Genomic DNA, 144,179 nt, shown 5'->3' with positions numbered 1-144,179 from the left:
CTGTCCCACAGAAGCTGTGAGATAATAAAATCCTTGCTGTATTAAACACAGCCAGTGATGTGTTGGTAGATTTTTTTAAAGATAATTCTAGGCTGTCCAGGAAAAAAAAAAAATCCAGATTTGTACTTACTATCTCTATGGTATAGATACTCCCACAATGGCCAACCTTCAGCTACCACTGTGGTGACTGTCGAGCTGGGAGGAGATGCACACAGCCGGCTCAGCCAAGTGCATGAGCTGGCTCCAGTGTATCGAGCTGTATCCAGGGCCAAAGACAGACCCTCTGCAGTCCCAAATGGAGCTCCTGAATGTGCTTTAAAGTTCCTTCCCCAGTTTATGTGACCGAGCCCAGAGCCATGTGGCACTCGAATTTGTGAAGCGTAACTGTGTTAAGGGGTTAAGAGGTCACATAAGGACCCCTCATTTGACAGCATCTTCTCCTGACACTTGAAAAATGTAGTGGAGGAAGCCCTTCACCTTCTAAGGGATAGATATTTTAAGGGGTGGGCAAGTGAAGCCATAGCTCTTTGGGGTTCTGAAGACTCTACTTCCACAACTAGGCTGGGAAAACCTGTCCTGAGGGACTTGACAAGTGCAGAACAAACTTGTACACAAGAAGCTTTGGGAGTGTGGGGCCTGCTTCCTGAGACATGGCCACATTTCTAGGGAGACAATGTGTCTATACACACCACTCCCACCAGCACCTAGGAAAAAATCTAATCCTACTCATCACCATCCAAGTCTACTCGAGGGGGACAGAACTAGAAAGTCATGCCATTTCAAGAACTTTTTTTTAAATCATAAATTAATATATTCTACTCTGGGAAACACACACACACACACACGAAAGGAGAAAATAAGTCACACCCAAACCCACTATCCCAGCAGAAAACTGTGGGGTTTTGTCTTCAGTCTTTTATATAAATAGTATACACAGGTTTTATCTGAAGTTGTTCTCTTAGAGTTACATCATGATCACGTCCTTAAAAAATAACGATTATAGGGACTTCCCTGGCAGTCCAGTAGCTAAGACTCCAGGCTTCCACCGCAGGGAGTGCAGGTTTGTTCTCTCATCAAGGAAGGAACATCCCACTTGTGGTGCAGTGTGGCCAAAATGTAATAAAAATTATTACTTTTTAAATGTACCAACAGATCTTATGCCTAGTGAGATGCTTTAAAAAAAGATTCACTTTGAAAAAAATGATGGTAATGGCTGTATAATATTCCATCATTTGGACGCTAACAATTCTAATTAACAGTAGAAGCCACCTCCCAAAACTTTTAAGCCTCTCCAAAAATGGAAAACCTTGTGATTAAGGCTTTGTGTTTTTATTTGACTGTAGAGTATTTGTAGCAACAGGAAAATATAATGAAAGAATATGACCACTTTTAAGACTCTTGATTAATGTTATTGTTTTAAGAAAGTTTCTATCAGTGTGAACACCCATGAGGAATGTGAAAGAGAGTCTGCCCTACAGTAAATTAATGCACAAGATGAATTTTCATTATTGGTTTGATTTAAATTTTTGATTAACGTATTCGAGTATTTTACACGTTTGTTAAACATTTATATTTCTGTACTTGTGCTCTTGGCCCATTTTAATATAGTTACCTTAGCATTTTTCTCATTTTTTGCAATAGCCTTTCACATAAAAATAAGATTCTTTGCAATACTCATCACAAACACCTTTCCAGGATGTCTAGAAGTTTTAAGGTTTCTGTGGTCAAACACAATAATCTTTTCCTTTTTAACCTATGTCTTAAGCTTTTATATCTATAAAATTCTCCTCTCAAGATCTGAAATTTCCCCATGTCTTCTATTTTTATGTTATTTTTGCATATAACTTCTAAGTGCATGTGGAATTTATTTTGCTATATGGGGAGAGCTAGGGATTATGTCTAATATTTTCCACATGGTTGGTCCTAACATCATTTATTGACTAATCTCCCTTTCCTCACGGATCTTTACCACATACTAATTTTTTATCTCTACTAGGGTCTGTGCTTGAGACATTCTGTTATACCCATCCATCTGTTGATGGTTTGATTTGACTATTGAAGTTTTACAATATCTTTGTGTTTCTTCTTTTCCCTCAATGGTATAATATTTTTAATAGACTTCGTTCTCAAAATAATCTGGGCTGGATCAAGCTACCAAAATTTCTTGAGAAGGAGCAATCCAGGCTACTGCAGGTCTTGTCTGAATGTAACCCTTGTTGATCTGAGTAGCCGTTGTCTTCTCGTGATAATAATCAACTTTACAACTTTCACCCAGGAACCTACTCTTTTGAATTTTTTTCCCCCTGCTCATCCCAGTTTTTGTTTTGGAATGGAAAAGCAAACAAGGGCAGAAGGAAGAAAGAGCTTGGGCCTTGCTGGGCCACTGTGATAGAAAACTAATATATGTGGTCACTTTTTTTTTTTTTTTTTGAATGTCATGTGCCTATTGTTGCTAGAAAGCAACAGCTTCCATTTAGCTGTGTTTTCATTGAGACTTAGCAGAGAGACACCCACAAAGGAAACTAGTAGCTGCTCATTAAAGGACACCCAGCAAGAGGGAGGGGCTCTATTTGTAATGCATGCATGCTAAGCCATTTCAGTCATTCCCGACTCTTTGTGACCCCATGAAACTGTAACCTGCCAGGCTCCTCTGTCCATGGGATTCTCCATGGACATAAGAATATTGGAGTGGGTTGCCATTTCCTTCTCCAGGGGATCTTTCCTCCCCAGGGACTGAACCCATGTCTCATGTCTCCTGCATTAGCAGGTGGGTTCTTTTCCACTAGCGCCGCCTGGGAAGCCCCTTACTTGTAACTCCACTAAATTATCTTGAGTGCGCTGCTGCTCCTCTCTGGTATTCCACCACATCATCTATAAAATGAGTCTTCCAGACTGGACAGCCTCCAGCTCTAACACAGTGCCACTGGTTCTAAACAGCAGTGCCCAAATCTTACAATGAAATCCTCCAACTGCCTTTATTTTCTGGAAACCAGCATCTGTCTGAACTTTTCAATAGCTCAAAGTGTAGCCATCTTCCTGTTTTTCCTGAGTCTTCTTGCTTTGTGAATGATCCTTTCAAGATCCCAGGAATAAAGCTGTCCCCAAAGCGTGAAGCAGATAAAAAGCAACAGCCATACAAGAGAAGAAGAAATTTGTGGGCTTTTTTCCCTGCCTCTCATTAATTTAACTTCTGACCGATTTAAACATTTGTTACACTTTTCCTGGAAACTTAAAAGTTGAATTTGGAATTCAGTCATGGAGAGAAAATTCTGCTGAGTATATAATGCAAAAATATGGTTGCTAATGAATGGCACTGATTTAACAGGAAATAAGGGAGAAAAATACAAATTTTGGAAGAAAATAAGCAATTTCACAATGTTTCCATTTGCTCCATATCCAGCTTCATTGCTTCAGGGGGTAGCTTGGAAATTTTTCTCCTGAAAGCGCAGTAAATATTCCTGTAGACTGTCTATTTTCTGACCTGGAAGAACTGGCTAGAGATGACAAATTTCCTAGAACAACTCTGGGAAATTTGTGTTGATGGTACCTCTGATTTTAAAATCTTCATTCTTTCTTTTAGTAAAAACACATCAAATTTTGCAACAAGGCAGAACAGAGCAAATTCCTGGTTCTTTAATTAAAAAAAAAAAAACATCTTTTAAGCCTTGGTGGTTGCTTTGTTTGCATGTAAATCCTGGGGGGGTGGGGGCAGGGGGCAACGTTTTTAGATGCCTTTTGAGATAGTTTAGGGAGACAGCACAAAGCAGCCACCTTCCTCTCCATTAGAAATTCTGATTTTACACCATTAATTGGCATTTTCAAAACAACCCGCACCCAATTTGAAGTCTACAAATAAAATCCAAGCCCAGATGCTGTGTTCACACTTGCATGCATTTAACACTTCATAAGCAGTTCATTAAACTGATAACACTTTAAATGGTAACACTGCCTCTTTCAGACTCCCTCAGCCTGTAATTGTCCTGAGGCTCCGAATGAACCCTTCTCAGGCTGGAAACCGCAGGAATTTACATTCTTGACGTGTGTCTCTTAATTATGGACACCAGCGTCCCTGAGTCACAGAAGGCCAGGCTCGGGCCTGCACACCCCAGTGACCACGCACATAGGGACAGGCCCCAGGGGCTGTCGCCAGGGCGGCGCAGGGACCTATCCCAACAGAGGAAAAACCAAGTCTCATAACTTTTCTGAAACTCCTCAGCTGGGTTTCAGCCAAGCCCCTTGCTTCTCCTAAACACCTTCCTTCTGACCTGAAACCCGTTTCCCAGGCGTCAATCTTCCTGATCCAAAAGGATATGGGATGCACCTTCACCACCTTCCTTTTAAGAGTCCTAACCCCACCACTCAAGTTTTCTCCAGAACACGGGAGACCCTAGTGCAGGGAGGCCTCCCACACTCCCTGTAAACACCCCCAGGATGCGGGGTGACTGTGGCTAGAGAGGTGAAAGAATGTCTTGGTCCACAGTACACCTCCTAGAACAGTGGAAAGGTTAATGGTCTTTGGCTATTCGGACTGTGCCCCGTGAATATGAGCTCCGTATGCCTCTCATTCAAACTCGCAACAAGCCAGAGTGGGCACTGGACTTCTTCTGTTGACGGTGACCCGAGACCAGTCTGGCCTGAGTCAAGGGATGACCATGGTCAGTGCCTCTTCAGTGTGCTTGAGCGCAGGGCGCTGTCCTAGGTCTTTTCCTGCATCATCTCCTTCAATCCCACCAACCCTTCGGAACTAATATTATCCCCACTTTGCAAAACAGAAAAGGGAGGTGGAAAGTCTGGGACAGTATTTGGAACTCAAGTCCTTCGGGCTCTCCTAACAAGGCAATTGTGGAGAAGGAAATGGCAATCCACTCCAGTATTCTTGCCTGGAGAATTCCATGGACAGAGGAGCCTGACAGGCTACAGTCCATAGGGTCGCAAGAGTTGGACAGGACTTAGCGACTAAACCACCACCACCACCATCACCAATAAGGCAATTGACTTCCAGGCCATGGCCCCTCGGTGGACATCGGGTGTGTACAACAAATTAGAGGTTCTCAATGTCTGGCACGGGGGGTTTCACAGGCGAGAATCCTGTCCCTCTTGCCTCTCCCCCACCCCGGCCCCGCTGCCCAGCTCGAGGCCGGGACCCCGGGGTTCCCACGCCTACCACCTGCCCAGGAGATGATTTCCAGTCCCCTGGAAAGAGATGATTTCCAGTCCCCTGGAAATGATCGGTAACTGATGGGCAACTGATGGGTAACTGATGAGTAACTGATTAACCTGAGTGGGGCTTCTAAGACGCTGCAAGCGACACGCGAGCCCCCTTCCCAGGCCCGGAGCCCCGCGGTCTGTGGGAACCAGGAGAGGAACCCGGATTTCCCTGCGCGGAGCCTGCCGTGAGCGCGCGCGCGCGCGCGTGGTTGGAGGAGCGGCGGTTCCCAGGCCGGGCCCACAGCGCCATCGTGTGGTCTGAGACGGCAGCACGGCTGGGGCCGTCGGCTCCCACCTTCTCCAGGACCGCAGTGGGTTAGGCGATGCCTGCGGACGGAGGAAAGACCTCCGCGTCCTAGAGGAACATCACCTGGGCTCCAGCTCTGGGCGCGGGCGGACTGTGGCCGCAGCAGCAAAGGGAGTGGCCCGGTGGAGTCCTGCTGGGTGAGGACTCCTTGGTCAGACCTGGACGCTCCGCGTGGGGAGCAGGCAAGCCACCCAGCCTCTCCCCATGGGGACCGGGTTTGTCACAGAGAAAGGTGCATTGGTGACAAAGGCTGCTGGGAGCCTTCTGCCGCTTCGAGTATGCACCACACTTGGCAGGAAGCCAGGCCGGGTTACATTAAGGCTCCTGCTAACATTCATTCTTTCGTTGTCTGGTTCATCCAGTGAATCGGTTCACAAAAATGTCATGAATTCCTACCATTGCCACCGGGACTCTAGGTGGCTCTTGATACAGAAAAGACTAAAAGTGGTAGCGTAGAGCGGAGTGGGCGCCTTCGCTGGTCACATGAAGCCCCTGGGATCCTTTTAATTGCGGAATGGTCGTGTTCTGTGTTAATATATGATGTCACAAGAACTACAAACCTTTATGTTAACTTCCAGGTTTTCAAAATAGCGATGAGCACAAATGGTATTTCAAGATAACTACCAATTGCAAGGTGACATGAAAATAGCTGAGATTTCTTGGTTAGGAAGCCACAGTCCCTGCTAATACACTGTGACATATTGCACATAATTCATAATTGAAAAAATGTTACATTTCTGTTCGAGGTTACTCAGACTAGTGATGTAAATGCTTCCCTAGGCAAGTTCAAGAACCTTCTGGATTCTATCCACAGAACACTTGGTTAAGAAGCCTAGTAGCTGAGCAGACAATAAGTAAGTAAACAGGGTGAGTGTAGATGGTGCTGAAGGCCCTGAAGGAAATCAAGAGGGTGATTTTGACAATAAAAACAGACGAGAGGGCCTGACTCTGGGGGGATGTCACAAAAAGCCCGGAAGACATTTGATGTTACAAAGCCTCTTACAGAGGCAGGAAATGGCCACCAGGGGCCCCATGCGGCCTAAGCCCTGCACAGTGAAAAATCTGACTCCAGTGGAAGATCTGTTTTTACTTTCTGACCACTGTGCTCCCCCAGTTCCTAAAACCCAGGCTCATTTACATCCTGTGGCTCAAGGGTAAAGAATCCGCCTGTCAAAGCAGAAGACTCGAGTTCAATCCCTGGGTCAGGAAGATCTTCTGGAGGAGGAAATGGCAACCCACTCCAGTATGCTTGCCTGGAGAATCCCCATGGACAGGGGAACCTGGTGGGCTACAGTCCATGGGGTTCCAAAAGAGTGGGACACGACTCAGAGACTAAACAGCAACAACAATTAGGCCCTAAAGGCATTTGATTTTGCAGATTTACTTGTTTGCAGCGAACCAGCCAAATAGCATCGATCCGCCCTGCAAAACTGAACCCCTCAAAGTTTAAAGAAATAGCTCAGTATCTCAGATCAGATCAGATCAGTTGAGCAGTCATGTCCGACTCTTTGCGACCCCATGAATCACAACACACCAGGCCTCCCTGTCCATCACCAACTCCTGGAGTTCACTCAGACTCATGTCCATAGAGTCAGTGATGCCATCCAGCCATCTCATCCTCTGTCGTCCCCTTCTCCTCCTGCCCCCAATCCCTCCCAGCATCAGAGTCTTTTCCAATGAGTCAACTCTTCGCATGAGGTGGCCAAAGTACTGGAGTTTCAGCTTTAGCATCATTCCTTCCAAAGAAATCCCAGGGCTGATCTCCTTCAGAATCTCCTTGCAGTCCAAGGGACTCTCAAGAGTCTTCTCCAACACCACAGTTCAAAAGCATCAATTCTTTGGCGCTCAGCCTTCTTCACAGTCCAACTCTCACATCCACACATGACCACAGGAAAAACCATAGCCTTGACTAGACAGACCTTTGTTGGCAAAGTAATGTCTCTGCTTTTGAATATGCTATCTAGGTTGGTCATAACTTTCCTTCCAAGGAGTAAGCGTCTTTTAATTTCATGGCTGCAGTCACCATCTGCAGTGATTTTGGAGCCCAGAAAGATAAAGTCTGACACTGTTTCCACTGCTTCCCCATCTATTTCCCATGAAGTGATGGGACCGGATGCCATGATCTTCGTTTTCTGAAAGTTGAGCTTTAAGCCAACTTTTTCACTCTCCACTTTCACTTTCATCAAGAGGCTTTTTAGTTCCTCTTCACTTTCTGCCATAAGGCTGGTGTCATCTGCATATCTCAGGTTATTGATATTTCTCCCGGCAATCTTGATTCCAGCTTGTGTTTCTTCCAGTCCAACATTTCTCATGATGTACTCTGCATATAAGTTAAATAAACAGGGTGACAATATACAGCTTTGACGTACTCCTTTTCCTATTTGCAACCAGTCTGTTGTTCCATGTCCAGTTCTAACTGTTGCTTCCTGACCTGCATACAAATTTCTCAAGAGGCAGATCAGGTAGTCTGATATTCCCATCTCTTTCAGAATTTTCCACAGTTTATTGTGATCCACACAGTCAAAGGCTTTGGCATAGTCAATAAAGCAGAAATAGATGTTTTTCTGGAACTCTCTTGCCTTTTCTATGATCCAGTGGATGTTGGCAATTTGATCTCTGGTTCCTCTGCCTTTTCTAAAACCAGCTTGAACATCAGGAAGTTCACGGTTCACATATTGCTGAAGCCTGGCTTGGAGAATTTTGAGCATGACTTTACTAGCGTGTGAGATGAGTGCAACTGTGTGGTAGTTTGAGCATTCTTTAGCATTGCCTTTCTTTGGGATTGGAATGAAAACTGACCTTTTCCAGTCCTGTGGCCACTGCTGAGTTTTCCAAATTTCCTGGCATATTGAGTACAGCACTTTCACAGCATCATCTTTCAGGATTTGGAATAGCTCAACTGGAATTCTATCACCTCCACTAGCTTTGTTCGTAGTGATGCTTTCTAAGGCCCACTTGACTTCACATTCCAGGATGTCTGGCTCTAGGTCAGTGATCACACCATCGTCATTATCTGGGTCATGAAGGTCTTTTTTGTACAGTATCTCTGAATAGTCCTAATTGGGAACCAGCCTCCTTAAGGCTTGGAGAACCCCTGAACCTTCAAGGTCTCTACCATCTTTCATTCAAACTGATGGCCCAGGGTCCCCTCCCCTCAAGCTAGTGGGACACCTGGGTTCTCACCCATGGGTTCCCAGTCCAGAAGCAGCACGGGGGCAGCATTTGGGGCGGGGGAAGAGTTGGTGAGCTCAGGGTGGGTCGGAAGCGGCCTCTGTGGCTGGGCATGAAGCACTGCAGCAGGTTTGTGGGGTGACGTCAGGGTTGGCAGCCGTGAAGAACAACTTTGTTGACAAGAAGATTAATTAGACAAACGTAGTGCCCATCAGCTATTACCGCCCCTCCTCGGGGTCAGCTCTACTCAAGCCTTTGCAAGAGACTTTTTTTGTTCATCTTTTAAAATGAAAACCTAATCTCCTCACAAGGCAGCCAGAAAATAATACATGGTGTGCCAGAGAGCAAGTACCTACAAGCAGGGACTGGAGAGGAAGGGTTCCTGTAAACCGCCAGGCCGCGGGCTGGCCCCGCCTGGGAGTGACCCGGCCTCTTCCTTCTGCCTGTACAGACCCGGCCCCAGGAAGCATGTTGAGCCCTGAATCCCTCCTCACAAGGGAGGACTCCCGGCTGGTGAGCTGTCTTGATCTCTCTTCCTCTCTCCCTTTCATGGGAGAGCGTCTCTGGAGTGGGGCTGGCAGCCAGCCACACCAGGTCTGCAGAGCTTGGGGCCTTCCGCCACCTACACCTTCCCTCTTTTCAAACGCCCTCTTTCTCCCAGCAGGAGCCTGCCCCATTGTCCTATTATTGGAAGAGACAGTGAATCAGTAAGTCGTCATGGCCTCATTCATCATCTGATAACTATTCCTTGACCCTCTTATGTGCCAGCAACAGCAGGGAGGAAGGGGCGATCGTGATATATCCCCTTTGCTTTGGGGGCAGAGGCTTATGTTCTGGAAGGAGAGATACAGCAGTGAGTAAGATAAACGCACACAGGCGCCTGTGGTAAAGGTCCAGACAGAGCAAAGTGAGGGGATGTGGTGGAGAGGGCCTGGAGGTGGCAGCCATGTTGGCAAGGGTGTCCCAAGGAGGTGAAATTGCAGTTGAGATCTGAGGAGGGAGGGAAGATGTTGGGGAGAGGTGGCATTCTCTCAGCTACAGGGGACAAGAGTCCGGTGGTGCCAAGGGAAGGGACTCTCTGTAAATACCTATTGACTGAATGAATTAAAAAATGTTTCTAAGTTTAACATTTTAATGTGAATTAGAACCTTCTGGGGACTTGCAGCCCCGTCAGTCCTGTCAGGTCTCCCTGAGGTTCTGGAACGCCCTCACCGTCAGACTGTGCTGTGCTGTGCTTAATCGCTCAGTCATGTCTGACCCTTTGTGACACCATGGATAGTAGCCTGCCAGGCTCCTCTGTCCATAGGGATTCTCCATGCAAGAATACTGGAGTGGGTTGCCATGCCCTCCTCCAGGGGATCTTCCTGACCCAGGAATTGAACCAGGGTCTCCTGCACTGCAGGTGGATTCCTTACCAGCTGAGCCAACATGGAAGACTCCAGAGTCAGGCTAGGGACACCCAAACCTCATGGATGTCAACAAGCCAGTCCTGGGAACTTGTCAGAGCCCAGGGGGGCCTAGGGGGAGGCCCAGGCCTTAAGTTGTGCGTGGTGGGGGCAGCTGAGCACATGGAGGCTCCAAGCCCCAGAGGTCTCCTTGGTGTGGCAGATGAGCTGGCCTTCTCTTTCCCGGGCCTCTGAAAGCCTCCTAGGGCTGGGCATGGGTGATGGCACTTGATGGCTTTGTCAACCATTTTCTTAGTAGACTCCCCAAAGCTCCACGGGTCCCCCAGCAGCCTCCTGAACCCATATCTACTTCTTCTTGGACAGAACTGAGAATCCTGCCTGCGGGAGCCCAGGTCCGATGGGCATCTGCACCCAGGGCGATCCCAGGAGCCCGGAGGTGCATCCCGCCCTTTAAGGAGCAAAGCACAGCGGTCACTGCACAGTCCTCCGTCTTCCACGGAAGGAGGAGCCTGTTTGCCACCTTGAGGCTGTCCTGTCGGAGACCCGAGTGGGAAGGAGCATCTGTGCTGCCTCCTGGGGCCACGCCCCTCTGTGGGCGGACAGGGCCTGCGTCCTGTCCTATCAAGGTCATCTCGAGTCCGTGGAGCCCTGAATTGGCCCCAGGTCTGTGTGTGCCTGACTCCTCCATCTGTTTTCCTCTGGGTGACACAGCAGCTGGATGTGTGTATATGTGTCGGGGGGTGAGGCAGACAGAACTTGGACACGTGAGGCTGATGGGCACACACTCGTGTGCCCTCGCACACATGCACAAGACCCCTTCAGTGGGCCCACAAAGAGCTGGGGGTGGACCTCCAAGGGATGGGCTATACAGCCCGGCTCCCCGCACCACTGTGTCCTGACAGCCCACTCCTGTGCTTCTTAAATTCAAACCTGGAGGAAGATGTTTATCAAGGTAGAAAAGTAACACATTTTATCTCACAGCTTCTTATCTTGATTAGGAATGGCAATCGACACATGGCATGGGGCCTCCACGTTTACCCTTGTCCTGGCCTCCAAAACGTCAGGAAGTTAGGACAGTCTTGGAGGAATTTACCAGAACCAAGGAATCCTCCTCATGGGGACAGCTGAGTCCGTGTCCCCTTTCTCGCATCTTCCCTGAATGAACCTCTGCACCCTGATCCTCCAGGTGAGGGCCAGCCTGGGTTTAACATGAGGTCCCAGGGCCGCCCCCAGATCCGATGAACAGGGTCTCGGGGGAGGGTCTTGGGAAGCTGTGTCTTTTGCCCCTGTTCTCCTTTCTCCATCAAGTGACTCAGAAGTGTGAGCCCTTTGTGGGGAAGGGGACAGGAGTTCTCTGTTTAAAGCCCAGTGGGGGAAATGCAGTCTGGGACTTGCCTGCTGTCTCTGAATAGATCTTTGGGGGCCGTGGGGTCAGATCCTTGTAGGGAACCCCCTTTTCCAGCTGCACATGGAGGGGGCTCCAGACTCATGGGGCTTAACTTAAGAAACCACTCATGTCTGTCCTACACCCCATCTGGAGGCCCCCAGAGCCCCACCTGGTCCTGATTCTCCTCCAGGAGGGGATGCAAAAGTTAGAACAGGAGGCAGTGAATGGCCTGTGTATTATTCTGACCTGCCACCAATCTGTGACCGTGGGCCTTTTTTCCCCCTTTCCAGGCCTCAGTTTCCCAGGGCTATAAAGGTGATTTCAGAAAAAAAAACTTCCACATAAGGCATCAATTCACCTCTCCTGGTCACAAGAGAGGGCAAATGGATTAGAAAGTTTTCATTCCTTTGGTCTAGCAGTTTTTGGAGCACTGAGTTGCCAGAGGAAGTGAAGCCACTTAGTCTTGTCTGACTCTTTGCAACCTTTTGGACTGTAGCCTATCAGGCTCCTCCACCCATGGGATTTTCCAGGCAAGAGTAATGGCAAGAGTAGGTTGCCATTTCTTTCTCCAGGGGATCTTCCCAACCCAGGGATCGAACCCGGGTCTCCCGTGTTGCGGGCAGATGCTTTATTGTCTGAGCCACCAGGGAACAGATGTTCAAACAGAAGACTCAGTGCCCACACACTGCGTGGGCTCATCCAGCTGCCTGACTCTTCTCGGTTTCCCGGTCTCTGCTGCCCTCTGCTGCCCAGAGCAGGCTGGGCCAGGCCAATGCAATCAGCCTGGAGCGTGGAGCCCAGGACCCCTTTCTAAAGCTTTCTCTTTTCACTTGCAGGAGACCTGAGGCTCAGAATGGACAGCGTCTTCCTCTAGGCCACACACCAGCTAAGCAGGGCAGAGGGTCCTCTGCCCCATGGCCCCTCCTGGGGCCTGGACCAGCCTCCAGAAGGGCAGCTTCTCAGGCCTCATTCCAGACCTGACTCTGAAACGGGTGGCTGCCACTCAGCTTTCAGCATCTTCATAAACCCTCCACGTGATTCTCATGCATACTCCAGATGAGAACCTTTGCTATGGCTCTGAACCTGGAATTTCAGAGGAGGAGTAGACTTTAAGAAAAAAAATCATATTGTGCATCAGAGGAGCCTGGTGGGCTACAGTCCTTGGGGTAGCAAAGAGTCAGACACAACTGAGTGACTAAGCGTATGCACACACACACACACGCATCTTTAAAATTAAAATGATACATGAAAATGCAGAAGTTCAACTGCTTGGTTTTTATTTCATCCTTAAGCTCAGCACTGTGAGAATGCTGGATTTCCGTAGCACACAGGTGGGTTCTGTTCAAGCTTTTGTTGAGACTCCTTGGGGACACATAGAAAGTTTTCTCTGATCTGGGTGATATGTGTGCCACTCTAGTGAGTGACAGAGAGCTTCTGCTATCGAGCAGGATTTCTGAAGTCTGGAGAGAAGCATGTGATGATCGGCAGCATCAGGGAAGGACTTTGGACTTCCAAGACAGTCCTGATTTGAATTCATTCGTCTATATATTCACCCCTTCACTTACACAACTGTTTATCAAGCTCCAACTATGAATTCTGCAGACTGTGCTGGCTGTTCAGCCTTTGGTCTCTACCCTTACTGATACAGTCCAGTGGGAAAGACAGAGAGGAGACCAAAAATTACACAGAAAAATGAATTCCACTGAAATTAATTAGTCATAATGATAATGAGTTCCCTGAAGAGGGCTTTCTGGGTGTCCTGATAGTCATGAAGGCACAGCCTAGGGAGAGGATTATAAAACAGGGTGACGATATATCTAATGAAGAAGGTGGTCCCGAGGGCTATGGGAGGGGAAGGGATGCCCTCTTCCCACAGGAGCTGCAAGGGGAACCCAGAGAAAAGACCTCACGGAGGTTGAGGGTTGGTGGGCTGAGTCTTTTTACTATTAGAATTTAAACTTGACTTTTATTATGAGACAACATTTTATTCTTAAAAATGTTTTGAATATAGATAATACAGTAAATGTTAAACCACAGACAATCCCACTGTGTAGACATAACCACTGACAAGAGTTTGCTCTAGAGACTTCTGAATATTTTATGTCAGTCTGTGTGATACCGTGTTATGCTATGTGAAAGTGTTAGTCACTCAGCCATGTCTGATTCTTTTGTGACCCCATGGGCTGTAGCCCACCAAGCTCCTCTGTCCGTGGGATTCTCCGACAAGAATACTGGAGTGGGTTGTCATTTCCTTCTCCGGGGGGTCTTCCTGACCCAGGGATTGAACCCGTGTTTTTTGCGTTGCAGGCAGATGCTTTATGGTCTGAGCCACCACTAGCCACCATGCTACGTATTGTTTGGTGATTTGCTTTTTAAATGAGCAATGTGCATGGGCCTTCTTTCTTCCTGCCTACCCTTCATGTGTGAATACCTCTCTGCTAGTACCTGGCTGTTTCAAGGACATCCAATGTTTCTTTCATTTTAATACCTGTCAAGTTGTCCCCCCATCCCTAGGTGTACCGAACACGTCAGACCACTGGGAGGGGATTTTTGTTATGAAAAATGTGGTAGCTTTGGGACTTCCCTAGTGATCCAGTGGTTAAGATTCTGCGCTCCCAATGCAGGGGATCAGAGTCCGGTCCCTGGTCAGGGTAACTAGATCCTGCATGCTGCAACCAAGACGAGGCACAGCCAAAAAAAAAAAAAAAAAAAACCAAAAAACAAAGAAAAAACTCAAAAATAAAAATGTGGTAACTTTAAGATAGCAGTGGCGGTGTTCTGGGGCTTACTGTGGGAAAAATCGTTACACACTCACAGAGATAATAATCCCCTAAGGGCCAGAAGATCATGAAATCAGACCAGAAGCTCCAAGCAAGAGGTGGAGGGGTTCCTGCCCAGGCGGAGACTGGAAGGGAGGAGAAGGGAGACAGCGGTGTGGGTTTGGGGGTTTGGGGGTCACACAGGGAAAGGCAGAGCCCGCTTGGGAGCAGAGAGATCGGGGCTGAGGTGCTCGCTGCCCACTTGCTTTTCTGGGTGGACAACATCGTAACGAGGATCAAAGTCTCCTCCCCACAGACCGCCAATCCACAGTGGAGCCGAGTGCCCTCACGGTGCCCTGGACCAGAAACGGCCCCAGGACTCAGCCTCTGAGGGTGACAGAGCCTTCCACAAGGTTCTGCTGACAACGGGCAGGAGCCAGGGTGGAGAGGGGAGTAGCTCCCAGCACACGGGTCTGCTCGAAGCAGCATGGCGGTGTTCGTGCAGAGGGCAGGTGAAGAACTCCGACACAAAGAGAGGGCTAGGTGCCGGAGAAAGCTCAAAAACGATGTATGCACATGTGCTGTGTTCACAGCGACCAGCTGCTCTGAGAATTCTGTATCAGTGTCAGAATGATGACTGCGCTTAAACTAGGGAAGCACAGATCACATAGCAAAGCGCTCCAGCCAGGGACAGAGGAAGGCCCTACCTGGGTCTTCACCCATCTCTGAAGGGTCCAGAAAGTCAGCCAAGGGGAAGAGGTGAACACACCCCTGTGCTGAGAAGATGGTCCTTTGTAAGCCGTCGGAGTCTTTTATGAAGAGGGTGGCCTGGCAGGCACTTCATCTCGTAGTCGCCTTCACTGTGATGGGAGGACAGAGGGATAAGCAAAGAAACTCAATCCTGGCCGCACGTGAAAGTCCCTTGGGGGCACTGTGTAAACCTCAGGCTCTCAGACCCCGGCTCTTGAGACTCCAACTGAACAAGGCTGTGTGGTTATATGATTTTTAAAAAGGAGTTTACACACACATGTCCAGTAGCCAGGAGTGAGGCAGAACTTCCTGGGACCCTACTCTCAGAGCCCAAGTGCATCAGTGAGGGGCCTCAGTAGCTCAGAAAGACTAGGGTACTCCAAAGAGCGGCACATCTTTTAGCTTCTTTTTTCTTTTCTGTTTTTTTCCTTTCTAACATAGTAAAGCTAAGAGATGAAGCGTGATGCTGATGCGTTCTTATTTTTATGATTATGGAAGTCAAAAACTGTCAGCACAAAAGCTGATTTTGGCCTAGCGATGTATTTTGTTTGGCGTTCACTGGATTTTTTTTTTAAAACTCGAGCCAACCTTTAAAAATCTGGATATTTCATGGAGTTATTTGGACTTGCAGTTTCTTTTGAAAGATCAAAAGCATCTGACACTTGGTGCCCCAATGGCATTGTCTCTGTGCCCACAGACAGCAAGTGCTGAGTAGGGGCTCTGGCTTACTTCGCTGAGCCTGTTGCCCTGGGACCCCCTAATACAGGGTGTGCTTTGCCACTGCACCCTGACTTTCTGATTTGTTTTTAAGCCTGTGGATCCCACATAAGTAAAAGAAAAAAAATTGGTCCATCAGAATCTAATCTGTGCTAAAATTGAGCAACACAAAGTGAGTTGCTCACAGTTCTTTCCAAACCAGAAAAGTGTGTACACTTCATTTTGCCCCAGGAACCAGCCAAACAACATTAGCCAATTTGTCAAAATTACAGCAACACAGTCTGTTTTCATTTTTAAAATAGCATAACCACAAACGTATCTAGAGAAAAAAAATCTGCTGAATTTGACGTTGTTGGTCATTTCCAAGTTCCCTGTTGTACACTGTGTCTGCTCCTTTGCTCACTAATGCAAGGTAAGTTTATCAAAGCCAACGGGAGATTCGACAATGACGTGCTTTCTCTGGCTGCCTTGCGGGGAGGGTGCCTAATAAGGCATTTACCATGCACAGTGCGGCCGGAGACCATGCAGGTGAGGGACCAGGGCTGCTGAATCTCATCGTTTTCTTCAAGTGGCCAAAATGGTTTTTTCCTGGGTTTATACCTGGAAGGACTGATGTTGAAGCTGAAACTCCAATACTTTGGCCACCTGATGCGAAGAGCTGACTCTGGAAAAGACCCTGATGCTGGCAAAGATTGAAGGCAGGAGAAGGGGACGACAGAGAATGAGATGGTTGGATGGCATCACCGACTCAATGGACATGAATTTGAGTAAACTCCGGGAGTTGGTAATGGACAGGGAGGCCTGGCGTGCTGCAGTCCATAGGGTCTCAAAGAGTCGGAGATGACTGAGCGACTGAACTGAACTGACACCTGATGACAGAGAGGCTGAGAACCAAAGTGAAGCTTTCAGCAGACAAAAAGGGACTGAGGGACCCTGAGAGGCTTGGGAACGTGATATAACGTGTGGGGCTCAGAGGTAGGGCACCTGATCTGGGTGGTGGGGGAATGGGAGGCGTGAGGTGGGAGAGGATGCTCAGCCTTGAGGATGTGAGGATGGTTACATGTTCTCCAGGCAGATGAGGCAGGTCAGGTGGTCTGGTATTCCCATCTCTTGAAGAATTTTCCACAGTTTCTTGTGATCCATACAGTCAAAGGCTTTGGCATAGTCAATAAAGCAGAAATAGATGTTTTTCTGGAACTCTCTTGCTTTTTCCATGATCCAGCGGATGTTGGCAATTTGATCTCTGCTTCCTCTGCCTTTTCTAAAACCAGCTTGAACATCTGGAAGTTCATGGTTCATGTATTGCTGAAACCTGGCTTGGAGAATTTTGAGCATGACTTTACTAGCGTGTGAGATGAGTGCAACTGTGTGGTAGTTTGAGCATTCTTTGGCATTGCCTTTCTTTGGGATTGGAATGAAAACTGACCTTTTCCAGTCCTGTGGCCACTGCTGAGTTTTCCAACTTTGCTGGCATATTGAGTGCAGCACTTTCACAGCATCATCTTTCAGGATTTGAAATAGCTCCACTGGAATTCCATCACCTCCACTAGCTTTGTTCGTAGTGATGCTTTCTAAGGCCCACTTGACTTCACATTCCAGGATGTCTGGCTCTAGGTCAGTGATCACACCATCGTGATTATCTGGGTCGTGAAGCTCTTTTTTGTACAGTTCTTCTGTGTATTCTTGCCACCTCTTCTTAATATCTTCTGCTTCTGTTAGGTCCATACCATTTCTGTCCTTTATCAAGCCCATCTTTGCATGAAATGTTCCCTTGGTATGTCTAATTTTCTTGAAGAGATCTCTAGTCTTTCCCATTCTGTTGTTTTCCTCTATTTCTTTGCATTGATCACTGAGGAAGGCTTTCTTATCTCTTCTTGCTATTCTTTGGAACTCTGCATTCAGATGCTTATATCTTTCCTTTTCTCCTTTGCTTTTTGCTTCTCTTCTTTTCACAGCTATTTGTAAGGCCCGCCCCCACCCCAGACAGCCATTTTGCTTTTTTGCATTTCTTTTCCATGGGGATGGTCTCGATCCCTGTCTCCTGTACAATGTCACGAACCTCAGTCCATAGTTCATCAGGCACTCTATCAGATCTAGTCCCTTAAATCTATTTCTCACTTTCACTGTATAATCATAAGGGATTTGATTTAGGTCATACCTGAATGGTCTAGTGGTTTTCCCTACTTTCTTCAATTTAAGTCTGAATTTGGCAATAAGGAGTTCATGATCTGAGCCACAGTCAATACCAGACCACCTGACCTGCCTCTTGAGAAACCTGTATGCAGATCAGGAAGTAACAGTTAGAACTGGACATGGAACAACAGACTGGTTCCAAATAGGAAAAGGAGTACATCAAGGCTGTATATTGCCACCCTGCTTATTTAACTTCTATGCAGAGTACATCATGAGAAACGCTGGGCTGGAAGAAGCACAAGCCGGAATCAAGATTGCAGGGAGAAATATCAATAACCTCAGATATGCAGATGACACCACCCTTATGGCGGAAAGTGAAGAGGAACTAAAAAGCCTCTTGATGAAAGTGAAAGAGGAGAGTGAAAAAGTTGGCTTAAAGCTCAACATTCAGAAAACAAAGATCATGGCATCTGGTCCCATCACTTCATAGCAAATAGACGGGAAAACAGTAGAAACAGTGTCAGACTTTACCTTTTGGGGCTCCAAAATCACTGCAGATGGTGACTGCAGCCATGAAATTAAAAGACGCTTACTCCTTGAAAGAAAAGTTATGACCAACCTAGATAGCATATTGAAAAGCAGAGACATTACTAAATGTCTGTTTAGTCAAGGCTATGGTTTTTCCAGTGGTCATGTATGGATGTGAGAGTTGGACTGTGAAGAAAACTGAGCACCAAAGAATTGATGCTTTTGAACTGTGGTGTTAGAGAAGACTCTTGAGAGTCCCTTGGACTGCAAGGAGATCCAACCAGTCCATTCTGAAGGAGATCAGCCCTGGGTGTTCTTTGGAAGGACTGATGCTAAAGCTGAAACTCCAATACTTTGGCTACCTCATGCGAAGAGTTGACTTGTTGGAAAAGACTCTGATGCTGGGAGGGATTGGGGCAGGAGGAAAAGAGGACGACAGAGGATGAGATGGCTGGATGGCATCACTGACTCAATGGACGTGAGTCTGAGTGAACTCTGGGAGTTGGTGATGGACAGGGAGGCCTGGCGTGCTGCAATTCATGGGGTTGCAAAGAGTTGGACACGACTGAGCGACTGAACTGAACTCAACTGAGGCAGATGAGGCAGGAAAGGTGTCCCAGACAGCAAGGACCAAGCTGTGACTATGTCACATGATCAGGAATCACAAGTGTCTCGGGTTGATCACATTGTAAGGTGCAAAGAACAGATGCTGAGTGAGAGGCGTGGCCTGACCCTGGATGATGCAGGGTATTTCATGTCATTTAACTTGAGCCTAGGGGGTTCAGTGACATAGTTACACTGATTTATGGGGAAGACTGGAAGAGCAAAGTGGTTTTCTAAACTTGGAAGAGAGAGCTCTGGTAGGAGATAAGGAAGGGAGGGACATCTTCATTGTTGCAATTCAACAAAGCACAGCTGGCTAAAAGCAAGCAGAATGCAGAGAGAACCTGTGATCAAGCAGGTTTGGGAACCCTGAACACTGTGTCCTTTGCTTGAAGGGACTCAACTTGTATCTGACATATTAAAAGTCCTGAGGTCTGCAATACAGTAATTTGCTTAACTATGTTTATTTTGGCAGTTCCCAAACTTATTTGACTATGATGTTTAAAACATTTATTAATATTTTTGCAGGATATTACAGTTCTAAGGAACACGTACTGGGATAAATTGGCAAAACGGATTTTCTGTTCCAGAAGCCAAGAAAGCTAAAACCACAGAGAATCCTGGACTCTGGAATCTTCCCCGAGCCAGAGTCATGGGTCTGGATGGCTTTGACTCCCTAGGGCTTCCCTGAGCTGTGGGTGCTGGAACTGTTGCTGTCCATGGTTTTCCCTGATCCACAGTGGGCCTCAGAGAGAGATGCCTGCAAAGCATCATGAGGGCTTCTGGAAAGATGGAAACGGAAGGCTGGGAGCCTGGTTATGTCAACCTGGTTGACAGGGAAATTTCTAGTCCAGAAGTACAACTGAAAACCATTCCTCTGTTTCTGGAACTCTGGGCTCTTCCCTGACAAAGCAGATTCAGTAAAACAAACACAGGCAGAAAGCCTCCTCCAGCTTAGCCAGGAGGCGAGGATGGGGGAACAGAGGCGGAATTTTTACCGTTCCGGGTGATGAAGGGGGGCATTGGCCCTACAGCTTGAGGTCCCTGAGGAATTCCCGGTCCTCCTTTTTGCTCAGAGGAGGTGTGTTAGTTGGCCAGGATTGCCATAAAAAAAAAAAAAAAAAAGCACAAACTTAGTGGCTTGAAACAAGAGGAGTTTGTTCTCCCGGGGTTCTGCAAGCCAGATGTCTGTAATCAAAGTTGGTAGGGCCATGCTTTCTCTGCAGGTTCCAGGGAAGAATCCTTCTTGCCACGTCCCAGCTTCTGTCCTTCCAGTGAGCCTCAGCATCTGTGGCCGGCAGCTGCATCACTCCGATCCCCACCTGTCTTCACACAATCTTCATCCCTGTGTGTGTCCTCTTCTCTTCCTATAAAGACACCATCATTGTCTGATGATGTCATCTCAAGGTCTAATCACTTCTGCAAAGACCCTATTTTCAAATAAAGTCACATTCTGAGGTTCCAAGTGGACATGAATTTAATGGGAGGGAGATATCATTCAAGCCCCTACAAGGAGCCAGCAATTCCCCAGCAGTCTCCAGCAGGCCTCCCCCTTGGCAGAGGCTGACATGTGTGTCTGTGGGGCCCTCTCTTTCTATTTTGATTTGGATTTGATCATGGCCTGAAGGTCTGGGAGCTCGGAGGCTGGGCTGCAGCCCTGAAATTCACCAAGCCTCTCTGTTACTCTGTGAAAAAGCAGAGCCCCCACCTCTCAGACACAGCAACACCATTCACATCCCCACCAGCCGGCTGAGGCACGAGTGACTGAAATCTCACGGGGAGTCGAGTTTGGCTCAGAAACTTGAGTGGGCGGGAACTTAGGGTAGTGATGGAGCTCAGAGGTTCTCCTTTGTCTCTTTGCTTTTTTAACCTGCCATTGTGTTCTTGAAGTTGTCAGCTGGCTCTGTTTCTAGAAGCGGTTGGAAACTCCATAATCACCTTGGGGATGGACTTTCTTTATTGCTGGACAAAGTGTCTCCAAGGGTTCTGGGGAGCCCTTTGGGGTATACTGTTCCTTCCCCAGGCCCTGAACTTGGAAGCTCAGGGGGAGAAGTTAGGAGAGGCTTGGAAGCAGATTGCGGGAGAAGTTAGGAGAGGTTCCCCACCATTGACAGCTACAAATGGACATAGGGTCCCAAAAGATGGGGAGGCTCATGTCCAACTCTGCAACCTCATGGACTGTAGCACGCAGGCTTCCCTATCCTTCACTATCTCCTGGAGTCTGCTCAAGTTCATGCCCACTGAATCAGTGATACTACATAACCATCTCATCCTCTGGCTCCCCCTTCTTATCCTGCCCTCAGTCTTTCCCAGCATTAGGGTCTTTTCCAATGAGTCGGCACTTTACATCAGGTGGCCAAAGTATGGGAGCTTTAGCTTCAGCATCAGTCCTTGCCATGGATATTCAGAGTTGATTTCCTTTAGGATTGACTGGAGGGTCCTGGACTGCAAGGACATCAAACCAGTCAACAGCCCTAGGGGGGGAGTATAAGTCACCATCCCCATTTGGCAGGGGACTAAACTGAGGCTCAGAGAGGCATAGCTTGCTGCCCGTTGGCACACAGCTATGATGGAGCTGGGATTCTGACTAGCTGGATTGATTCAGAGATCAGGTTTTCACCTGCTACACTGCACTGCCGCTGCCACTTGGGGGGCCTCTGGAGTCATCCCGCTGTCAGCTAATGCCCATTCTAGTGGCAGAACTTATGATTGATCAGCGGACAGCCTGGGAGGTAGTGAGCACCCGTCCCAGGAGGCCTGTGAGCAGACGCAGGATGGCCGTTTGGAAGAGACCATGGCAAGGCTGGCTTCCCACCCCCAGGGAGCCTGAGAAGCAAAGTGGAAAGAAATCTGCGGTGGCATGAATTATTCAGAAACTCCAAGGGTTAAGCAATCTCATTAAGTGTGTTCTGTTCTCAGGGTTTGTTCTTTGGTTTGTTTTTTTGGTTGAAGTGTTTTTGTTTTCTTTCCTTCTCATGAAACTTCTAGACGTGGAGGAAATTGTTTGATGATCTCAATCCTCGCTTTGTGTGTATAAAAGAGTTAGTGTCTCTCTGGGAAAAACATTAAATCCTTTTGCTTCAACTGAGGGCAAATCAGTTCAAGGGGAGCCCTGAGGCTTGTTCTGGGAAGGCTCCATCTGTGTGGCTCAAGGGCCAGCCTCCTGCAAGTCCCTGGGTCATCCCTGGTCCCTTCACATTGGAAGTCCCAGAAATGCTGCTGAGAGTGTGGTCATTGCTCTGACCCCTGAGAATGATATCCCATAGCCTGTAGGTCTCTATGTATCTCGGGTGACCGAGTCCACCCCAGTCCCCAGCACAGATTCCACGTGATGCGTGGAGACAGCAGGGGAGAAAGAGAGGACGGGCAAAGAGGGGAGACAGGCATTCCTGGTTAAGTGTGTCTGGCTATTGTTGGTTGAAACACAGTTATGCAGGATTCTTACAGGACTTCTCAGAGCCTTTAGGTGTCTCTGTGCATTGTGACAAGACTTTAGACTATCTTGTTTTCCTGAATTATTTAATTCCTGTCTCCTTTTTAATAGACTTTATTATTTGGCGCCCCCATCCCCCACCAAGCTTTTTCCTGAAGCATATATCATGGGACTACCTCTTGCACGTGTTCCTTGGCATCGCCTTTTGGAGGAAATAACCTTAGACTGTCATCTCTGAATTAGGACCTTTGCTCTCCACAAATATTTATGGAGTCCCTATGGTGAGCCAGCAAGGATGCCAGTTACTTTGGGAACATCTCAGGGAAGGATTCATCTCTCCTGTGGTTTTCTGAGTTCGGTTCAGAACTCAAGGCTAAGGATTCTCATGGGCCTCTTTGCTCAAGGAAGGGGCACAGCACCCCTTCCCTCCTTCCACAGGGCAAAATGTGGAGCTCCGGGCTAGACCCAGAGAAGGAGGGCCCTTTAAAGGTCCCCTCACTCCTCCTTGGTCTCCTCCATCTGTCTTCCCTCTCTTCCCCAACTCCACATCATTCTCAAGCGTCCAGGCCTCCAACACCTCCCCAGGGCTGGGAAGCTGTTTTCAGGGCTCAATGCCGCAGGGTGCTCCAAGCCAGACGAGGTGATGAGACATGGCTCTGGCTGTGGGGATGGCCCCGGCAGGCATCACCCCAGTGAAGCCGGGAGAGGGCTGCAGGGCTGTGGGGAGCGGACACCCCTGAGGGCAGAACTGGGTCTGAAGGTTGGGGCTGTGTGGCTCTCACCGCAGACCAGTGCGTGTTATGGGGGAACCCTGACTCCCTGCCAGTTGTGGGGGGAGTGGAATGAGCATGTTGGTTCTCTCTCAGCTCCTTCCTGATGATTCGTGAGGCCACTGAAAACCTGAGGTTCCTGGGGCCACACAGGCACAGTTACTCCTGCTCACAAAAAACAAGACACTTCCTTGGGCTCCACTGATGGGGAGGAAGAGGAAGTTTTCCAGGGACACTTGGAGGCTCATTAATCAGAGTGTTAGAGATGTTCTGATCCTCACTTGGCTCTTTGTGGGGAGAACGCAGAGGGGAGGTGGTGAGTCTTCTCAGAATCCTCAGGTAAACTAAGCATGCAGCTCCTCTCTGGAGCAGAGGGGCTCCAGACTCTCGCGAACAACCGTCTCCCCCGAGATAGCGCCAAAAATGAGAGCCAATATTTGTCAGTATTCATCCTGCCAAGCTGTGTCCCAAGAGCTTTTCAACTTAACGAGGGAAGGACTATCATCGAACCCATTGTACAGATGAGGAAACTGAGGCGTGAGGATGCTAGATTCACTGGTCAGGGATTACAAAACTCACAAAGGCAGAACCAGGAGTCAGACGTGGGGTGGGAGTCAGGGGTCAGGGCCAAGAGTCCGTGGAGGAGCAGCTCAGGGGGCTCAAAGAGCTGCTGAGAGGGACAGAGTGGGCAGAGCCAGCACGCCAAGGGGGCAGGTGACAGCACTCGGGTCACCCCGCCCGCTCTGCCTGCACCCCCCTCCCCGCTTCCCCCACTCCCCACAGTAGAGAGTGAAGTACTGGCTTTCCTGGACAGACTGCATCTTGGTTATCTACAGATTTCAGAGAAGAAAAAGCAATGAACATCATTTTCCTCTCTCAAAAGTGCTTTTTTTCTGGATTCATCAACCACAGTAGAGATACTGTCCAGTTAGTAACTACCCTTCAGTTAGTAAGTTTTCAGATAACCGCATTTAAATAAGATACCGTGTGCATTTGTTAAAGGAAATGAAATATGAGACAAAGATGTGTGAGGAGGCTTGTCCTGCTGCAGGTGCCAGGATAAAATGGAAACTTTCGGAACATGATTACCCAACACCTGTCGGGAACCTTTCTGGAACCCTGGAGAATGTGGGGGCCACCCCAGGGCACAGTCAGATGGGAAGGCCTCTGGTGTCCTAGGGGTGAGGACGAGGCTGGTACCAGGCTGGTCTCAGAAGGCTGTCCGAGCCCTCTGGAAAGGCCACCTCTGGGCAGCCGGTGTGGCTGAGCCCTCCCCAGTCCAGAACTTCCCTGGGCACTTTAGTGTGTGCCTGTCCCCGTCTCATGGACCAAGGCTGTCTCAGTCCTGTACCAGCCTCCACTCAAATCCAGCCTCCTCTCTGACTTTTCCCAAAAGCCTAGTCACATCAATCACAAGGTGAATTTCCTACTTTTATTAAAGATTTGTGGAGCCGCAGGAGAGAGCGCATTGCACATGGCATTTCTGAGAAAAATCCCCATTTCACGTGTCTTCTTCCAAAGCATCTTGATGACAGCACTGCAAATCGGGCTCCGGACAAGGCTGGGGTGAGCGGAGCTGCCATCTCCAGCTTGTGCTCCTGGAAGAGCAGCAAGGCCGGCCTGCCTCTGCGTCTGCGTCCGGAAAGCAGCCCTCTTCATCATCCCCACTCGCCTCGCCCCCTGCCCCGAGGCAGTTCAGTTCAGTTCAGTTCAGTTGCTCAGTCGTGTCTGACTCTTTGCGACCCCATGGACTCTCTGTCCATCACCTGGAGTTTACTCAGACTCATGTCCATTGAGTTGGTGATGCCATCCAACCATCTTATCCTCTGTCATCCCCTTCTCCCGCCTTCAATCTTTCCCAGCATCAGGGTCTTTTCCAATGAGTTGGTTCTTTGCCTCAGGTGGCCAAAGTACTGGGGCTTCAGCTTCATCATCAGTCCTTCAAATGAATATTCAGGACTGATTTCCTTTAGGATGGACTGGTTGGATCTCCTTGCAGTCCAAGGGACTCTCTCAAATGTCTTCTCCAACACCACAGTTCAAAAGCATCAATTCTTTGGTGCTCAGATTTCTTTATGGTCCAACTCTCATATTGGTACATGACTACTGCCCTGAGGCAGGGATGGTGATAAATAAGCCACCCAGACTGGCTTCCTGCTGCGAAGGCAGGGGCTCCCAGGACCCTCCTCTCTGGTATCCTGATCTTTCCCCCTCAGTGGCCCACTCTGCCCTCTGTGGCTCTGTCATTTCTCAGGCTCCTGGAAGACTGAGGCCAGGGCCTCCACATCCTTTCCTCCGGGATGACAACAATGATGGAGGTTTGGCACGTGTTCATACTGAGCAAAGGCTCATTCACAGGAAAGGAGACTTTGATGGACGTGGGTTTCCTGCAAGGGCACCGCATCTCCACCTGCTTTTGTTGGAAGCCGGACAGGGCAGGCCAGCCCTGTCTGGAAGGGGAGTAGCAGACCCAACACCGAGATGATTCTGCAGACCTCTCGAGGCCCTTCCTGGACACGGCTCAGGTGCCACTAAGAAGCACGGGCTCCTGGACAGGGGATCCGGGACAGAGACCCAGGGGGTATCTTAGATGATGGGGGTTGGGGGGAGGAGGACAGGAAGCAGGTCTCAGTGGCTGCCAGGCCCCCCAGAGGAGAGGCTCCCTGCCGGCTCTCACCGGGACAGCCCAACCCTCTGCTTCTCTTCCAGCTCCCCCAGCCCATTTCTTCATGCAGCCTTTCACTTCACATTTATTCATCAAGGGCTTTCTGTGTGCTCGACCCTCTGCTGGGATCTGAGGGCTCAGGAAAGCACAAGATAGACCTGCCCTCGTGGAGCCTACTATCTCATGAGGAAGCCAGGGGTTCTGGAAAAAGGCAAGCAGGATCAGGGCTAGTGGAGTTTTGGACCCTGCTTGTAAGAGAGCAGTGCGGCCCAGCTGAGGGTGAGGTGACATCTGAGCCGAGGTCTTGGGGAGGTAATAGTGAGCCCCGTGAGCGGCAGGGGAAGAGAGCTCCGGGCAAAGGGCACAGCGAGTGCAAAGGTGCTGAAGCGGAATGGATTACATTCAAGGTCAGAGGTAGGTGGGCAGGGCTAGACAACACAGCTGTTGCTACTGCTCAGTCACTCAGTTATGTCCTGACTCGTTTGTGACCCTATGGGCTATACCCCACCAGGCTCCCCTGTCCATGGGACTCTTCAGGCAAGAATACTGGAGTGGGTTGCTGTGCCCTCTTCCAGGGCATCTTCCTGACCCAGGGATCAAACGTGCATCTCTTGTCTCCTACATTGGCAGGCGGATTCTTGACCACTGCACCACCGGGGAAGCACTTAGATAATGCAGGGCCTCCCTTACAGACAAGCGTGTGGTGGGAGCCACTGGAGAGATGTGGCCAGGGCAGCATTTGATGAGAATCTTGTGTCCAAACATCACTCTGGCTGCTCTCAGGGCTTCCTGGGTGGCACCAGTGGTAAAGAACCTTCCTGCCAATGCAGGAGACATAAGAGACACAGGCTCAATTCCTAGGTTGGGAAGATCCCCTGGAGAAAGACAACCCACTCCAGTATTTTTGCCTGGAGAACCCCATGGACAGAGGAGCCTGGCAGGCTACAGTCCATAGGGTCACAAAGAGTTGGACATGACTGAAGCGACTTAGCACGCACGCACACACGCTCTGTGACTAGACTCCCAGACTAACATGGAAGCAGGGAGATGGCTAAGCTGCTGTTCTCTCTACCAGTTCTGAGCTCCCCTCTCAGGGGCAATAGGCTGGCCTCGCCACAGTGGTCAGACCCGCAGGCTCACTGGCCAGCAGGTCAGGAGCTTCTGCTCTTTCACCCCCTGTCAGAGCAGCAGATGTCAGCTGCCACCTGGAGCAGCTGCCCGGCTCTCTGGTGAGCTGGCCCCCAGCTGGGCCCTCATGGGCGTCCAAGCAGCTGGTCCACACATTCCTCCCACCCAGCCCTGGGGGAGAAGTCCCACATTCCTGAAAAATGGAACCATTTGCTTGTGTTGGTTGTAAGCCTGCTGTCCTGACCACATCTTTCCTTGCGCTTATCTGCCTGGAGGCCCTGGGCTCATCCGTGCTCATCTGTCAAGGCCATGCTGACACCCCTCCCTGGGAGCCCCCGGGGAGTCACCCGCTCCCCGTCCTCTCTGAACCCCAATGCAGCTGCTGTGGGCCTCCCCGGCTCTGGTGTCCACTGTTTGCTGTGTCCTTTCAAGGCCACTCCCAGTGGACTCTGTCCTGTCCTTCTCTGGTTGGGTGTGTCCTTCCCTCTTGGGCCTGGGGTTGCTCTTCACCTCCCTGCTCCATCCCAGCCTCCCCCAATTTGAGGGAAGTGCCCTCATCCCCTGACCAGGTGTGTCGAGTCGCTGGCAGAAGGTGGTGGCTCAGTGGGTACTTGGAATTTGGTGGTTCCCATGGGTAGGGATGGGGAGGCATCAAAGGGCTGGGGTGCAGGAAGGGGAGGTGAGTCTCAGGCAGGAGGAGGCTCGCTGAGTGTCCAGGAGACGGTCAGAAAGGAACCGCTGGAAGCAGATGGAGCAGGTCTCTGGAGATGCCTCACGGAGAGAAGGAGGTCCACCCTGGCTCCAGACCAAGTCCTTTCTGCTCCAAACAAGTTTTCCACAATGCCAGTGGGTGATGTTAGGGATGCCCAGAGTCACTTCCCTTCTTTTCTCTCTCCCTTCCTCCCTGTCCCATTCTGATTTCTGCTCCTGGTCTGTGTCACACAAGCAACGACTCTCAGTCCTGAGTGCAAGCTGACAGTGTCATCCGTCTTCTCACAAACAGTGACGCGGGCAGACCACACACGTTCCTGAAGGACTTCTAAAGACTTGAGTAGCCTCTAGACTGGTGAGCCCTCTCATCTGTCACCTGTCATCTTCGCTCAACCATCTTGGAGGCAGGCAGTATCATCCCCCTCTTACAAACGAGGCTCAGTTGACAGCTTGTCAAGGTCAAGGTCAGTCATTTAGATGGCAGGGACACGCCCTCCCCAGGCCACGCTTTCCTCTTTGTTCCACACTGTGGGCACTGGTGTTCAGAAGCACGGTTGAGCAAGCTTGCACAGACAAAAAGCAAAACCCAGGGCTTGACTGACAGTTACTCTGCTGGCCAGCGGGTGGCTCCAGTCGGCCCTCTGCAATGTGCCACGGCATTTCCAAGAACACAAACAGATCAGAGTCTTTGGACTCTGTGGGAGAGGGAGAGGGTGGGATGATTTGGGAGAATGGCATTGAAATATGTATAGTATCATATATGAAATGAGTCACCAGTCCAGGTTCAATGCACGATACTGGATGCTTGGGGCTGGTGCACTGGGACGACCCAGAGGGATGGTATGAGGAGGGAGGAGGGTTCAGGATGGGGAACACACGCATACCTGTGGTAGATTCATTTTGATATATGGCAAAACCAGTACAATATTGTAAAGTTAAATAAAATAAAAAAAAAAAATCCTGAATTAACTACCATTACACTTTTGCTAGAATGCTATCCTCCAGGACAGCTGTCAAGCTGCTTCATGGGACACAGTCTATTTTCCTTGGCCTATTCTTGCCAAACATTAGCAACTTTAGCAAGGGCCTACTGTTCAATTACATTCCCAGCTGATGTGAGCTCTAGACCACGGGGCAGTGAACTTAATCTGTAGAACTATATTTTGTCCTTGGACAGCTGGTTCTTTAAGAAAACAATCTGAGTGATTTCCCTCCAAATCAGGAGACCTGGCTTCAATTCCTGGGTCAGGAAGATCTCCTAGAGAAGGAAATGGCAACCCACTCCAGTATCCTTGTCTGGAGAATCCCATGACAGAGGAGCCTGGAGGGCTACAGTCCCTGGGCTCACAAAGAGTCGGACATGATTGGGTAACTAACACTCACTTTCACCCTGCCTGAAGCACTAAGGCTCTAGATGGTAGAACGTCAAAATATTGGAATAAAGTGAGCTCTTACTATAGTAGAACATATTAGGAGGTGCCTGGAGTATAACAGATTTATTTTAAAATGCTGATAATGAAACCGCTCTTGGATTTAAAATTTTCTATCACCTGTTGATGTCAGCTATCATCAGCTACCATCTGTTTGCCCAGAACTGTCAAAAATAAGACTAGGTCAGCATGAGTGATGCATGTTCTATGTAGTTCCCCAGACCCACTGCCATGGGAACTGGGGTCCATGAGTCAGATGAAAGTGAAAGTCACTCAGTTGTGTCTGGCTCTTTGCAACTCCAAGGACTACACAGTTAACGGAATTCTCCAGTCCAGAATACTGGAGTGGATATCCTTTCCCTTCTCCAGGGGATTTTCCCAACCCAGGGACTGAACCCAGGTCTCCCGCATTGCAGGCGGACTCTTTACCAGCTGAACCACAAGGGAAGCCCAAGCACATTGGAGTGGGTAGCCAATCCTTTCTCCGGGGGATCTTCCCGACCCAGGAATCAAACCAGGATCTCCTGCATTGTAGGTGGATTCTTAACCAACTGAGTTATCAGGGAAGCTCTGGGATGATGCTAATAACATCTTCCTGAAAAAAGCTAAGTTATAGTGCATCAGGGCTTCCCTGGTGGCTCAGTCTATAAAGAATCTGCTTGCAGTGTGGGAGACCTAGGTTCAATCCCTGGGTTGGGAAGATCCCCTGGAGAAGGGAATAGCTACCCACTCCAGTATTCGTGCCTGGAGAATTCTGTGGACAGAGGCTACAGTCAGTGAGATCGCAAAGAGCTGGACACGACTGAGTGACTAACACTTTCACACCTCGTCAGAGGAGGACCACTGGTCTGCACCCCCAAGGACAACTGGGTGCTGCTGAAGCTCCATCTCAAGTTGGCATTATGGACCCAGAGTAGCAGTGGGTGAATTTTTCCTATAAGAGGCCAGAGAGTACAATATTTTAGGCTTTTTAGGACACACAGTCTCTGTCCCAAGTACTCAAATCTGTCAAAGGAAAGCAGCCTTGGACAAGGAACAAATGGGCGTGGTTTTTCCAGTAAAACTTTTATTTACGAAACAGGCAAGGAGGGGGCTCAGCTCTGCAGGTTGCATTTTGCAGTTCTTCACCTTGTGGGTCTTGATGAGAGGTCTCTTCCTGTGCAGCCCCCCACCATCCGCCCACACCAGCCCACCCTACTTCAGTTTCAAAAAGGCCATAAACACAAGGGAAAACTGGTCCAAGCTACGTTTTTAAGGCAGTGACTGGAGAATGTTCTTTTATCTGATCTTAAATTCGTAACTATTTGTTCAGTCCTTCTGAAGCTGTACATCACAGGGTTTTTAACAGCCTTCTTGCCTAACTGCACCTGGCTTTGCTAAAACCCCAATCACCTATGGAACCTAGAATATCTTTCCTTCTCTTGTACTTGGAACAGTTACTTTCACCTTGACTAAGTCATGTTTCTCAGTGTCCCGGAAAAAGAATCAGGAGGGTCAGTAGTGTTAGTCGGCCTTTTTAGGTAAAAGAGCCAAATATTGAAGTACGATGTCCGCAGAGACTCATCTGAGAGCCACAGGCACAGAAAATCTCAGTGGGAGAGAGGTGGGACTTTCATGGTGTTATTTTGTGTGGGTCTTAACATGGCTGATGGAGCAAACACAAGGAGCCTTTAAGGACAGGAAAGACAGCGGGGCAATATGCTCATCCAAGTGCCCACTGGACCTGCCCATCTAATTGGATTCCAGCAGTTCTCAGGAGAACTGCATTCCTAAAGCCTAGCTCCTTTGCTTTTCCTCTTTTAAAAACACCAGCACATTCAAGTATTGATAGAGCCAATTTAACAGAGAAGGCAATGGCACCCCACTCCAGTACTGGAAAATCCCACGGACGACTGGTAGGCTGCAGTCCATGGGGTTGCCAAGAGTTGGACGCGACTGCACTTTCACTTTTCACTTTCATGCATTGGAGAAGGAAATGGCACCCCACTCCAGTGTTCTTGCCTGGAGAATCCCAGGGACGGGGGAGCCTGGTGGGCTGTTGTCTATGGGGTCGAACAGAGTCGGACATGACTGAAGCGACTTAGCAGCAGCAGCAGCAGAGCCTTTAAAATGCCTTTATGTTTTAATTGAGGGACTTCTTTCATTCACAAAATGAGAATGAGTCATTTTGAGTCAGTCATATCAATTGTAAGCAAGATCCCAAAGAAATAAAGCCCTATTGGCTCAGAGAATATTTTCACTTGTCTGTCATTTATTTCTGCCTTGCAGAAATCTTTTATTCTAGATGGAATAACTGCCAGTGTGTACCTGAATACTTTACTTAAATCGCAAAGTGCTGCTGAGGAGAATGAAATACTTTGGGTGATCACAAGCTCAGGAATCATAGACACCTAAGACTGTCCTCAGGCAAGACGGAATCTCCAGGCAATCAAGAGCCGAGAGAGGCACCGTTTTATTGAGGTGAGGGCTACTCTGTAGAGAACTTTTGATCTGGCGCATCTGGGAGGGACATGAGGCTGGTATTGACATTGCTCCATTATTGGTTTTGGGAGAACAAAATGTCCTGCTCCCACTTTCAAAGCAATGTAAAGACCTAAAGCCAGAGTGCAGGGAGGCCCAGGGCTGGTCACCATCTGCAAAACAATCAGCAACAGAACAGGGAAAGGTAGTGAGTGACTCTCTGGTGAGCTGCTCTGCCTGGTCCTCTCCGCACTCCCACAATCCAGCAAAGGATCACCGACTATCTGTTGGCCTCCAATCCCGAGCACACGGAACTTTCAAATGCCCTCTGCTGGAATTTCTACTTCTTTCTCTTTGCTTACTAAAGCCAGCATTCTTTTCTCCCTTAGCTAGTTGATGGCTAGATTAATAAAGTCCATCCTGACAATCATTTAACTACTAAACAATATAAAGAGAGCTGGGTTTGCCTGTGGCCTTTAAAAATTTGGTGGAACCTACCCAGGCAAAGAAAGGGCAAGGAGGTGACCAGTTACAGGACCAATGAACGGATTCTGGGTTTCTTTTAGGACATGTAGCAAAAGCACTGGGCTGGGAACAAGCATTCCTGGGACAGGCCCTTCCTCTCCATGGACCTCAGTTCCTTGTTCGAGGGGGGTTGATATCTAAGGGCAGAGACTACGATTCCATCTAAAAACACCTCTCAGTGGGTGTTAGTACATATGCCACCATGGACGTCCAGGGGAAAGACAGGAAGGCCATTTCCTCACCTCTCAGAGCCACAAGCTGAGCCCTGCCCACGCAGGAACCCCGGCGGCAGGTGTTCCACCCTGTTCTGTGCTGCGGCCCCGAGTTCCTGCAGCCAGGTTCCGGATTCAGCAAAGCAGTGCTGGAGGGTGGGTAGCTGGACCAACTCCTGAGGCGCCAGCACAGCACCCGACGTGGTGCGCAGCAGCTCAGAGGACACAAAGGCCTGGCTGGGATGAATTCCCTTTTTATTTATCGTTTCTGTACGTTATACACATTTAAATTTTTAGCAATAATTTATAAGTCATATTTCATATAGTTCAGTCATTGGAAGAACACAAAGACAGAAATGAGAGCACTGAGCCTTCAAAGAGGAGGTTACTGTAACACATCACAGCAGGAGCTAAAATCTCAAATATCCAAGACTCCACAGACAAAACCTAAAGCTTACAATTTCTCTAAGAGCCTATGCACTTGAAATTACAAAATTCAGCAACTGCCTAAACCAAGAAATGAACAGCTCTGTTTTCAAGGTAAGAAAACAAGGAATGCTGTGGTAAGTCACCTTTACTGTTTAAATGCTTCTGCTCTGTTTATACCTGGAATGACTGTATATACACACAGGCACAGCACATATTTCAGTACAGCTCTCACAGACTGCTTTTACTACAGATTTAAATCTAGTCCATGAGAAAAGCAATTCAATTGCTTGGATCTTAAGTTTTAAAAAAATGAAAAGCATTTCTAGGGACTCTTAAAGATGTCTCCAAAGTATAAAATGTTATACTTTCAATATCTGAAGTGTTCCTGTCTTTCTCTGAGATGAATACGGGTCCTAGGACTGGCTTCTCACAGCGTAAATGCTCACACAGTGTTGGGCATACATGGCGAAACAGCTTACGAGCGCCCTGGAGAGGATGGCACCCTCGTGGGTCTGGGCTGTGACTGTCCACAGCCAGACCAACACCCCGGCCGCTGCTCTTGAGGCCGGGTGCCCTGGGGCACGGAGACTGGTCACTCTTCAGTCAGTCAGTTCTTGCTTGGGGGATTCCAGTTCATTCAATAAATCTCTGCCAGCTGCTCCAGCCTTTGAAGCAAAAAGAACCGCTCCCTGTTTAAAACCAAGGTTCTTTAAACTTCGGGCATAATCTGCATATATAGCAGAGATGAGCTTCTGTAAACTGCAGTTAAGGAAGAGAAGGGCAGACAGGGCTCCAGCAGGTTCCCACAGGCCAGAAACAAGGACCAGCTCTGGAGAATGTCCAGGGGAGGGTAGCGCAGGAGGAGCACAGGGGGCTCTTCTCAGGGAGGGCACCTGCTGGGGTTGAGTGGGGGCGGGAAGGCGAGGTTTCAGTGTGCAGTGTCCCTGCACTGGCACCAGCTGAGCCCAAAGCCCGACTCCTACAAGACCCAACTAACATCCCCTCAGATGCTTCAAGGTCTAAATGCACTTAAGGAGTGGAGAGTGAAGGATGACAGAAGAGAAATACATGCGCAAACCCTTGAGCTGTTTGCAAATCTGAGAGGTTGGCATTTAAGGGGCAGATCCAGCCTCACTGAGTGGCTCAGACGGTAAAGAATCCACCTGTCATGCGGAAGACCTGGGTTTGATCCCTGGGTTGGGAAGATCCCCTAGAGGAGGGCATAGCAACCCACTCCAGTATCTTGCCTGGAGAATTCCATGGACAGAGGAGCCTGGCAGGCTACAGTCCATGGGGTCGCAAAGAGTCAGACACGACCGAGTGACTTTCACTTTCGCTTTGGGAATGTTAGACAGCCCTGTTCCACTGTGTTCTGATATCCAAAACAGCGCCACTGAATCAGAGCCAGCTTAACCAGTGCCAAGGTATATGACACTGAGTTCAATTTTCTGTTAAAAATATATACAGAAAAATAAAAAACATGACATGTAGATATGAGGCCACAATGTAACAATTCAAGAAAGAGTGCAATGAGAACAACAAAGCCTCTGCAAACACAAGCACCTGAGAGTAGGATTCTCAAGCTCCTTCTTTTCAAAGAGAAACATGTCACTCAAGTGACGGGTGGCAGAACTGAAATGCTCCCGGTCACACATGACCTGCCTACATGACACGTCTCTCTGAAGTGCCGCTGTGTCTTGTTCCACGTTAGCCCGTCCCTGTGGGTAACAGCCAGTTGTTCTTTTTAATCCATTCTGGTACGCATTTATTCCAGCAGAGCCTCCTATACCTTTCCTATACTGCTGCTGCTGCTAAGTCGCTTCAGTCATATCCGACTCTGCGCGACCCCAGAGACGGCAGCCCACCAGGCTCCCCCGTCCCTGGGATTCTCCAGGCAAGAACACTGGAGTGGGTTGCCATTTCCTTCTCCAATGCATGAAAGTGAAAAGTGAAAGTGAAGTTGCTCAGTCGTGTCAGACTCTTAGCGACCCCCTGGACTGCAGCCTACCAGGCTCCTCCGTCCATGGGATTTTCCAGGCAAGAGTACTGGAGTGGGGTGCCATTGCCTCCTCTGTTTCCTATACTAGATCTTCTATTTTCTTTGCAAGTTCAAACAAAACATTACAAAATCTGGGCTCCCTCCACTTCACAGCCCTTCTAGGCTCTCCACTGATCTCACGCTAATGCTGGTGGGGCAACAACCTTCTTTCTGATTTGTCCCCTCCAGTTTATCCTTTTCCTGGCTCTGGGCAGTCAGAACACAGATCTTTCTCCATACAATAGTTTCCTCCCAGGCAGCACAGCCAATGGGGATGCTTAAAACCCACTCACGGCATCTGGTTCCCCATCAGCAAACACATCCCAGCAAAGGATATCTGTGTCCTCGCTGACTTCGATGGCTCCGTACTTGAGACAAGCTTCCACAAACAAGGCCGCTCTGTCGAAGTACCTCATGCTGCTCAACAGAACACAAAGCACATCAGGAGCTGTGACTTTCATCATTTGGGGGTAGGACCATCCCAGGGAGTGTTTCCATACAAGGACTCTCCACAGAAGCCCGAGGGCTGCATGAGGCACACCAGCACTGTTCTCTGCCCCAGCTTAGAGGAAAGGGGAATTCTCAGGCCCCAACCCTTTGCTCTTTTCTATTAACTCTTATAAAAATTTTGTGAAATCACTGAAATAGACAGGACAAGAAATCTACAGAGACAGGACAAAAATCCACATACCCAGGTCCAGATTTCACAAGTAACTTTCTGTCATATCTGCCTCAACCTACTTCCCTTAGTTTTAAATAAATAAAATGTCCTATGGTAAGTGATAAGCATTAATTACCCTTCAAGGTTCTCAGAGGGGACACCTCCAAATTGCCACACTTTCTTCCCCCTTCCTCCTGCTTTTCTGCCTTTGTCTCAGTTGTTCTACTCAAAGCTAAATTGACCTCAATTCTTTTTAAAACTTCTTTTTAAACAGGTAACTATTAGGTTTAACTAACATTGGCAGAGAAGTAGCAAAGTTCCTAGACCAAAAGAAGAATGAACAAGCATGGATTGCTCCACTCCCTTTAGGTTTTTTCTAAAAAATAAACCTGAAGTATATGCTTCTCCCTTCACTCCCAACATCAAGGACTACCAGCCTCCTGGCAGAGCCTCATGAGCAGTGGTAAATCCTGGGTGGTTCTGACCAGCCACTGACAGTGGGTGTACCTGTGAAGCGTCTCAGCCACGCTGGAAAAGCAGCCCAGGGAAAGGAGAACCAGGAGGGCCTTGGACTTCTGGTTCACTTGAGGGGAGCAAAGGTGGTCGACCCACCGTTTCAAAACGTCAGCGCACTCTTCAGAATTTAAGCGGACCTGAGGAAGATGCCCACGTTAAAAAGGACACCCTGCACTATACACAAGGAAAAAAGAATTCAGATGAAATGGGATCTATTACCATGAAACAGAGCTCATCTCTGCTTTACCACACAGCCCCTGCTGCTGCAGCGCCGTGACCAGAGGCGACAGGGATCCACAGCTCAGGATCAGCGGGCCTGGGACACCTCTGGGCTGGGTGTAGTCTGGGCCCACACCCCAGAAGGGACAGGAGGCAGCTGCCTTCACTTAACTGCTACCAATGCAACCTCCACTTTGCAGTAAGAAGAAATGTAACTTATATGCAAAGAAGAAGATGAAAGCTGCTAAGAAAATATTTGTAAAGCCGCCTTGCAGCCCCCAAAAACACCTCCAAATCATGAGTCAAAAATTCAAGATTGAACTTTCTCGCCCGAAGTTCCAGGCACCTACTAGAATCACCTACTTTGGCAAGCCACGCTGCCCGGTTCCACTCGCCATAGGTCTGCAGGTAGCGGCAGGCGTCCGCAGCTTTGTCTATCAGGCAGAGCAGCTGGACGCCCTCTGGAAGACAAGACAACAGCCCCGTGAGTGACGCTGGAGCTGTCTCTCTGGCAAGTCACTGAAGGGTAAAAACCACCATTTGACTTCACCTGGTCTTGAACATTTTATACCTACTGGAGACACGACTGACTTAAATTTTAAAATGAAGCATTAAAATAGAGTTTTACAATGTTATCACTCAAGTAACTTGGGTTGGCAGTACAAATACAGTCCAGAAAACAAACAAGTCAAGACTATCTCACTCACTGGTTTTAACGTTTAAGGTGTCCACGTTTGTCCAATTTATGTCTATTATTTCGGCCATTATTAATAACACCCCTTTTACTCTTTAAAAATGCACTGGTCTAGATGACTAAATTATATGGTCATCTTTTAATATGAGGGCTTCCCTGGTGGCTCAGATGGTAAAGAATCTGCCTGCAATGCAGGGGATCCAGGTTCAATCCCTGGATCAGAAAGATCCCCTAGAGAAGGGAATGGCAACCCACTCCAGTATCCTTGCCTGGACAATTCCATGGACAGAGGAGCCTGGCAGGCTACAGTCCATGGGGTAACGAAGAACTGGACACAATTGTGCGACTAACACTTTCATAATATAAACTGCTAGCAATAATTTATTTTTCTCCAGGGTATATCAAAAAGAAATATTCCTAATAACCAAATACTTTCCTAGGAATGGGTCTGATTTTTCAGAGTACTGACAAATATACCCCTAAAGCATGCCTCACCTGCCAGTTTTCCGTTGGCGATCATATTAGTTGCCACGAGCTTGATGGTGCTCTGGGAGGGGCCTGACGAGGTGACAGTGGTGACCAGACAGGCTTTCAGTGAATCACAGTAATAATGCTGGTTGTCTGCGCTGGTTTCCAAAAGCAACTGCACGGCTCTGTCTGTCTAATAAGGGAAACGGTTCTTCTAGTTATGAGGCCATTTTCCTCCAACATAACCTTTCAAGATTCATAATTTGGAACACTGAAGTTTTCAGTTTAAAGAAGATTTTCATTGTCAAAAATTATCCATAAACACGTTGCTTACATGTATACAAGTTGAACAAAAGTGCAACACTGCTTCTTTAGGACAAATGTAAAACCACAGGTACACAGGTTTACACAGGTACTTATTTAAGCTCTGTACTAGTCAGAGACAAAACCAAAACAAAACAAAACTAGGCAGGCCTCATGTGGCATTCAGTTCACCTCAGTTCAGTCGCTCAGTCGTGTCCAACTCTTTGCGACCCCATGAATCACAGCACGCCAGGCCTCCCTATCTGTCATGTGACATTATGGAAGCCAAAACTACAAGTTGGTTTACCATACATTTTTGCTTTCTCAGAATGTCTGTTGGTCCTATTTTGAGAGAAAGCATATATTTACACTTATACTTTCAGGGAAATGCTATAGTGTGTGTGCACAGTGTTTGTGTGTGATATAAATGATGCCGTAAAATACCAATCAACTAGCAACTCCCTGAAACATGAAAAGAGTTATAAAAACTGACATACTTGACCCAAGAGAAGCAGCTGGTCTGTACATTTCCTTGTATGATCATAAGTTGACCGTTTTACTTCCTGGAGATTAACCCTTTCCAACTGAAATTTCTAGAGCAGAAAAAAAAAAAAAAACAGAGAAAATTGAGCCTGGATTTTAAAACTTTTATTTAACTATTAGTAAACATTACTTAGACTTCTGAGTCAAAGAAGAAGTCCAACAATTTAATAAGAATTTGAGAAGAAAAAAATGTTGAAATGTACTATAATCTGTGCGTAAGTCTGCCTGCTTACAGAAACTGGCACTTTAGTAGAGCTGGAAGAAAAATCCCTATGTGTAATTCAGTACTCTACTGGAGGTTAAACAAATTATGAAACTACCTTTATATATATAGAACAGCAAATTCAAACCAAGTAAATTAAGTATTTGTTATTTATAGGAAATTAATAACATGAGAAAATTAAAATGAACCAAGTTAAAAATTTTTAAGGCCCCCCAAAATTAAAAGGCTGTTAATAATAAAATTTTAATGTCTACTAAAAACTCAGTAAGCGTTTATGAGCTTTTCAAGTCCTGAATCAGGCCTTTTTAATGTGACTGTGCCAAGGGACTCATTTCTGTTATGTGGACCTTTACTTAGTACAAAGTTTCCCAACTTTAAGATACTTACAAAGAAAGATGTAGCTTTAAAGGTTTTTACTATATGAAACATAATACCTGAAAATAGGCATTTTCACAGAGGATGTCGTAACATATATCTAGCGGGTTGTTCACTCTGTCCTGAGGAGCAGCTTCTTTAGCCACTGGTGTGCTCGAGGCCTTTTCCTGGGACAGGCTGTGCAGATAGTGGGCGGCGACAGTCCAGAAGTGCAGCTCCGATTCATCACCGTAAAGCCTGGCCAGGGTGAGATCACAGTCTCCACTGACCTCAGGCAGCAGCGTGGGGCCTGGACGGGGTCTCCCCACGGCAGCCTGAAGTGCTGGGAGCATGGTGCTGGCCCATGAAAGACCAACATGCTGGCTGGTGAAGAGCTGAAGCTTCAAGTCTCCAGCCCTGTTACTGGGTCTCAAACAGCACAGGACCCTGACTGCATGGGGCCCCTTCCGACCCAAGCCTCCCTTTGATCTATGTTAAGAGCAACACCGAGGTGCTGTACCCTGTGCTATTATTTACCTGGTTTGCCATCAGCACATCTTTCAATCTGTACCAGTTAAGGAAGAAGTTCCTCTGGGATCACTGACTAGATAAGGTGTGGAAATAATATACTCTTTATTCTCTGGGGAGTGGAGGGAAATGTCTTTCTTATAAGGGATGGCTCTACTCTAAGTAAGAATATATAGGTTATTCTAAATAGAATCTAAATATAACTTATGGGTATACTTAGGACATGCCCCTTGTAGCTGATATTTTAAAAAGCGATCTGTAGAATGGAGTCTTTTCAATAGAGAAGGCCTAGATCTCATGTCTTTTTCTTTTTCCTATTTGTAATACTACTTTCAAAACGATCTGTAAGCCAACTATAAAGGATGAACTGATATATTTTCTAAAATTCCAAAGAGTTTGGTTTTAACTAACAACTCTTGATGAAAGGAGTGAGTTAACCTGAAATTCCCTGTCTCTTACCCAGAACACTTCAAATAGTGTTACCTTGAAACAAGCAGGCATCTCTGCAGGAGAGTAAACTCCGGATCGAGCAAGAGTTTCTTTATGTCACTGCAGGCAGGAATCCAGACAAAGGCAAGACAAAATTTTTGAATCCAACAATAAAGGAGATAAATCAATACACTCTTAAAATGGAAAATTCTACCCAAAAGATATGATAAGAACCTACAAAAGAAGTCACTTTGCCACGGCCCTGAAACTGCAAGAGCTTACAGGGCTTAGACAGTATCTAGGCTTGGAGAAGTGGAACCCATCAACCACCACAGCTTAAGGCTCTAATGCTGATTTACCTTCTTGAAGCAGCTCAACTCCCATTCTAAAAAATATGAACAGCTACCTAACTACAGGAATAAGAAGGTCATTGTTGATAAAATGATTTTACTAAATGATCATCAGGAGTACTCTATACTTCAGAGAAGATGCATTCAGAATTTATTCTTCAAAGTACTCAAAAATTAAAATATATAAGTGTTTCATAAATTGATATTTCTACAATAGCCCATTATAGACTATTTATAAATAAGGAAGGAGGGGAGATAGTCTTTAAATCTATTCTTTTCCATTTAAACATAAATGCTAACCTTGGGACACAGAAGAGAAAAAAGTAATTACTTTGAATTCGATATCAATATAATATTCCTTTAGCATTAATTTATTAAGTATTAAAATATATGTTATGGATTTTAGATTGCCAAGATATGTTTTCCCAAGAACTCCTTGTGGAGTCAAATTTTCCTTCTTCCTTTCCAGTGTTATACACAGTACCTATTTGTAAATGTTCTTGACTCTAGGGAGCATATTAATTTCTTAGACAGAATTGTACAAACACAGCACCTGACACAGAGAACTTATCTTAGCAGAGAGAAGCTGACACACAAGAATTGCCCTGTGTACACCCATCCTCTAACGTGAGGCTCTGCAGGGCATCTGTGCTGGAGGCAGGTTAGCTACAAGGCGGCTTACCCCACTGCTTCTTCTCCTGCCCTGACATGAGACCACAGCAATCTGAAACTTACTTCCACAAAACAAAGACTCTAAAGGGAAACAAACCGAGGTGAAGAGAGGGGTCTCTCCGTGGGCCACTAATATTTTCCAAAACAAAGCTTATTTTAATTTTAAAAAGTATAAATCATTATGTTTTTCTTTTTCATAGTCTTATTCTCTAATAAAACATAGTCAGAGTGCTTACTTAGACAATGAGTTCAACTGCTCTTGAAGGAGATTCTTTATTTCTTCATTTTCTGGATAATCACTGTACCAAGAAAAGATTTTAAATGAGTTAGTTTTCTCTTTATTTACCACCATTTATTTCTTCACCAGGAAAAAAGGTGTGTTAATACAGAAATAACTTCTTTGTAGTCCTTGGTTAAAAACCTGCGTGTAGACCGAAAAGCAACAGCCTACTCAGGAACCTACCAATCACCTTTAACGCCTGCTTTTATCTTATTGAGTCAAAACAGAAATGAGCACAGAAAGTTTCCCTGGCTTTCAAGAAACCTGAAAATTTATTAGTGAGCTCTAAAACTATCAGCTTTAGAGTCACGTTAATAAGGAACTTAGCAAGGACTACACGAATCTGCTAGTTCTGCTCTGCAAAATTAACATTCATTTCTCTGAGTAGATACTTCTTGGAGAAAGAACATCTCATCACATTTATTTTTTTAATTCTCCTAACCCAGGGCTTCACTGGTGGCTCAGTGGTAAAGAACCCCCCTGCCAATGCAGGAGATGTGGGTTTGATCCCTGGGTCGGGAAGATCCACTGGAGAAGGAAATGGCAACCCACTTCAGTATTCTTGCCTAGAAAATTCCACAGACAGAGGAGCGTGGGGGCTACAGTCCACGGGTCACAAAGAGCCAGACACGACTCAATGACTGAGCACACACACAGCCCACGCCCATCTGTGCACCCACACAGCAAAGGTCCCGTAGCGCTTGTGGTGGTTTAACTAACCACCGCCAATAATGGTTTCTGCGACTATTTTTTGCAAGGAGGCAGGCTATAAAACAGAAAACACTTCTGAAGTAGATTCCTTTATGCTGCTTTTAAAAAGATTTAATCTTGTCCCCTGACCCTGATGCTGGGAAAGCTTGAAGGCAGGAGGAGAAGGGGATGACAGAGGATGAGATGGTTGGATGGCATCACTAACTCAATGGACATGAGTTTGATTAAGCTCCGGGAGTTGGTGAAGGACAGGGAGGCCTGGCGTGCTGCAATCTCATGGGGTCGCAAAGAGTCAGACATGGCTGGAGTGACTAAACTGAACTGAATCTTGTCCCCAAATTCCTCTTGGCCTCAACTGGCCCTCTTCACACTCAGTACGCCATGCCCAGGTTCAGACTGTAAGATGACCGAGCACACAGCCACCTGAGACACCCACGTGTATTCACAGCTGTGCCCAGGTCCCCAGAGTGGGAAAGACAAGAGGCAGATCAGTGACTCTTTCAGGGTCTCTGCCATCACTGCCTTAACTCAGTTTTAAGGTTCCAATGCCTGTAAGCCCTGGAGACCAGCCACTGCTAATTTTTATGGGATGTCCTTCAATCTTAAATCAATTAAGAAAAAAAAAAAAATGCAAAAAAACTTACACATGAGAAATGTCCAAAGAATACTGTCCATTCCAAGGCTGATGTAATAAGAAAGCTTTCAAGGCGAGAGCAGCCCTGGGAACAAGGAGATATGGGCACCACACAGGCTCTAGACAAAAACACAGATTTCGCTTTTAACAAGTAGAATCATATACAACTATAAAGCTTCTGCTGTAGACAGTTCACAGAGAAGTCAGCAGAGAACAATGTATAAGTCTGGTGGTGGCAACTCAGAGAGTGTATTAGTGTAATCACTGCTTAAGACACAAGGGCTCAGTGTCGGGCAGAAAGTTAGACTGAAGAGTCTCTGACCCCACAGAGATAGTACTGAAAGTTCTTGGAAACAGCATCATACAAAATGTTACTAAACAAGTCTTATAGTTCTGGATTCCTTTTAGACACTGCTAAAAATAATATTGTTTTATGCCATTTTATGCCCCTCATCTAGGCAGCAGATAAGAAGGATTCTCCAACTTAAAAACAGGGATTCCAATTTTCTACATTTGTCTGACTTCCCCTTTTACTGGGAGAAGAAGCAGTGTCAGAAAAATGTAAATAAGGGGCGGGGGTGGAGGAAGAAGACCAAGCTATCCTAAGAAAACAAATTTGAATCAACATATCACGATCTTCTCTATTTGTCATAAAGGAGAAATGAAGCAAATATACTAAATATTATATCAATGCATATGACCTCAAATGATTTTATTATCTTACATCAATAAGGTCCAAAATACATTTCTAATTCCTCAGAATAGAAATATATTACATCAAACATATTTTTCCAAGCTCAAATCAGCACATATCTGGCAGCAAACACACAGAAATCTTTTTCCAAACTCCATGTTTACACTCTCACCAGTCTTTATTCTTTAACATTTACTGAGTGTTGTTCTGAGTTTAAAGCTCAATTTAGGGGAATATATGCATAATTTCATTGACTCTCCCCATTATTATTTTAAAACTTGCCCTTTTTGGCTGAGGTTGCACCATTAGAGAATCAATAGCATTTTTTTAGGAAAATTTTAAAAGGAAAATGTAACCTAAAATCTGGTTGAGAGTCACCTGTTCATTCATGGTATTAAACAGTCATGGTATTAAACATGGTAGCCCATTAAGCTAACAATGGGTTCTCATTAATTATATAAACAGATTAATTTAAAAACAAATACCTTGGCTTTGGCTGCTGTCTATGGGGTCACACAGAGTCGGACATGACTGAAGTGACTTAGCAGCAGACTCAAATTTTAAGATAAAGGTCAAAGAATAGCTTCTCAAACATCTAGATTATATTTGCATACTTCTTTACCTAGAATTGGAGAAGGCAATGGCATCCCACTCCAGTACTCTTGCCTGGAAAATCCCATGGATGGAGGAGCCTGGTGGGCTGCAGTCCATGGGGTCACTAAGAGTCAGACACGACTGAGCGACTTCACTTTCACTTTTCACTTTCATGCACTGGAGAAGGAAATGGAAACCCACTCCAGTGTTCTTGCCTGGAGAATCCCAGGGACGGGGGAGCCTGGTGGGCTGCCATCTATGGGGCTGCACAGAGTCGGACACGACTGAAGTGACTTATCTTACCTTTTACCTAGAACTAATGACTAAGTTAAAAGAAAAAAATCATTCTTGAAATTCCCTTAATTTCTTCAATAACTTTATGTTTCAAGTTAGTATCTATGCTTGTCCTTCCCTAGAAGGAGGTCCTGCTACTTCTGCAGAGCTGGCAGGGATCTTGAGGACAGATGTGGCAATGCAGTGCTCAACTGCAGCTCACCAGAGGACAGTCACGGTTACAGAGTAAGAAGTTATGGTTCCCAAACACAGTGGCAGGGGTGGGGCAGTGTCACAAACAAAAGCACATTTAATCCAAGTTAAAGGCAGCCCAGTCAGCATACACAGCAACTCGGTAGTGCCTCAAGCACAAACTTAACAATGAAGGGTCATGTTTTAAAACCCTACTGTCTCTGAATATGCCAAAGACTGACTCTGAAGGCACAGACAATTCCCAGAGCCAACAGTTTCTATGATGAAACTCTGTAAATGACTAAACAATTCTCTTATATTTTTTTACATATTAGATAGCCCAGTGTATACACCAAAGTTATGCCTGGAGAAAATTTAATGTAGGGACATCTCATTTTCAAATTGATGAGTGCACTCACAAACTTCTCATTCATAGCTACTTTTTACTAAAATAGCTTTCATTCTCAGAAAAAAAATCTCAAAACCACCATACAAAAAAGGGAAAGGTAGTGCAATCATCTAATTCTGTTTTGACTGGCCCTTTAACGAGTCATAAGACAGGCAACACAATTCATGATACTTTCCAAAGTTACTTTTCCATGATATATGGTTGCAAAAGACACAAGACTCACTATTAAAAAGCCAGCAGTACTTTACCACTAGATTCGTGTCCTCTGATGACCTCTCCTAAAGTCTGAGGAAGTCATTTTTTATTCATGTAAACATCTTTCATCTTTTGACAGAGCACTCAGAAAGGGGTCAAGGAAAGGGCGCTGAGTAAACCAGCATTGGGGAATGACTGACATCTAATTACAGAGTCTAGCATCTCAGTAGTATCAACACTCAAGCTTTAAGTTAATATGCATTCTTAAACACAGATTCCTAGAAAGAATGAAATGGAACAGAAGCAGCTCTCTCCCATGAAAAGAACAGCTGGTGCAAAATAAAGACACTTCCAAGCATCCTTCCCTTAGAACTCCGTACCAGTCAGCTCCTGCTCGTCCATCCTAAAGCACGTGGACTTCATGGACATCTCCAGGACCCTGATACACCCGTCATCGGAAGCCAGGATCACTTTATCCGACGTGCACCAGTCCACGTCCAATATCCGAAAGGTTACATTTCTTCCACTTCTTAAACTGCTCACCATCTGAACCTTCAAGAGTGAATTTGATTGTCACTTTCAGAAAGAAAAGGAAGATGTTTATCATTCCAGACTAAACGAGCAAGAAAGGCAGTGCCTGTGGCGAAGGTCCAGTTCATGTTTAAAACTGAGCAGTCGTGGGCAATCTATCTTCCACATGCAGACTGCATTTTGAAGGTCCCAGAGATGGTGGTAACATTAACAATCTGTTGAGCTGTCACCTTTAGAACAGAAATACTACAAAAGAAAAAATTTTTAAAGGAAGAAAACTGCTCTAAGAAGCTTGACAAACCCATTTATAAATCAGAAGGAAGGAAAAGAAGTACATAGTTCCTGTGACCAGCAGCTGCATTTGCGGTGAGCCCGCGTGCAGCTGGGCTTACCTCTTTAGAATCCCATACTTCAGCTCCATCATTGTACATTGCTATTAATTTTTGGTTTCCTTTACCAGGGGCGAAACGAATCTTCTTCACCCAACTTCGGTGTGTAGGTATTCCTCTGAGGACAAACAGAAACCAAAACACCAATATGAAGTAGAGTAGTGTCTCGTCATTGAGAGAGATGTCCAATGTCTCTTTCTATTTCTGCTTTTGATAAGGTCTAGTGACATGACAGGACAACCACTCTGCTTTCTGGGACAGGGATTGCATATGACAGACGTGGTCTGCTCTTTAACAACAGTTGGAATAGTGCCCCAGCACTTCGTGTGGGCCACCTGCAGGTAAGGGTCATTTATGAATATCCCAGAGTTTAGCTCAAGGCAGTTCCTCCCAAGTTCTACAACAAGAGACCCAAGGGTCCAACCTGCACATGACTATATTTAATGACACTATTGCCAAGTGACAGGCCTCCAATGGAACTATATCGAGATTTTTTGTTTCAGCCAAATAATACACTTGAGTTCTTGAAACATACCTGGATACTCTGCCTTTCAAATCCCAAAAATTTAAATTTCCATCCATATCTCCAAGAACTAACGTATCACCTTTCCAAGCAATGCAAGTAATGCTACCCATGCTCCCCTAGAAAAGAACAGCAACAAACACACATCAATTTCACCACTTATAAGCAGTCACAACAGAGAAATACTTTTATTTAACAACTGTGATAAAATAATAAAGATATCTTGCTGGTGGTTTAGTTGCTAAGTTGTGCCCGACTCTTTACAACCCCATAGACTGTAGCCCACCAGTCTCCTCTGTCCATGGGATCTCCCAAGCAAGAATATTGCAGTGGGTGTTATCTCCTTCTCCAGGGGATCTTCCCAACCCAGGGATCGAACTTGGGTCTCCTGCATTGCAGGCAGATTTTCTACAGACTGAGCCGCCAGGGAAGCCCCAAAGATATCTTAATAAAACCTAATTATAGTATGAACATCATCAAACACTAACAGAGTTTAGTCACTAAGAGGGCTACCTAGCATTTCAATTTCAACTAAGAAGAAACAGAAGATTTCAATTCAATGGACATTATTATCTGAACTAGATTTATAGAGAAGTTCTTTTGAGGAAGACCTACTTCAGAAAAAAAGAAAATTAAAAGAAGAAAAAAGAGAAGGAAAGGACATCCTTTCAGGCACTCCTGTCTCCAAGTTATCCCTCACTGCTAAAGGATGAACACATTTATTCTGGGGAAACTCAGAGCTGTCTCACAACTAACTGTTCAGCAGTTCTTCTACTGAGGATCCATCACTATGCAGTACACCTGAAAGTAACATGATTCTGTATATCGACTATATTTCAATTAAAAAAGAAAAAAGATTCACAGCTTTGCTGATACCTTCATGAATAATGAAGAAGAGATACTATACACTGAAGGCATCTGTAAAATCTGAATTCACAGAAGGTTCTGCAGAGAAGTCACACAGGGAAACGCAAATACAAGAATGAGACACTTCTGTAATAAATCAAAGTGGGCTGGAAGCAGCGTGCAGCTCTAACACAAGCACAGAGGTACTGTGACGGAGAGACGTGGAGTTGGGGCTCTCAGAAAAGCCGTGTGGACCTGAATCCCAGCTGCATCACTGAATGTGCTGTATGATGTGGGGCATGCTTACTTAATTTTTATATGTCTGGATTTATCGTCGATAAAGTAGGGCAAGCTCATAAAATTTGAGGAGTTCCTATTAGCGTTAATAAATTTTTATAGGTAAAGGCCTTATGACGATGTTTGCCACAGAGTCAATATAATGCTAGCTATTCAATAATATTGCTCAATTACTTTTCTACTTATATTCTTATATTCAAAGAAATCTTGTTTCATCATTTATAGAACAATATTAAAAATTCATGTTTGGTTCTCACAGTATTGCTAGTAAGAAGTAGGAATGCTCCAGAGTTTTGCTAAACTGGCTGTTAAAAGACTTGCACATACACCAAATACTGCATAAATCCTAGTGGCAGTCAAGAAACAAAGATACAACTGGATTAAAAATAATTATGTTAGTGATTCTATTAGTAAAAAACTTAGAAATCTATGTTAAATAAATAGAATTCAGTACAGTATAAAGCAATAGTCCAAGATCTTATTTCTATTCTTCTGACCATATTAACATAATAGAATATTTAAGAGTTTGCCTTTAAATTTAACTTTTTTAGTCCTGAGAATTTTTGTTTAACATTTTTACATTACTTTCTAACTTCTAAAAATTAGAATATTAAAACTTCAGTCCAGAAATCTATCACCAGCTTAGAATTACAAGTGATGTATTAGAACTTTCTACCTAAGAGCTTGTTGATGGAATACAAGCCATATGAAGATTCTAAGGTGCTTTCGGAGAAAAGTGGGACAAACTCGCTTTCTGACTCCAAATAATCCCAAGAGAACCAATGAAAGATTTAAAACTCAGTAGAGTATTATTAGTTGGCACTGATATGTTTCCTACATGTAAAACACGATGTTCAAAGGATCGAAGTAAAGCTGGCAGCAAACGGATAATCATTCTCTCCCACAGTTTTCTGAATAAAGGCAGTCAGTCAACTATAAACTCTCCATGGGAATGTAATTTAAAATATATCAGGCTTCTTCTTTTTACCATTTTTATATGCTCTATAGTTATGGGGCCAAAATTTAAAGGTAAAGTTCCAACTCAAAATAAATGGCTTAGTGGCTTAGTACTTTATATTTGGAAGGAAGGTAAAGAAAAATATTAGATTAAAATAAACAAAACCTCTGCCTCAATTCTACACACTGGTCATTGAAAAATATTTTGATTGCTGAAAATAAAAATAATGAACCCAAATCAATCATTCATGTTTTATACAGTAGATACATAACTCTCTTTTCCTAAAATAATCTGCTCTAAAATATGCACTAATTTCACTGGAGGCTGGATCCTTATTAGGCTGGTCATTCTTCGAAGAAACTGCTTCGAGCTGTGGAATAAAAGGATCTGGCAGGCAGAATTAAGACTTGCTATATCCTAACCAGACCTCCATAAGAAGAGGCAGAATCTTAAAAGCTGTGTTGTGCAAAAATCCTGAAAGCAGCAGGACTTTTCTTTCTCCCTGTCTTCCTTACTAAAAGGAAAATTCATGTGTCTAGTGTTCAAAAGTTTTCAACTTTTTTTAGAGTGGAGGAACCTAGAATCTCAGAAATTATTGGATTATTTCTATTCTAATCTCAAAGGTGATGTAATCAAAAAACAAAGAGAATGAGCTATTTGCAAGTGGCACTAGAGAAGCTAAGGTGGGGCCTTCTCTGAGGTCTAAAGGAGGAGCTCTGAAAGGAAACTGATTTTCCGGAATAGAGCTCTTTACACTGCAACTCTTAAAGGCCATGTTCTTGAACTGCAGTTTTTCTATGCACTTAAATTTAGGTTACTGCTCCTATTATAATGCCAAGTATTAATCTTTCACATTTGCATTATTTTTATCCTTTCAAACTATTGATAACTTTTGGCACTATTAAGAGTTTAAAACAGACATCACTAAATCTCAGATATGACTCATTCTATGTAACAGTAAAACTGGAATTACAGCTTGAAAAGCACTTTCACATGCTGCTGCTGCTGCTAAGTCGCTTCAGTCGTGTCCAACTCTGTGCGACCCCATAGATGGCAGCCCACCAGGCTCCCCCATCCCTGAGATTCTCCAGGCAAGAACACTGGAGTGGGTTGCCATTGCCTTCTCCAATGCATGAAAGTGAAAAGTGAAAGGGAAGTCGCTCAGTCGTGTCCGACTCTAGCGACCCCATGGACTGCAGCTCACCAGTCCATGGGATTTTCCAGGCAAAAGTACTGGAGTGGGGTGCCATTGCCTTCTCCGTTCACATGCTGGTTATATATAAGTTATATATACACACACACACACACACACACATATATATATATAAATCTCATCCTCTACTTAACAATTATAGTAATATTAGCAAAAACATTTTCTTCATCCACTCAGTAAAAAAAAACCCATGAGATATATGCTGACACAAATAATTAACTATAAATCCTTAGAGAATTCCACAAGGCCATGGGGGATATATATGTTTGTAACGATTAATACCTTTACACCTACAACCTTTTTTAAATAAAATCCTTCAGGGTAATACTTGAAATGGAAAGAGGAGAGACTAGACTCAGACACATAGACCTGGGTGTAAACGCTGCTCTGGCATGTCACGAGGCCGGGCAACCTGGGGAAAGTTACTCATTCTCCCTCAATCCTATCACAGATAAAATGGAAATAGTTCCTCATGAATTATTATAATGACAAAAATGAGCAGCACATGGTATGTCATCAAAATAGTTACAATGCTATTCTCTAAAAGTATGCGACAAATTTAATCAGTGGTAATATCTCCTTAATAAAGCTTATTTGGATTAAACTTTTCTGAAAGTTTTTCAGCTTAACTGTGGCTTCACTGGCTATAGAACTTATGAGGTCTATGGTAAGAAATCTTCATGCAGGTTTAACCACAGTTTGGACTCACATCTGGTGGGATCCGAGCACTGTCTTTCACTGAGTTTCCTTCAACAGTGAGATGATAAACTTGGCCGTCATTATCAGTGAACACAAAATGTTCCCGGGCAGAGATGTTCTGACTGAGTTCAGATTTACTTTCAGCCTCCTGCAACAAGCTTTGGGATAGAGGAAAAGAAGATGAAGATTTTTTTTTCCCCTAGAGTGACATAATGAATTAACTCACTCAAAATACAGATGGATTAACAGGAGGTCAAATCATTTAAAAATAAAAGGCTGAAACTAATCTTTGCCCGGCAATAAGAGGAAAACACAAATTACTCTTCATACCATGACTGAATGTTTACCCTGTACAGAAGAATGGAGTGATCTAGACTTCACATGGGAAAGAAGACTCTCTGCTGTTTCTGCTGCAAAACAGAGGCCTTACCTTGGCACATCATTCTCTCAAGTTTTTTATTTGTAAATCTGGTGGGGACGGGGCAGTACAAAAGTTAGAATTCCTAATACATTTTCTGTGGTGAACACAGATGACAGTGGGGTCCACCTGGGTGTTCACGCTACGTTCATTTGAATCAGAAGCTGAAGTCTATGGAGCCGAAGGGCACTGAGAATCAATCATGCTCACTAACAGGCGCGGACATGTAAACTGCACGCTGCTCTGAGCAATGCAATTACTAACTAACTCTTTAGTCATGTGAGCGTGTACACAGCCATCAAAGTCTGTTCCAAAGCGGACTAGAGATGCCTTAGGATGCCACCCGTCAAATTCCCAACGAGGACTTAACAAATTTCCCAACCAGGAAATAATAAATTCCTGGTTATCTGTAATAACCAGGTTATTACAAATGACAGCGGGAGAAGCAGGGCACCTGATCACAGATGACTCAACAACACTCAGCTCTGTATCTGAGACCACGGTCTGGCGGGCCATGGCCTCTCGGGTGGCCAGCTGTTTCTTCCTCAAGCTCTTCAAGTTGTGAGAAGGTGACCATTCCTGTGAATCAAAGAGAGACACCCACAAGTGCTCAGTCCCTCTTTCTTCCAGAAGAGCGGGTCATACTCACCACTGCCCAGCATCACTTCTTATTACTACACATGAACTCACAATTTGTTCTTAGGTTTTACTTTAATTTTTAGAAAGGCTGAAGGCATGCATTTTTATTAAAGCTTATGATAGAAGGTTTCAATAATCCATCTCTATTTCCTTCTACCTTGAATCTTCAATTAGAACTTAAGGGAAAAGAGTTTAATGGCAAACTCCAAAAGGCTTTAACTTTTGATGCCTTCCATTTTTTGAAATCAAAATAATACATTTAGTTATGGTACCTCCCACTCCTTACATCCCCACCTCCCCCTTAGATGAACTGATCACACACTCCTCCAGTCATTGCCCATTATCACCTATAGGCCCACCCCAAACCTCTCCTTTTATTTATTTACTCCTGTTTATTCTAAAGCATTTAATCTAATACCCTCTCATATGTATAAATTCTAAACATGTAGTTATTTTACATGAAGGTATTTGTGGTCTGCATGAACAGTAGTAGATCATGTATCTCATCCCATTGCTCTTTTTACTCGGCACAATGTATTCAAGTCCCACTTCTGTTGTTTCTGTATGTTACATAGTACTTCATGGGTACATCTGCCAATTTTTAGTCTAGTTTTTAGTTTAGTTTTCCCAGGAAAGGACACCCAGATTGTCTCTATACTCTCATCATGGGAAATTACACTGCACTGAAATTTCAATGTCCACACAGAAGTTCCTGTATGACCAGAAGCTGACCAGCTGGGGCAAAGAGGATGTCTGTGTTCGACTAAGTGCTGCCAGCCTGCTCTGCAGAATGGCTTCACTGGTCTACATCCCTACCAGCAGTGCCTAAGAATTCTTACAGCCCATACCTCACCCACATGGGATGCTACTGGCATTCCAGTTTTTGTTTGTCTAAAAGGTTTATCATGGTCATTTTACTTTGCACATCTCAAAACCCAGGATTCTGAGTATTTTTCACATGCTTCTTGGCCTTTTAGGTCTCTCTGACATTCATTAACTAGTCACATCTTTCCACTGGGGCTACCACTGCTTCATTGCAGGAGTTTCCACAGTATTAACCCCTTAGAGGATTAGTTAGTCCTCTGTCCATCTTAAGACACTGGACAATTTTTTTTAAAGTTGTCTTCCATATTTAACTTTGACAGTGGTATGATTCGTTGAATAGAAAGCACCAATCTTGATGTAATCAAATTCATTAATTACCTTTCTGCCTTTTGGTTTGAGCTTCCGATATCCTCTTTTGCCCCAGAACAGAAAAATATTCTTCTATATTTGATTATATTAATTTTATAGCTGTAGTTATTTTCACATTTAGGTCATTAATCCTGTGGAGCCCACCTCTGAATATGGTTATTATGCATAAATCCAGTATTCCTCTCTATTAAGTGAGAGGTTCCCCAATACTTTTTACTAAACAAGCTGTTCCTCCCCTTGGGTTTGTAAGTTACTTTGCTGCACATTAAGTTACCAAATATTTATGGGCCTATTAATGAGCTCTTTATTATACTGATCCATTTCTCTTACTTGGGCCAATATGACATTCAGTTCAGTTCAATTCAGTTGTTCAGTCGTGTCCAACTCTTTGCGACCCCATGAATCACAGCACACCAGGCCTCCCTGTCCATCACCAACTCCCGGAGTTCACTCAGACTCACGTCCATGAAGTCAGTGATGCCATCCAGCCATCTCATCCTCTGTCGTCCCCTTCTCCTCCTGCCCTCAATCCCTCCCAGGATCAGAGTCTTTTCCGATGAGTCAACTCTTGGCATGAGGTGACCGAAGTACTGGAGTTTCAGCTTTAGCATCATTCCTTCCAAAGAAATCCCAGGGCTGATCTCCTTTAGAACGGACTGGATGGATCTCCTTGCAGTCCAAGGGACTCTCAAGAGTCTTCTCCAACACCACAGTTCAAAAGCATCAATTCTTCGGCGCTCAGCCTTCTTCACAGTCCAACTCTCACATCCATACATGACCACAGGAAAAACCATAGCCTTGACTAGACAAACCTCTGTTGGCAAAGTAATGTCTCTGCTTTTGAATACGCTATCTAGGTTGGTCATAACTTTCCTTCCAAGGAGTAAGCGTTTTTTAATTTCATGGCTGCAGTCACCATCTGCAGTGATTTTGGAGCCCAGAAAAATAAAGTCTGACACTGTTTCCACTGCTTCCCCATCTATTTCCCATGAAGTGATGGGACCGGATGCCATGATCTTCGTTTTCTGAATGTTGAGCTTTAAGCCAACTTTTTCACTCTCCACTTTCACTTTCATCAAGAGGCTTTTGAGTTCCTCTTCACTTTCTGCCATAAGGCTGGTGTCATCTGCATATCTGAGGTTATTGATATTTCTCCCTGCAATCTTGATTCCAGCTTGTCCTTCGTCCAGTCCAGCATTTCTCATGATGTACTCTGCATATGAGTTAAATAAGCAGGGTGACAACATACAGCCTTGACGTACTCCTTTTCCTATTTGGAACCAGTGTGTTGTTCCATGTCCAGTTCTAACTGTTGCTTCCTGACCTGCATACAAATTTCTCAAGAGGCAGAATACCAGGTGGTCTGGTATTCCCATCTCTTTCAGAATTTTCCAGTTGATTGTGATCCACACAGTCAAAGGCTTTGGCATAGTCAGTAAAGCAGAAATAGATGTTTTTCTGGAGCTCTCTTGCTTTTTCCATGATCCAGCGGATGTTGGCAATTTGATCTCTGGTTCCTTTGCCTTTTCTAAAACCAGCTTGAACATTACTTTATTTCTATGGTTTTATATGTCCTGTATAGAGCAGGATGGGGCCTACCTCCACCCATACCACCTATATTACTCTCTTTTTTCCAAGGTTAACTTAGCTACTAGGACTTTTATTTTTCCATAAATATTTTAGAATATGTTTATCATGCTCCTCAAAATATCTAAATTAAATTTTAATTGGACTTTAACATAATATTAGCTTAACCCATCCAAGAAAATAAGAATTATCTCCATTTGTTTAGATCATCTTCTCTGAATATACATTTTTTGCAATAAAACATACAGCAGTAATGATTTTAATTTGAGCTAAAGAAAAATATTCACCATGTATATACATACCCAAATAAACTGTTTACTTCTTTAAAATTATAACTTACCAAAGCAGTTATTGCAGGGAAGTTTTTGGACATTTCTCTAAGAATGGTACAAGTCCTAACATCCCATAACTCCAGGGGTTTATCTTTGAATACAACTGCCAAATACTGCCTAAAATAAACAAAATTACTGAATGAAGCTCTTTTTGCAGTATTTTCACCATAAGTAGTACAAATAAAAAGTTCATAAAGCTCAGATGACACATTTTAAACGAAGAGAATTTAAACTAACTTTTAGCCCTCCTGATTAGTAGTAGTCCTAAGAAGGTAAAGCTCTAAGATGACCTGTGAGAGTCACACACACCATCCGGGCAAGGAGCCTAGCTCAGAATGAAGAATGAGAAAATGCATGAGTTCACATCCAAATCTTAAAATAACCTTCCTGAGACTCAATTTTCTCATTGAGACATGAAAATACCACTACTTGCATCAATGGGCTGACTGGTATGCAGGTTATGGGAAAAACTAAATGAAAAAGTAAGTAAAGTTTCTATCATGCCAACTGTGAGGAACTGTGACAAAGAGTAGGAAATGTGACTTGTAGCTCAGTGTATCACAGGACTTAAGATTCTCCCACGTGATAGTTATATGACCTAAAAGCATGTGACCTTTTGAGTTTTAGTCTACTTAGCTTTAAAACGGAGTTAATAATACCTGCCTCATCAACCTCACTAAATACTACATGGATAAAGAAAAAGGGACAGCACACATGAACGGATTTTACAAATCACAATGGATTATGTAAATGAAACATGTTACACTTTTATTATATCTAATATAAAAACAAGTAGAGACATGTATGTAAATAACTAATATAAATAAAAGAGAACCTGGTAAATGCTATAAAGATTCACTATGAAAGCTGATATTAACTTTGACAATAGGGAAATGGCATTCTAGGCAGAGTTACAAGTGTGATAAATGGCAAAAGACAGAAAAGGAGACAGGCTGTGTGGGGAGATATGCTACTTGAAATGCAGAGTATGTGAGATGAGAACAATCATCGTGAGAAAGAAGATTAACATGTGAATTTGGATTCACATTAAAAGCCCTAAGATATCCTAAAATGCAGTGCTATCATGAATAGAGATTCATTCTGTAGAGAACAGGGGATCCTTGAGTTTTGAGGCAGTGGTCATAATGTGACCAGAGGTTTAAGATGTATTAATTTAGTAGGCTTGTATAGAGTCAAGACTGACAAGAAATAGAAAAATCTGGCTTCCAAATATTTTGAGCAATTATTGGACTTTTTCGTGGAAGGACTCCCTTACATTTGAAAAAATTACTGAGGATCTCCCCCAAAGAACTTTTGTTTATGTGGGTTTTACTGATAGTTTGCCTAGGAGAAATTAAATGTAACATAATTATAAACTATATTAATTTACTTAAAATGAGAAAAGAGAAAATAACTACCAAAATGGCAGGTGAAAACATAAACCATGTTGATAACTGCATTAAATATGAATAACTTAAACACTGCAATTAGAAGCAGAGATTACCAGATCAAATAGTAAAATAAGTCCCATTATATGCTCTCTTTCAGAAATCACCTTTATATACAAAGACAGAGATAAGTTACAAATAGGGAGAAGGAAAAAGATATACCATGCAAATACTAATCAAAAGAAAGCTAGAGTGTCTATACTCATCAGACAAATCAGATTTAAACTTCTGAGAAAAGACAAACAGGTAATTTCAGTGATAAAGAAGTCAGTAACTCAACAAGATATAAGCATGGCAGTCAGTGGAACAGAAAATAGAAAACCACAAAGAAAAATGAAAGAAGTCCAAAGGATTTTCTTTGAAACAATTAATAAGATTGATTGACATAATTTACTGATATACAGAGAACAAAGTAGTGATTACCGCTGGGAAAGACGCAGGGGAGAGGGTAAAATGCGTAAAGGAGACCAACTGTCTGGTGACAAAATAAAATCTGGCTGGTGAGCATGTTGTGAAGTATATACAACAGAAGTAGAAACATAGTGTTGTACACTCAAGCTTATATAATGTTATAAATAAATATTATGTCAAACTATTTCAGTATATGAATAATTGAAAACTGAAATTAACAGAAGAAAAAATATAATTTATAAAAGCATCAAAGAAAAAGCAAAAAATAAATCACAAATGATGCACAGGACCTGTGTACTGGAAACTACACAATATTATCGAAAGAAATTAAAGAAAAACTAAATAAGCAGAGAGATATACCATGCTCATGAATCACAAAACTTGGTAAGATGTCAGTTCTTCCCCATGTTGATCCACGGATTCAATGTAATCACAATCAAAATCCCAGTAACCTTTTATCATAAAACTGGTTAAGTTGATTTTAAAATTTATATGGAAATGCAGAGATCCTCAAAAAGCTAAAGGAATGTCAAAAACAATTTCATTGTGCTTACTCCTTCTTTCTTTGTTCTTTTGATTAGTTTTCAGTCAATCTCTGTTGTCAATGATTCTGCTTTACATATATTTTTCCTTGGAACAAAAAACTTACTACAATTAGATCTAAGTTATAAATAAGGAAAATGAATTCTTTCATTCAATAAGCACATACTGAGGTAAAAGCTGAACAAAGAACTTCAACAAATAACTAACATTTCTTAGTGAGTAACAGGTACTTCTATCAATATAGCTATAGTTGAACAAAATGGGGTCACCCATTTTACCAATCTGATGAAATGTTAAGATTCAGATAAGTTACCTTGTCTTATGGTGACTTATCTGAATGGAGAATTAAAAGTAACAGCAACTTAGTTTTGCAATTAATCTATTTTCTGTGATACAGCTGCACATCACAATTTCCTACCACTAAGAAATTCTATGCACATGCATGCATGTTCTCATTTCCTTAAAGATAAAAAAAAAAAAAAAATGCTTGAGATTCCCTAGTGATAACACCAGATTTTTTTTTTAGGTTGACACTTACTTCAAATGAGATACTTTAATCATTTCGATGGGCGACTCATCATTACCTCGTTCACCACGGAAAGCAATGCTCCTGCCTTTAATTGTAAATATTAAACAAAATGTAAAAACAACACATGAAACGCGTAAGAAACTAAAAGCTGTACCAGTGTAATTTGATCAGTGGTACCTTCTAGTCTCCTTCTCACTCTTCCATTTGCTTTAAGCTGTTTCTAATCATCTAAATTCAAAACTAAATCAAAAGTAGTATAAGACCAACACTGTATTACTTACATTCAAATATCTATAAAAAGATATTTTCATTTTTTATAGAATTTCTTAACGCCCTTCTACGGTACCTTTCAAATAATTCAATTTTAGAAATTTAGAAACATCAATTTCTAAAGTTTTAATGCATCTATAGTAAAGCAATTATCTACTATAAAAACTACTGGTACATTCAAAGTATTATAAACATTTCCATGTTTACAAATATTAACTAATGGGGAAAACACTCTTTGAATAGGTATTTAAGATTTCTTGTCCCATGTGCAAAATACTCAGCTACAATATTTTGACATGTTCCTCCAAGTCTCTATAAACTGAAATTGAGGAATATTAAGAATGAGTTAACATCCAAAGAAGTTAAACAGTTTTCTATAACTAAAAAAAAAAAAAAAAAAGTTCTACCTTATGTTTGAAAAAATATTTTAATAGCATCTCCTAGATTTCTATTTACATTAAACAAAAGGGAGAAGAGACTCAATTCAAAGACAAATGGATACCTACATGTCTCCCTGCTCTTCAAGGCCATCACACTGAATTTCACTATTATTATTCGCCAAATACCCTACACCCTTTCCTGGCTCTGCTAGTCTGCTGGTCTCCTTAGAAGACAAGGCTGTAAAAATCTATAATTTTATGAACCTAAATGTCCTATCCAAAAAAAGTCAGTATCTTTTACTTAGAAATCTGTTCTTCAACAAGAAATATGTGAAAGACAGATTTTGAGTTATCTAAGAGTTCTGATACTTTGCCAACAAAGGTCCGTCTAGTCAAGGCTATGGTTTTGCCAATGGTCATGTCTGGATGTGAGAGTTGGACTGTGAAGAAAGCTGAACGCTGAAGAATTGATGCTTTTGAACTGTGATGTTTGTTGGAGAAGACTCTTGAGAGTCCCTTGGACTGCAAGGAGATCCAACCAGTCCATCCTAAAGGAGATCAGTCCTGGTTGTTCATTGGAAGGACTGATGCTGAAGCTGAAACTCCAATACTTTGGCCACCTGATGCAAAGAGCTGACTCGCTGGAAAAGACCCTGATGCTGGGAGGGATTGGGGGCAGGAGGAGAAGGGGACGACAGGGGATGAGATGGCTGGATGGCATCACTGACTCGATGGACATGAGTTTGGGTAAACTCCAGGAGTTAGTGATGGACAGGGAGGCCTGGTGTGCTGTGATTCATGGGGTCGCAGAGTCGGACATGACTGAGCAACTGAACTGAAGTGAAGAGTTCTGAACCTGAGCTGATGGGACAAATGCACAGGCATGTTTTTAGTGAATGATACTACAGGACAGCATTTCATCCCTGGGCTATCATGTGACTGCAGTGATCAGTGTCAGTTTACCGACAAATCAGGAATGCAGGGATATGGGTCACCAGGCAGGTCATTTCCAATTAAACTAGAGCAACACTGGACTAATAGGAGCTAATTCTTTGAGGCTTAGTAACACAATCTGATAAGTAAGAACTATAAACTGGAAATATGTATTGACAATACAAGGAAGCAACCATAAACATGATTTACTACACACATATATAACTTATTGGTTGAAACTACATACATTTATATTGCTAAGCCATTAAAAAAAACTCCTCATAATTTTGTTAAAAAAAAATACTTGAAATCATTCCATGTGCTATATAAAAAATAATAAAAAACCTTCACCTTACTCTGCTTTTAAGTTCTTATTTTGAAAGGGTTGCAGGTTTTTAACAATTGTGAACAAGTTACTTTACTGGAATATTTCCTATTGTAATGCCTTTAAACTCCTAAATTAAGTTTTCCTACTAGTCAGCCAGAAAATATCAAAAGTTTCAAAGCTGAGCATTTTACAACAATCCTTGTAAGATTTTTAAGAGCTTCCTGAAAAGGCCAAAATTTTTTTAAAAGATTCTAAAAAAGTGTAACTACAAAGATTTATTTCAAAACTGTACCTCTGGTTATCTGGAACAATGTACTTGGAAGTAGAACTGATATCCCATTTATGAATCTGTCCATTTGGGCTAATGGTACTCCATGGACTTGTGCTAACACAATTTGCATACAAACAATGATGAATCTTTTCTAGGGCAATTATTATAGAGCAACCAAAAAATGAATACATAAACATATAAAAATGAATACATAAATAAAATTCCAAGGTGAAAGAACTTTGAACACATCTTCTAAATAGCGGCATCTTTGATTAACATGATGGTACCATTTTAAATATTTTAATAGTCTAAAAACACAAACCTGTTGGAAGATCAACCAGTTGAAGTTCATTTCTCACTAATCCCATGTTGTTTGGTGTTGAGGTAGCGAAAGAAAGAAAACCAGTTAAACTTGTCCATTCAATACCCCTATACAGAGAAATTAAACAAAGATTAAAATTCTTTGTTTGAAAAATTATTTGAAAATTAAGTTTTTTCTATGTCCTAAATTTTATTATACAAGTTAAAGAATAATATTAATACAACATTTGAGAATAAATTATATATTTCCAACATATAAAAAATTATTTTTAATTAAAACTTTATTTCCAAAGACAGCTCAGTTATCAGAAGTCATGGCATTAAAATGACTATTAAAATCTGGCAAAGAAGAGCACCGAATCATTGCCAAGAACTCCACTGTTTGAAACAAGTGGTATAGAAATATTCTGAGCCGACTGCTTAAAGTTGAGTACATGAAGGAACTTTATCAAATTTTATCAACATTCCTAGCTGGTTAGGAAGCCAAAATTCCTGAAGAAATACAGACTGAACTGTTAGATTGGAAGTAGATGAAAGCACCAAATAGTGTATCAATTAAATAACAGCACAAAAGAAAAAAATAAACCTGTATGACAAGACACTAAACCTATCAACCTAATGCCCTGTGAGTCCCATTTCCTTGGGACTGGCAATGGGTGAGTCCATGTTTTTTTCCCACTGACATAACTGGCTTAACCATCAATGGAAAATGAGGGGACTCAGAACATGTGAATTCATCACAGTAGTCACAAAAAGAAATGAGAAACACTATTACTACCCTGCACTGCTTACAAGGTAATGGGTTCCCCTGGTGGCTCAGCGGTAAGGAACCCGCCTGCTAATACAGGAGACGCAGGTTTGATCCCTGCCTTGGGATGAACCCCCGGAGAAGGAAATGACAACTCATTCTAATACTCTTACCTGGGAAATTCCATGGACAGAGGGGCCTGGCAGGCTACAGTTCATGGGGTCACGAAGAGTCTCTACTACACAAGGTAACAGAGCTGGCTGGGCGACAAGTTTAAACCTCTGTTCTATATGCAATTGCTCATCAGCACTTACAAGACAACAATATAATATCAATGGCTGCTTTCACAATACAATGGCAGGGCTAAGTAAGTGCCAGAAATTTTATGGCCTACTACTACTACTACTACTACTAAGTCGCTTCAGTTGTGTCCGACTCTGTGCGACCCCATAGACAGCAGCCCACCAGGCTCCCCCGTCCCTGGGATTCTCCAGGCAAGAACACTGGAGTGGGGTGCCATTTCCTTCTCCAATGCATGAAAGTGAAAAGTGAAAGTGAAGTCGCTCAGTTGTGTCCGACTGTTAGCGACCCTACAGACTGCAGCCCACCAGGCTCCTCTGTCCATGGGATTTTCCAGGCAAGAGTACTGGAGTGGGGTGCCATTGCCTTCTCAGTTTATGGCCTACAAAGCTTAAAATATTTGCCTTCTGTCCTTTATGGGAAATGCCTGCTGACTGATCTAATTTTTCCATGCCTATTCTAATCTGAATGCTATTGCTCAAGTGAGCATGACTGCTCTGACCACCTCTCTCACCTGCCCAAGCAAAGGTGTGATGGCTCCTGCATCACATCCATGCTGCTTTCTGTGACGGTCAAAGCTACCCAGCAACACAGGTACCTCTCAATCATCTGAACCTGTCTGCTATTTCAATAAGAGTAACTTTTCCTTACTGACCCCTTGTGTATCTGTCTACTTGTCTTTTCTCAGAGGAGCAAAGATAATCCCAAGAGAACTGAAAATAACATTTGCAAGAGCTGGGAATACCTGTTGTTATCAATTTATACCTCTTTAAATGTAAACTGCCTTTGACTGTGTGGATCACAATAAACTGTGGAAAATCCTGAAAGAGATGGGAATACCAGACCACCTGACCTGCCTCTTGAGAAACCTATTTGCAGGTCAGGAAGCAACAGTTAGAACTGGACATGGAACAACGGACTGGTTCCAAATAGGAAAAGGAGTACGTCAAGGCTGTATATTGTCACCCTGCTTATTTAACTTATATGCAGAGTACATCATGAGAAATGCTGGGCTGGAAGAAGCACAGGCTGGAATCAAGATTGCAGGGAGAAATAACAATAACCTCAGATATGCAGATGACACCACCCTTATGGCAGAAAGTGAAGAGGAACTAAAGAGCCTCTTGATGAAAGTGAAAGAGGAGAGTGAAAAAGTTGGCTTAAAGCTCAACATTCAGAAAACGAAGATCATGGCATCTGGTCCCATCACTTCATGGGAAATAGATGGGGAAACAGTGGAAACAGTGTCAGACTTTATTTTTCTGGGCTCCAAGATCACTGCAGACGGTGACTGCAGCCATGAAATTAAAAAACGCTTACTCCTTGGAAGGAAAGTTATGACCAAACCAGATAGCATATTCAAAAGCAGAGACATTACTTTGCCAACAAAGGCCCATCTAGTCAAGGCTACGGTTTTTCCAGTAGTCATGTAAGGATGTGAGAGTTGGACTGTGAAGAAAGCTGAGCGCTGAAGAATTGATGCTTTTGAACTATGGTGTTGGAGAAGACTCTTGAGAGTCCCTTGGACTGAAAGGAGATCCAACCGTTCTAAAGATTAGTCCTGGGTGTTCATTGGAAGGAATGATGCTAAAGCTGAAACTCCAGTACTTTGGCCACCTCATGCGAAGAGCTGACTCACTGGAAAAGACCCTGATGCTGGGAGGGATTGGGGGCAGGAGGAGAAGGGGACGACAGAGGATGAGATGGCTGGATGGCATCACCGACTCGATGGACATGAGTTTGAATGAACTCTGGGAGTTGGTGATGGACAGAGAGGTCTGGCGTGCTGCAATTCATGGGGTCGCAAAGAGTCGGACATGACTGAGAGACTGAACTGAACTGAAATGTAAACTTGTGTTGAAACAATCAGATTAGATTGCTGAAAACTGAGTATTCTTCAGAATTTTCATGCCTGGAGTGGCCGCTTCTCCTCCTCTCCTTGACCACTACCTAGTTCAAGTCCCAGCTCCAGCACTTACTGGCTCTCTGCTCCTCTATACCTCAACTCCCTCCTCTGCGGTGCAGGGGTCACAACACTGGGCACATAAAGAAGGCCTCGCACAGAGTCTGCACTGTACGGACTCATCATCACCATCAATTACTCTTTATTTCGAGATCTCTAACTCAAGCTGTGTTTTTTTCATTAAGCCTCTCCATGAACTACACTCAAACCACAGCCATAGTGACTACACTATAAGTTGGTTAATTATTCACTGGAAGAGTCCCTTTGTCTCTTGTTTCTCTTTCTTTCCCCTAACATGGAGTACTCATTAATTTTTCTATTTAGAGTGAGTACAATGAGAGAAGCAGCATTTTGGACTTCTGCTCTCTACGTAAGTCTGGTAGCTACAATCAGATCTGTTTACCCACAGAAACCTTAAGATATACTTTTCAAGTCTTGTTGATGGAAATCTGATACTCTGGTATAGTAATGCTGCTATCTTTAGATAGGAAAAATTTCAGTCCTCTCACTGTTCAATTATTACTTTAAGGATACATCTGTTAAGTACCCCATAAATGCTGTTGCCAGTGCTATTAAGTACCCAGGACATGTGAGCAACTTGCCAGGCTAAGGAATACAGCTGCAAATGAGGCGGACTTAACTGCTATCCTTCAAGAGCCCTGTGATCTAGCAGGAAAGAGACATTGTACAAGTGAATCTGGAGTTATCTATCACAAAGGGGAGCACTGCCAAGTTCGACAGGAGTTTGCACGAGTCACAAAGAAATGTGGTGTCACGGGCCACGTAGGGCTTCCTGGAGAAACATTAAGGCTGAGACAAAGGGCAAATAGGGTTTTGCCTGAGAGCCTGAAAAGCTGAGGAAACAGTACAATTGATGGAGAAGCACTGCCCTAGACTGCACTCTCTTAGGAGGGAGGTACCTGCCCTGGCAATCCAAACACATGACAATTTCTCAGCAAATTCTGTTAGATTAAAAGAATGATGTCCAAAAAAGCCTACCACGCCTCCTTATGTTTCTAAGTGCTGTTCATATCCAGAGAAGGGCTTTCCCCACTGTTTACAGGCTGCCCCAGTGTTGTTCAGTTCAGTTCAGTCACTCAGTCATGTCCGACTCTTTGCGACCCCATGAATCGCAGCACGCCAGGCCTCCCTGTCCATCACCAACTCCCGGAGTTCACTCAGACTCACGTCTATTGAGTCAGTGATACCATCCAGCCCCAGTGTTGAGGATATAACAAAACATGGGTGGCTGCTTATTTATAATTGAGCACCATAAGTATATTGTTTGTGAACAGATTCCAGCAGCAGCTTGTGTATCTGACTCCTACTGATTGACTAAAAAAAAATAAAAATCACATTGGACTTCAAAGTGTATGAGATAAGGAGATTATTTCTCAAAAGAAAAGAATGAAAACTCTTGTTAAGCTGAGCACAACACTGCTCCCTGGATTAGAAAACCACTATCCATCTAGGTTTAACCATACACTGAGCTCTATTAAAAAAAAAACTTGTAAGAACTGTAGCTCATGTTCTGACTCAGATAATCTAAGTTGGTTTTGTAGCATTCCTCACTATTGAACAACTGTAACCTTAAAATCTACCAACAGGTGTTGCGGCTCTGACTCCTATAGATGCCCAAGTCTTCCTTGTTCGCGTGCACTGGGGATGCGACACTGGCTACCTCTCAAGACCAGGTAGTCCGCGGGGAGCACACGCTTTCTGAAAAGCCTTGAAGTTCTACCATGATATGAAACTAATGTCTGCAAATTTACAGATGAACAAAATGGAGATCATTTTACTTTCCACAAATAATTCAATGTACTCAAAGCAATACTGAATCCATCAGTATTCTGATACCCATATACATTTTAACAATTTTTGACAATGAACATGGTATTGGGCTATATTCTTGTAATTTCAGTCTATAGGACAAAGATACCAACTAATAATATAAGAACTCTAATAATCTAAGAAAACCTGTCTGTACCACTCCACATTGTTTACTTCTAGGTATCTTCCACTGGATCATAAGCCTCCAAGATTTTGTCTGTTTACAGGCATAGAGAAGAGATTCAATATATATTTCATATTTATAAAGTGTAACTGGTTAAAACATCATGGTTTTGAAAAACACACAGATATAAACTATCTACAGTTAGGTAGTCCCAGGCCATGTGTATGATAAGACTGAAGTACTTAAGATTAAGTGGTTTTAAAAAACACTTTTAGTACAAGGTAGAAAAACCACCTTTTAAAAGTTGGCCTTTCCATGTCCTGGCTATTATAAACAGCAACCTAGATGTCCATCAGCAGATGAATGGATAAGAAAGCTGTGGTATATATACACAATGGAGTATTACTCAGCCATTAAAAAATACATTTGAATCAGTTCTAATGAGGTGGATGAAACTGGAGCCTATTATACAGAGTGAAGTAAGCCAGAAAGAAAAACACCAATACAGTATACTAACGCATATATATGGAATTTAGAAAGATGGTAACAATAACCCGGTATATGAGATAGCAAAAGAGACACTGATGTATAGAACAGTCTTTTGGACTCTGTGGGAGAGGGAGAGGGTGGGATGAGCTGGGAGAACGGCATTGAAACATGTATAATATCATATATGAAACGAGTCACCAGTCCAGGTTCGATGCATGATACTGGATGCTTGGGGCTGGTGCACTGGGAAGACCCAGAGGGATGGTACGAGGAGGGAGGAGGGAGGAGGGTTCAGGATGGGGAACACGTGTATACCTGTGGCGGATGCATGTTGATATATGGCAAAACCAATGCAATATTGTAAAGTTAAAAAATTAAATTAAATTAAAAAATAAATAAAAGTTGGCCTTTAATTTGCATATGAGTATCTAGAATGAACTGGGTTTACTGCTAATAAGTTCAGCAATTTTTATAACACATCTGTGAAATTTTCATAATGGTTTTTAATTATAATACTATAATTGCATTAATTGAAACACAAAGACAGCAGTATTTTAGCATCCTCTTGAGCACCATCTCTGGATGTAAAATGTGAATTATCTTTAAAATAGCAATTAAGAGGGAAAATTTATATTTAAAAAATGGGCATATTTACGAGATCATTCACAATACTAGCCTGACTGAGTAGCATACACTTGAGAGTTATCTGGTACCCCAAGCAACACTTTATAGTTTTTGTGTCAATAACAAATACTATCATAATGTGTAAATCATGTTCTTAGTGACATCTATGACCTGAGCAATCCAGAATAACATCTTACTTATAGCAAATAGCTCACTGATTAACTAGCTACTGTGTCTTTATTAGAGGCTTCATATTGTGGTGATCATTTCACCACACATACAAGTATTATTACACTGTACATCTGAAACTAATATATATTACTGCACCTCAATATAAATAAATAAATAAGATTTCAGTGTTCAGAAAAAGATGAAAATGTGCTTGATTTCCCAGAAGCATGTGCCAAATTCTTGCTATTAATCTTGGCTTAGTCAACATTTTTATCTTACTGCCAAACTGTTTCCAATTAATCTATGTGAACTTTTTTATCTGAAGACCCAGCACAAGGATGCTACGAGCTCAGTTCTGAAGCCTTTTAAAAGCCCTAGACTGAATTCCATATACCTTTTCACAGATGACTCCACAATACTCTGTTTCTTCTTCTGTAAATTGGGAATAATAATAGTGCCTACTGCATAGAATTGTAGTGAGCAATCAATGAAACAATGAAAGCAAAGTATTAATATTTAACATAATCCTCAGAACAAGTATTGATTAAATGATGAGTTCTGACTCATTGCTGTTTGCCATAAAAGGGAACACTGCACACAAAATCCAAGGGAGAGAGGAAATGTCAATACACATGGGAAAGAAAGGGAGAGAGAAGGTATCAGTGGCAGCAGGGACTACTGAAAGGAGAGAAAAAGATGACCAACAGTCTGAAAGGATCCAAACAGACACCTAATGCTTTTGAAGACATTATTCTTCCATGTAGGTGATTTAGGGAGATACTGGGGGGCGGTGGGGGGAAATAGCATAAAGTGGCGATAAACAGTCACTTAGGCTGTACCAAAAGATCATGAATTTAAAAGATTAAGGCAACATTAACTCTCAGAAAGTGAAGAGGAACTAAAAATCCTCTTGATGAAAGTGAAAGAGGAGAGTGAAAAAGTTGGCTTAAAGCTCAACATTCAGAAAATGAAGATCATGGCATCTGGTCCCATCACTTCATGGGAAATAGATGGGGAAACAGTGGAAACAGTGTCAGACTTTATTTTTCTGGGCTCCAAAATCACTGCAGATGGTGACTGCAGCCATGAAATTAAAAAACGCTTACTCCTTGGAAGGAAAATTATGACCAAACTAGACAGCATATTCAAAAGCAGAGGTATTACTTTGCCAACAAAGGTCCGTCTAGTCAAGGCTATGGTTTTTCCTGTGGTCACGTATGGATGTGAGAGTTGCACTGTGAAGAAAGCTGAGCGCTGAAGAATTGATGCTTTTGAACTGTGGTGTTGGAGAAGACTCTTGAGAGTCCCTTGGACTGCAAGGAGATCCAACCAGTCCATCCTAAAGGAGACTAGTCTTGGGTGTTCACTGGAAGGACTGATGCTGAGGCTGAAACTCCAATACTTTGGCCATCTCATGTGAAGAGTTGACTCATTGGAAAAGACCCTGATGCTGGGAGGGATTGGGGGCAGGAGGAAAAGGGGACGACAGAGGATGAGATGGCTGGATGACATCACCCACTCGATGCACATCAGTTTGGGTAAACTCCGGGAGTTGGTGATGGACAGGGAGGTCTGGTGTGCTACGATTCATGGGGTCGCAAAGAGTGGGACACGACTGAATGACTGAACTGAACTGAACTCTCAGAAACTTCCATCACAATCAGAAGTTGTGATACTTCAAGCATTGACCCTTCCCATTTAGAAAATGCATTTATTCAGAATAATGTGTACGCTAAGGGTTCACTAAGAATTTTAACATATACATGAGGCCTATAATTTATATAATGTACAGAAGTAAGAAAATAGCCTGATACATCTGTTCCAAAATCATCCAAAAATAACCGAAGATTAATATATTTATATTTTACACGTGTAACTTTATAATCTGTCATTACCAGGGCAAAGAAAATAATATAGTCATGTGATCAGAAAAATAATGCTACAGAGCAGGTAGGTATATACTTTTTATTTTTACTGGAGTGGTATATAATACTTTAAAACATAAAGCAAGAGGCTTCCTTCTGTCCTGTTAGCCTTCCCTCAGATACCTCTATATTCAAAGAACTCATGAAACAGGTCATATGTCAAATGAAAGAATAAATGAGATTAAAAATTAAAGTGACTATACTCAAATTTTTCATCACAAGTCCTACTATAAGATCTTTGCAGAAATGGAAAAAAACTATATAAACTGGAACAAGGAAAGAGAGTTATATCCAATAAGAAAATATCCTAGACCTTAGAAGAAATAAATAAGATGCAGAAATAAAGTGAGAAAAAATTCTTCACTGAATTAACGTCCTCCACGAAGTAAACAATTAGTACTTATCCTTGATGAACACAGCTACTAGTTGGACAAGAATATCTATTATTCAAAGCTTTCAGTCAAATAATCACTGCAGAGTATTCCATGTAGAAAAGTCCAAAAGAGCTTTTTTGATATTACATATGTTTATGAGCTCAATATCCCAATGACAGACTCACTTGACTTCACATGAATGGATGCTTAACTCCTTGTGCAGCAGCCCACTGGTGAGATGGTACACCAGGACGGAACCATTGCTTGTACCTATCAAAATGACATGATAGAGGAGATTTAATCTAGTAGAAGTTTCATATCTAACAAGTCTTCTCTCAAGATTTCATTTTAAAACATCTATCTTTAATAAAAGGAACCTAAGCTAGGTGTGAAGGAAGAGTATATTTCTCTGCCTTCCCTCTTTTCAAAAATGGGTCTAATCTCACGGACTCTGGGCTGTGTTGTGCTTAGTCACTCAGTCGTGTCCAACTCCTTGCGACCCCATGGACTAGAGCTCTCTAGGCTCTTCTTCCATGGGATTTTCCAGGCAAGAATACTGGAGTGAGTTGCCAAGCCCTCCTCCAGAGGGTCTTCTCATCCAACGGATCAAACCCAGGTCTCCCACATTGCAGGCGGATTCTTTACCATCTGAGCCACCAGGGAACTCCAAGAATACTGAAGTAGGTGGCCTATCTCTTTTCCAGGGTATCTTCTGAACCTAGGAATCGAACCAGGGTCGCCTGCATTGCAGGCAGATTCTTTACCAGCTGAGCTACCAGGGAAGTTCCATGGACTCTGTAATCTTACCTAAACCCAGAAACAGATTTTCAAAGAAAGACTTCAAAATCTAATTCAATACACACAAAATTTGACGATGCACTTTCTTAAGCTTTTTGAATGTTTATTATTATAACTGGTACTCAAAAACACAGCCTAGCAGAACTCATTAACCAGATTTTTCTGGTTTTCTTTACAAAGATTTTTTGCTCTGTCTTTAACATTAAATACATCATAAAGAGATGGTAAAGTACAGTGGCTAACTGTGGATTTTACAGTTAAAGAAGCCTAAGTTTAAGCCCTGGCTCTGCCCTATACTCTTGCAGTTTTCTTGCTTGCATTGAAAATCTATTTATTCATTGGAGATTAAATGAGAAACATGTGTGTAAGACACTTAGTACAACACTCAGCACCATGTAAGGATGTGATGATTATTATTACTGTTATCACTGTATTATGATTTGTAGTGATTATTATACCTAAAGCTTTTCTCAGTCTCAGGTAATCAGTCTAAAATTTAATTAGAAGGGACATAGCCATTTGAGAAAGTAATACTTTCTTCAGAAATTAATGTTTCAGCCCTTAATATGTTTTTATAAGTGAAGCAAGAAAAGTGAACAATGTTAACGGTTGCACAATCACTTTCTCATTACACATGACTGAAAGAATTAATGGATTCATACGAAGCAACAGACTGTAGAAATAATAATATAATAATGTGAAAGTCACTCAGAAAGAGAAAGTCACTCAGTCGTGTCTGACTCTTTGCGACCCCATGGACTATATAGTCCATGGAATTCTCCAGGCCAGAATACTGGCGTGGGTAGCCTTTCCCTTCTCCAGGGGATCTTCCCAACCCAGGGATCATATAATAATAGTAAAAACAAAAATTCTAGGCAAATTCCAATCTTGGCTAACTTGCTGAATAAAGCTTCAGAAATTTCTTGCAAAACTATTCTAGAGAAATATGGTATTATAACTTTATATTTATTACCTATGCCACAATATCTTCTAGTTCTAGTACTGAGAAAATATCTAAATTACTCAAACTTTTCAATTAGCAAATGTTCAAAATTATTGTAAGATTTCTATATTCTGCACATTTTTATGTTGAAACTATGATCTACAGGCCCTAGAAGGAGAAGTGAATCCAGCTGAGCTCTGCTTGTGTTTCCTAATGACTCTGCAAGACTTCAGGCACATATATTTTTTGCTTTTACTTTGCTATTATACTAAATTTAATAAATGACTTGCTATTCACTATATGCCACTATAATATAGCTTATTCTACAAAGGAAATCTCAGATTCTGATCAACTCTTATTATCTAACTATCTCAAGACATAATTTTCACCAAGAAATTAATAAAATCCTAATTGACAAATTAGATATACTGACATTCAGAGACATACATTCTATGTACATTGACAAATTCCAACTGAAATTTCAATAAGAGATTTAATATGAATCAATAGTTTCTAGAGCAAAAATTAAACATCTATCTGTATTTATATAAATCTGGAAACCTATAAGCACAGATCACTGAATCTTAAAATTCAAATCACTTTCAAAAGATGATAATGGAAAAAAATGGGGAAATAACAGTACCACCAAACAGTAATACTCAAATGAGCCACTAGGAATCACAAGCCAGCCACTGAGCTAAGACACAAGGGCTACAAGATACATGTGATGAGATTTTATTTTTAGGAAAAAAAAAGAATCACGAATCACATGTTTAGAGAACTGGGAAAAAACCAGAAGTCAAACCAATAGCATCTTAAGAAAATGACAATTTCAAACAAATATTCTATTTTTCAAAATTTTAGAGAAATGAATTTTTAACCTTATATACTTAAAAGCAAATTAAAATTCTGTTTTATCTGTAAAAGAAACCAGGTTAAACACATTACCATGAAATTACTGTGACAGCAAGCTGAAACCCAGACCAATTTTTTTTTTAATCTAAAACATAAAAATTGCAATTTCAACCCAGAAGGCAAATCTTTAGTTTACAAAGACAAGAGCCACTTTGAATAAAATAAAACCAGGTTTAACATACAATTCTTAGCAAATATAGATTCTTGCTGTTACTAAATATTAACTTTGACCACATTGTTAACAAAAACTCAAAACAAAATGACATGTACAGGAGAGCTTGAGATGGTCCACGAAAAGACAAGCAGTCTGGTTTCGGCATCACACAGGACTACCCGCCTGACCTTTCAGAAACACATCCATGGTGCTGGAATCTCTGTCATCTGCCATTGGTGAGTGAGTTATTGTTGTGATTTAAAAAGATTAACAGGAGAGGGGAAAAAGCATTTCAAGATGAGTATTTATACAATTTCATGGAGCCTCTTCCTCCTCTTAAAGCATTCTAAAGGAGAATAAAGGATTTTCTAATAATCAGGAAACTTTAATGTCTTAAAAATGTAAAATAGACATTAAGAGTTAAAACAAGAACTCACCAACAGCAAGCAATGGCTGATACATCTTGATGTTTTTTGTGGTCAACGGGGGGCACATACGGATAGCGAACTGTGGGGAGGGCAGTCCTGAAAGCAGACCTGTTAGCAGGAACTTGAGTTGCACTTCCTGCAGAATGGAGCCTTTGGGATGTTCTTCCCCAGCAACTGCACTTTGCCCTGGTTTGTAATAAAACAAACAAACAAAAATACATTAATTGCAACATATGCTGATCTTAAAACTCTAAAGGAACTTTACAGTGGAAGTACTCTTCAGATCTAGAAGGTGTCACGTAGCACTCTGGGGGCTTAGCTATACACTGGGTCTTATTTAGCTACGGGACTTAATTTGCATCATCTAGTATCTCAAAGGTTAGATTACTCCAGAGTATTGCTATCCATAATTCGGGGGGCTTTGTCTTCTAAGAAACACTGTTTTAGCCAAAGTTGCTGGCTTCAGGGTAACAAAGGCAAATCGAGAAGGACTAGGGTTAGAGAACAGTTTCTGTACATGACAGATTATAGCATATTCCTGTCTCACTGCCTTCCTTAGGTGTTATGTTTTGATCTGATGCACTTTAAAGTGCACATAAAATTGGTAATCACAAATAGGTTCAAAGAGCTCAAACCAGTCAAACCGAAAGGAAATCAACTCTGAATATTCACTGCAAAGACTGATGCTGAAGCTTAAGCTCCAAAACGCTGGCTACCCGTTGCAAAGAGTTGACTCATTGGAAAAGACCCTGATGCTGGTTAAGATTGAGGGCAGGAGGAGAAGGGGACGACAGAGGATGAGAAGCCTGGAGGGAATCACCAACTCAATGGACATGAGTTTGAGTAAACTCAGGGAGATAGTGAAGGACAGGGAAGCCTGGCTTTTTGCAGTCCATGGGGTCACAAAGAGTCGGACATGACTTTGCAACTGAACAACAACAACAATAACAAAATGTTGCACTACAAAGATTGCAGCAAAGTTGAAACTTTAGCTTACTAATAAGGGTTTAAAATTTTTCTTCCTTTGTGTGTGTTAAGTTGCTTCAGTCATGTCCAACTCTTTCTGACGCTATGGACTATAGCCCACCAGGCTCCTCTGTCCATGGGATTCTCCAGGCAAGAACACTGCAGTGGGTTGCCATATCCTTCTCCAGGGGATCTTCCCACCCAGGGATCGAACCTGTGTCCCTTATGTCTCCTGCAGACAGGTTCTTTACCACCAGCACCACCAAAGCCTGGGATAAAGTTATCACACAAGAATATGTGTGAGTGTATATGCTTGTGTGTTTATCACAGGTGGTGCTACTGGTAAACAATCCACCTGTCCATGCAGAAGACACAAGAGATGCAGGTTCAATCCCCTGGGTCAGAAAGATTCCCTGGAGTAGCAAATGGCATCCCACTCCAGTATTCTTGCCTTGAAAATTCCATGGGCAGAAGAGCCTGGCTGGCTCCAGTCCATACAGTGACAAAGAGCTGGACACGAATGAGCACAAGCACACATTAGTGCACGTGTGAACACCCTAGGTGCTCACACATATACACATCTTGTGAAAGGGAAAAATGTAAATAATTACTCAGAGTGGGTGATGGGATTCTAAATAAACCTCTTAAACTCAAGTCGTTTTAGTAAAATGTTATTATAAAATCGGTAAGATATACACACAAAAAAAGGATCAATCTGAATAAATGATCCCTTAGGATAAGCCATACAACTGATACTCATTTTTAGTAACAAAGATGGGGTCTAAAGCAATGGCAACAAGTAGGTGCCATGTTTACCAACTTTTGCCAGCTTGGAGTTGATTCCAGGAAACTGCATATTTCTCTTCCAGCATTTTCCATGGGAAGTGATTCACAAAGTAGGGCAGATTAGGCCTTAATAAGCAACAGCCTTTACTCAATGAATATAAATCAGACCTCTGTACTTAACTGAATTGCTTTCAATTATCACTAAGTACATACTGAATTTCAAATTAAAAGTTTAATTAGAAGTTTTAATTAAAATGTTTTCAAGTAACAAAGATTTAATTAATACTGTCAAATCAACAACATTGTCAAGAACTGCTATACAATCTGTATCATTTTGTCCCCCCAAAAATGTAATTTATATCACTTAGATACCTAAACAGCATAAAATTTCAAACTCCTATGGGCTTCATATTACTGATTAGTTCTGTACATGTGTGTTCATAATTCTTTTCACTTTAATAGTTTTATTAAGTGCAGACAGGGTCAATTAACTCAGAAAATTATGTTACTGATAAAATAAATTTTGCAAAACAATTATGTGTCTGAACTTCTTCATAGGGATTTATTTATGTGTGAAAGATGAAAAGAAAAAATTTGAAGTATGTAAGTTAGCATCAGTGAGCACAAAGAGTCCAAAACTGGCAGGAAATATGAGAATACCAGGGTATGGAGAGGTCAAGCCTTGCTTTGGTCACAGCGAAGCAGCCAGGACTAGAGGCCATGGCCAAGAAGCAGACTCCAGACTGGGATGATTATGACCACATTTCCACTAACTGGCTGTGTACTTTGGGGCAAGTGTTTTAATCTCTCCAGGTCTTAGTTCCCACATATATAAAATGGAAATAATAATAATAGTACCTAGTCCACAGGGTTGTCAAGGTGTTAAGTAGAGAATTTGGCACAGCATTTAATATAGTACTAAGCCCTCAATAAATGTTATCTCTGATTAACATCAATAAGCTAATGCTCTTCTTTCTAGTATACCATTTATTTTTATAGCATTTAAACAAACAAAAAGAAACCTAGTAAATAATGTCCATGTTTAATTACATTATAGAATAACAAATAATGGTAAAGAAAATCCTTTATAAACCACTGGCCACAATTTTAAGTGAATTACACGTTAACTCTGCTTGGCATATTTATAATTCCTAGCTGTATAATATTTGAAATCACCAACCCTCATTCTTCCTTGACTATATTCTGGCTCTATAATAACTAGATAAGTTTGAAATAATATTTTATTTGCAAATAAATATTTGGTGAAAGTAAGAATTCCCAACATAAAAATAAGAAAATGTAAGTCAAGAAGATGATTTTTTTCTAATATTGCTCAGTTAATTATTTCTTCAATAACTATTTATTGTACATCTAGAATGGGCTATACCCTGTGCTGAGTGCTGGGGATGCAAGGCTGAATTAAGCTCTGTCCCACCCTTGTGGTGCGTATAACCTACGGGAAGAAACAGACAAGTAAAATCACAATGACAATCGGCAGATAAGTATTAGGGACCACATAAATTTTACTTATTTTATACCCCTCTGGTTTATTCAGAAAAGAACAAATCTACATTTTAGTTTTCTGAAGTATTAACTTTGATTTAATAGTAACAACAATCACTGACTATTAATTTTGCCCTTCAAAAAGTATACCTAACATGAAAGTCAGAAGGGAAAAAAAAAGTGGCTTACCAATCATATTATCTAAGGAGAGGTCTGGGAGTTTATTCTGTAGGACTCCTACAGGAATTCCACAGAAAGACACTGGTGAATATAAAGGTGACACGCCAGAACTACTGCAAAGATATAATAATTAGACAGTTCTTACATATTTAAAGTCTGCATCATATGTTAGTGACTCAAATTACTAACTTTAGATCATAGTACTCCATCCAGTTTTTACACTAGTCATTAATCTAAACCACAGGTGAAATATCTCTAGCAGGTTTACATAATCCCCTTATAATCTAATGTCTATATATTTTTTACAGAAAAAGGCCTTGCTATTTTTATATGATTCTGGCAGTCTTAAAAAAGGGGGGGAAGCAAAGCAAAACAAAAAAGAGATCCTATTGGTTCATTTACCTGCTCCGTGAATTCCGATTACAAACAGCAGACTTCAGTTCCCATATCATGACCCTGCCATCACTCACAATGAGGGCAGCTGCATTCTCATTGACGGGACAACACACCATACTGAAGGGACGGACAGTTTTTGTCACCCTGATTGCATCACACTGGCTTCGTAGGTCATAGGTAAGCTCCTGGACAGGATCTGGATCTTAACAAGAGTATTGTTTTCTTTAAATATTAGAAAGCAATCATATTAATGTCACTGCTACTTGTTTCAATGTAAATAATACCTCAACCAAATAGAACATCATCCCTTCAACTAAAGCAAAGTTTGTCAAAAATGGTTTCCCTGTGTTTACAATTACTAATTTCTTCAGGATATAAGACAATTAGCTTAGTGACTGTCCACACCAAGTTTAATGTCCAAAGAGCAATTATCAAAATAGCTTATTTAATATTTTTTAAACGAAGACAATCTTTCAAAAAAAGATCAACAGATATATGATTAAATAATGAACAGTACACCTGTAGCCCATCATAATTTACTTGCTCTACATCACGATGGTGTGATCACTCACCTAGAGCCAGACATCCTAGAATGCAAAGTCAAGTGGGCCTTAGGAAGGATCGCTATGAACATATCTAGTGGAGGTGATAGAATTTCAGCTGAGCTATTTCAAATTCTAAAAGATGATGCTGTGAAAGTGCTGCACTCAATATGCCAGCAAATTTGGAAAAAGCAGTGGCCACAGGACTGGAAAAGATCAGTTTTCATTCCAATCCCAAAGAAAGGCAACACCAAAGAATGTTCAAACTACCACACAATTGTACTCATCTCACACACTAGCAAAGTAATGCTCAAAACTCCCCAGGCCAGGCTTCAATAGTACGTGAACCGAGAACTTCCAGATGTTCAAGCTGGATTTAGAAAAGGCAGAGTAACCAGAGATCAAATTGCCAACATCCACTGAATCATAGAAAAAGCAAGAGAGTTCCAGAAAAACACATACTTCTACTTCACTGACTATGCCAAAGCCTTTGACTGTGTGGATTACAACAAATTGTGGAAAAGTCTTAGAGATGGGAATACCAGACCACCTTACCTGCCTCCTAAGAAATCTGTATGCAGGCCAAGAAGCAACAGTTAGAACCAGACATGAAACAAGAGACTGGTCCCAAATTGGGAAAGGAATACGTCAAGGCTGTATATTGTCACCCTGCTTATTTAACTTATACACAGAATACATCATGTGAAATGTTGGGCTGGATGAAGCATAAGCTGGAATCAAGACTGGCAGGAGAAGTATCAATAACCTCAGATATGCAAATGACACCATCCTTATGGCAGAAAGCGAAGAGGAATTAAAGAGCCTCTTGATAAAAGTGAAAGAGGAGAGTGAAAAAGATGGCTTAAAACTCAACATCTAAAAAATGAAGATCATGGCACCTAGTCCCATCGCTTCATGGCAAATAGATGGGGAAACAATGGAAACACTGACAGACTTTATTTTCTCCGGCTCCACAATCACTGCAGATGGTAACTGCAGCCATGAAATTAAAAGATGCTTACTCCTTGGAAGGAAAGTTATGACCAACCTAGACAGCGTATTAAAAAGCAGAGACATTACTTTACCTAAAAGGTCCATCTAGTCAAAGCTATGGTTTTTCCAGTAGTCACATATGGATATGAGAGTTGGACCATAAAGAAGGCTTAACGCTGAAGAATTAATGTTTTTGAACTGTAGTGTTGGAGAAGACTCTTGAGAGTCCTTTGGACAGCAGGGAGATCAAACCAGTCAATGCTAAGGGAAATCAGTACTGAATATTCATTGGAAGGACTGATGCTGACACCAAAGCTCCAATACTTTGGCCGCCTGATGCAAAGAACTGACTCACTGGAGAAGACCCTGATGCTGGGAAAGATTGAAGGCGGGAGGAGAAGAGGACAACAGAGGATGAGATGGCTGGATGGCATCACCGACTCTATGGACATGAGTCTGAGCAAGCTCCAGGAGTTGGTGATGGACAGGGAAGCCTGGCACGCTGCAGTCCATGGGGCTGCAGAGTCAGACATGACTGAGTGACCAAACTGAAGAGTAAGCCTGAAAATAATTGTATTTTACGAAGGATGTGAAAGTCACTTTCACCTTTACATAGCACATCATTCCATAAAGACATCAGTTTTATTCTCCAGGATGAGACTGGAAAAGACAACTGAATGCCCTGAAGACTTCCTAACCTATGTCACTTTACCATGGAAGCGACACAGGCTTAAGACATTCCTTGCTAAAGCAGAAGAAAAGTCAAAGGGGTGTAATAATAAAGGTATACACAAGGTTGGATTGTGTAAAAGAAATGGTCACAAAAGATAACATGTGCTTGGCTCACGGATACAGTCAAAAAGGGATTACAAAATACTACTATTGTTGCTGCATCCAGGAGGTGCACTGTTATAATACCCAGAGATTATCTTGGGTCTGTGCTTTCTTGTGTCTCATACTATAACCATATTCTATTATTTTAAGGCAGGGATTATCATTAACTCCATGCTTTGGCTAGTATTTGCCACATAAAGCTTTAAAAAATAATTCTGAAAAAAAAAATAAGTGAACATTATTGTGAGATATAAACTTACCCGGTTCCTCATTTGAAGTGAAAATACTACTGTAAGATCTTCGAACACGTAAGGTTATACAACCATTTTCATGTAGGCAAAATAAACCATCACGTTGAAAGCAGGGAATTACCTTTAAATAGATGATATATTTATTTTTCAAAACCACAGATTTTAAAATTATATATACAGTGAGACTCATAAACTCATATTTACAGAATATGGGCAAAAAGTAAAACAAAAACACAAAAGCACACATATAATCCCCTAATCCATCAATCCTAAAAAATTTGTCTTTATTCGTGTAACTTAAATAGTTCAGTATCCATCTCCAGATCTGTCAGAATAATTTCTAGGGTTAAATCAAACCAATCAGAAGTCCAGAAAAATAAGGAATGTAAAATAACTTTGTCAATCTTTAAATAAATAGAAAAAAGGGGAAACTAAGGACTTTTGCAAGACTATGCAAAGGTATAGATTATTTTTCTCTATATAATTCATAATCAACTTTTGCTGATGTAATTTGTAAGCTGTAGATACCTGCAGAAAAGGAACTCCTGTTCGCTCTATTGCAATCACACCCACTGTCTGATTCACCTCAAGATCAAGGATTAAAATCTCACGAGGATAGAGCAGCAACATGTGATTCCTTTTGGAAGGCAGGTATGCCAACTGAAGGCAATCATTGAGAGTTATGAATTCTGCACTGGAAAAAGTAAACATTTACTTCAGGCATCAAGAAATGAGTCAGACTCACACATGAACGTATGTACAAAACAGATATGGATCCACAGACAAGAAAACAAACTTATGGGTACCAAAGGTGGGGTGGCCACGAGGGAGGGATAAATTAAGAGTTTGGGATTAGCAGATACAAACTACTCTATATAAAATAAACAAGGTCCTACTATATGGCACAAGGAACTAGATTCAATATCCTATAGTAAACTACAATGGAAAAGAATATGAAAAAGAACAGTAATATGTATAACTGAAGCACTTTGCTGTGTGTGTGTGTGCATGTGTGCGCACACGCACTGCGTCACTCACTCAGTCGTGTCTGACTCTTTGCAGTCCCGTGGACAGAGGAGCCTGGCAGGCTACAGTTCATGGGGTTCTCCAGGCAAGAATACTAGAGTGGGTTGCCATTCCCTTCTCAGGGGATCTTCCCAACCCAGGGATAGAACCCACATCTCTTACATTGCAGGCAGATTCTTTACTGTCTGAGCCACTAGGGAGGCTCCATATAATATAATATGCATAAGTGAATCATTTTGCTGTATATCAGGAACTAACACAGCATTGTAAATCAACTATACTTCAATTTTTAAAAGATGAATCAGACTTTATTCATATCAGAAAAAGCTAAAAAAGGATTGAATTTTGTACTTTCCATATAATAACCATCAATGAGAATGTACAACTGTCTCCCGAAATAACCAACATGAGCTAGCATCTAAATATTAGATCTCTCCTTTGTGCCAAAATCCAAATTATGACAATAACACTAGACAGGCTGGAGAGATGTTTCCAAATCATTGCAAGTTTAAAGTACACCAGTAAGTCTATGATATGAGATGGTAAGTGACAATACTACCCAGCACTCATAAGGCAGTACTGTCATTCTTATTTTGTAGTCAGAAGTACTAGATGGAGGGCTGAAAAGAAGCCGTGGGATTAAAACACAACATTTAGAGTAATTAGGGCCAGAGAACTGGATCAGGAGTCAGTGGACTATCTGTTTGGCCTTGAGCAAGTCACTCCCTCTACTCTGCCTTCCTTCACTCTTCAGCTGTTTTAAAGATTTTTTGGAACAAAGTTGGGTATTTTATTCACTTGCCACAGAATTTTCTTCTGTGTAAATAAAAGAGATGAAACAATATGAGGATTGTAAAGATTGTTGAAGAGTCTCAAAAATCATTTCAGTAATTTGTGATTGTTGTATATACTTAATCACAACTTTGTATTTATAATAAATTTACATATTTATTTCAATAGGAATGGGCATATAATTATGTACCATCTTCTTTTTACATAATAATTTTATTAAGGTTTTGAAATTTAAAGTAAAGTTAGATCAGAGGACCATGGAGAGGGATGTGGACTGCATTAAAATTCTGGCTGTGCACTTCCCAGTTGGGCAAGCTTAAATAACAAATTTAAAACAATGTAAGACTCAATTTCCTCACACAGATGAACATATGATTCACATGAGAGAAAATACAGTATGTAGGTCATAAGTTATAAAACTATGCAGGTTAAAAATAATTATTTATGATACAGAATTACTGCAAAAGAAATAAGTTCTCAAGATACTTAAGGAGTAATCTTCAATCATTTCAGCATAGGGTGGGGGATAAACTAGGGATACATTTAACCAGCCTATGGTTTAATATATAAAACTGATATTTACATATCAATTCAGAATTTGTAGAGCAATTTGTATTTTACCACGTTTTTCAGGTAATTACCCACAAAGTCTAGATAGAATAATCTTAGTATATTAAAAATAAAAGCATTTTTAAAATGAATGCCAAAAAACTACCAAAGCAATAAAAATATAAGAACCACAGCACTAGGAAAAAAACAGAAATCTATTTTTAATGCATAAAATTAGTTCTTCAAAATAAAATTTTATTCAGTTGAAATTTCTGAAATAAACAAAAATATAGCATTTACCAAAAGAATGCTTATTAAGTATCAGATACTATGATAAGGACTTAAGTTTCTGTATCTATTAATCTTTGTAACAGGCCTATGAAACCCTTTAAAACACCATATCTTGGATATTGGAAGAGTGAAATCTGAGAAAGACTAAAGTATACTCCAAGTCACAGAGCTATAGTTCCCCTAGAATCTTGGCCCTTAACCACTATGGGAAACCACCTTTACATGCAGAAGAAAAACATGCATATTTTACTGGCTAATGACATTACACAGTATTTAAGTCAGGAAAATGTATTTAAAATCATAATCCAGTTTTTGCCCCCCAATTTGTAATGTGTTCAGTGGCCCCCATCTTACAATCTTTCTCTCTCATTTTCAGAAGTCAAAGATGTTCACTGAAAATTAGTGGGGGTTGTTTACTGCATTACTGGAAACAAAGGAACCATGCTAAGTGCTAAATCTCTTCTTAGAGGAGGAAACAAAAAATATTTTTCCTTTTATAAATTCAAAATTAGAAATAAGAAAGGGTAACACAAAGAAGAAAATCAATCTTAATACATCTCCAAAAATGATATTTTCAATAAACAGATAAACACTGAGTTACATGAATGTTGCTGCTAGTTTTATACTTGCAACTTACCTAGGTTTCTCTTGAGTGATTAAGATTTTCACTTTATTAAGAGCCTTCTTGGCCCCTGTGGCTGCAGCCAGCTTGTTGTGAGCTGGGCTGGAGTGTGGACTGGATATGTAAACTTTTTTCCCAGGTCCTGAGGGAGGCTTGGATGGAGAGAAATCTGAGATGAATACAATGCCCTCGCTGGTGAGTACTGTACTGAGAGAAGTGAAACTCTGATTAAAGTTTAATCAAGTTTAGCACAGAGTTTTATTCCAATACATTTTTAAGAGCAAGGTAATGATAATTTTAATAATAAGGAACTGGCAGTGTTATGCAGACATAATGGGAATGTTCTCCAAGTTAAACAGAAACAGGTGGTCCATTACAATTCATCAGAGGCCTCCAAGCTCAGCACTCTAAATTAATATCTTAAATTAAAAAGATACCAGAAGGTTACTGGCAGAAAAAGCAAATGCTTGTTCTTCCAAATAAATTCAGTGTACGGACTTTCATTAGAAACCTTTCCTCATTATATCTCATAACTTCAAAATCTAAAGACTTTCAGAATATAAAATTCACAGAAGAGGAAAAAAAACCTATATATGAGGTTCTGCATACCACATTTGGCAAATTCAAATATTTAACTTGTTGATACTAATTTTTTATCATTATCATGAGTTGCTCTGTCTAAATTTACTTCCTTTTTCTTCTTGAGTGTCAAACTGAAGCTTGGGATATGCAAAGAGTGTTTCACTTAATATCTAGAGTAAAAGTGCCAACAGTGGCTAAGTGTACAGGAAACAGAAATATTTTATGCCTTTTTATGATTGAAAAAATAATCCCCCTCACAACTGGGGCCGACTAACACCTGCTGCTGCTGCTGCTAAGTCGCTTCAGTCGTGTCCGACTCTGTGCGACCCCACAGACGGAAGCCCACCAGGCTCCCCCGTCCCTGGGATTCTCCAGGCAAGAACACTGGAGTGGGTTGCCATTTCCTTCTCCAATGCATTAAAGTGAAAAGTGAAAGTGAAGTCGCTCAGTCGTGTCTGACTCTTAGCGACCCCATGGACTGCAGCCTAACAGGCTCCTCCATCCATGGGATTTACCAGGCAAGAGTACTGGAGTGGGGTGTCATCGTCTTCTCTGGACTAACATCTATCTGATCATAAAAATCTTATCTACCCTGGCTCCTGGCAATGAGTGAGGCTGTTTTAAAGGCAGGGAACAAAGCATTCAAGAATTATGACAACCCCAGCACATTCAATGAGCAAATCAAAGATGTTAGGTCAACTGATGCTTTGAAATCTCGTGCTTTCATCAACTAAATTACAGAGATGCAGTAAATTAACCTGAAGCTTTGTCTCCATTTCAGATTATAGAAGGCATCCTTCAAGGTCGAAGTCTGTCCCCTCCTTTTGTGATGTCCTCACTCCCTGACTCTGTCAGCTAAGCCTGCTCTCCTCAGGGCTCCCACAGCACTGCCCTCCACAGCAACCTAGTGAGTGCACACATACGTTCACATATACACATTTACACACACAAACCCTAAACACACCGTATTGCAGTTATTTATACAGCTATGTTTCCCATTTTGATTTCTACTTGTCTGACCTTCTGTCCCTCCATCAACTCATATACCCCTCAATAAATATTGGAGGATACAAATTGGAATGTTGAGTCATTCAAATCCAGGGAAAACATTCTTTACCATAGTAGATGTCCTCATCTCTTTGAAGTTGTTCATCAAATATCAAAATGAAGTCTATCTTGACCACTTTATCTATTACAACAAGCCCACTCCCACTCCCTTTATCTTGTTTTATTTTTTATACCACTCATAATACATTGTAGTGTACTAATTCATTATGCTCATAGGTTACCACCTAATTCTTCCTCACTAGAATGCAAACTTTATGAAGGCAAGAATCCTTGTCTTGATTCACTGATATATTCCAGGCTCCCAGAACACTCCGCGCATATAGCAAGTAAAAGCTCAAGAAATATTTGTTGGATAACTGAATAAAAAATATTTAGTCACAAAAATATCTGTCTAGAATCTAATTTTTAGATCAGTGGCTCAGTAAAACATTAAAGTATATTGGCAAAAACAGTCTCTACAAGAAAAAACTCCCTTGGGCTTAGTCTGTTCCTGACATGCATCTGTTTATGGCACTCAAAAGGCTTGGAATGAATTAGAACAATATTTTGAAAAGGAAGAAATGAATTCGGCCACAGACTAAATGAAACCCTTGACTCAGGTTCTTTTGATGTTCCTAGAAAAAAAATTTAATTAAGTCTGAATTAGAATAACACAGCAACTCTCTCGTTCTCTGACTAATCTAATTCTGACCACAAATTCCATACACTGAAGGTCTAGCTTGCTGATTTAAATTTCTAATCATCAGAATACTTGAAAAAAATATGGGTTATGATTTAGTATCTTTACTAGGAACTGAAAAGATAGGAACTAGATGTGCGTCTGATTTTAAGATGTATGATGGGTGTACGTGTATGTGTATCTTATGTATATAGCGTTAACCATATATATTACAAATACCTCAATTCATTTTCCACAAGAAAACTAGTACTCACAAGTTAAATGTGAGGGATCAAAAGGATCAAAAGAAAAAGAAAGAATGTTATCAGCATAGCTCTTCTTCCAGAGTTTGGTGCCAGTATCTGCATTCCAGAGCACAATGTAATTCGGCGGATGGATAGCAAGCAATAAATCCCGGGAAGCATCTTGATTCCATAACCACTGAACATCTGCAAAGACCAGATAAATAAAGACAAAATTCAGAAATCACCAACTTTAAAACACTTGGTTAATGCATCCTTTATATCTCGTTGTGTGTATGTGTTTTCATAATCCTTAAAATCTTAACTTCCCCCTTCCTCTTCAATGTTGCATCTAAGTTTATGTGTCAAGATTGACAGGGAAAACTAATTTTACATAAAAATGAGCTGCCTGAACATTAGAATCTAGAGGTCAACATTTCCAAGTAATCTGAAATATTGCTTCAAAGAAAATACAAGGCAATTTACACTATTCATTAGTTAAAACTTTATGTCAAAGACTTGTCCTAGCCAGGATCAATGTCAGACTCTCCTAATGTTTTTGTGGAGTTACTTAATGGGACTTTACAGAATTGCACGTTTTTTCAAGACAATAAAGAAGATAAAGATCTAGTTCAGTAGGTACAGTAAGTACTCAATAAGTGTTTTTTTAACAGTCATTTAAAAGATTCACCCAGTCAAGAGAGCCACGCAGTCAAAGCCAGGAATGCTGTATTGATTAGGTCAGTAACATAAGCAAGCAAATGATCTACTGATATATGAAAATGAGAATAGCATTTTATCTCTATTAGCAGAAAGTAAGCATTGAGAGCTAATTCAAAGGTGCAGTTCTGGGGAGTTTATTTATAGCTTAGATCTACAAGACCATTTATAAGGAGCTTAAGTTTTCTCATCATGCTCAACTGATATTAATGCATTTTACCAAAGCACAAATCAACTGAGATCTGAGGAAATAAGCCCAGGAGCATATTGATAGGGAAAAGAAAGCTAGATTCGGATCCACAGAACTGGCTACACACAATCAAGAGTTAACTGAGAAGTGATGAAAGTAAATGAAAGGGACGAAAACCAACCGCTCTAACAGTAAGTGTATTAACACAGACGCTCGGTGGAGCAAGGACTTTCCTCACCCTGAATAGGCTTGGCATGCTCTTGGATCTCACACTGTGCTACTCCTGCTGCTACATCCCAAACGATGATCTTTCCATTGACATCAGCAGAAGCTAAGCGCAAGGAATATGGCGAGCCAATGTTATGATGATAATTTTCCCTGGCCCATTTAACCTAGTATCAAGAAGAAACCAAATCAAGTAAATATTTGCACTGGATGTAAACCATACATAATTTTCATAAAACACTGACCAGAACTCAAGCTACATTCTACACTTATATTACAAAAATAGGAAATTAGCTTCCTCAAAAGTCAGACATTTTTATTATGATTTTTTTAAAGCCGCAACTAAAATAGTTTTGAAAACATCACAACTTTCTTGCCTTTAAAATATCAGAAATGAGACACAGGCTTAATAATCTAGAGAATTCAGGCAAAAATTCCAGAACACTATCTCTTAAAATGGTATGATCACTGGTATATCATCTAATCACAGTAAAGACCATAAAATCTAATTCTGACAGAACACGTAAAATCCTAAACTGATAAGAAGAATCTTCTCTTGCACTCTATTCTTCTAATTAAAAGGAGACAACTTTGAGCTACCAAAATCTTGCAAAAGGAAAACACAAAAGCAAACAAAAAATCTGGGTAAACACTCATAAATCGGAAAAAAATTGCAGCAGTTTTTTCTCTAAAAAAATAAATTTATGCATCATACTTTTATAATAACATTAATAGTTTTTTAAATAAAAAATACAAGAATCCCAGCACAAATCAGGTTAATTCCTGAGTACTGAGCACTGACAGAATAAGGAATAAAACAGTCCTTCCTCTGAGCCAAGGTCTTCCCTGGCTACAACCTCCCTTCTTTAGCTCCTACTTGTTTACTTTGGATCATTTCCCACATAATACTCTGGAGTTATTTTCTTTCCTTTGTTTTGACCTATCACCAGTCCTGCTCCATATGGCAGGATCATGGGGGCCTTGCTCACATTTCTATTCCCAGACCCTAACACAGTGCCTGCAGCTGACATTCAAGTATGTGTTTAGTAAACAAACTGAACACCACAGACTCTTCAAATATATACCTATATTTGAATATATAGGGATATACCTATGTACACAGACACACACATGTATGTACACATAAAAGTAAACACACTCAGAGAAAATGCTTAGGTAGGGAGGCATGCTAATCAATTCCAATAGCATTCATGAAAAAGATGGCCAAAAGTGTTCCGAACTTCAGTGTTAACGAGACACATCTTTTCCTCAGGCAAGAATTTTTTTTAAATGAGAATGTGTGTCTGCACATATGCATGTATATATGTTTGAATGTGTATATATGTATATGTTTACTTTATACACGTGTGAAGGTATGTATACTCTCCCTCCTTGTTACAGAAACTGTATTTGTGAATTTGCCTACTCGCTAGAACGCATTTGTAATTTTATTTGTAAAATCAGTATCTGCAGTGCTTTCACCGTCATTAACGGACACACGCAGAGCGGTAACAAACCTGAGTCACTCAACACCCAAGAGCACCCCAGCTGCGGTTGACAAGGCGCTCTTTGCGGCAGTTCTCAGGGTGTAACCACTGTCTGTTCTGAGGCCTACTTACTACTGTGTTTTGCATTTCTGGGCTTCCGGTTGTGACTTCACTGTTTAAAACGGTCCCCGGCGCAGTGCTCAAGTGCTGTCTAGAGCTCCTAAGCACAAGAAGCTGTGCCAAGCATTACAGAAAAAACACACGAAATAAGCTCTGTCTAGGCATGAGTTATGGTGCTGTCGGCCATGAGTTCAATGATAATAAATCAACAGTATATAATAAATAAGATGTCTTTTAACAGAAACACATATAAAACAAGGTTATATATCAATCAGTTGATGAAAATATTGCAACTAGAGGCTCACTAGGAACCAAATTGCATTATTTCCCCCAGGAGCAATCAGTGTTTCAGTATTTGCTAATTCAGTGTTTCCAACAACTTTACAGAATAAAACTACCACAGATAAGATTATTGTAGGGTGTGTGTATATGTGTGTGTGTGTGTGTGTGTGTGTAGTACTTGAATTCCATCTCTGTATATATATTTTTTAAAAATCACCTAAACACATCATAATCAAACTGCTGAAAATCAAGATAAGGAGCTGAGAAAAGATACACTGCATACAGAGAAACAAAGACAAAAATTTCCCAACAAAAATTACTCTGGGAGATAATTGAGTGATCTTTAAAGCACTACAAGGAAAAAAAAAAAGTACTGGTGAAACAGTTTCTCAGACAAATAAAATCAGAAAGGATCAACCAATATCAGATACATGCCTCAAGGACTTGAAGGAAATTCTTTAGCCAAAAGGAATATGACACCAGACTGAAACACACATCTATACTAAGAAATGGAAACTCCAGAACTGCAAAAAAGACAGAAATGGGGGGAGATATAATATTTCTTCCCCAAAAACAAAAAAATTAAAAAACAAAACCTATATTCAACATTAGACTTGATGGTGAAAGACTGAATGCTTTTTTCCTAGGTTCAGGGTAAGACAAAGGCATTCTCCCTCAGTCCTAAGCACTGTAGTAGAGGTCCCAATCAACACAAGAGGACAAGGAAAAGAAAGAAAAGACACCAGATTACTAGTGAAAAATCCAAGCTGTCATTATCTGCAGATAACATTACTGTCTACGTAAGAAAAACAAAACAATAACACTCAAGTTACTAAATCTAATGAGTTTAGCAAGATCATAGGATACATGTAGATATTAAAAAAAAAAATCCCCTGTATATTTCCCTTTTGCACATTACATACAAAAATTAACTCAAAATGGATCTAAAACCCAAATATAAGAGCTAAAATCATAATATCCTTAGACAAAAACAAAGATATAAATCTTCTTGACACTGGGAAAAGCAATGGTTCTTTGTTACAGCCTACATCAAAATTTAAAACTTCTGTGCTTCAGAGGGCACTATCACAGAATGAGAGAAAATACTTGCCAAGGCATGCATCTGATAAGGGACTTGTATCTAGAACCATACAGAATTCTTTCAACTCCGAAGTTTTAAAAAATACAATTTTAAAATGGGCAAAGGAATGAATAGACATTTTTCAAAGAATATCTACAAATGGCAACTAAGCACATGAAAAGATGCTAAACACTATTAGCCATTAAGGAAACACAAACCAAAACCACAATGAGAACCACTTCATACCCCCTAGGAGGGCTATAATCAAAAGGACAGATGTTGAGTTTGAGGAGAAATTAGAGCCCTCATACACTGCTATGGGCATGTAAAATATTGAAGCCTCTTTGAGAAAAAACAGTCTGGCAGTTCCTCAAAAGTTAAATATAAAGTTACCATGTGAGTCAGCTATTCTACTTTGAGGCTATATACTCAAGAGAAATGAAAACACGGGTTCACACAAACAAACTGTACACAAATGTTCATGGCAGCATTGTTCCTAATACCTAAAAAGTGAGATATGCCAAATATCCATCAATAAATAAATGTTGTATCAGTGGAATATTATTTAGCGATAAAAAGGAACAGAGTTCTGACACAAGCCATGTGACATGGATGAATCTTGAAAAACGTTATGCTAGGCGAAAGATGCCAAGCACACACTGCACCATCTCATTCATTTCAAATGTCTAGAACAGACAAATCTACAGAACAGAAAGCAGATTAGTGGCTGCCCAGGGATGAAGGGAAAGGGGGTAGGTGGCAACTGCTAAGGCATACATGGTTTCTTTGCAGGGTTATGAAATTGATAGTGGTGATGGCTACACAACTCTGGATATACTGAAAACCATGGAACTGTATGCTTTAAATGCATGAATTTTATGGTATGAGTATCTCAATAAAACAGTTAACAACCAATAAAAGACCCCAGATCTCCATCTCCAATAATAACATCTTTCCTAAAATTTCAGATCAGTATAATTCAATTGCCCCAGGCGTCTCAGACTTTGCACCTTAAACACTGACTTCACACAGTCACGTCATCAAAACAATACTACCATTCAGCTACTCATACAGAAACCTCGAGTCATTCTGATTCTCCCTTAAGACTGTTCACTGTAAAGTTCACCTCTAAAGTGAAAGTTGCTCAGTCACGTCCAACTCTGAGAACCTATGAACTGTTGTCTGCCAGGCTTCTCTGTCCATGGAATTCACCAGACCAGAATACTGGAATGGGTAGCTATTCCCTTCTCCAGGGGAATCTTCCCAACCCAGGGATGAACCCAGGTCTCCCACACTACAGGAGGATTCTTTACCTTCTGAACCACCAGGGAAGCCCAGAAATACTGGAGTGGGTAGCCTATCCCTTCTGCAGTGGATCTTCCTGACCCAGGCATCAAACCGGGGGTTCCTGCATTGGGGTCATTCTGTTGATTAAGACTGTTTACTATAAACATTATCAAGTTCACCTCTTAGAGAGCTCCTAAATCTGACTCCTTTATGTCTCCTCTTTATTTTAGGCCCTAAGGATTTCCTGCCAAAATTACTACAACTCTCCTAAATGATCCCATTGCATTGTCTTGCCTTTTTCCAACAGATCTTCCACTACTGCCAGAGTGAGTTTTTCTAAAATGAAAATATGATCAAGTCAATCTCCTACTTAAAAATCCAAAGTCCATCATAATCTTATAAACCTTTCAGGGTAGGTGACTTTCTCCGGCTGCCTTCTTTCATCACTCCTACTGATTACATGTGTATTCCATCTTTTGGCCATCCTTTACACACACTGCTTCCTTTTGAGTCTATTCTCCTTTTCTCCTGCAGTGCACTTCCTAATTTTTCACTCAGCCAGCTACTGTTTACTAGTCCCTAAAATGAAAAGAATTCTGAGCCCTCCTCTGATCCCTATAACCAGGTGACCTGTAGTCCCTTCGTCTTCCCATAGCATATGAAACAGGTCTCACTTACCACACTGTATTTGTAAGTTTTCTTCTCACTCTTCCTCGCTAGACAATGAATTGCTTGAGGGCTTTCTCATCTCTATACTCTTAGCACATACTAGATGCTCAAAACTAATGAGTGAAATGAGTGGTGCAGTACAGGACAAAATTAGTGTTTTCCACTAGCATTAAAATGACCTAAGAACTAGCATTTAATAGTTCAATACTGATGCGACATTATACATGGAAATACTGCATGCGCATGTGTGATCAGTCTTGTTCAACTCTTTGTGACCCCATGGACTGTGGCGGACCAGGCTCCTCCGTCCATGGATTTCTTTAGGCAAGAATACTGGAGTGTGTTCCACTTCCTCTTCCAGGGGATCTTCCTGACCCAGGGATCAAACCTGAGACTCCTGCATTGGCAGGTGGGTTCTTTACCACTGAGCCATTCGGAAAACCCGATATGGAAATATTAGGCTACCCCAAATAAAGAGTATCACATGTAAAACCTACTCAACATTTCTACATATGACTTTAATGAGATTCCAGCGATATTTAAAACTTTAGAACAGACAATTTATGATAGGGTGGAAGTAGGATCTGACTTACCTTGACAACATCAGCTTTATGCTTTTCTAAAACTTGAAGCGTTTGAGCAGTATTGGAATCAATCACTACCACAAGCGAATGACATCCATAAGCAATTAAACCTTGCCAGCCCCTAACAAAAAGTGTTAACATTTAAGTTAAGAGCAAAGCAAAACAACTTCTCTCTTGCCAAAAGGCATCCTAAACAACAGATAAATCTAACCAATAGGCACCGCCATTAATAAAATTATTATGTAAGCCCAAAGGCTAGCACATTACATTTTACCATTTAAATAGAAAAGGTCTAGCTAAGCTTTAAAAAACAAAACTTGTTGAAATTTTTTTTTTTCCCCGGATAAAAAAATTAAGTTCTGAGAGATATGCCTGTAGAGGTGTAAAGACATATAAAGCGACTCGGGTCGTCTATTTGTCTTCGAGAGCTTATCCCTCGTCTTACTCAACTCTGAATGCCAAGCATCCACAGAGTGCGTGGGATCACACTCCACGCTCTGTGATGAGCCCTGGTCCCTCCAACCAGATAAAAAGATGAACACTCAACAGGAAGTTTCTGTACTCTTGCCAACCTTCCCAGGAGCCACAGCTACAAGCAGTCTGCTTTATATTTGCCTGGTTATTAATTATCGTTGTCATTTTATAGTAAAAAGATAAAGGTGAAATGAAGAGTTGGCGAGAGCCCAGGGTCCTGGCACAGCGTCCAGCACACTGTTGAATGGATACAGGTTAAGAAACGGGGATGAGAGAAAAAGAAGACAGAACTGGGGAAGAACGGAATTGACATGGGGGCGAGAAGCCCGGAGACTTGGGAGGAGAGGGTAAGAGTGGGGAATGGGGACGGTGAGGAAGGTGAGGGGAACGAGCGAAGAGAAACAAGAGATGAGAGAACGAGGGCAAGTATATCCACCCAGGGTAAGTTCCCATATGGGGGTTTTTACAGCTTTTATAGTAACAACAGAAAGCCGGCATTTAAAAATGAAAATCTCTAAAGTGTGAAGGCAGCGTCCAGTCTTGAAGAGAAACTAAGCAGGCGGATGAAACCGCTTGTTCTTTCCCCCTTCCCCTCAGAGACTCCTGGCCGAGCCTGGCGGCCTCGGAACCCGGCGCCCTCACCAGTCCACCGCCGCCTTGTTGTGGGCATTGAGAGCCCCGGTGAGGGTGCGCGCCGACACCTTAAAATTCACGGTGTAGGGCAACATCGCCACGGCTAAACTGGGCCCTCAGAGCCGCCGCGCAACCAGGAAGCTGCCGGCCACTGGGCTTCCGTTCCAAACAGAGTCCGGGTGACTCCTTGGGCGCCGCGCTTTGGTTCCGCTAAATCCGAGGTTCCACCGCTTCCGATTCCGTTGCCTTCAGTTTCCGTCACTCCTATGTTCCGCCTGCTTCAGGGTTCCGCCACCTTGGGGTTCCGAGGCTCTGTATAGTATCTGGTTGTGCCTTGAAGGAAAAGGTGTTGCCTGGGGTCACATCTGTTTTCTTAAGACTGGGACTGCGTAAGCCTATGTGCCCTGATGAAAATGTAAGCCTATGTGTCCTGATGACAATAGTGAAAAGCAAGAGCTAAAAGTCCCAATTAGCCTTTTGCCTTCAATCAGTTAACCTAGAAAAACTACCAATGTCTAGTCAAGGCTGTGGTTTTTCCAGTAGTCATGTACGGATGAGAGAGTTGGACTGTAAAGAAAGCTGAGCGCCGAAGAATTGATGCTTTTGAACTGTGGTGTTGGAGAAGGCTCTTGAGAGTCCCTTGGACTGCAAGGAGATCCAGCCAGTCCTGAATGTTCATTGGAAGGACTGATGTTGAAGCTGAAACTTCAATACTTGGGCCACCTGATGTGAAGAGCTGACTCATCTGAAACGACCTTGATGCTGGAAAAGACTGAAGGCAGGAGGAAAAGGGGACAACAGAGGATGAGATGGTTGGATGGTATCACGGACACAATGGACATGAGTTTGAGTAAGCTCTGGAAATTGGTGATGGACAGGGAGGCCTGGCGTGCTGCAGTCCATGGAGTCGCAAAGAGTCAGACACGATTGAACGCAAAGAGCTGGACACGACTGAGCAACTGAACTGAACTGAACTGAACCGAACCAATGCCAGGCACTGTTGTAGGTGTTGGGGATATAGTGAGGAAGAGGATACAAAGTCTCTGCCCTATGGAGTTTATAGAATAAATGAGATTGTGGATTTAAGAATAAGTTTCCATGATCTGCAAAAAAAGAGTAAGAGAATGTATAGGATTTACTGGATGAATGGAGAGAGTGAATGAGATGAATAGCCAGAATTCGAAAATTTTTCAATGGCAACCATGCACTGTATGTGATCCGTTAATGGTTCCTGTAATGAACTGCTATTACTAATACCAGATATCATTTATTGGGAATTACCACATGCTAGGCAGTAAACTAAGGACTTTCCATGTTGCTGCTGCTGCTAAGTCACTTCAGTCATGTCCGACTCTGTGTGACCCCATAGACCGAAGCCCACTAGGCTCCCCCATCCCTGGGATTCTCCAGGCAACAACACTGGAGTGGGTTGCCATTTCCTTCTCCAATGCATGAAAGTGAAAAGTGAAAGTGAAGTCACTCAGTCGTGTCCGACCCTCAGCGACCCCATGGACTGCAGCCTTCCAGGCTCCTCCATCCATGGGATTCTCCAGGCAGGAGTACTGGAGTGGGGTGCCATTGCCTTCTCCAAGTTAGCTAAGCCTTTTCTTTGATCCTCACACCGGATTTCCTTCTTTTGGTCCTAGGTGTCTTGAAAGGTTAGTGTCAGTAATAGAAGGGCATTTATTGTGACTTTGGGCAGATCATTTGAATTCATTAAGCCTCCTTTTCTTCTATTATTAGAGGGAGGGGTTAATTATCCTTAGATCATTAAAAGCATAATGTTAGATAATATATTAAAGAACCTAACACAGCACTTATATTCCTAAGTGCCTTATAATTTACTGACAGAGCTGGAATATAAATATAGGTCCTTTTTTAGGGGTAGGGGGTGGGATAGCACTGGCCCTCTAAGCTGTGCTGTGTTTAGTCACTCAGTCGTGTCCAACACTTTTCCACCCTGAGGACTGTAGCCTGCTGGGCTCCTGGCTCCTCTGTCCATGGGGATTCTCCAGGCAAGAATACTGGAGGGGGTTGCCATGCCCCCCTCCAAGGGATCCAACCCAGGAATCGAACAGGAGTCTCCTTCATTGCAGGTGGATTCTTTACCAGCTAAGCTACCAGGGAAGTCCCCACCCACAACTAAGCTCAGTCTGTTCAGTCACTCAGTCGTGTCCAGCCCTTTGTGACCCCATGGACTACAGCACACCAGGCTTCCCTGTCCATCACCAAGTCCTGAAGCTTTCTAACTCGTGTTCATCGAGTCCATGATGCCATCCAACTATATCATCCTCTTTTGTCCCCTTCTCCTCCTGCCTTCCATCTTTCCCAGCATCAAGGTCTTTTCCAATGAGTTTACTCTTTCACATCAGGTGACCAAAGTAGTGGAGTTTTAGTTTCAGCATCAGTCCTTCCAATTAATATTCAGAACTGATTTCCTTTAGGATAGACTTGTTTTATCTCCTTGCAGTCCCAGGGACCCTCAAGAGTCTTCTCCAAGACTCTTAGAGTCTTGGAGACCCATTCCTTGGCGCCACTCATGGGGTGCCCAAGTCTCTCTAAGCTCCCTTAAATTTGTAGAAAGATCTTCCCTCTCTAAGGTGTATCCTGCAAGAGAAGAAGTAATGAGAATTTGGCTAAAAGTGGAGTTGGATTTGCTGAGTCACTCATGGGGATACCAAAACCACAGTGATTTGCTTTAAGACCAGGGCTTTAAGGGATCACAACAGTGAATGTATCAGACAGGGTTTGGGGAATCGCAGTTCTGGATGGACCATGATGACCTTGGCTCTGAAGGGGCTAACTCAGCTCTTTCTAAAAAGCCAGGCTGTCCATACTCATAGCCAAAGACATAGGCTGTTTGAGCTGCCAGGCAAGCCCTAACTGGTGTTCCTCTGACCACCTTGCAGTCATATCGTGCTTACGATGCAGTCTGGAGCTCAAGTCTGTAGCCTCAGGAGTTAGCTTTAAAAGACTACAACTTATATATCTTTCAGGATAACGATGTCCCCTTCTTTTCCAGACTTGGATCTCCTTCCCTTCTCAGGCTGTGTCTTTACTCAAACCCCTTTGCTGACAGTTGGTCATTTAGCTTCCCACTGCCTCTAGCATCAATATGGGCCATGACATTTACTACATTAGTTAGATTATTTTTCTTATAACACTGCTATTTTAAATTGGTCAATCCTGTCTTATTTTAAATGAAAGCATTTGAACTGCAAACCAACCCTGTTTCATCAGTGGTAGGTATTTCCAACTCCAAGTTCTAGATAAAGAAACTCAGCCTCCGAAAGGAGGGGGGATTTACCCAAGATCACATTTCTGGTCAGTGAAAGAGGTGAACTTCCATACACTCAGGGCTCAGTCCAGGATACAGAACTGCTCTCATATGAGGTTTAGGTATGGTTGTGCATTTTCGCCAGGGATGAAACTGGGGCCAAGTGTCCGCACTTTGTGCAGTCAATGCATTTTAAAGGAAAGGCACCCAGGAACATGGGAGGCACAGTCGGCAGCTAAGGGGGGGACTGGATGAACAGGAGGGGGTACTAGACTGACAGCCTAGATTGGCATCTATTTATCTTTCTTGGGTTTTTCCTTAAATACCTTCCACCCACCCTTTACTTCCTTGTGGATGATCATCAGTCCGATTTATTGTCTGACTACTCTTATTATTGATCTCTTTTTGTGTCTGCACATATTATAGGTAATTATTACAGTATAATGGATCAGTCACTGCACTTTATGACTTGGCAATTGAGGTTTATTAGACTGAAGGAGGTTTCTGAGAAAAGCAGTCATGGTGAAATGGATTTCTCCTGAGGAAGCTGTGTGAGGGATGTGTTTTTCTTACATCCTGAGCACAAGGAGAGGCAGTCAGGTGTTGCTGGAAAGGGCAAGAGCTTTGTGGTTAGACAGACAGACAGACAGGTGGGAATCCTGTTCTGGTCCGGCCACCTCCTAGCTCTGTGACTTAGGGCAAATTTAGGGTTTGAAATATGGTATGCAAGATTCTCCAGTGTGATGGTTGTCCTGGCTATTAAGGGCAAGGAGCCAGGTGTGCACCCATTCGGGCCCCCTCTCTCTTTCCAGCTGGTCCACATAATTGACCTGCAGGCAAAACTAATTCCTGGGATCACTGGTGGAGAAAGCGATGGCACCCCACTCCAGTACTCTTGCCTGGAAAATCCCATGGACGGAGGAGCCTGGTAGGCTGTAGTCCATGGGGTCGCTAAGAGTCGGACATGACTGAGTGACTTCACTTTCACTTTTTACTTTCATGCATTGGAGAAGGAAATGGCAACCCACTCCAGTGTTCTTGCCTGGAGAATCCCAGGGACGGGGGAGCCTGGTGGGCTGCTGTCTATGGGGTCGCAGCAGCAGCAGGATCACTGGGGCTCTGTCAGTGTGTGTTTATCCAGTTACTGGCTGTTTTTAATGGAAGAATAAGCTAGAGGACATCCTTATTTGATTCATTCATCAGACTTTTATTAGTCCAAATAAACAATATCTTAATATTGAGCTCATGGAATTGCGTTTCATAAATTAGATTAACTTTACAAACTTGTAGCTGGTGCACAAGCATGCTTTCTTGAGAAGAAGTAATTCTATTGATTACACATTCTTAACAAGCTTGAATCTGGGTAGAAATAGACTGTGAGACACTCTAACAGACTTAAGGGTTTCTGGTCTTTCACAGAATCTTCCAGTTGTTGCAACTAAAAACAAATGCCATTTTGACACTTCTAAGTGTCATATTTGTGTTCCTACCCAGGGTATATGGCTGGCTTGTAATTCAAAGTCTGCCCTAGTTTTGAGTGTAGACAGACTAAATCCAGAGTCCTAGAAGCCAGCATACGATAAAAAAGTGAACTTGTAAGCCCCCTGACATTTCCTGAAAGTGTTTATTTAAGAGCATCTAGTTTTACTCTCTTGAAATATTAAGAACAATATCACAGTTTTTAAAAAGAGAAAAATGTGTCCATAATCTTTACTTGCTAATGTGAATTTTATATTCAGTTCAGTTCAGTCACTCAGTCATGTCCAACTCTTTGCGACCCCCTGGACTGCAGCACGCCAGGCCTCCCCATCCATCACCAACTCCCAGAGTTTACTCAAACTAAAATCCATTGAGTCAGTGATGCCATCCAACCATCTCATCCTCTATTATCCCCTTCTCCTCCTGCCTTCAGTATTTCCCAGTATCAGGGTCTTTTCCAATGAGTCAGTTCTTCCCATCAGGTGACCAAAGTATTGAAGTTTCAGCTTCAGCATCAGTCCATCCAATGAATATTCAGGACTGATTTCCTTTAGGATGGACTGGCTGGATCTCCTTGCAGTCCAAGGGACTCTCAAGAGTCTTATCCAACACCACAGTTCAGAAACATCAATTCTTCAGCGCTCAGCTTTCTTTATGATCCATTTCTCACATCCATACATGACTACTAGAAAAACCATAGCTTTGACAAGACAGACCCTTGTCAGCAAAGTATTATCTCTGCTTTTTAATACGCTGTCTAGGTTGGTCATAGCTTTTCTTCCAAGGAGCAAGCAACTTTTAATTTCATGGCTGCAGTCACCATCTGCAGTGATTTTGGAGTCCAAGAAAATAAAGTCTGTCACTGTTTCCATTGTTTCCCCATCTATTTACCATGAAGTGATGGGACCAGATGCCATGATCTTTGTTTTTTGAAAGTTGTTTTAAGCCACCTTTTTCACTCTCCTCTTTCACTTTCATCAAGATGCTCTTCAGTTCCTCTTCACTTTCTGCCATAAGGGTGGTGTCATCTGCATATCTGAGGTTATTGATATTTCTCCCTGCAATCTTGATTCCAGCCTGTGCTTCTTCCAGCCCAGCATTTCTCATGATGTACTCTGCACGTAAGTTAAATAAGCAAGGTGACAATATACAGCCTTGACGTGCTCCTTTTCCTATTTGGAACCAGTCTGTTGTTTCATGTCTGGTTCTAATTGTTTCTTCTTGGCCCGCATACAGATTTCTCAGGAGGCAGGTCAAGTGGTCTGGTATTCCTGTCTCTTTCAGAATTTTCCACAGTTTGTTGTGATCCACACAGTCAAAGACGTTGGAATAGTCAAGGAAGCAGAAGTAGATGTTTTTGTGGAATTCTCTTGCTTTTTCTATGATCCAATGGATGTGGGCAATTTGATCTCTAGTTCCTCTGCCTTTTCTAAATCCAGCTTGAACAGCTGGAAGTTCTCGGTTCACATACCGTTGAAGCCTCACTTGGAGAATTTTGAGCTTTACTTTGCCAGCGTGTGACATGAGTGCAATTGTGCAGTAGTTTTGACGTTCTTTGGCATTGCCTTTCTTTGGGATTGGAATGAAAACTGACCTTTTCCAGTCCTGTGGCCACTGCTGAGTTTTCCAAATTTGCTGGCATATTGAGTGCAGCACTTTCACAGCATCATCTTTTAGGACTTGAAATAGCTCAGCTGGAATTCCATCACCTCCTCTAGCTTTGTTCATAGTGATGCTTCCTAAGGCCCATTTGACTTCACATTCCAGGATGTCTGGCTCTAGGTGAGTGATCACACCATCGTGGTTATCTGGGTCATGAAGATCTTTTTTGTATAGTTCTTCTGTGTATTCTTGCCACCTCTTCTTAATCTCTTCAGCTTCTGTTAGGTCCATACCTTTTCTATCCTTTATTGCACCCATCTCTGCATGAAATGTTCCCTTGGTATCTCTAATTTTCTTGAAGATATCTCTAGTCTTTCCCATTCTATTGTTTTCCTCTATTTCTTTGCATTGATTGCTGAGAAAGGCTTTCTTATCTCTCTTTGCTATTCTTTGGAACTCTGCATTCAAATGGGTATATCTTTCCTTTTCTCCTTTGCCCTTAGCTTCTCTCCTTTTCTCATCTATTTGTAAGGACTCTTCAGACAACCATTTTGCCTTTTTGCATTTATTTTACATTTTTCTTGCAATCCTGTTCAAATAAAGATATATTTCATACTTTCATAATGCACATACGTTTTATTAATCTTTTTTTGACCCTTCTATCATAAGTATGGGGTTCCCTAGTGGCTCAGACCATAAAGAATGTGCCTGCAATGTGGAAGACCCAGGTTGATCCCTGAGTCAGAAATATCTCCTAGAGAAGGAAATGGCAACCCACTCCAGTACACTTGCCTGGAGAATTCAATGGACAGAGGAGCCTGTTGTGCTACAATCCTTTCGGTCGCAAAGAGTCAGACATGCTGAGCAACTAACACTTTCACATCATAAGTATACTTATAATACTTATATAGTCATCATAATTATTATTCAAATTAATTCACAGTATTTCATAGAATAGATAAACAATGATTTATTTAGCTATTTCACTATCTGCTGATATTTAAATTATTTCCATTTTAATAAAAAAGATAAAGCTACAGTGAAGATCTTCATGCTTAGAGTTGGTTTTAATTCTGTTATTTCCCTAAAATAATCCACAGGAATGAGTATAATTGTGTTTTATTTTAGTATTAAAAATTTTCTAAATTACAAAATAAGTAAGTGCTTATTGTAGAAAATATGGGAGTTCCAGAAGAGCATAAATATAAAAAAATATTATTATATGATTACTGGTAATATTCTTTTAAGGCTTCTTTTAAGTGACTACGGAGAAGGCAATGGCACCCCACTCCAGTACTCTTGCTTGGAAAATCCCATGGATGGAGGAGCCTGGAAGACTGCAGTCCATGGGGTCGCTGAGGGTTGGACACGACTGAGTGACTTCACTTTCACTTTTCACTTTCATGCATTGGAGAAGGAAATGGCTAAATATTTCTTCCTTTAAAAAATGCATATTTTTTTATAAAATTCAGGTCATCGTCTAAGAACTAATTTTACTCTCTTTTCCACTCAGTACTGAGATATAGTCATTTGCAAATATTTCCCTAATTTAATTTGCCCTTTATTTGGTGAATTTGGGGAAATACAGAAATTTAACATCTTCTACGGTAATCAAGTGCATCGCCCATTGTATGCCCTTTTCATACAACAAAAGCAGGTCTTTCATTGCTTAACCACCAGACTACCATTTGACAGTGCAGTGTTCTGTGTTTGTCATGACACACCCGACTCTAGGCCTGGTGTCGATCAAGGAAACTGAAGACGAGGAGCCCTTTCTGAAGTCCCCAGGTGCTTCCAAGTCTGGAGCAGAGCCAGGTGCCAGGACTGGCGGTGTCGTTCCTCCTTCCTGCTTATCCTGCTCCTCTCACTGGCCTGCTGTTTTTCCCATGGGGACACTGGTGCAGCAGGAGCTGTCTCCCAGAATCTGCACTCACTATCTACATAGTCCCCACGGGGAGCCTGGGATTCCCTGTCTTTTCTGGTCTTTGCTGGTCCCTTGGGTGTCACTGAGCTCAACACCTGGGAGTCTGGTCCAGATGGCAGGAGGCGGCTGTGAGACCCATGAGTCTGCCTCAAGACAGACCCACCAGGTGGTCACCAAACAAGCTGATTATTGAGAATTCAGCGCCTTCCTTTGAAGGATGCTGTTTTGAGGGTGAAGTTAATGTCTAGGGGTTTCCAGGCAAATTCACTAGGAAAGTGACACCTGACTTTTTTGTGGGCTATGTCTCTCATGTCTGTCTCGTTTGCACAAAGGGTTTCAATAAAGAGAAGGAAAAGTCATAAATCTTCTTCGTGGCAGAATGCAGTGGTCATGAAAGTTAATTCTCTGTAGGATAGAGGTTTAAATTTCATTTAAGGTATTTAAAAGGGAAAACCACTAGGATTCTTGCATAATTGTACAAAGGGACATTTTATAAATCTTGATGAACTGAGTAACAATGCTGTTTATTGAGAAGCAGTCCACTAAAAATTTGTATTTCTTACTAGGTATATGTACATAGTTACAAATACAAATATTCTCTCAAAGTTACTCAGTAGTGTCCAACTCTTTGTGACCCCATGGACTGTAGCTCACCTGGCTTGTCCATCCATAGAGTTCTCCTGGCAAGAATATTGGAGTGGGTTGCCATTCCCTTCTCTGAGGAACTTTCCTGACCCAGGGATTGAACCCTGGTCTCTGGCATTGCAGGCAGATTTTTTACAGCCTGAGCCACCAGAGGGTAAGTGTTAGTTGCTCAGTCATGTCTGACTCTTTGTGACCCCATGGACTGTAGCCCACCAGGCTCCTGTGTCCATGGAATTCTCCAGGCAAGAATACTGGAGTGGGTTGCCATTCCTTTCTCCAGGGGAATCTTCTTGACCCAGAGATCGAACCCAGGTCTCCCACATTGCAGGCAGGTTCTGTACCATCTGAGCTACCAGGAAAGAATGTAGTAAAATGGCCGTGATATTAAAATGTTGTCCTACTGAGTCTTGCCTGTCCTAGCTGAGCACTCTCTGTGGGCTTGGGAAGCAGAAGATGTGAGTTACTCCTGAGGCCAAAACAGAAAGGGCCAATAGAGCAGCCATTATTGAAGACATTTATGGTGTCTGTGATTGAGGAATCCATTGACTCTCTGCTTTATTCAGCTCATAAGAAGAGTCTTTCTATGGTAATATATTCACATCAGGGCTATACTGCAGGATTTGCATTAGGGCTCATTAATCTACAACAGGAGGTAGGAAGTACTTTAATATGAACTTAAGTGATTCAAGGAAGCAATAATAACACATCAGTTTTTAAATTAAGGGGAAATTGTCCATCCCTGAACAGTACCTATTCCTCTAAAATGGAGTGTGTTGAGTGCAGTAAAAATTTCCTTTATGCTCTGAAAACTGCACAAGCCTTCCCAGTGGCCCCCATGAATCAGATCTATCCTCTTGGGAAACCATGCTCTCCCCTAACTGCTGCCCTTCCTCTCCTGCTCCTATATGAGGCCCAACCTGGGCAGCCAAAATGACTAGGGGTCCCTTCCACAGGCCCCATCACATTGGGAGTGAAGATTTCTACATATGAACTTCGAGTGGATGCAAGCATTCCATCCATAACAGAGAAGTGGAAGTAAGAATTAAACTAGAAAGAGTATTTGTGTTGACAGTGAGGCCTGGAAAGGAAAGGGGGCTGTTCAAACTTTTAGCTAGTTAGCACTAGCTAAATACACGGCTGCCTGTCATGTAATTCCTTTGAGTCCCATCTAACAGGACTCAGACCTGATTCAGCTGTGTTAGTGTAAGTAAGTGTTAGTCACCTAGTCGTGCCCAACTCTTTGCTACCCCATGGACTGCAGCCCACCAGGCTCTTCTGTCCATGAGATTTCCCAGGCAAGAATACGGGAGTGGGTTGCCATTTCCTTCTCCAGAGGATCTTCCCGACCCAGGGATTGAACCCAGGATTCCTGCACTGCAAGACATATTCTTTACCGACTGAGCTACAAGGGAAGCCTGTGTACCCCTTCCCAAATAATCCATAAACCCCAGGAGACACTGGTTTCACTACCCTTGGCTGTAAGCTTGGGCCTGATCGGTTCAAGTGAGTCCTCTTCCTTTTTATCAGTGGGTGTTTCAGGAATTGACATGAAATATGCTTCTGCCTGGGCTTTCCAGGTGACTCAGTGGTAAAAAACGTGCTTGCCAATGCAGGAGACACAAGATATGCAGGTTTGATCCCTGGGTCAGAAAGATCCCCTAGAGGAGGAAATGGTAAGCCACTCTAGTATTCTTGCCTGGAAAATTCCATGGATAGAGGAGCCTGGCAGGCTACAGTCTATGGGATCACAAAGAGTCAAACATGACTGAACAACTGAGCACACACACACATGTACACTTCTGGCCAGTAAAATATGAGAAGTGTTTTGCTGGAGATTTCTGAGAACATTCTTCCTTGGTCCTCTGAGAGACTTTGAGAAACAACTCACCATTTCTTCTCTTGGATATGAACAAGGGAGAATTAGTCCTAGTTATTGCTAAAGCCACCCTATGAGCAGGAGGAAAACCCAATTTAGGATGCAATTGACTCTGGACATCAGAGGAGAGTCGTGGAAAGAGCTTTGGGTCCAGTTATATCCTGAGCCCGATGTCAGGTACCCTAAGGCTCACCCTATCTTCAGACTTTCTCTTGTGTAAGTGGATTTTCAGTTGAATTCAGAGTGAGTTGGTTTTCTGTTACTGAAGCCTAAAATACCTAAAGGATGACATCTTTTGACACTGGAAATAATATATACTCTAAAACTTAAATCATAGCAATAAAATATTGGTGCAAGCGGTGTCTGAAAGCATTCTTTGCCAAGGGCCGATGAGCAGTCCACACTCCCCATCAGGGATGTCATTAAATGCAGAAGGTACACACGGCCTCCTATCAGGAAACATCAAGCTCCTGTGAAAGCAATTCCTGCTCTGTAGCATCTGAGTCTGGCAGACCCTGTTTTGACCAACATTTCAGCCCCTCCGCTATTATCTGGACACTTAGCCTTGAGTTGTGCCATTGATTTTCTTAAGACCTTTTCAGCTCTCCATTTCTCCACTACTAACCTAACAGGCCCAGGAGGGCAGCAATCACTTACCCAGAGAAGCATTTTCATTTATATTCATGATTAATTTGTGGGGAGCCAGCCAAGAGTCAGCAATAAAAATGCTGTTGCCTGGGAAACAAGATTCTTCCTCGAATTTTTTGAGAAACGTGGGGTCCTTGATGCTTCACGAAATACTCAACTTCCTCTAAGAGCTGAGCCACCAAGGTAACCCTGCCGATCCATTTTAGAATGAAGAACTCCAGAGCCTGAAGTCATGGTTGACTTTTTACTCTGCCTAAATGTGCGATCACTGACTCAATGGACATGAGTTTGAGCAAACTCAGGGAGATAGTGAAGGACAGGGAAGCCTGGCATGCTGCAGTTCATGTGGTTTCAAAGAGTCACACATGACTTAGCAACTGAACAATAACAACAAAATATGTTCAAATCTCCTGGAGGAGCACTTTGTACTTCCTACTCAGAAAATTAAATCTACTCTGTAATAAAGTTCACATCCTACAGGCATAACTGAAGATAACACATTCAGAGCCACTCCATACTGATCTGTATTCTACCTGCTAGGCTGGTGGTGGCGAGTTCTTTGTCAGACACTCATGGTGAAGATAGCTTTTAGCCCTGGGGATGGAGTATTATACACCCCTGAGGAATTCCCAGTTTTCCCTGGAGGAAATAGCATGTTGCAACAGAAGCTGAAATTCACGGGTAGCATGCTAGCAGATTTAACAAAATATTAAAAACCATGCCATCCCACCAAGGTGTACTAGGGTTCCAATTTCTCCACATTATTGCCAACATTTGCTGTCTTTTTTTTTTTTTTTTTTAATCAATAGCCATCCTAGTAAGAGCTGTGAGATGTGAGAGTTGGACCATAAAGAAAGCTGAGTGCTGAAAAATTGATGCTTTTGAGCTGTGGTGTTGGAGAAGACTCTTGAGAGTCCCATGGACTGTAAAGAGATCAAACCAGTGAATCCTAAAGCAAATCAGTCCTGAATATTCATTGGAAGGACTGATGCTGATACTGAAACTCCAACACTTTGGCAACCTGATGCAAAGAACTAATTTATTGGAAAAGACCCTGTTGCTGGGAAAGATTGAAGGCAGGAGGAGAAGGGGATGACAGAGGATGACATGGTTGGATGGCATCATTGACTCGATGGACATGAGTTTGAGCAAGTTCCAGGAGTTGGTGATGGACAGGGAAGCCTGGCATGCTGCAGTCCATGGGGTCACAAAGAGTCAGACATGACTGAGTGACTGAACTGCATTGAACTAATCCTAGTAAGTGTGAGATGATATCTCACTGTGGTTTTGAAGTGCAGCTCCCTGATAATGAATATTAGTGACATTAAGCATCTTTTCATGTATTTGGCCATTTTAAAATTTTACGTATTTATTTACAAATAAAAACCTGCATCAGGTCTGAGTTGCCGCACGCAGGATCTTCATTATGTCGTGCAGATCGTTTGTTTCAGCGCCAGCCTCCCTGTGTGGTGCATGGGCTTAGTTGCTCCATGGCAAGTGAGATCTCAGTTGCAAAACCAGGGATCAAACACCCATCCACTGCAAGGCGGAGTCAACCCCTGGACCGCCAGGGAATTCCCCATATACTTGGCTATGTGTATGTCTTTTTTTGGAGAAATGTCTATTCAACTCTTGTCCATTTTTAAAATCAATTTATTAAGGTTTTTTTTTTTTCTTGAGTTATAGAAGTTCCTTATATATTTTAGAGATGAAGTCATTATCAGATATACGGTTTGCAACTATTTTATTCCATTCCAAAGGTGACCTTTTCCACTCTATTGACTGTTCCCTTTGCTGTGTAGAATCTTTTTAGTTTGATATAGTTCCACTATATTTTTGCTTTTGTTATCTGTGTTTTTGATGTCGTATCCAAGAAACTAGTATCCAGATCAATGTCAAGAAGGTTTTCCCCTGTTTTCTTCTAGAAGTTTCACAATTTCAGGTCTTATCTTTAAGTCTTTATTCATTTTGAATTCTATTTTTTTTGATGGAATAAGATATAAGGTTCAATTTCATTATTTTGCAAAGGGATATACAGTATTCCCAAAATTATTTATTGAAGAGACTATCCTTTCTCCATTGTGTATTCTTGACACTCCTTTCAAAGATCAGTTGATAATACATTGTGAAAGTGAAATTGTTAGTCACTTCAGTTCAGTTCACTTCATTTCAGTTGCTCAGTTGTGTCCAACTCTCTGCGACCCCATGAATCACAGCACACCAGGCCTCCCTGTCCATCACCAGTTCCCAGAGTTTACTCAAACTCATGTCCACTGAGTTGGTGATACCATCCAGCTATCTCATCCTCTGTCATCCCCTTCTCCTCCTGCCCCCAATCCCTCCCAGTGTCAGGGTCTTTTCCAATGAGTCAATTCTTCGCATGAGGTGGCCAAAGTATTGGAGTTTCAGCTTCAGCATCAGTCCTTCCAATGAACAACCAGGACTGATCTCCTTCAGGATGGACTGATTGGATCTCCTTGCAGTCCAAGGGACTTTCAAGAGTCTTCTCCAACACCACAGTTCAAAAGCCTCAATTCTTCAGCACTCAGCTTTCTTCACAGTCCAACTCTCACATCCAGACATGACCATTGGCAAAACCATAGCCTTGACTAGACGGACCTTTGTTGGCAAAGTAATATCTCTTCTTTTCAATATGCTGTGTTGGTTGGTCATAATTTTCCTTCCAAGGAGTAAGCATCTTTTAATTTCATGGCTGCAGTCACCATCTGCAGTGATTTTGGAGCCCCAAAAAATAAAGTCTGACACTGTTTCCACTGTTTCCCATCTATTTCCCATGAAGTGATGGGACCAGATGCCATGATCTTCATTTTCTGAATGTTGAGCTTTAAGCCAACTTTTTCACTCTCCTCTTTCACTTTCGTCAAGAGGCTTTTTAGGTCCTCTTCACTTTCTGCCATAAGGGTGGTGTCATCTGCATATCTGAGGTTATTAATATTTCTCCCTGCAGTCTTGATTCCAGCTTGTGCTTCTTCCAGCCCAGCATTTCTCATGATGTACTCTGCATATAAGTTAAATAAACAGGGTGACAATATACAGCCTTGACGTGCTCCTTTTCCTATTTGGAACTGGTCTGTTGTTCCACGTCCAGTTTTAATTGTTGCTTCCTGACCTGCATATAGGTTTCTCAAGAGGCAGGTCAGGTGGTCTGGTATTCCCATCTCTTGAAGAATTTTCCACAGTTTCTTGTGATCCACACAGTCAAAGGCTTTGGCATAGTCAATAAAGCAGAAATAGATGTTTTTCTGGAACTCTCTTGCTTTTTCCACGATCCAGCAGATATTGGCAATTTGATCTCTGCTTCCTCTGCCTTTCTTAAAACCAGCTTGAACATCTGGAAGTTCACAGTTCACATACTGCTGAAGCCTGGCTTGGAGAATTTTGAGCATTACTTTATTAGCATGTGAGATGAGTGCAGTTGTGCAGTAGTTTGAGCATTCTTTGGCATTGCCTTTCTTTGGGATTGGAATGAAAACTGACCTTTTCCAGTCCTGTGGCCACTGCTGAGTTTTCCAAATTTGCTGGCATATTGAGTACAGCACTTTCACAGCATCATATTTCAGGATTTGAAATAGCTCAACTGGAATTCCATCACCTCCACTAGCTTTGTTCGTAGTGATGTTTTCTAAGGCCCACTTGACTTCACATTCCAGGATGTCTGGCTCTAGGTGAGTGATCACACCATCGTGATTATCTGGGTCGTGAAGCTCTTTTTTGTACAGTTCTTCAGTGTATTCTTGCCACCTCTTCTTAATATCTTCTGCTTCTGTTAGGTCCATACCATTTCTGTCCTTTATCGAGCCCATCTTTGCATGAAGTGTTCCCTTGGTATCTCTAATTTTCTTGAAGATATCTCTAGTCTTTCCCAGTCTGTTGTTTTCCTCTATTTCTTTGCATTGATTGCTAACTCTTTGCCACCCCAGGTACAGGCTCCTCTGTCCATGGAATTCTCCAGAGAAGAATACTGGAGCAGGTTGCCATTTCCTCCTCCAGGGGATCTTCCCGACCCAGGGATCGAACTCTCATCTCCTACATTGATAGGCGAGTTTTTTTTTTTTTTTTTTACCACTTAGCCACCAGGGAAACCCATGTTGTATACTTAGATATTTGTTAAGAGTTATATATTATTTTAAATGTCCTTATCATAATAAAATAAAATGTAAACATGAAAACCCATACAGAGAAACAACCCCATGCCATCCCAAATAAACACAAGGGATGTTTAGATCAAATAAAAATGGTGCTCCAAATCAGGAATTTTGGTTGCAAGGGACAGAAATTCAACTCAAACTAACTTTGGCCAAAAGAAAATTCTGTGACTCATAAAATCCAAAGGAAGGAAATACCCAAACTATAAGGAGGAGAGTGATGCAGGCAGGCATCTGGTGGAACTGAATTAGAAAGTCAAGTACTGGCTAGACTCAGCACCCTCCCTGCACCTTTGCTCTCTGTTTCTCTCTCTGTTGGCTTTTTTCTTTCTCTCGCTGCAGCCCCTTTTCCTACCAGATTGCTGGCAAGATGGCTGTCAGCAGCTTTGAGCTAAGTTTCATTTCTTCCTGAGGCTCTTTTTCAATTCCAGAACAGCTGATGGAGATGAACTTTGTTTTGCTTTTTCTTTTTTCTTTTGTTCTGATTGGAGATGGACTTTGATTCACCTGTTTGGGTCAGGTACTTGGAAGAATCCCCACTGGCCAGGGGAAGCCAGGCTGTGTAATAATGTAAGGGACCCCATATAGTTGTGTGCGTGGGGGAGATGTTTCTGGAAAAAAGGAGAAGTTTCATGCAAATGATCCCTGGAAGTTTCACTCTACAGAGCCTCGGCTATGAAGGCAGCAAATGAAAGAGCTGGCAGGCAGTCTGGGGACCAGCTGGTCGGAGTAACCAGGAACCAGCTTGCCCCAGGGGCTTATCAAGGATCACACAGAAAATGAAAGGTAAGAAAAAAAATTGAGTCTAATTCTCCTGGGAAGATCATACTTCTCAGCTTCTTAGAACCCTACAACAAACAGGAATGTGTAACCCGTTTTGCTATTTAAAGAGGAATTAAGAATCCTTTCCTTCCTCTGTGTTAGAAAAGAAGAAAGGGGTGGGGACAACCTGCAGGAGCCAGACGCTGCGTTGCTGTATTCAGTGCTTCACGTTTCTCATTTCGTTCAATCCTCAGAGCACATCCTGAGGAAGCATCTGCATTTTACAGACGAGGAAACTGAGGCTCAATGGAACAAGAGAACTTACCTAAGATCTCCTAGTAAGAAAAGGATGGAATTTGCTGGCAGGAAGCAGGTTAGAGACACTCTCCATGGATCACCCTGGTGAGAAGGGATGAGGATGGTGGTAGCTGGCTTAGAATCTGCTCAGCCCTGTTATGGTGAAAATATACTTCTTTCATCCATGCTCACAAAGGATTCTTCTTTTTTTTTTTTTAATAATACTTTGTCTGCTGTGGCTGAGACTATCACAACCTTGTTAATTGGCTATACCCCAATACAAAATGGTTTTGGTGTTTAAAAAAAATAAAAACATTAAAAAATTTTTTAATAACTTGTATACATTCTTTAAATTTTTTTATTTAGTTAGGTAGTTATTAGGATTTTTTCATTTTGGCTGTGCTGGGTCTTCATTGCTGCTCGAGCTTTTCTCTAGTTGCAGTGAGCACGGAGTACGTACTCTTTGTTGCAAAGCATGGCGGGGCTTCAGTGGTTGTGGCTCCCGGGTTTGAGAGCTCAGGCTCAGTATTTGTGGTACATGGACTTAGGTACTCCACAATATGTGGGGTCTTCCTGGACCAGGGATCGAACCTGTGTCTCCTGCATTGGCAGGTGGATTCTTTACCACTGAGCTCCCAAGGAAGCCCTGCAAAGGATTCTCAATGAATTTCTGGGGGATTTTTAGAGCTTAGGGATTACTTGCCCCCTGTCTTCCCTTGCCCACTGGGTCAGGTCTGGATGGAGCATAAATGCTCCTGCTTCCCACTTTGTTGTCTGGGTAACTAGAAGCCACCTCCAGCACCAGGCCCCAGAATCTGCCTGAGAGGGCTCTAACCCAGCCCCCCACACTGCCTGGGCCTTGAGGTCAGCTGCACCTGTATAAATCCTTGTTTGGAAATTGTCATGTATATTTTCTCTCTTAAAATGAGTAGGACTATTTCATTGATTTTTCAGAGATTTGAATTTCAACCATAAGCACATCTTAATGAAAGGAGCAGATTATCCAGGCTGGACCTTATTGCAGTGTCTTCCAAATTATATTAAAATATTTATTTATACCCTGAATAGTCCACGGGGCTGCTAATTCCTTTCATAATGTCACCTCATGCCAAGGCCGACAAAGCTAACGAAATAATCTTCTCCACTGCCCCCCTCCCAAAAGCAATCATTTCTTATCATCGAATCTCAGAAACTGTGCACACAAAACCCTTTGCAGTAGTTTTGGGGACTGTATTATAGAGATGGATTTCTGCTGTGAGAGTGAAATTCAATTTAAATATTTTCAGCTGGCTGTCCAGGTATGAGAAGGCTTTCCCAGTGTTTAATGGAGCCATTTGTCTCTAGAAATAAGCACTAATGCAATGTGATGTGTATAGACCCAGAGTTCTGCCTCTTTTTTTCCCGCTCTGGCTTGAGCCGCCAGTGGGGGGAAGAAAGGCCCTAGTATCAGTGAGAATCACAAAAGGCCGCTTTTTCCTTGGAGAAACAGTGAACCTCCAGGGGCCTGCAAGAGTAGCCTAGAAAAGTGGGACCTTATTTCCCCCATCAGGAATCAAACCCTGCAAGGTAGCTTGCAAATCTTGCAAGGTATCTTCTCAACCCCTGAACCACCGGGTGGTGAAGTCCCAGAAATGCCTGGAATTTCGACCTAGGAGAAAGGCTGGCCAGGAATATAGCTCCATCCTAGCAATTATTACTCTTACAGCAGTTATTGAGGCTGTGGTGGTCACTTCAGTCTCATGTAGAAATTGGCAACATGCTTTGTAATCATTTTATGCCAAAAATCAAGAGGGGACGGGCTCTTGCTGAAAAGCATTCAAAAGTTGCTGACAACTAAGGAAAGATCCACTCTGGTGAGGAAGTAAGTAGCTGGCACTCATTATAGAAATTTAAGAACAGATGATATGTGCGGATGATAATAACACAGCACTGTGCTTGCTATGCTCTATCATTTAACTAGTGTGATCCTTATCACTTCCTGCAGGGGGCAGGTATGGGGAAACTAAGGCATAGAGACTAATTCAGGGTCACCCAGGTGCTTATTCAATTTCTTCTGTTTTTGCTTAGTTAATCTCCATTGCTGCTTTTGGTAACAATACTCCATTTACCCTTGAGGAGCCACCCACCCATCCCCTACTCTCACTGCCTGTGGTTTGCTTGAGGTTGACTCCCTCTGCCCACTCCCAGTCTCGCCCTCCCCTCCCCACCCCTCAGTGAGTGGGATGGGTGGGTATGTGACTCAGGCAATCAGCAAATTCTACTTCCGGGCACAATGTCTGATTCAGGGAAGAGAGCCATGGAAACAGTTAAGCCCTGAAAACTTCTCTGCAATGTTAAGAGAACCCATCTTCGAGCTTGAGGCAGAGCACAGAGCAGGGAGGATGTGTAAGCCTGGGGCTGCAGGAATCGCACTGCACCCCTCCCCACCCTGACCCCCCGCCCAGTGAGAGGCCATCTTTCTAATTGTGGAACCACTCACCCAAAGCAGAGCAGACCTACCGAAGGAAAGTGATGGGGCTTACGGATACTGTGGAGGCCCCACGCATCCTGCCATTTCTAGAGTCTGCACTGGGCTTGTCCCACCTTTCCTTTTTTTTTTTTTTTAAATTCAGAGGGTTTTTTTTTTTTTAATATTTGCAAGATTGTGCAACCATCATCACTATCTAACTCCAAAAGTTTCATCAATCCTAAAAGAAACTCTTTAGCGGTCACTGCCCACCCGCCCCCAGCAGCCTTTTGCAGTCATGAATCTGCTCCAGTTCTCATGCAGTTTGCAGGTTAGAACCATTGCTCACTTGGGCTTCAGGACTTCCTCTCTCTGGCTTCCGTCCCAGCCCAAGGAGAGCGTTGGTCTTCATGAGGATCATTGAGGATGTCTGCTGGGGATAATTCACACCAGGGATGCCTTCTCTGTTATACATAAACACATTAGGAAGTAGAGAATCCACTGTGAAGGTGACAAGCAGAGAAGAAGGGGGATAGGGTGTTTGTGACATGTGACTCTGATGCTGGGTAGGACCACGCCACCCCTTGTTGTTTGGATAAGACAGTCACTGAATCCCCCAATTTAGAGCCTTCCAACCATTACCTCGAGTCGCTGATGGTGCAGGGTCTCCAGGCTGCCACCCTGGTGCCAGATCCTCCTTTTAGACTGTGTTGCTGACTTGGCATCACTTGTGCCAAGCTGGAACTTGGCTCTTGTTCAGTTTGTTTTTCACTTAAGCTCCACTTGCACAAAATTTACTGGTAGAATCAACTTTAGGATATGTTGAGAGAGAAATAAGGAAAGTGATTTTGGGGCCCCACAAATAACTCCCAAATAAACATCAAGCCCTCAAGCCAATCATAAGTCTTCCTGAGACCAACTGAACGCTCAGCTGTGAGGCAGGGACATGACTTCAGTGGGCCCTCAGCACTTTTACTTTCATGTGCCACCTCATTCATTTATCTATCTTCATATATGTTTGTATTTATATATATTTGTATATGTGTAATTATATTTATGACTGGGATTTTCCTGATTGCCCAGAGGCAAAGAATCTGCCTGCAATGCAAGAGACACAGGAGATGCAAGTTCACTCCCTGGGTCAGAAAGATCCCCTGGAGAAAGAAACAGCAGCTCACTCCAGTGTTCTTGCCTGGAGAAATCTGTGGACAGAAGGGCCTAGAAGGCTACAGTCCCAAGGGTTGCAAGGAGCACGACATGACTGAGCACAGATATTTATAACTACATTGGCATAAGAAAAATGTAATTTTAGTTGTATTTTTTTTTAAGTTTTGACTTTAAGAGAAATTAAAACTTGCTAAGGAGATCTTCCCTTGTGGCTCAGACAGTAAAGAATCTGCCTGCAATGCAGGAGACCTGGGTTTGATCACTAGGTTGGAAAGATCCCCTGGAGAAGGGAATGGCAACCCACTCCCGTATTCTTGCCTGGAGAAAGATTGTAAAATTAAGATTGTGAGATTGTAAAATTAAATTTACACAAGTAATTTACACGAGTCACATCAAATCCAACTCTGTCTGATTCTGAATCTTGAGCTCAAGATTCTTCTAAACCCTAAAGGTAAGTGTTTCTCATCCCCTGTTTGTGTGCTAGGTGGTGTCCAACCCTTGTGGCCCCATGGACTGTAGCCCGCCAGGCTCTTCTGTCCATGAGATTTCCCAGGCAAGAATACTGGAGTGGGTTGCCATTTCCTTCTGTATGGTATCTTCCTGACCCAGGGATCAAACCTGAGTTTCTTGCATCTCCTGCAGTGGCAGGTAGATTCTTTACCACTAGCGCCACCTGGGAAGCCCCTCTGAAGTCAGTCCCTTCATCCCCTAAAGTCAGGTGCTATTTCAGATAGTCATGACTATCTGAGGCTTGAATCTACTCACATTTGTACATGAAATCTTGTAGGAATCTTCACGTCAATGGTTTTCAAATGGGGGTGACTTTAGCTCCCCGGTGCCTTTGACAATGTCTGGAGATATTCTTGGCTGTCACAAATGGAGCAGGGGAGGAGAGTGGTACTGATATCTAACAAGAAGAGACTAGGGATGCAGCTTAATATCTACAGTGCACAAGACAGACCCCACAGCAAAGAATTTTTATCCAGCTCCAAATGTCAACAGTGCTGAGGCTGAGAACTCCCGCGCTTCTACATAAAGTAGCACTTGACTCTAAAATACACAAATCGTCCTATTTTGTCCCTCTTAATACAGTGTGTCATTTGCCAAGAGTGCAAAGTACAGTCTTCAAAGCATCCGTCAGATATGACTCTTAAATGGATGGTTTTTCAAGCGTCCCACTGGATAGGATGACCAGATATGTTATCCTGCTAATCAGGACACTGACTATGAAAGAAGATCCTATTTACAGTTACTCCATGATATCAGGTGTATACCTGGACAAATGGCTCCCTTACTATTGAGTTCACTATTAAAACATGCTTGTGGCAGAAGTCAGTGCAGCAGTAAAGATGAAATGCTGCCTCATATGTCTTGGCAATAACTTCAAACCTTTGCCTCCCAACTTAAAGATGCATTTTCCTCCAAGATCTCCAGAACCCTTTAGACAGCCAGAGGCCATTCTGTGTCCCTCTGTCACCCATACAAGTGGCATTCAGCACCATCCATTGTTTTTTCAGACACCACTCAAAAGCTTTTGCTCTGCAGCCAGTTTTCTTGCTAGTTTAGAAAGCCCATCACTTGAACTTTGCCAATTGTGTATCTTCTACAGGTCATTTTCTTTTGGTGAGCACCCTGTGAGGGAGGTCATGTGATATGGTCACCTTTAAGAAGTGTAAAGTGAGACACAGAGAGGTTGGTGGCTCTGGGGAGCAAAGCAAGTCCCAGTCCAGTAACTCTGTCATAAGACAGGAGACAGATGGCATCATATTCTAAATGCACCCCTCTGGGTTTACCTGGATTCCAAGAAAAACCTAAAAAGCTTTTTTATGACAACCCTATCTAACTACCATCTTTGTTGACAGGTGTCAGTAAAGGCATATTTTGAGCCAAGGAAGAGGGGAGATGATGGAAGGGCCCTTGACTCTTTTCCCTTCCACTCAGGAGCACATATCAGAAATATGAGTGAAAGCAATTTCTTTGGAAGGATAACCTTGACTGCATTCTGTTTGTTAGAAAAAAGATTTAGTCACAAGCTTTAATTTGTCACAGGAATTGCCTGTAACCCATCTCATGGTCAGCCATGCCTCACTGGCACACTGAGCTCTGTGCTCCAGCTTGGGCCTCTCTTCCACTGCGCTCCATCTCTGGGGAAGTGAATTTAAGAAGTAAGCAATAAAGTAAAATGCTGTCATTAGTTGAGTTCTTATCTTAGAACCATTTCGTCTTGATTTATCTTTTGAATCCAAGATCAAATCCCCTGGTTAAAGCTTGTGGGTTTAGGGGGAAGATAACAGTAGATAATTTGAGGCATAAAGTGTCTGTGTTAAGACTCTTAATGGATAGAACACAGCCATGAAAGGTAAAGAAGCTACAATTCGAGGTGAGGTCTTATGAAAAGAAGTGGACTCCCCCACCCCAATGGATAGGACATGATATTGATGAGGTAAAAAAATTAGGTTGTGAGATTCATGTAGGGCTTTATCACACATCCTTTTAATTCTGCAATTAAAAGAGGGAGATATGTGTGCTGTGTTTCTTTCTCTTTCAGAGACACGATGGAAGCTAGGGGCAGAGGTGCCCACTGACAACCAGAAGAGGAAGATGGATGACCCCAGCTCCTTGGAGAGGTCGTAATGGAGTTTTCTCCTCCACTGCATTCCATTTTTCCTTGCCACACATCCTGAGTTCTCCCTGTCCCCAGCTGAAATACAGTCCCTTCTGTTTACAGATGGCAAATGTGACAGTGCAGTGAGCTGTGGGCCATCATCCAGTCTGACAGGCACCCAGGTCTGTGAGGGGAAGCCAGAAATAGGGCGGTAACAGACCATGGAGTTGAGATGGCCTCCTGGAGTGCTAGAGAGGCCCTGGAGACTGGAGGGTGGCTTGGCAAATCAGCTTTCTTCTTCTTGTCTTCCATTTTTGGGGGACTTCTTTTTCATTTCCCATCTGCCCTCCCCAGGCTATTCTGTCCCAGTGATTCAGAGCAGAGCTGTAGCACTTCAAGAATCACCTAAATTAACTTCTGTTTGGGGTTTATGGGAAGAAGTGTGTCTTTCCATAGAACCCGCAGAGTCAGCAGAGGCAAGGTAGCTGGGAGAAGAATGGGCCTGGGAACTTCAGCTTGTTGGACCTCCACGTGCAAGAGCTGAAAGCACAACTTGTTTGCATCGGTGAATGAGCAGTGGGTTTGAATGTTACCCTATATCCATGCAGGAGAAGGCAATGGCAACCCACTCCAGTACTCTTGCCTGGAAAAATCCCACGGACGGCGGAGCCTCGTGGGCTGCAGTCCATGAGGTCACTAAGAGTCAGACACGACTGAGCAACTTCACTTTCACTTTTCACTTTCACGCATTGGAGAAGGAAATGGCAACCCACTCCAGTGTTCTTGCCTGGAGAATCCCAGGGACGGGGGAGCCTGGTGGGCTGCCGTCTGTGGGGTCGCACAGAGTCAGACACGACTGAAGTGACTTAGTAGTAGTAGTAGTAGTAGTAGCTATATCCATGCACATAAGAAATGTTACAGTGTGTTCTCTTAAATCGACTTTAATTGGCTCTGAGCTCTTGCCAACCATTGGCAGGAAATTCAGTCTTGGTCATGGGACAGGGGTCCTCACTTCCCTCCTCTGAGTTGTACCCAGGCTCGGAAGACATGGCAGAGTCCAGAACATTCATTGGAGGTGTCTTTGGCCTTTGAATTACATTCCTTATTTAAGGGGTGCACTGAGGTGCCCTTGAAGACAGCGCTTCCTTGTGGAGCTTAGCTCAGAGAACGTTGCTGGGACCAGGAAGCTCATTTCTTTTTTCATTCCCATGGGACGTCCTGCCTAAGCCCCACCCACAACCCCAATACCAATGTCCTATATGGGAACAGGACTCAGGCTCCAACTGCCCTTTCAGTCCTCCAAAGCCCCACCTCCTCTCAGAGCCTAAGGAAGCTCTAAGTGATCTTGTTCCCTCTCTGTGTCTTCACCATTCTGAGTCCTCAAATTCTACCCCATCCCTTCCCTTGTCTCCAACCATCCACCATGACTGCAACATGAGCCCAGACTTTTGCCAAAGACCAAGTTGCCATCAGGTTTGATTTCTTCTGAGGGCTGGAATAGAGAATCTGCTCCAGGCCTCTCTCCCAGCTTTCAATGGATAACTAGCTAGCTTTGACTGTCTTGACAACTGCTGATGCCAGCCTTCTCAGCCTTCATCTTCACATGGTTCTCTGTGTGCTTCCTTGTCTCCAAATTTCCCCCTTTTATAACAACACTAGCCATATTGGATTAGGGGCACTACTCAAGGATGAACTTTTCTAATTACTATTAACTAATTACAACTGCAATGACCCTATTTCTTAAAAGGTCACGTTCTGAGATACAGGGAATTAGTGTTTCAACATATGAATTTTGGGGGTAGAGAAGTGAACCCATAAGAGTGACTAGTTTGCCTCAGTTTTCCTGAGATTGCCCTGCTTTTAAAGTTCCAAGCTGGACTTCTCTGGTGGTACAGTGAATAAGACTCTGCTGACCAGTGGAGGAGACAGGGGTCCAATCCCTGGTCTGGGAATATCACATGCCATGGAGCAACTAAGCCTATGCATTACAACTCATGAGCCCAGGTACCCTAGAGCCTGCGCTCCGCAACAAGAGAAGCCACAGCATGAGAAACCCACACACGGCAACTAGAGAGTACCAGCCCCCAGTCTCCTCAACTAGAGAAAGCCTGTGCACAGCAATGAAGGCCCAGTGAGACCAAAAATAAAATCAAGAAATAAAACAAATTATAAAAAAAGAATACAGTTCCCATCCTGGAAACTTCCTCAGTCCCAGGCAAATCAGAAGATCTGGTCTCCTGAGTTAGGGACAATGCCAAATTAGTAACAAAAAGTGTCCAACATTTGATCATTGCCTGGAATCTATTTCTTGGGATCCGCAAAGCAAAGACCAGCTAGTAGCAGATAAATTTGGATAGTCCTAGATTCCCTGGATGACTGTCACTTCTTTAACTCTTGACATATAGCAGATATTGACTAAGTGTTGATGAAACATGAAGGAGAGGTGCAGAGAGAGCTGGGCCAATGGCCAAATGAGTGTGAACAAGGAGTGGGTGGAAGCTGAAGGATGGTGGGGAGAGTACTCTTGTAGAAGAAGAGTCTGGATAGTTGAGGTGTGTGTTTGAGATGCTAGGGTGCAGAGAGGAGGGCCTGTGGGGCGTGTGCACCTGAGCCCGCCCCCTCACCTTGTTGAGAGTGGGCCATCTTGCCAAGGAAGCCCAGTATCCAGTAGCTCTAATCTCCGCCATGTTTCCTAGTTGCTGCAGAGGAATGGGGGAAACTCTTTAATTCTCCCATAAATTGAAGGTGATGAGGGTCACCTCTTAGAAGGTTCTGGTCATGCTTAGAACACATCTATGGTTTGCAAGTAACCATCCAGGACTGATTACAGAGAAGAAGGAGAATTCAACTTTGAGGAGGAAATCCATCTTATTTTTTAATTTTTATTTATTTATTTTGGCTGCATTGGGTCTACATTGCATTGCACAGGCCTTCTCTAGCTGTGGTACATGGGCTTCGCTTGTGGCATCAAGCAGTTGCCCCGTGGCAGGTGGGATCTTTGTTCTCCGACCAGGGACCACATCTGCATCGCCCACATTGACAGGCAGATTCTTATCCACTCGACCACCAGGGAAGTCCCCCAGGAAACCCACTTTAGAAGAGCAGAAACTGCATCATGGTAAAAGGAGGATTCCCCGCCCCCAGCCTGCTCCCACAGTGGTCGGCTGTTGCTGCTGTTTACAAGTTAGGTTTTAGGAAGCTTATGCAAATACCTCCCAAAGGATCTATGTGTTATTTGACGTGATATTGAAATAATCCCCACAAAATAAGTTTTCTGATTACTGATCCAGCTTATAGAGAAATCAAAATAAACTCTCTTTTGTAAAAACCACTATCATGGATATGCAAAAGTGTCCTGAGCACATAATTTCAGAAAAAGGTATGATTTTGACAAATCAGCAACTGCTCTTGTTAGATAATCATTCTCCTTTCATAAGACCAAAAATAAGTCACAGCTCAAGAGAGGCACAGTTGATTAGAGAAGGATATGTTCTTATTTATAGCCAATCAATACTACTATAATCAAGCAACTATTAGGTACAGAGCAAAAATTTTAAGGATTTCAAATATTTGGCCTGGAATAGAGTTTCCCTACATTATCAGAAATTTATGCCACTATCCACATTATTAATGACTCAGTCCTAAAAGACAGTCTCCCTGGTTTAATGAAAATATCTTCAAAATTGCTCTGGGGCAACCCAGAAACCTATTTTACAGATGGAAACACTGAGGTACATTGTGCCTTATACAAATATGACGAGAAAATCGACAGAAAGAGAGTCATCTCTAAACTGAGCCTCAGAGTTCTGGGGACTCTACACCCCACTGATGTTGAGAGGGGTGTCTGACTGGACAGTGTCTGTGGGTCTTGGTTTTAGAGGGGTTCACCCCATGCCATCTGTTCATTAGTTTTGGGGTCAGCGCAGCACGCTCCCCTTTCTGATTAGCAAGCACCACCTGCTGTTGGAAGTCAACCCAAAGGCTCTGGCTGTGTTCTGTGCCAATCTGTCACCTGGCCTGACAGAAACACCTCCAGCATGGGAAGAGTTCTCCAGGCAACAATCTCACCCTGCCTACCCTTCCCTTGTCTCTCCTCCATGCAGGAAACGATCACAGGGGGAACCCTGAGAAAGGTGAGAAACAGGGACGACCAAGAGCTGCCCTGTGGGAAGGTACATGTGCAGCTTAGAGGCGTCAGATTTCTCTTGGCTTTTGCCGCATCAAATGAAGGGCACTTGGGCACTGGGTTTTATATATTTGTCTTTCATCTGTCTATCTCTCATCTATTTTTATTGAGCTGTGAAAGTGAAAGTTGCTGAGTTGTGTCTGACTCTTTGCGACACCATAGAATTCTCCAGGCCAGAGTACTGGAGTGGATAGCCTTTCCCTTCTCAGGAGATCTTCCCAACCCAGGGATTGAACCCAGGTCTCCTGCATTACTGCTGCTAAGTCGCTTCAGTCGTGTCCGACTCTGTGTGACCCCATAGAAAGCAACCCACCAGGCTCCCCCATCCCTGGGATTCTCCAGGCAAGAACACTGGAGTGGGTTGTCATTTCCTTCCAGTGCATGAAAGTGGAAAGTGAAAGTGAAGTCACTCAGTCGTGTCTGACTCTTAGCGACTCCATGGACTGCAGCTCACCAGGCTCCTCCGTCCATGAGATTTTCCAGGCAGGCGGATACAATTCAGTGGGTTTTAGCATATTCACAGAGTCGTGCAACTACCACCACTAATTCCAGAATACTTTGATCACCCAAAAGAAAAACTCCATACCCAATAGCAGTCACTCTGCACTAGCTTCCCTCAATCCCTGGCAGCCATCAACCTACCTTCTATCTCCATGGATTTGAGCATTTTGTTATTAAAGTCCTGCTGACAGGGTCCTTGGCACCTGCCCATTAACAGCCAAGAAAGGGAAAAATTAAGGTCCACAATAAAAGATGGAAGGCCATTTTTCATGACCTTTCTTCTTGACTTCTGAAAGTAGCAACACCCCACTCTTCTCTCTGGTAGCGATTCATGTCTTTCTTTTGTATCCACTGCCTGCACCCATGGTGCTGTCTGGGGTTCAGCTCTGCTCTGGGCATCAGTGTGTCACACCCTTCTTCCCTGTCATCCACTCCATCCATTTCTGTGGCTTTGAGCATCCCTCGTGGCCGTGACTGCACCACTGGTCCCTCTGAGCCCAGTCCCTCCTTCTGAGCTTGATTTCACCAGATACACTGATGGGTGCTTGAATTAATTTCCTCTTGCTGCAACAAATAACCACAAACTTGGTGGTCTACAGCAACCAGAATTTATTGTCTAAAAGTTCCGGGAGTCAGAAGTTCAAAATCATGCCATTGGACTGAAAGGCATTGAGAGGGCTTCACTCTCTCCAGAGGCTTGAGAGGAGAATCCCCTTCCTTGCCTCCTGCAGTTTCTAGAGCTGCGTTCCTTGCATCTGTTGGCTCCTGGCCCCTTTCTCTACCTTCACAGCCTGCGGGGCAGCATCTTCCAATATCTCTCTGCTTTGTTGTCACATGACCTTCTTCTCTGACTATGACTCTTCCTGTGTCCCCCTTAATCACATCTGCAGAGGCCCCTGTTGTCATGGAAGGTCACTTGGTCACTGTTCCTGGTATTAGGGCGTGGACATCTCAGGGGCCATTATTCAGTCTTCCACGGCACTCAATGTATGTTCACAAGAGAGAGAAAAGGAGGAAGGAAGGGAGGAGAGGGGAAAGATGAAGACAAAGCATAGTGTTTCCTCCGAGAAGGTCTGATCCACTGATAGTTCTGATGACTGAGGAGAGGACTCTGGAAAGGCATGGGTCTCTGGAAGAGCCCCTCATTCAGGGGAGGGACATGGTGGAAAGGTGGTGACAGGGCACCTCTGTGATGCTTCTGACTGTCTCATCTCTCCTTTCATCAAACTGCTTGTATTTTAGGCCAGGCCTGGGGTGCAGGACATGGGGTAGGGAGAGAATTTGGGTAATAGCAGGAAGTCAGGCAGAGCTAGGTGCCCTGTGGCCATTGTAGAAGTGGTGGCTGAGACCCACTGCCCAAGCAAGGAAACTCTTTCCCCTATTTAACCACATTTCAAAAGGCAGATCAAGGAAGCAACTGGAAGAAAATTAAGAAAATACTACAGGATGTTTTCTTCTCTGCTTCCACTAAATCAGAATAACTAAAACATGAAGTGTGTATGGTCCAATGCGCGACATCCTCCCAGACCTTTCAGCATTTAGCATGTTATTTTTGTGTAGATTCTTGCACGATGCAGCCATCAGAACTGAGGCACACGCAGTTGAAAAAGTTGCTTAGGAAACCAAAGCGTGTCATCAGATCCCAGGGTTGGGTAAGTGTGGGTCAATTTAACAGACTTTTTTGTTGCTGTTATTTTCAATTTTTATTTAAATAAAATGAGCTGTTTACAGCAAAAATAATAATACATTGTGTAGCTTATAACATTTGTGCGTGTGTTAGTTGTTCAGTTGTGTCCAACTCTTTGTAATCCCATGAACTGTAGCCCGCCAGGCTCCTCTGTCCATGGGATTTCCCAGGCAAAAATACTGGAGTCGGTAACCGTTCCCTTCTCCAGGGGATCTTCCTGACTCAGGGATCGAACATGTCTCCGGCATTGCAGGCAGATTCTTTACCATCTGAGCCACCAGGAAAGCCCAGTTTATAACATACGTTGAAGTGAAATGTATGACCACAATAGCATGTAGGCTGGGAGATGCCACAGGCAAGGCTCTACAGAAGACAGGCAGAGCTGTACTAGTCCTTGAAAATAGACTGGGATAAGTTTAATAATTATAGTACATACACCTATTCACCTTGGTTTTATTTTGGAGACTATGTTGTTTTTTAATAAAAAATTATATTACTTAACATGGATCAGGCTTATTATTGTTGTTTTAAAATTCAGAGGAACCTGGAAGGCTGCTGTCTGTGGGGCTGCAAAAAGTCGGACATGACTGAGTGACTAACACTTTCACTTTCACTTGGGCTTGTTTTAAAATGAATCAGGGAAGATTTTTAAAACTGCCTAGTTTTAATTCCTAAGATGATAAGTATTGATACATAACCCACAAAAACAAAAGCTCTTTGCAGTCTTCAAGCTTTTTAAGAGTGCAAAGAGGGGCTTCCCTCATGGCTCAGTGATAAAGAATCAGCCTGCCGATGAAGGAGACATAGGTTTGATCCCTGATCCGGGAAGATCCCACACGCCACAGAGCGACTAAGCCTGTGCACCCCAGCTACTGAGCTTGTACTCTAGAGGCTGTGAGTCCCAACTACGACCTCATGCATTGCAACTACCGAAGCCCTCGTGCCCTAGAACCCATGCTCCGCAACAAGAGAAGCCACTGCAGTGAGAAGGCTGTGCACCCAATGAAGAGCCACCCCAACTCTCCACAACTAGAGAAAACCCCATGCAACAACGAAGTCCCAGCATAGCCAAAAATAAATAAATATTTTTTAAAAAAGAGTGCAAAGAGATGCTGACACCAGCAAGATTGAGAACCATGTGACCTTGAAAAGAACTTGTCATCCAATGTTTATTATATTTGATACTGACTCCAGGGTCTGTTCTCTAATATGTGACTGCCCTGCTTCTCAAATGTAAAAAAAAAAAAAAAATTGAAATTTGTAAAAAATAAAATTTCAGAATAAAAGGGAACATTATTACTTGATGAAGAGTTTACCTGAAATATACAAGTGAAGTGAAGTCGCTCAGTCATGTCCGATTCTTTGCGACCCCATGGACTGTAGCCCACCAGGCTCTTCCATCCATGGGATTCTCCAGGCAAGAATACTGGAGTGGATTGCCATTTCCTTCTCCAGGGGATCTTCCCGACCCAGGGATCGAACCCAGGTCTCCCACATTGTGGGCAGATGCTTTAAACTCTGAGCCACCAGGGAAGTTTATACCTAAAGAGGAGAACATGATACATATTCCCTCTAAACCCAAAACTTCATTGTTTCAACTACTGTTACTATTCTACTATGCATTAGCTTTAAGTCAGTATAATAAAATAAGAAAAACAAAATGTGTAAGAATTACGAAGGCAGAAACAAAATTGCCATCATTTGCATTATTATTAGCTTCTCTGGAGCTGCAGAGAAGCTACAAGAACCAATAAGTCAGTTCTGTATGATTGCTAGACAGAAGAGTAATACAAAAATCAACACCATCCTCATATCCCAGAAACTGTTAAGTAGAATGTAGTTTTTTAAAAAAGACTAAACTTCATATTTGTAACAAGACTTTCAGATAAAAGGAAAAAAGGAAACAAAAAAATCTTCCTTGAAAGTTATAGAAAATCTAAATATCCAGTTTGTAGGTGGGAAGATTTGATATTATAAAGAAGGCTTATTACTTTTATTATTTCATTGCTTATCTATTAAAAGTCTTAACACAGATTTTCACAGAATTTGATAAAGTGCTAAAGACAAATTTGAAGAATGTGGCCATGTGTGTGGTAAAGAAGAAAGTTGGGGGAATATATCTTGTCTTATTTGATAGGAAAGCAGGCTCAGTGAATAAAAGGGCACAGCATTGGACTGGGGGTGTATACAAAGGCCAGTGAACCTGTGAGCAGCCTGGAAACAGAACTGCATATGGGTTCGACCTGGTATATGACACAGTGGCTTTAAAATTGGTAGGGACAGAGTAGCCCAAACAGCTAGTGTGTTGGACGACAGACGGAGGAAAAGCGTCCACTGAACTGAGACAGCATCTTGAGACTGAAAAGCAAGGCAGGCAGCTCCATAGTCAATGGGTCAGTTTTTTAGAGGGCACCTTACAGGGTGGGATGGGGTAGTTGGCTGTTTGGAATCACTAACAGCTGCACTCTGAACTGCTGAGGAATCACTGGGATAATTTTTACCATTATCTTCGGCTATGGTAGTAGGGGCTCAGAAACAGGAAGTGCATTCCTAAGATTTATAAACGGTAACTAGTCTCATGGTTGCCTGGAATAGATCAGCAAAAGTTTTCATCATTGTTTGGGGACTAACAGAGCATAAAGGCAACCTGGTCCCAATGATTATTAAACAGTATCTATTAACTACAAAGCCTTGATGATAGAGAAGTGATTTAATTCACAGTAAAATCCTGGGTAGGGTCAGTTGAAGGACAGGAGAAACTCTAATGGCCCAAGATAGTGTTGGTTATGCTGAGAGCCATACACAGTGATTCTGGAATAATGTGAAGTCTTTATTTTGGAAGAAGATAGTAACAACATTGAGCTTCCATCATAGTTAAGTCAATAAAGAATCTGTGTGCAATGCAGGAGACCTGGGTTTGATCTCTGGGTCAGGAAGATCCTCTGGAGAAAGAAATGGTAACCCACTCCAGTATTCTTGCCTGGATAGTCCCATGGACAGAGGAGCGTGGCAGGCTACAACCTATGGGGTTGCAAGAGTTGGACATGACTTAGCGACTAAACCACCATGAGTAATAACATCAATTCATTATTTCTTACCATATTAAAGTTAAATTCCATTGTGTAAAAGATATTCAAGTCAAAAACAAAACTATAAAACTTTTGGGAGAAAATGAAAGTCGCTCAGAGTCCATGGAATTCTCCAGGCCAGAATACTAGAGTGGGTAGCCTATCCCTTCTCCAGGGGATCTTCCCAACCCAGGGATGGAACCCAAATTTCCAAAGTTGCAGGCGGATTCTTTACCAGCTGAGCCACAAAGGAAACCCAAGAATACTGGAATGGGTAGCCTATCCCTTCTCCAGGGGATCTTCCCAATCCAGGAATCAAACCAAGGTCTCCTACATTGAAGGCAGATTCTTTACCATTCTTCATCAGGGAAGAAAGCACAGCCAAATATCGCTTTGACAGTGGAGAAGGGACTGATTTTTTTAATGATAGAAAAAGCATAAGTCACAAAGAAAAAGTTTGATCAAATTGTCTAATTAAAAAAATTAACTCTCATGCCAAGAGGCAGGAAAAATCATGTAAAAATAAGAATGAATTTTGCAATCCAAGTAATGACAAAATTTCAGTTTTGAATACATAAAGAATTTTTATTTAAAAAGACAAACCCAGTAGGAATATGGGAAAAATAACACGAAAAGACAAGTTTTCCCGAAGGAGGAAACCTTCATGGTCAATAAATATACAAAAATATATTCTCACTCTCTCACATGAGTGATCAAATTTACACATGAAACAGCAAGGCGATACCGTGACACACATCAGTTTAGGATAATTAATAAGCCTGTTCCAACCAAGTGTTGGCAAAGGCGTGCAGAAATGGGGGCTCTGTCCCAAAGCTAGTGGGCATGCTGACTGGTGAAGTGACCACTCCAGAGAACAATATGGCACCTCTCATACATTGTCCTCAAGAGAAACTCACATGTGCACATGACTGATGTGTACATGGTGGTCACCGCAGCTCTGTTATTTCATAGGATATAAGTGGAAGTCACCCAACAGTAGAGGAACTGATAAAGAAGGTCTGTTGGTTAAATGGAAGCTTGAGCTAGGTCTGTTAAGACATGGAATCAAAGTGGGTGCATTTCTGACATGATGTTGAATGAAAAAAAAAGCAAATAGCACTGAAGGAACAGTGTTGTACTAAGTATTTGTCTAAATGCTTAAAAACATGAAAAATAGATGTGTATATGCTATTGCAGGAATGGTGAAATTTGTTAATGGCAATGATTCGTATCAGCTTTAGAATGGTGGGTATCTTTAAGGAATCATGGCAGGGGGCTGTTGTGGAATGAGCGGTGCAGCTGAGATTTAGCTGTGTCTGCCATGTTTTGTTTCTGAGAGAGTTTGGAGGCCAAACATATATGGTAAAGTGTTATGTTTAGCTTTTGTGGAAGACATTGCATGGTAGCATGTGGGTGGCCCAGAGCCTGGGCTTCCTGTGAGTGAGTCCATGTCTGAGAGGGGACTCAGGCAGGTTGGTGGCTGGGGCAGTTGGCTGTTGTCCAGCCTGGGGTTCAGCCAGTGGCTTCAACAAGTGGTGTTTCGAGATGCTTACAGCAACAGGCCTTGTTGGGCATGTAGAGGAAAGATACAGGGCAGCCATCAAGAGGGAGAAAACCACAGGACCACATGAAGGAGTTTTGTATAAGAGCAGCTCTAGAGCATTGGAAAACAGGTAGTGAGTGGGGTTAGGCTGGGGTGGGCAAGGGATGGACTTTTGCTTTGAGGGGAGCCTGTGCTGGCTTTTGAGCTTGTTGTAATGAGGTAAGTGAGTAAATCTAATTTGTGCTTTGAGATTACTTTGGTGTCATTTCCCCCTGAATTTCATTTTATTCAATATACAAAAAAATCAACCTTGGACCAGCACTGTATTCAATTCTTCAAGTGCATCTCCTTACAAATTCATAGAGGTCCTTTGCTCTTAAAACACACACACACACACACACACACACACATAATTTTTTTAACATAGTTTTACAGAGGGATGTAAAGATCTAGGTGATCTTGTTTCCATACAATTCAAAAAAAAAAAAAAATCAAATTATTTATCAAAGGTATTCTTTAGGACATTGTGCTTGTCTTTTATTTTTTAACTGTCCTTCAGTGTCTACTCTAATTATTCAATACAGGCTTCAATCTAGTAAAGGCATGTTGCTGTCCCTTTGAAACATAAAAATGTCTAATGTCAGGATACCATAAAGAAAGAGTACTCTCTACCCTAGATTTTGACCTATATTATTCTTTTCTTCTGTTTGGTTTTACTTAATTGAAAGACTGTTTCTTATGTTTTTCTAGTCCCCTCATGACTATTTTCATTCTTTCTAGTCTCATTTCAGAACTCATTCAACCATTTCTGCTTCTCAAAGCGATGCTATTCTGTTGGTAATAGAGAAAGCTCCAGGTGCAACGCTGAACCTCATTTTAGGACATTATTAAAAGCATTTAATTCACATAATTGTGTTTGATTTGAAAAAAATGACTAAATCTTGGATTGAATTGACTGAGACATAACTATTTTAGGGCTTGTTATTAAGAATTTAAACATTATTGGGCAATTGCTTTCAACTGTTTGAAATGTCTGTTTTCACTTATAATAATAAATCTCCTTGTAAAACCTTCCACAGATAGCATTTTATACTTCTCGGGGACTGGCCTGTTCTATTTGATATAAACACTTTAATGTCTTATTTCCGATGTTCTTTCATTATTTTCATTTTCAGGTTGGGGAAACAGAAGCCTGAGGCTTAAATGACCTGCCAAAGTGCATCAGTAGTGGGTGGCTCCTTCACTTGTCTTCAGGTTTACAAGTCAAGGTTCTTTTTATTGTTGTCATGTGAATTCTAAGACTCTATCTTATCCCTAAACTTGTTTTTCCATTTATCTTCATGACATCTGATGATTAAGCTGTCTGCCTACCAGAAATATGGTGTGATTGGTTGTTCAACAATTTCTAAAATTGAAAAAGGAGGGCAAGGAATGATTGTATTGGATACTGATAACTCTGTTCAAGTTGCGATCTTTAAATCATGATGCATTATCATTCATTTCAATTGATTCTTGATATTATAGTGTGCACCAATGTTAAGTTACGGGTTTCCCAGGCAGCGCAGTGGTAAAGAATCCACCTGCCAATGCAGGAGATGCTGGAGACTGGGGTTTAATCCCTGGGTCAGGAAGATCTCCTGGAGGAAGACATAGCAACCCACTCCGGTATTCTTGCCTGGAGAATTCCATGGACAGAGGAGTCTGCTGGGCTTGAGTCCATGGGGTTTGCAAAAAGTTGGACATGACTGAGCACACACACACACACGCACAATGTTAAGTTATAATTCTAAGTTATTTTCTCTACTGTGGCATCAATAACCATTTCCCCCTTTATTATTTGAATTCTTTGGGTATTTTTGTAGACTGGGGTTTCTGTGTAGAGGTAAATCTTCCTGTGGGGGACAGGGGGAGGCTGTCCTGAGCGCTGTAGGATGTTTAACAGCATCCCTGGTCTCTACCCAGAGATGCCAATAGCACCGCCCCCTCCCCCACCCAAGTTGTGACAAGCAAAAATGTTTCTGTGGTGTGTGTGCTCAGTTGCTGTAGTCTTGTCTGATTCTTTTTGACCCTATGGACTGTAGCCTACCAGACTCCTCTGTCCTTGAGGATTCTTCAGGCAAGAATATTGGAGTGGGCTGCCATGCCTTCCTCTGATTTTCCAGACCCAGGGGTCGAAGCCACATCTCCTTCGTCTCATGCATTGCAGGCATATTTGTTATCCACTGAGCCACCTGGGAAGCCCCCAAAATGTTTCTAGGCATTGCCAAATATTCCCTGGGACAAAGTCATCCTTAGTTGAGGACCACTGCTGTCAATGATACTGGCAGTGAAAATGCCTTATTCTCTTAAATTATTGAATCTTCTAACCTAAAGAAGCATTATTAATTACTTATAGATGCACATTTATCTATTGATCCTTGTAAAATCAATAGAAATCAGTTGAGAGAGTATCTCAGAGGAGAGAAAACCCAAAATCTAGTTAATTCAAGCATAACCCTTGGGACCAGGTAATTAAAGATGTAATTAACTGGTTGTCTTACCAAAATCAATACAAATTGCAGTTTCATCCATCTTAGCTATAGACCATGTTTTCTTCCAGTGATGTTCCTGTTAGAGATCTTAGGACCAGGAATTGAGAAAACAAGCTAGGGATGGCACTTCGGTTGCATAATCAAAGTGTTTGATTCACATCAATAGGATTGCTCTGCAACTTTGATCTTTCTACTGATTCTCCTTTATAATTTGAAATGGAACCGTCACTTACTATTAGGAAAAATGAAGAGAAGTCTCTGGGTAAAAAGGCATAAATAGGAAAGGGAGAATAAAGCAGTTCATTTCAACAGAAAGTGCTTCTTATTTGTCTGTTCTGTTCAGCACATGGGCTACATTGCAGGCAAGGCAGTGAGTTCCCTATCACTGGAAGTGTGCAAACTGAGTTGTAGCTTGGGAAGAGATTAGGTCAGGCCATTCTTGATTTGAACGTTCAGCACCTTATATATAACTTGACTGAGCCTCAGTTTCCCATCTGTAAAATGAGCATAGCAGATGCCATTTACAGAAGTTCTGACTTAGGCTAGATAGTCAATAAAGGGCAGCTTGGTTTCTAATTTCTGTGTAGCTCATGCTTCTGTTGGAGGGCTGGGTGGCTTCATTTCACTTCTAGGCTCCACCCGGGAAGATACCAAGAATCGTGGTTATGCAGGAATTGTTTCAAAATGGCTTTATCCATCACCATAAAGCAAACATTTTGCAATACCCATTAGATACACATTGTTATTAACTTCCCTGAAAGCAGCCTTGACTGTTTCATGGTTTGAGAAAAAGAACGAGCAAGAAGAATAACAGTTAAGCGCTCCATCCACTGAATCCTGGTTTATGGCGGCAATAAAAGCAGCATGTTATCCAACCATAGAGTGTCTATTTTTAAGTAAGCTAAGCTTAGCTTACATTATGCAGAGCTGCGTGGAAATGTGGACTTGAGTGTCTGGAAGCATCTCAGGGTGCGTTATGCCAGCTTGGCTTCCTCACATGAGAGGGGGTTGAAGAACCACTGGCAAGGAGAGAGTGTCCTTCTACCGCTGGGGAACTTTGCCTCTGCACTAACCCTCCAGAGCTAAGAAAGGATGCCAGACCTGGAACACAAGAAACCAATCCGACAGTGTCGACCACAATCTGGGCCTTAACTTTGTCATTCATCAAAATGTTTGCTATTTCAAAGTATTTTGGTCCCAAAGAGAATACTTCATCGGCAAGACTCTCTAGCATGCTGGAGCAGGCAGCAGGCTGCTGGTTTTCAATTACTTTCAAAGTTAGGTCATCTTCTCCATGTATAGCATCTCCCAGAGGAGAGTGACCCATAAGACAAATGAAAGGAGACCCCACTGGTTGAGGCGGGAGTTTGAGCGGGTACTTTGCAGTGTCTCCGCCTCCGGAACCACCTTCACTGCTCCCCCTAGTGGCCTAGAGGCATCCCCTTCGAGCCTCTGAAGTGAAAGTGTAAGAGATTCAGTGGTAACTGACTCTTCAGGACCCGGTGGACTGTAGCCCTCCAGGCTCCTCTGTCCATGAAATTCTCTAGGCAAGGATGCTTGAGTGGGTAGCCATTCTCTTCTCCAGAGGAGTTTCCTGACTCAGGTATCGAACCCATGTCTCTTGCATTACAGGTAGATTCTTTGCTGTCTGAGCCACCAGGGACAACCAGCTGGACTCAGCCATTTCAGATCCCTTTCTTGTTTAAAAGCCATTGACTGCATTCTTCTGTACACAGTGGGCTTATAAGCCTTTATAATATCAGCAATTGGCAAAAAAAAAAAAAAAGAGAGAGAGAGAGAGAAAAATCCAAGGCACTTCCGTGCCAACTTGGTCTTCAGAGCCACCTAACCCAGTCTGTTCTTATCCCAGAGAGTTTTTTGTAATGATGCTTAGTAAGAGCACGCTTTGTTTATGTTGCTTCCGATGCTTTTCCCTGACTTACTATTATTTTCAAAACATAAAGAAGGTGGTAGAGTAAATGGTTGCTCACTTGATGTTGCCATGATTTTAACTGTCTGGGAAAAGTCAGCAGAAGTACAGAGTCTTGAATGTGAATAGTGGTTCTTCCATCTTTGGGAAGTTGGGAACTGCTCTTACGGACACTGTACTGACCCTGCTTAGATTTAGAAGTGTCTAGAACAGAGTCTGGTGCTCAACATGCACTGGCTGAATAAAAAGGAAGCCAGGGCACTGGAAGCATCCCAGCTTGATAATGCTCTCCATCACACTGCTAAAATCTAATTCTGTTGTGGGCATTGCTGGATTTTGCTGACTAATGATTCCCCACGCCCGGCCCCCCCCCCCCCCCCCCGCCCCTTCTGGTACTCATCTCCAGAGAAAATGAGGAGACAATATGAAATAAGATCCATTTGCATTTTTAATTTTCTTTTAGCAGAATAGCTTTTTAATTTTTTTAAAGACACGATCGTGGTGGCACACGTAGATGTTGAAACCAATTAGTGGGATGACATGAAGTAAGACCAAAAAAAATGTAGATTTAATTGAAGAAAGTTGCAATATAAAATCCAGCTGCCAGCCTTTAAAATTGTAATTAATTCTAGGAGGAAGAGAAATCTCATCAAATCATTCTGGCTGCATACTCAATAGAGTGTTTGCGCAAACATTTTTCTTTAAGGTCCTTTCAGGCATCTTCTGATCTGTGATAAACATTCTTCTCTGGATGATGACTGGACACCTCAGTGACTACAGGGAAGCTCTTTCCTCTGGAGATGTTTTGGGTACTTCCTGTATGAACAAAGCCACATTCTAAGTTCTTCTGGCCACTTCCAGAAGATGTGGAAGGTGGCAGCCAACACCATCACGCTGGTAACTAGCATTCCAGGTCTACCTGAGGTCAGAAACAAGGGTTTTGTTAGAAATTATGCCCTCCACCCCCTCCCCCCCCAAAAAAAAACAGTTAATCAGAGAGCCAATGATATCAAATTTCCAGTCAAGTCTGACATTAACCTTGGCCTATGAGAGAGTTCGGAGAAGGCGATGGCACCCCACTCCAGCACTCTTGCCTGGAAAATCCCATGGATGGAGGAGCCTGGTAGGCTGCAGTCCATGGAGTCGCTAAGAGTCAGACACGACTGAGCGACTTCACTTTCACTTTTCACTTTCATGCATTGGAGAAGGAAATGGCAACCCACTCCAGTGTTCTTGCCTGGAGAATCCCAGGGACGGCGGAGCCTGGTGGGCTGCCGTCTATGGGATTGCACAGAGTTGGACACGACTAAAGCGACTTAGCAGCAGCAGCAGCAGTGAGAGAGAGTTGATGCTCAAGAGACTCACTAAACGGTGAAGGAAGTCTGGAGGGAAACAGTAAGGATTCAAGTCTGAAAATTCTCCCCACAGCCCCCAAATCTCTCCCAACCCAGCCTCCCCAGTGTTTGAAATCTTTCCATCCCAAACTGGTATCACAGTTGATTTTTCCAGGTAATTTTTGAAAAAGGTAAAGACTCTGAGAAGGCACCTCCATATCCCAGCATGAATTAATTGATCAGATACATTTCCACTCTGGCTGTAGAGATAGAGGCAAACGGGAGTTTTGAGTGGCAGGTCATTGACCAAGTCTTGGTTACCCTTCTCATTATGACCTTCCAGAACATGCTAAGTTGTACAACAAATAATATTCTAAAGATGACCCACTATATTTCTGGGAAAGCCATTCTCTGTAGCCTTTGTTCTCTCGGGATGCACAGAGAAAGCAGAAACTTAAATCATGAGCTTCTTTCTCATGATTACTATTCACAAAAACTTCTACATAGTGAAAAATGTTAAGTAATGTATTCCTGACTAGGAAAGGAAAACAACCTGTATTATAAGGAAACAAAGAAGCTGGGGCATGTACAGAGATGATCATTTGGGGCAATAAATGGATCCTAAGTTTGTATGCTGACTTCTCTGGTGGCCTGGTGGTAAAGAACCCACCTACCAATGCAGAAAACGTGGGTTTAATCTCTGGGTTGGGGAGATTCTCTGGAAAAGGGACTGGCAACACACTCCAGTATTCTTGCTTGGGAAATCCCATGGACAGAGGAGCCTGGTGGTCTAGAGTCCATGGGGTCGAAATAAAGCTGGACACAGCTTAGCGACTAAACGACAACAAAGGCTGCATGCAATTCTTGAAGGTATTAAGGACATATCAGTTTTCATTTCAGAAATGCTATCTACACTCTCACAGATCTTTAATAAGCAGCGGTTAATGGTTTTAACTTTCATTGTTCTTGTCCCTGAGCTTGTCAATGAAACAATGATCTTCCACAAAACAGGTCCATAATCTGCCCCCTGAAGAATTCTTATGCAAAATAAATCCTGATCCTCTCATTCATCTGTTGTATATGTTTTTGCTTTAATGCATTGAACTGTTTTATTCACCAAGAAAATGAATAAGATAATTTGATGTGATTTTCTTTTTTGATGTAAACCTTTATCCAGGGAGCACACACAACTAGGAAACGCTGAGGGTAAACAACAAATAAGGCTGAGCTTTTTATAAGTGTCTATAAAATTTACATGTCCCCTCTCTCAGTGTTGATATCCGCAATTTGTATTTTCTCTCTTTGTTTTCTCAATCGGTGAGGGTATGGACTGTGCCAGGCTGTTCAGGCAAAACGATGTTTCCCAGTTTTTTTTCCTGGGTCATGGCTGTGCCCAAGAGAAATTCATATAGTTGGAAGGCATAAGGAAACAGCACCCAGTTCACGGGCAGGCAGGCACTGCTCAGCTCCTGCCCCTTGTTGCTTCTCGGCCAGCTCACCTGGAGTAAGGACAGCAGCCCACTGGTCCTTCGGCTCCTGCTGCATCTCCACTTCAGCATCATTGAATCCTGGTCCAGGTACTTACGCAGCTCCAAGGCAAGCGCAGCAGCGGTTGGTCACTTGAGACACTGAAGTTGGATGCTCAGCAACAGTGAAGACGAATGCAGGTGGTGCTCCTGCGTTCTAGACGAGCCTCCTTGTTAGTTCTGGGTTCTTTTACTTCATGTCTTCTTTTCATTCCTGATGGAAGTCCCTGTAGTCTTCAGTCACTGAAACATTGCTCCTCAAGGATGGTTTAGCCAGTTCTTCCAGTTGCATAAGGTCAAATTCCTACATCCCATATTCTATATGATTAAAGATTGGCTCAGATTCTCTGATTAACCCTCAGCTGGTAAGACCAGTGATAATGTTACTAAGTTTAACTAAATGATAATGTTACCAATGTTTTCCAAATAATCGACTATTTTCCTTGTTAATTTTTGTATCATTTGTCTATTTTTAAAAAATTTCTTCAATTTCTGCTCTTATCTTTATTTCTTTCCTCCTTTCTATGTATCTGGGTTTAATTCACCCACATTTTTCTAGTCCTGGAAAATGTTTCCAGGACATCTGGAAACTTAAGTTCAGAAATAAGAAAGATTTCAAATCAATGATCTGAGATTAAAAGCTATGCATTTAAAGTCAACACTTTAGTGGAATTGTTGAATTTTTGATATGTTGCATTTTTATAATCAACTTTCAGTGCAAAAGTTTTCTTATTGCTTATGCTTCTTCTTTGACCTATATGTCATTTAGAGGTGTGTGGTTTAATCTCCAAGTATTTGGAGACTTTCTAGATATCTAGATATTTATAATTTAATTCGTTGGGATTTTAAAATGTGGTTTTTAAAGACTTCGATATTTTGAAATGTATTGAGACATACATTGTGCCTCAGGATATGGTCTCTCTTAGTATGTGTTCCACGTGTTCTTGAAAAACGAATGTGTATTCTTCTATTGCTCAGTAAATGCCAATTAAATCAAGTTTGTTGATAGTGTTAGTAAAATCTTCCATATCCTCACTGAATTTTTTGGACTACTTTGTCAGCTACTGCAAGAGAGATGTTACAATCTCCAACTGTATCTATTTCTCTCTTTAACACTGTAACTTTTTGACCCTCATAAATTTTGAAGTCCGTATATATTTGCGCTGATTTTGAAGACCATGTACATTTTATACTGTTATATATCTTGATGAATTGACCTTTTTTATTACTACAAAATGCTCTCTGTATCTCTGCTTATAGTCTTTGCCTTGAAATTTACTTTGACTCATCTTAAGATTGGTGGGAGAAATAACAACCACAGGTATGTAGATGATATCACTATAATAGCAGAAAGTGAAGAGGAACTAATTAGCCTCTTGATGAAGGTGAAAGAAGAGAGTGAAAAAGCTGGCTTAAAACTCAACATTCAAAAAATGAAGATCATGGTATCCAGTCCCATCACTTCATGGCAAATAGAAGGGAAAAAAGCGGAAAGAGTGATAGATTTTATTTTCTTGGGTTCCCAAATCACTGCAGATGGTGACTGCAGATATGAAATTAAAAGACGCTTGCTATGACAAACCTAGACAGTGTATTAAAAAGCAGAGATATTACTTCACCAACAAAGATCTGTATAATCAAAGCTATGGTTTTTCTAGTAGTCATGTATGGATGTGAGAGTTGGACTATAAAAAAGGCTGAGAGCTGAAGAATTGATGCCTTTGGACTGTGGTGCTGGAGAAGACTCTTGAGAGTCCCTTGAACAGCAAGGAAACCAAACCAGTCAATCCTAAAGGAAATCAGAACTAAATATTCATTGGAAGGACTGATGCTGAAGCTGAAGCCCCAATACTTTGGCCATGTGATGCACACATTGGTGAACCAATTCAATGAACCAGTTCATTGGAAAAAAAAACCCTGATGTTGGGAAAGATTGAAGGCAAGTGGGGGAAGAGGGCGGCAGAGGATGAGATGGTTAGATAGCATCACCAACTCAATGGGCATGAGTTTGAGCATACTCTGGGAGACAGTGGAGTAGCCCACCAGGCTCCTCTGTCCACGGGATTCTCCAGGCAAGAGTACTGGGGTGGGTAGCCATTCCCTACTCCAGAGGATCTTCCCAACCCAGGGATCAAACCCAGGTCTCCCGAATTGCAGGCCATCTGAGCCACCAGGGAAGCCGAAGAATACTGGAATGTTTTGTACCTATCCCTTCTCCAGGAGATCTTCCTGACCCAGGAATCGAATGGGGAGAGCTCTCCTGCGTTGCAGGCAGATTCTTTACCAGCTGAACTACCAGGGAAGCCCTGGTATTATGTCTGGATAATGATAAGCCAAATATTAGCTTTCATGAATTTAGGCAAATGCTTGATTAAAATTATAATTACCCCCTAATTTGGCAGTTGCTCAGTTCACCCATATCCCTTTGACAGCTGTTTCTTAAACAGTGGAAATATGAGACTGCAGAGACAGTTTGGGTTGCTGGTGCTCCATCTCGCAATAATGGCATAATTTGAATGAAATGAGAGGATCATAACTGTTTAGTGCTCTCTGAACAAACACCGTCATCTTGTAACATCCCAGAGGCTCTGCCGACAGAGTTTGATGATGCTCATGGAAGCACTTGTCATGAGAATTGAGACGAAAAGACAAAGAATGGAGAACAAAGCAATTATTCCACTCAACAATAAGTGCCTTGAAATTAAACAATCGTTAACAGTTAAATGACCTTATGGACCTGCACTCATTCTTATCTGTCACCAATGTGTGCTAATTTTTCAAGCTGCTCCACTGAATTAAAATTTTTCTCTACACAGAATTAGAAAAATACAAAAATTAATATATTAATTTTATATAAATATTCTTAGTCATTCAGTTCAGTTCAGTTCAGTCGCTCAGTCGTGTCCGACTCTTTGCGACCCCATGAATCGCAGCACGCCAGGCCTCCCTGTCTATCACCAACTCCCAGAGTTCACTGAGACTCATGTCCATTGAGTCAGTGATGCCATCCAGCCATCTCATCCTCTGTCGTCCCCTCTTCCTCCTGCCCCCAATCCCTCCCAGCATCAGACTCTTTTCCAATGAGTCAACTCTTCGCATGAGGTGGCCAAAGTACTGGAGTTTCAGCTTTAGCATCATTCCTTCCAAAGAAATCCCAGGGCTGATCTCCTTCAGAATGGACTGTATGATAATTATACTTTGTATTTATTTTTTTCTATTCTGTTCCAGCTTTGTTATTGTGGAAAACTGTTTCCTGTTCTCCGTCACAACTAGACTCTCCCATTAAATGGGACAGGAGACCTCACTGAAGGCTGGAGGGACATGAAAGAGAAATGTAACACAGAGAATGACTCGTCACCCAGCCTGCTACTGCAGGACATTTTCTGGCCCCCTGACCACGTGGACACACCTGATACTCCCTGGATTGACAGAGAGGAAAAGCTGGTTTTCATTTCCCTTTTTCAGTAGTATCTAAGTCTCCTCTCCTGAGTGTTCATTTCCTGGACCAACTTCTTCATAAAGTGACTGACAGTGGGAACCTCGATCCCACCTGCAGGGCTGCAGATGAACTCTCTAGCCTGCACAACGGACCCTTGAAATTTCCCTATACCACGGACATTCTGTTTCTAAGTTGTGCCGCCTCATGTGATCTCACCGATGGGATACCTCGTAACCCAGGTGAGGCAAGACTGAGCTAAGTTCAGTCCAGTTTCTTTTTAGACCCTTCATTAGTGTTTAGAAATCTTGGGCTTCATCTTCATGAAGGTACTGTCATGACCGTTTCACAGATAAGAAAACTGAGAAGCTAAGGACTTGAACAGGGCCACATCTCAGGAAGTGCCAGAGATTTCCACCATTCCTACAAATTCAGAATTCCTAAAGTAAAAATCATCCTGACCTACCCCTCCAACCAGACAGGAATAGCCAGACTCGACCCTCACCCCATCTCAGCACACAACTCACCCTTCAGTGTCTTCAAAATGAGCTGACTCTCCAAATTCCAGAAGGAAACCTCAAACAAATTTCCAACCATCCTATCAGGACAGAGAAACATACATAAATTATTTTTAATAGCATTAACTTACTTTATAATGACTCTCCAAGGCAGGGAACATATCCATGGAGACTAATTCCATTCGAATAGAGTTTTAGAAAACACCACTCCTAGATAAGGTAACAGGCTCCAGTTTAGACAATTCAGGAGAGAAAAAAGAAAGAATAAACTATGCCCTAATGAAAGGGGCTGAGGATGGAGGAATGGAGAAGACACAAAGTTTGGAAACGTTTACTGTGCAAAATGCTGATTTTACACTTGGCCAGGATCACTGATGTAACTGTGTCTCAAAACATCCCCTCCCCCAAAACAAACAAACAAACAAAAACCCAGCCATGTTGACACAGTTGTGTCACAATGTTCTGCTTTGGATCAGGGACTGATTAGAAAGCAGGAGGTGGGATGGATCAAGGGGCTGATTCGGTTCAGGAAAGATGAAGAGGGTGAGCGCTGGGGGCTTGTTTGGATTCAGTGCTAATACATCCTTTTCTCTGGGGCTGCTGACCAGACACTTAGCCAGCAGGACAAGAGGACTTCCTCTCTCTGATCCAGGTCTTTTCCAGCACCAAGTCAGGGCACACAGCAGGTGCACAATGAATGCTTATCAGGTGATTGCATTTCAAGCTCGGTAAAAGGGTACCTCTTTCTCTTACCAATTGCAACTAGTATTTCTTACCCTCTCCTTCATGTTATAAGATACAATCAATAAGAGTATTTATTAACAGCAAGGGATGAGTCCAGAGAGTAAATAAGCATGAACATGATGGGTTGAGGATACATTAGATTTAATTTTCTTTCTTTAATTATATGTGTCTGGAGGCCTGGCATGCTGTGATTCGTGGGGTCGCAAAGAGTAGGACACGACTGAGTGACTGAATTGAACTGAACTGAACTGAACTGAACTGATGGACATATAGAGACTTCCCTGGTGGCTCAGACAGTAAAAGCATCTGCCTACAATGTGGGAGACCCGGGTTCGATCCCTGGGTTGGGAAGATCCCCTGGAGAAGAAAGGGAAACCCACTCCAGTATTCTTGCCTGGAAAATCCCATGGACAGAGGAGCCTGGCAGGCTACAGTCCATGGGGTCGCAAAGAGTCAGACATGACTGAGTGACTTCACTTCACTTCATGGACATATATGGGGTTTCCCTGGTGGCTCAGAGGTTAAAATGTCTGCCTGCAATGTGGGAGATCGGGTTTGATCCCTGGGTCAGGAAGATCCCCTGGAGAAGGAAATTGTAACCCACTCCACTAGTTGCACAGGGTCGGGCACGACTGAAGCGACTTAGCAGCAGCAACAGCCTCTATTCTTGCCTAGAGAATCCCATGGACGGAGGAGCCTGGTACACTACAGTCCACAGGGTTGCAAAGAGTCGGACACGACTGAGCAACTTCACTTTTACATAGACATATAATTCATTCTTTAGAGGGAGAAAAGGAGGGAGAGAGAAAATACAAGTGATAATTGCTAGGAGTGGCCAGCTTTGCAATTCCCCAGAGTGCTTTCCATCAAGAAGGAACCGAGGGGGAGTGCTGTAGAGAATCAAGAGTGAGGGTGTAAGTGGGGTGACAGTCTCTACAGTTAGGAAGGTCTCACACTGGCTCCCCAACTCCAAGGAGGATAAAACTGCCAGCTTGTGGGTGGGATGCCTCCGCCCACCTGGGACTGCAAGCAGGTCCAGGAAACGGAGGTGGTGCCCACTCAAGGGCAAGCATGATCACTGGTCCACCCCATCACTTCCCCAAGGGCAAGGGCCCAATCTTGCTCATCCATCTACTTTCCAACCCTGCTCACAGTTTGGTGCAACGTAGAAGCCCATGAGCCTTTATTGAATGAACAGGTGAACAAGCGAATGAATAAATGAACACACTCTTTGTTCTTACACTTGTGGTTTGTAGAAACTGCTTTTTTGACTTTAGGAACCATTCTCTTTTGTTGTTCTTTGAGTCATTTCCTCTGTGTTTTGTGACATTGCAATGCACAACCGCCCTCACACCCCACATTCAAACCCTGTCTGAAATCCTTGTGCTGGGGACAAGTGCAAAAACATTTTTAAAAAACACTCCAACCCTAGAACAACTGAAGTCCACCCATCGTGGCATGGTTTGAAGGTCTGTGGGAGGGAATTGATATTTATTTATGCATCTATGATGTGAGAGGTTTATAACTTGCTTTATCCTCATTAGAAAAGACCCTGATGTTGGGAAAGATAGAAGGCGGGAGGAGAAGGGGATGACAGAGGATGAGATGGTTGGATGGCATCACTGACTCAATGGACATGAGTTTGAGTAAGCTCTGGGAGTTGATGATGGACAGGGAGGCCTGACATGCTGCAGTCCATGGGTTTGCAAAGAGTCAGACATGACTGAGCGATGGAACTAAACTAAACTTTTCCTCAGGAGTTTCTGACTAGAACTCTATCTTTCAAGATATTCTCATCCACAGAAATTCCCTCGTTATACACAGCCATTTTGAATGCCTTCCCTGACCAGCTTTATGGATTTGATATCCTTATAGCCATAGACAGCACTTCTAAAGGACAACAGAAAGAACACAATGGGTCTTGACCACCTGGTATGCAGAGAAGGCTTCAGTGAAGTCAGTCTGAGGGTGTGCTGGGGCTGAGAAATGGTCTTTGGGGCCAGAAGCCCATCTCCACCCTCTCTTGATAGTGTCATCGGGTGAGCGATGATAGATGACACCAGCCGAGTTTATCTACTAGTGAGGCAGTATAAAAGACCAGCCAGCTAGCCTGAACCTATTACATAAGCTAACCTATGTCACACAGCATTGATTATGTGCCCAAGCTGTTCTAAATGCTTTGCACATTACCTCATTTAATCCTGAGGATCCGATGGACTTGTCCGCATCATCATGCTCATGTTATCTGGAAGACACTGGACCAGGAGCACTTAGTCCACCTTTCTGTTCTACGGCTTGTAGGCAATGGAGCCAGGATGGTGCTCGAGTTAGGTCATGGCAAGGTTGCAGTTCAGTTCAGTCCAGTTGCTCAGTCGTGTCTGACTCTCTTGTCAAGGCTGTATTATCTTTCCAGCTACAACCTCCTGGCATGAGACTTCACCTCTGACATCCATTACTTCTGTTACATGGGGAAATAATTTGACAATAATATCTATTTCATTAGGTTGTGCTGAAGATGAAAATGAATCACATCTACTGATGCTTGGCCCATAGTTTCCATTTGAAAAATGGAGCCATTTTATTAAGCTAAGGATTAGGGATGGGAGAACCATGAATTTCAATGTTAATTTCCTTTGTATGTAAATACAGGTTGGACTAACTAAAAATGCAAACCTGCTTATATCCATTTTCCTTTAAAAATCACTTTTATAAAATAATGTCTTAGGGCTATTTCTTAAGACACAGTTCCCAGGACGACTTTGGGTTTCCATAACTATTAGTCCAATGTATCAGTGCATTCACCCATTGGCAGGAAAGTTTAGTACTAAACTTGGTAATCAGATCTCTCTGGGGGACTCTTTTTTAAGATTTTTTTTTTGTATGCTGAAAAATGAATTAAATATCCTTCCTCCTTCCCCATAAGAGACTATTTGTTGATTGTCTAACGTGAACCAGGCAAGCTCTTTATCCCTAGTATTGGGTATGCTCCCCATCACAGCCTTGTGAGGAAAGCATTATTAGCCCCATTTCGTGGAGGAGAAGCCTGAGTCTCCACGTGTTTCTATGATCTGTTCAAGGTCACGCAGCTAGTGAAGGGTGGTGTTAGGGTCCCAGCTCCCTGCCTGATGGCTTGTTCCCTCAAATGTATACTGTGCAGGCTTTCTCTATCTTTGGATTTTGAAAATTGTAAGATCTTTGATGTTTAAGCCCACTTTTGAACAGAAGATTTGAAAAATTAAAAATCACACACTTTCCTATCCTGCAATAGTAAGTAGGGCAAACATGAACCATTTCTTCATGATCCAAGATTATTAATCATCATCTCAGCTCATAGGCGGCCATTTCTTCTATACACAAGGCCCCAGTTGCTATGATTTGGAATACTTTTGCCTTTATATTTTCTTTATCAATTTTTGCTGAATTATTGTGAAATGCACTACGGACAATATGATGTATTACCCTTAAATACTTCAGTATATACCTCTAAAAATAAGGACACTTTCCTATCTAACCATACCACCATAATCAAAGCTAACAAAGTGAATGTCAACTTATAGTCTGTCTCTATATTCAAATTTCCCAAGTTATCCCAGCTATGTCTTTCTATAGTTGGTCAAATTCTCTTTTGAAATTCTTGCCTGTGGGAAAAAACAGCTGATCTTGTCTGAAAACTGGCATTTAGAGGCATGCCCCCATGAAGGGGGAGGTCAGAAGAGGCTTGGGTGACCCCGATGAAAGCAGCTCGTTGAAACACAGCAAAACCAGACCTCGTGGCCAGATGGGAGATGCACCTGTAATTGGGCAGTGTCATGTACAAGTTAAATTTAGTATTCAGAACTCAGTAGGGTTTTCCCTGGGCTTGTTACCTGTTGTAACTGGTGCTGAAATGTCTAACCACTCCGGCTGCTGGAAGCATGAGGCATCTTCCCCTCTGGTGGACACTCAAGGTCACAGTGAGGTGTCAACTAGAAAGGGAACAGCCCCCTCCCATCTCTGACTGCCTGCAGGGAGAAGTTCAAATTGAATCTCAGTGCTCTAGGTAGGCAGGTATAGATTCTGCAAAACCTCATCTGTCCACCCTACCCACCACAACCACCCCACCAGCAGAGTGACCAGCATCTGGTGTCCCTGAGGTTGAATGGACATGGGACTTTTAAAACCAAGCGGGCCCCTTTGGGACTCCTGGGCACAAAAGCCTTTCTGTTCGCCCCCCATTTCTTAGTTACAGGAAATAGGCTTCATTCAGCCTCCATGACCTTCCCTGGGATCCAAAGGGCAGGTTCAAACAGTTGCTAATTCTGGAAGGGAAGGGATGCTAGAAAAGGTTCTGATGTTAGGAAAGACCCTGATGCTGGGAAAGACTGAAGGCAGGAGGAGAAGTGGACAACAGAGGACGAGATGGCTGGATGGCATCACTGACTCAATGGACATGAGTTTGAGCAAGCTCTGGGAGGTGGCAAAGGACAGGCAAGACTGACATGCTGCAGTCCATGGGGTTGCAGAGAGTCAGACATGATCGAACGACTGAACAACAACAAGAACCAAGGGAGCTAAGACGAGGGAGGAGCAGTCAAGAGACAATAGTGCAGCCTCAGGGCAGGGTCCTCGTTGGCCCTCGAGGGACACACATAACAATATCTTTGAGCTGATTTACAGATACTGAAACCCCCAACAGGTGGGAGACGTTAACTGTGAGCTGCCCACAAGCAATGCCTGGTTCTCCAGACCAGTGGGAACCAGAAGGTTGATGATGCTGACTCTTACCTATCTCACCACGGATGAGAAGAACGTCATTGAGCTGATCACACCCTCTTTAAAACTCTTCACTACCCACTCCAGGTTGGGACACATGGTTTTGGGGGCATTAGTCCACTGTGGCCCCCTCTGTGTGGCAAAGCAATAAAGCTATTCTCTTCTACTACACCCAAGATTTAATTTCTGTGTCAGGGTACAGAGGTCAGATTCGGTTTCACTTTCAGTTTTTTTTTTTAATTTTATTTTATTTTTAAACTTTACATAATTGTATTAGTTTTGCCAAATATCAAAATGAATCCGCCACAGGTATACATGTGTTCCCCATCCTGAACCCTCCTCCCTCCTCCCTCCCCATACCATCCCTCTGGGTCATCACTTTCAGTTTTAAAACTAGGGCAAGTTGGCCAGTCTACTCCAGGGGACCCTCTGTTGGTCCCTGGTGGTGGAGTCCTTACCTTTCACTTGGGCTGACATGTTCCAAGTGTCATGTCATGATTTGCTGAGCCCTCTTTCAAGTCTAGTAGAGCACTGAGCGGGGTGTTGAAAGAAGGGGGATGGTAACTGACATTGTTGACAAACACTCTAAGGCCCAGTGATTCACAGAATCAATGGATTCACCCAGGTGTTATCCCCATGGGGAGGGGAGTGGGTGTGCTTCTCTCCTGTTCTTCAGCTAGTCTCCTGCCTATATGTTAGAGTCACTGGGCAGCTTTTAAAACAACAATTCCAGCATCTCATCCCCCAAGAGTTATTTTTCAATCAATCTGGAATGAAGGCCTAAAAAGTGCTTCCATATGATTCTGGATACTTTTTATCCATAGATTCCAGGTTAGGCTTGTAAGTTTCTCGGTGCAAAACTATAGGCAGCCAACCTAATTGGCATATACAAGATAAGTGATTTGCCCAACTGACATGCAAGGTGGCTCCCTTCGAATAGAACCATATGAGAGCAGCCTTGCCAGTGAAGGACAAGCTCATGGGTGAGGACCAGGCACCCTGTTTTGAGATACCAGCTCTTTGTAGGCTGCCCAGAATCCTTCCCTCAGAAAAGTGGGGAGGAAGTTCTGGGTCCAGCTGGCTCTTTATCTGCTGCTGCTCCTGCTAAGTAGCTTCAGTCGTGTCCGACTCTGTGCGACCCTGTAGACAACAGCCCACCAGGCTCCCCCATCCCTGGGATTCTCCAGGCAAGAACACTGGAGTGGGTTGCCATTTCCTTCTCCAATGCATGAAAGTGAAAAGTGAAAGGGAAGTCACTCAGTCATGTCTGACTCTCAGCAACCCCATGGACTGCAGCCTACCAGGCTCCTCTGTCCATGGGATTTTCCAGACAAGAGTACTGGAGTGGGGTGCCATTGCCTTCTCTGGCTCTTTATCTAGCCAACTCCAAGTGAGCTACTGTGGTCATTCTCAGACAAATGAGCTTGTCACTCCACACTGTCTTGTAGGAAGAACTAAAGGTCACTGTGGGTGTCTGTTACCTAATAGCCTAATAGCCAAAATGTGTCACACATGTGTCTTGAATAAAAGTCAGTAAAATATGACAAGTGCTCATGAAAATATAACCAAAATGGTGAGATAGACAATAAACAATATAGAAACGAAGCACAATGGATTCCTTAGGGCTGGGGTGGGCTTAGAAGTCTTCCTGGAAGAGGTGGTATGGATAGGAGAAGTAAGATCCTGCTCAGAAGAGAATGGGTTTTCCCATCATTACAGAAACTCATTTGGAGGAAAAAATATGGGTGTCACTTCATTTTCAGACTCTTATATTTTAAGGTCACTGACATTACCAGTGACTATAACTTAGAAATTAAGAACATAAACTCCTGAGATGAACTACCTAGGTCTAAGTCTGGGCTTCTGGTTGTGGAACCATGGGTAAGACAGAGTCTTTGTCTATAAAACTGGAATCACAATAACAACAAAATCTGATTA

General features: G+C 42.8%; 1 protein-coding gene across 5 annotated transcripts; it reads right to left on the bottom strand.

The window, feature by feature from the left end:
* Positions 1 to 32,541: 32,541 nt before the first annotated feature.
* On the bottom strand, positions 32,542 to 91,744 carry WDR11 (WD repeat domain 11). Of its 5 annotated transcripts, none has more exons than XM_024985640.2 (30): positions 91,601 to 91,744; positions 90,494 to 90,605; positions 84,988 to 85,141; positions 83,873 to 84,046; positions 81,305 to 81,491; positions 78,538 to 78,703; positions 78,019 to 78,130; positions 75,396 to 75,591; positions 75,003 to 75,106; positions 74,698 to 74,763; positions 71,568 to 71,744; positions 68,506 to 68,590; positions 59,774 to 59,880; positions 57,279 to 57,354; positions 54,347 to 54,455; positions 51,041 to 51,165; positions 50,179 to 50,326; positions 46,168 to 46,274; positions 45,636 to 45,750; positions 45,093 to 45,264; positions 42,366 to 42,474; positions 40,967 to 41,029; positions 39,763 to 39,828; positions 38,832 to 39,009; positions 38,129 to 38,224; positions 37,356 to 37,521; positions 36,530 to 36,627; positions 35,939 to 36,084; positions 35,108 to 35,187; positions 32,542 to 33,486 (listed from the first exon to the last, which is right to left on the bottom strand). In XM_024985640.2, exons 1-30 carry the CDS (start codon positions 91,684 to 91,686, stop codon positions 33,332 to 33,334), a joined length of 3,735 nt encoding a protein of 1,244 aa, XP_024841408.1. In that variant the 5' UTR covers positions 91,687 to 91,744; the 3' UTR covers positions 32,542 to 33,331. The 5 variants fall into 5 exon arrangements, with proteins under 5 accessions (XP_024841408.1, XP_059737854.1, XP_005225868.1 ...); XM_059881871.1 differs by having other exon boundaries at positions 75,003 to 75,103; XM_005225811.5 differs by lacking the exon at positions 74,698 to 74,763 and having other exon boundaries at positions 75,003 to 75,103.
* Positions 91,745 to 144,179: the final 52,435 nt, after the last annotated feature.

Source organism: Bos taurus, chromosome 26, assembly GCF_002263795.3.
Source record: "Bos taurus isolate L1 Dominette 01449 registration number 42190680 breed Hereford chromosome 26, ARS-UCD2.0, whole genome shotgun sequence".
Lineage (NCBI taxonomy): Eukaryota > Metazoa > Chordata > Mammalia > Artiodactyla > Bovidae > Bos > Bos taurus.
This window is presented reverse-complemented; position numbering and strand designations above follow the sequence as displayed.

Excerpts from the sequence above, each read along its gene's own strand:
- WDR11 (XM_024985640.2), bottom strand. The coding sequence starts at position 91,686 with ATGTTGCCCTACACCGTGAATTTTAAGGTGTCGGCGCGCACCCTCACC. Across the intron at positions 84,047-84,987 it reads GCATGCCAAGCCTATTCAGG|ATGTTCAGTGGTTATGGAAT; the intron begins GTGAGGAAAGTC and ends TGGTCTTTGCAG. Across the intron at positions 78,704-81,304 it reads ATCACTCAAGAGAAACCTAG|TGCAGAATTCATAACTCTCA; the intron begins GTAAGTTGCAAG and ends TACTTTTTCCAG.